This window comes from Symphalangus syndactylus, chromosome 8 (assembly GCF_028878055.3).
Source record: "Symphalangus syndactylus isolate Jambi chromosome 8, NHGRI_mSymSyn1-v2.1_pri, whole genome shotgun sequence".
NCBI lineage: Eukaryota > Metazoa > Chordata > Mammalia > Primates > Hylobatidae > Symphalangus > Symphalangus syndactylus.
This window is the reverse complement of record NC_072430.2, coordinates 86,862,295-86,992,258: the sequence shown is the minus strand read 5'-3', so window position 1 is coordinate 86,992,258 and position 129,964 is coordinate 86,862,295. Positions and strand designations below refer to the sequence as shown.

Sequence of the window (129,964 nt, the reverse complement as noted above, 5' to 3'; positions counted from 1 at the left end):
CTAAAAATGTAATATACATGCATCCTTGTCAGTAACCTTGAGATTGATAAAATTTATATTTCTTTAAAAAAATTTATTCACCTTTAGGATTTTAATTTTCTTAGCCAAATAAAAGTCAGATGAATGCTGAATAAAGTAGCAAATATTTAAATAGCAACAAACATGGATTCTCTTTTCATGGATACGTATTTTACTGTGTGACATACAATGTAATCTGATTCAGTGCCATATGTTGCACCCAGCATTCAGGGATGGGTGAGACAAACTCTGTCCACATCTGTTATACATTAAGAAGGCAAATACAAAAGTTATAATCGCTGTGAGCAAATAGCACTACCTATTGCCTTCTGCAAGAAATTATTTGCTATTACATTTCAATAAGTAAAATGACTAAAAGTATTTCAAGATTGATATTTAGCACTGAGTTTTAACATATTTTAATACACAAAAATTCAAGAAGATGGTAAAAATAAAGCAGAGACTTCTAATATGGTGTTACTGAAATCCAGCCTATAAAATTTAAAAGTATTGTTCCCAGATGTATTAATATTAACAAAGACAGTATAGTCATACCTTTCATAATTATCTGTTTGGGGTAATAACATCTAACAGTGGCTAGAACTGTATACGAAACACTTGTGCATATGTTACCTCACTTATTCCTTGAAAGTTGTTGAAGTAGATGTTTTATTCCCATATAACAGATTTTTTTTTTAAATGAGGATTTAGAACTTCAGAGTTCTGTAAGTAGCAGAGCTGGGCCTTAGATCCTCATAATCTTATTTCCCAAATTATATGTTTTCCACCATTGCAATTTCTGATAAAAAGGTAAATGCGTCCTAGCATTGTAAAAAAAGAAAAAGCATAGTGTCAGGCATATAATGGTAGCTATTGCTATTATTGGATTATAATAAATAATAATATAAATATAAATATAACAACAGCTATTATTTCTTAAACTGAGGTCTACCAACTATGTTAGAAAGCCTATATAATATAGTCCCAAATCTAATCCAAGATACTGTCACTTCACCTTTTCAGGTGTCCTCCCTTATGAAATCAGAATTTCAGTAGAATTATTTCCATACAGGATGGGTAGGTGAATAAAGTAATTTTGGGGGCATTAATTGTTTAAAAATATGTGACTCTCAGTTAAAAAAGCATTTTTCAAAGTTTCTGTTTTCCCTTGAATTTGGAGAAAAGTAAACAGTTAATTGTATTCAACAACACCTGGAAGAAGGTTGAAACTAAAAGTTGATAATTATCACAAATAAAACCAGAATGACGACTTCCACTGGGAACTCTCATTTCTCCTTTTTAGATTATGCCCCCTATTTTTCCCACCACCAGAGTCCTCCATAATCTAGAAAAACTATTCCACCTGACCTAATTCCCCCTGCTTTTCATTCATTAAGTATTTTCACTATGACAGGGATTCAACATGTTAATACAAGACAACTAAATATGTTTTTCTTTGGATGAAATGCAAACATTTGTCGTGTTTCTACTTAGGTGGTTGTTGAGAACTTGAGGAGTTGTCCCATGAAGAAGGAAAGGTTGTGCTCAAGGAAATCTGTCCAAAAAAAAGGATTTGTGGGAAATTGACACAGAAATGAAAGAAAATGCAGGAAAGAATTTTCTACTAACCACAGGGATGTGGAGGGGAATGACCCCACTCATGACACAGTGGTACCGTGGCCACTCTTGCAAACAGCCACCACCTCCCTCCCCACACACTCAGCATCATGATGTGAGATTGATGTTATGATTGCAGGGTTGGACTTAGGATAGTCTGGGGCCTCAGCAAGGGTGGGTCGGGTGATGTCTGAAACATAGGAGAGCTCTGAGATGTTAAGAAGTCAATGAAACAGGGAACAAAGGATTTCTTGTTTATACTGGGTGGTAAATCCAATAAATAAAGCAGATCCAGTTCACTCTAATGTCTTTATTTCTACATTATTTTGGTAATTCTGAGGGAATCATGGCTCCCCAGAGATGGTATCCTTGTCCTAGCACTGGAAAGCAGAATTTGAGTTGAACTGTGGGACAACTTGGCAAAAGGAGAGATCAATATGAACAAAATTCCTATTGGAAAACTTTCTCTAGGACCTAAAACTCAAGTAACATATCAAAGCTTTAAAAGATGCATGATGCTCCAGGTGAAGTCTTCTGCCAAAAAAACAACAAACATGTTTAAATTTGGCCTTTTCTTTCCTTCTCATTAATTAGTGGAATTGCCATGAGTCCCTTGCTCTGTGAAGGTTTCTCTTTCCTTGAAAATTCAAGATATGGTGTTTTGTAAGTGATCTAACCAGCCAGCTCTTTCTAACAAAACGTGGCCTAAGATAAGAAAAACAAACAAAACAAACAAACCAAAAACAGAAAAAAAAAACCGTGATGCTCAGAAAATATTATACCCACAAATACTGAATTATCCTGTCTGCTCACATTCATCTCTCTTTCCCTCCTGACCATTCTCGCCTATTCTGCTTTTCCTCATATTGCTTGGCTAATTAAATCAAACATATACCTACAGGAATATTTTCAGAATTGCTAGAAGATCAGGCATGATGCAGTTAGAACTATCTGATATTCTTTAAATCCACTGACCAATATCCATGAAGCTCATTTCGATTCCTTTCAGGTCATCAGCTCAGGCAGTCTTGTCCTGAGGTTTTCTTGCCTACACGATGCCTGGAACCACAGCTGCCCACACTCCTTCTTTCTTAGGGACAACATTTGGAGACACTCAATCATTCAAAATGGCCCCCTCACCATACCTGGAGAAGAGATTTGGAGTTAGGGCACTTGGATTCAAATTCTTACTTTGCAACTCATTGGCTGTTAAGCCTTATTTCCAAGCTTCAAGATTAGGAGAGATGAGCTGGACGGATTCTGTTGGGCAGTGCCTGGAGCACGATAGTGCTTAATAGGAATCAGATTCATTCCACCTTTTACTCCCAGATCCTCTCTATGAAGTACACACTTCTCTAACAGGGTTCTAGTGAGTGCTCACTAAGCCCAGAAGAAAAGTGGCTTTCGAGAGATCACACTTCCTGCCTGTTCTCTCTTCTCCATCTTTAAGATGCCAGACTCAAAAAATTCTCAATTTTTCCTCAAATTGAAGATTCAAGTTCTTTTCCTTTCCCTCCAGTGAGGCAAGTGTGCTTAAAATGCAGCATGATCAAGAGACTGGACAAAAGATTCTGGGAAAACCATATAAGTACTCAAATCTACAAATATATCACTAATATAAATTTATGTTTCATTCCAAATATTATTATTTATTTTGGCAACCAAAGAACCAAAAGACTTCTGCAACCATGTTTTTTTATAATTATTATTTTTTAAGGCTAGTCAAGCAATGGGGGTGAAGAAGGAAGAAAAAAAGTCTGTAACTGGTAGTGATCAATCAGTTGTAAATACCAAGGCACTAGGACCAGCCTCCAACCATTTTTAAATATAGAGAATGGTAAACCTATAGGAATTTTAATATCTTCATGCTGGTTATTTCTACGGAGATGTTAACTTCCAGATTAATTCATTTATTCCTTGAACTTTCAAGTGGAATCACGTTTTTATACTTTACTATTATCCATTGTAAGTAATAGGTTACTTTATATAAAAGAGCAAAGTAAAGAAAACAATTTTCTTTGAATGTTATTTATAAAAGTTTGGCTCCCTAAAAAGGTTATTATTCATAGTTTAGGTCAGCAAGGAGAGACCCCTTGAAAAGATACGTGTTCTCAATAAGAGCTGAATTTTTGTCAGAGGATCTTCTCGGTGTTTTTCATTTCCTAGGGAGTCCCAGAAGTACTAAAATTATATCGAGACAAAGTGTTTATGTTTCAAAAGTGCAGGCTCTGCATTCCAGGCTACACACTGAGGGTTCTCAAAACAGAGGCAGCTTTTACTGAAACTGGGAAGTAAGGACAACTCATAAAGGCCCTGGACTGGTCCCTATTAGAAAAACAGACGATAACCAAAAACCCAGCTGCAAAAGGAAGAAACTAATCCAGGAGTTGACAAACTTTTCTGTAAAGGGTCCCATAGTAAATATTTAAGATTTTGCAGGCCATGCAGTTTCTGTTGCAGCTACTCAGCTCTGCCATTGAGGCTCAAAAAACAGACATAGACCACATTATATATGTGAACGGGCATGGCTGTGTTCCAATAAAACTTTATTCATAAAAGCAGGCAGTGGGCTGAATTTGGTTGTTGGGTTGTGGTTTGCCTACTCTTGTGTGTGCCTAATAAAATGTTTCCTAACTAGCTTGAATTATTTTATCATTCTTGGAACTTAATGAAATTGGTGGTTTGGTAGCATTAGAAACTTAACTACTAACAAAGGTTACCTGCAATCTTACCATTAAAGATTCAGTCTTTTGGGTCAATCATTGTTGTCTTCATGAATCCACTTAAAGTGCAAGGGCATATGAAATATATCAGTCCCTATTCCTTAGTAACAATTAGCTTATTAAGTGACTGGGGCTGAAAGGGGCTCTAGAAACTGCCCGAGAGAACAGAGTGCCTAGAGCAGGGAAATGGGGACTGAACGGGGAGAAAGACGCACACGAGAGAGATTTTAGCCTTCCCCTGACCCTCCCAACTGAAACAATTATTCATAGGACCCAATGGGCTCCCAGTAATATTATTTTGTTTCTGCAAAGGCTCATTCTTTAGGAATAAAGTCCTGCGTGAATGGGCGCTCATGTCCAGACAGAGTACCCACTTGGTTCTTGCACACCCATTCAACAAACACCTCTTTTGCTGCAAGGCTCAGTGCTAGGAATTGAAAGTAAGAAGTAAAACAAGATAATCCAGCAGAGAAAAATCTGCATGTAATACAAGATGGTGGAGTCTACAAAAGAAAGAAGAAGGGCCATTCTTTTAGAAAAAAATTCCTCAAACTGCTGGTCTCAATTCTCTCTTGCCCACCCTCCCATTCATTCTAGTATGATGTATTGAAATATAGTCCTAGCGCTAATTATCACGTTTTTAAGGCTGGCATGCCAGAGACAGTGAAAAATTATAAATATGGTTGGTAGTTGTCATTTTTTTTGAAAACCTATTTACCCTTCACTGTTTTCTTAAAAATTTTCATTTTAGTTGCTAAAACTAAAAGATCTTAGGAAGTGTTGCTGTAGCACTAAACCCCTCTTGTATGTTTAACCTATTCACCATAAGCTTGATTTACAACTGCTTTCTTTGCTTGATGAATCCCACATGCCTCATAATTTAAACATCTTAATGTGCCTCTCACTGAAGTGGCTTTTTATTTGAATGCAAATTGATTCTGAAACTGCTTCCAATCAGAAGTTTGTGTTTAATATACTGCAGCTTAGAGTTAAATATCACCATACTGAGGTCAATATGCAAAGAACAGGATTGAGAGTCAGTTGCTACCATAATTAACCTAGCTCAGGTTCATTTAACCATAAAATATACACTCTGACTGTTTAACCCGTCCCAAATAAATGAACGGTATAGATCCTGAGCCACTCAATAAATGAAATGCAGTTTTTCATATAAATACAAAAGAAACTTGAGTTCATTTCCAAATTTGTGTAGCTTTTTTTTTTTTTTTTTTTTTTTGAGGATTTTAAGGGATTTTCAGTGGAAGGCAAACAGGATTTTTGTAGCATTCTTGACCTGATACCCGACTAAGTCTTATCTAGTCCAAGTAAAAACAAATACAAACCATGTAAGATAGTGGCTTATTCATTCCATCCCGCCTCCTTTTTTTTTTTTTTTTTTTTTTTTGAGGCAGAGTCTTGCTTGTTGCCCATGCTGGAGTGCAGGAGCCTGGTCTCAGCTCACTGCAACCTCTACCTCCCAGGTTCAAGCAATTCTCCTGCCTCAGCCTCCTGAGTAGCTGGGACTACAGGTGTGCACCACCACGCCTGGCTAATTTTTGTATTTTTAATAGAGGTGGGGTTTTGCTGTGTTGGCCAGACTGATATTGAACTCCTGGCCTCAAGTGGTCCACCCACCTTGGCCTCCCAACCATCCCATTTTTTAAAAGTGCACTGGAAGACATTTAATAATCTCCATTTGTAGATAGTTGTAGAATTTAATAATTTCTGCTATTGGCAATTTACAGTGCAGATTTTAGCACAAGATGTCAAATTACGTGAAACATTTCGCTGCAATTATAGATGTTATAATTTTCCCCAAGTATTTGTTCAGCCCTTTAACTTAAAAAGCCAAGTTTGAAAGTACTTCAAATTTAGATTGAATATCATCCTAGCAGGTCTTAGTAAAATATGCTGGTTTTCTCCTTTGGGTTCGGGAAGAAAGGAATTAGCTTCAAATAACACCTCTACTGGTGTGTGTGCAGGTGTTAGCTCTCCTTGGGAGGGGTTAGACGAACTACAGGCCCCTTGCCTGATCCCCTTTTGAGAGCCACAGCCCAGAAAGTGGGGAAACATCTTGCAGTGATGAGAACAGGCTGACTAAAAAAAATCAGATAAGAGGGAACAGGTGCATCAATGTATCCGGAGAGGGTAGGCCTGAGCCCAGGAAGCGTCTTGGGCTCCGGGGTGGATGCTGGCACCCTAGCCTCAGTCTAGCGTCACCACAGCCAGAAGCCAGTTTGAAGCAGAGCTCTTCCTCTAAACACCGAGCATGGTGATTTTGACCAGGTAACTAGGCTGAACCCTCATGAACAATTGCTTATTTGTCTCTGAAATTAGGTTGTGGCTTTAAAAATTCCTGAGGCTTGGAGTAGATAGGTATAACAATAGTTTCCCCTACACCAGAAATTGTGTCACGCTGTCAGCTTCTTAACATAGAAAGGGAAGGAAAAAAAGCTGCTTTAATGACATGACAACTTTAAAATGTTAAATAGTTATTTGCTTTTATCTAGCACAATTAATCTCAAAAGAGATGTTGTTATTCATTCAATGACAAGTCTTAACTGAGTGCTACTGTGTCAAATGCCAGCTATGGTAGTGGGTGGACTCGCAGTATCTACCCTGCTGCAATGTACACAAAGGCAGAGCCAAACAGCACACAGGTGACAAATGCAAGAGGCAGATGGCACACAGGTGACAAACTGTGAGAAGTGCTAAGAAAGATAAATATTAGGTTGGTGCAAAAGCAATTGTGGTTTTTGCCATTACTTTTAATAAGATGCAATAAAGAATATCAGAGATAGAGGTGGGAGGAGGAGAAAACCTGCTTAATAAGGGTAGTCGCAGAGTTAGAATCATTGTAAAGTTCATGAGGCAAAGATTAAGGGTCCTTCACTTGTGCTGGCCTCTTCTAAGGCCCTGAGTATTTCCATGATCATTGTTTTTGCAAAATGTGCACATTTAAGGCCTTAATACATTATTTTTCTATAAAAGTGTTTCTACCCAGTTGTATAAGCTTCAGGGTTCACAAAATCTGGATTCACACTTAGTAGCTAGGGAAGACTTCTAGGAGGAGGAGAGATTTCAGTTGATTTTCAGAGGATAAGAAGGAGCTTGCCATGCTTGATGTAGGGACAGCAGTTCAGGTGGGTTGAAGGACAATTTGAAAATTCTGAAACTGGAAATTGCCTTGCCAATCAGAGGACATGAGCATGGAGTAGTTGGGGAATGGAGAGAGAGGTAGGAGGTAAAGTTGGAGAAATTAGCGGGAATAAAAGTGAAGGGCCATGTAGCTATATTAGAGAGTTGGGTTGTAGCAAAGTGATATGTAAAACCACTGGAGTGTTCTAAGCAAGAGAATGACATGCTCAGATATATGTTATTAAAAGATTACTCAGACTCCAAAGGAAGAACTCATCGGGGGTTAAGGCATGATTAGAGAAAGGAGGCTCTTGTAGTAAAGGTGAGAGAAGATGGTGGTTTGGATCAGGCTGGTGGCGGTGCGTTATAGAGCAAAGTGGACAGATTTAAGATACCTATTAGACTTTGAAATCATTGGACTAGCTGATGAGTTGGATGTAGGGAGCTGGGAAAATATTCAAAGATGACTTGAGCAACTTTTCAGACTTGAGCCACTGGGTTGATGGTAGTGCAACTATCATCTAGGGGGAGGAAAGCCTAGCAAAAGGGAAAAATTGGGTCAGGAGTGGATAAGGAATTCTAATTTGGTTGTGATAAGTTTGAGATACTTAGTTACTCAGCAGGAAAATGTTGAGTAGACAGGAGTCTGTGACTTAGGGGAGAGCTATATGTAAAAATTTGAGAGTCACGAACATGTATTTGGTAAATATAACATATTTTAAAACTATATAAAGTCCCTATTTCTGTTCTTATTACTGGTCTCTCATTCCATAAGTTAATTGAGACAGGACAAAGCCTTTAAATTGGATTAAGTAGAAATGCTAAATTGAAAAGTTACTTTCATGTGGAACTACAGGATCTTAGTAAAAATACGTTGAAGGCTGGGTAGAAGCGTCTCCAGGGGGTTGCAATCATCATAAAAATTTCTATTAGGAATATTTAGGAGGGCATTTAATATAATGGATATGGCTTTATATAGGTGTAAATATGTCAGTGTTGACCTCTGTTTGAAGGTGATATAAAGGCAAGATTATGGATTTAGCCATGATTCTGCATCACTTAATCCCGCTCAAGTGTGCAGGAATGAGTTAGGTATGTGAAATATGTATACTATCTTACTAAATCAGACTTTAACTTTGTTAGCTGAGTTTGTTTACATTTCTCAGTGGCCTGGGAGAAATAATTAAATGACCGCCACTGAGTCATTCTAATTGATGAAGACACCAGACTTTACAAGCATATGTGAAATATGGCCAACATTGTGTTGCCTGTGGATTAAGACCTTGACTTTAGGAGGTTTCAGTTAGGAGATGTTTTCCCAGAGTTAAAAATATATTTTTGCAAATAAGCAAGTAAGAGAAGTCTTAGCTAAACTGGTGTTTTAATTTCTTTCAAGTATACCAAATTTCTAAGTGTCAGCTATAATTAAGCATGATCTGGGGATATGGGATCCTGACAAATCCATATGTGTGTATGGTGTAAGCATTAGAGACCATTTTGAAAAGCTGTGGAATAGAGATAACATACCATAAGAAAGAAATCATTTATTATGCTGATATTCCAAAAAATTCTTACCTTTTCCTAGGGAATATACAGATTAGTATACATAATGAGTAGATAAAAACACAATAAAAGTTGTATTATTCTAAAACAAAGTTTTCATTAGGCTTTTAGATAATACATAGTATTTAAATAATTTGGAATTAAGAAGGAGATCATGAGGCTACACAGCTACTTAGGAGATGCCATCTGTCACTTTGCAACATGAAGAAGGCCAGTCATCTCAACATTCAAGTCTATGTGAAGTTTTCCATGAATGGATTTTGTATGAATGAGTTTCCATCTTATTTCAGAACTCATTTCTTCCAATTCTCTATTGTGTTTATGAGAGCTGCTAATCTAAAAGTTTGGGGATCTCATCTTTGTGTGGGACTTCTATCCTCTACCCCCTCATACACAAAATTCCTGAAATGTTTATTTCGAAGGCTGGTAGCATTTGACTAGAAGTCTAATCCAGAAAAAAGAAAAAAAGGTAGGATGAGGAATTTACAGAAAATAATAAAAATACAAGCCCACAGGCAAGCCAACTTAAGAAATTTAGGAGTGAAAATAACAATTTTGGGGTTGCTTAGCACTAGAATGGCAAACTCTAAAGAAGTACAAATTAATGGTAAGATAAAAACATTTTAAAGAAAGGTTGGAAAAGGAGCAAGAATGATGATGAAACTGCCTTTGCAAAAATTATAACTGAGAAAATTATGACCATGAAAGAGATCCGACCTAACCAGCTCCATTTTGCTTCTAACCTCCAAGCTGTCCTTGTTCATTCCAGAGCCCAGGCTGAACTAACTTTAGGAGGAATTCAGTTTGTAGTTTAACTTTGAAAGAAAGATTATAACAGCCATTTCCCAAAACAACCCCCCTTTCTGCCTGGGGACTAGATTGCCTTTGCAGGACTAACAAATTAGCCACAAGATTAGAAATTATGGTTTAGGAGTCATGCAGCTAGAGGCTGCAAGATTCTAAACTTCCCCAAATTGCTCCTGAGGATAATATCACTATTGTAAATATTAAAATCAGTGCTTGAGATATTTTGGAGACCCTGTACTCGATGGATCAGCTGACACCACTTAGATGGATAAACTGGCTCATCTGGTCTTACGGTCCCCACCCAGGAATTGACTCATCACAAGAGGACAGCTTCAATTCCCTATGATTTCATCTCTGACCTGACCAATCAGCACTCCTCACTTTCCGTCTCCCATACAGCCAGCTCTGCATGAATTAAACTCTTTCTCTATTGCAATTCCCGTTTTTTTGTTTGTTTGTTTTTTGATTTTGTTTGTTTGTTTGCTTTTGAGATGGAGTCTCGCTCTGTCGCCAGGCTGGAGTGCAGTGGCGCGATCTCAGCTCACTGCAACCTCTGCCTCCCAGGTTCAAGCGATTCTCCTGCCTCAGCCTCCTGAGTAGCTGAGATTACAGGTGCCTGCCACCATGCCCAGCTAATTTTTATATTTTTAGTAGAGACGGGGTTTCACCATATTGACCAGTATGGTCTCGATCTCTTGACCTTGTGATCCGCCTGCCTCGGCCTCCCAAAGTGCTGGGATTACAGGTGTGAGCCACCGCACTTGGCTGCAATTCCCCCGTTTTAATAAATTGGCTCTGTCTAGGCAGCAGGCAAAGTGGACCTGTTAGGTGGTTACAATGAAAGGATGAAAATAAAATGATTCAGGAAACCTTGCCAATAGTGCTACAATAGAAAAATAAAGCAACTTTCAAATTCTGCCTGTTTGTAGAATCTTAGGTATGAAAATTGAATAGGTCAGGTAGATAGCCACCTCATGCTATTTCCTTGTGAGGTTACATCTTTTATCATCTCTGCCTCCAACTCAGACTTTCTGTAGCCATCAGTCAAAGATGATGTCCAAAGTCTAACCTAAGTTATTAAAAAGTAAGTGTTAGGCCTTGTATGGCGGCTCATGCCTGTAATCTCAGAATTTTTGGAGGTGGAGATGGGAGGATCACTTGAGGCCAGGGGTTCAAGACCAGCCTGGGCAACATAGTGAGATCCCATTTCTACAAAAATTAAAAACAAAACAAAACAAAACAGGCATGATGGTGCATAACTGTAGTCCCAGCTACTCAGGAGGCTGAGGTGCAAGGATGGCTTGAAACTGGGAGGTCAGGGCTACAGTGAACTATTGATTGCATCATTCCACTCCAGCCTGGGTGACAGAGACCCTGTCTCAAAAAATATATATATATATTAAACATTAGCACCTGAGAAGTCAACAGTGTTGAACAGGGAATCAGGAGTGACTTCCCTTCCCAGTTCTGGCTGGGACACATAAGGGTCCGGTTGTCATGCACGCTGCTGTGGCCAATCTCATGGCTGAACTCTTGGAGAACCAGCAGTCACCTCAGAGCTCTAATATGCACCCCCAGGAACCAGTGGCACGTGGCTCCAGAGCGCAGCTGCACCAGCAGAACATGGAGCACCTGCTTGAGAGCTGCCCCAAAATCACCTACAGAGCCAGATCCGACCCTAAGGAGCTTCTCCCATCTGGCCCTTGGGTCCCTTCAGCTTACCTACATGTCCCTGCACCATGGGTTGTCTCTCACCAATTACATTTGAACTACCAGGAGAGACTAAATCATTCAGTATGCTTGTGGTTCCCCAAAATATCTTTGTTGACTGCATTATCTATAAAATACCCTTATATGAGCCTTATTCTGTTTGGCTTTCTTTCGTTAAGAAATACACTTTTAGGCCGGGCGCAGTGGGTTCACACTTGTAATCCCAGCATTTTGGGAGGCCAAGGCGGGCAGATGGCTTGAGGCCAGGAGTTTGAGACCAGCCTGGCCAACATGATGAAACCCTGTCTCTACCAAAAAATACAAAAATTAGCTGGGCCTGGTAGCACACACCTGTAGTCCCAGCTACTGGGAAGGCTAGGGTAGGAGAATTACTTGACCCGGGAGGTGGAGGTTGCAGTGAGCCGAGACTGTGCCACTGCAACCAGCCTGGGTGACAAGAGTGAGACTCCATGTCAAAAAAAAAAAAGTCACTTTTCACTAAAATAAAACCTCTCACGAATATGAGGTATTTATCTCATTGTTGCCAAGTGTGGCTTTTATTAAAGCTTGAAGAGTGAGAAAATGAATAGCTTTTCATCAGCCACTAATGGAACAAAAATGGCTTACATGTGTGACTTTCCACAAGGTTAATTTAAATTGGGGAGAACTGGCTAGCTTTCTCCTGTCGTGCTCTTTAGTAAATGCATAAGATAAATGCAGCACAGCGAATTTTGCCCCTCTGTTAGTAAAATTAGTTTCTGTGCAGTCTGGTTGACCCTGCCTGCTACAGCGCACAGCTGCTTTGGCATGCCAATTGAATTGTCAACAATAAACACTGGGAAGGAGGCACTTGAAGCTACCATTTTGGGCCACAAAACCTTTGCTTAAAGGCTGCCTGCTGTTTCTCCCACCTATGCATGAAAAGCAATTAGGAAAAGTCTTGTATAACTGTAGTCTGCTAAATCAAGGATAAGCTGTATATTGGAACTAACAAAAGACACACAAAATGCTTGCAAATCTTCTCAGGACCAAACTGTGTGCACTTGTGCTAGTAAGAATGTGTGGCCCAATTAATGGAAAAACACTTAACTAAAAGTTAAATTGCCCTGTTACCTTTTGCCCTATTAACTGGTGTCTAGCCTTCAGCATGAGAACCCTAGCTGAATGCTTATTTTACCAAGGCAGAAACACAACCAGATATGAACCAGTCTAATAACTTTACCAGTCCTGGGCCAACTATTAATGCTAAGAATTTATACTGAATGAATAGATACCTCTTTGTTATTTCTAATTGTCATGGTGAAAAGGTTACTAAATTCCCACACGTGATGGGACAAAAGACACTTTGCCTACACAACAGCTCCATTTGACACCGTGGAAGGAAAGGACTGGAAGCATTTAGGCCAAGTTAAAAACATAAAATACAGGCTGTATTTGTTGACAATTAGATGTGCCGTGGTAACATAAACTTAAGTTACTTGCTTTTAAAATTGTGTAGGGTTATTCTCTTGTTACTAACAGCTTACAATTTTGACATGTACTTTGCCACTAAAAAAATTTACAAACTGTTCTAAGCTCCAAATGACATCTTGGTTCCAAATGTTATTGAAATAATTTGTGGGATAATATACCTAACGGGAAATCTAAAGCTGATCGCTGGTGGCATAGTGTGTGCAACAGTAATGTCCGTGTTAACCCAGGAAAGGCCATGGAAGATGGTCCATAGAAACTGGAGGCGTATTTAAAGTTGCTGGTCAATGTTTTCTTAAAAGTAAGATTCTGAAAATACTGAAAGTAAAAGTTTGAATGTTGCTAAAAATAGAATAATTTAAAAAATTGTTCCCCATGAAAAGACTTTAAGTCTACATCTTAAAATTGAAAATAATTTATAGTCATTCTTATGTTGTTGTTAAAATATATACAAACTTTAAAATGTTGATCAAAGTTTTAAAATTAACATTATACTGTAGAAGACCAGAGCTTATAGGAGGTGTACATTATATACACACAGCTATTTATTAGAAGTGAACATATTTTCTTCCAGGTGATTCCAATTGATCGTTAATTATATTTTTAAGATTGGGGTATGACATATTGTAGTTATTTAATTTTTTAAGGATTATTTTTGTTATTTCAAGTGTCGACCTTAAAGTGCTTTTACTGTAGGCAGCAGCATTCTTTGTTCTGTCAAGTAAAATGCAGCTGTAATAAGACTGGATTCTTTGCTTCTGTGTTTCTATTTTTAGTCAAGGACAATCCTAGAAAATGTTTCTTTGGCCATTTTCCCCCCTTTTTCTAACAGTCCTCAATGAAAACTAAACATCTTTCGGAAAATTAAAGTCTAAATCACACATATTGATTCAAATTTTGTGAATGGATTTTACGTCTCTTTCAAATGTCAAAACTGTTGCAACTACATAGCGACATTCCTGCAGAATGGATAAACAAGATATTGATAAAGCTTCATATCACATGATCACATACTCACAGAGCACTTCTGTGTTTAATTAATTGGTTCAGGTAAAATGTGGTGATTGTCAGAAAGAGGTTGTAAACCTAAGTAGCAGGAAAAGTTTTTCTCTTTTGCTCTTCTCATTTTTATTTCATCCTTGCTTATAAAAGTCCTGTGACAAGAATGACTGGTATTCAGAACATTTCTCTAAAGTTACTGTCACTGCTTATCGATTTGAAACAGCTTTGAAATTGAGGGGATCAAGTGAGTTTCAAAACATTGCTGGGTAGAAATGTCTATGTTAGATCCTACGTGTTTAGGAGGTTATTATTATTATTTTTTCATTCTTGGAACAAAGCTTGCTGGGCTCCTGGGTTTCCCCTGGGCCTCAATGAAAGCTATGTAACTCCTGTGAGTACTACTGAAAATATTCAGACACAAAATGAAAGGTTACCAAAGAAGAGAAAATCAGTCAGCACAAGACATCGCCCTTAAATGCTTGCAGTCAATTAAAGCCCTGTTCAAGGTTAGGCTGGAATTCCTCCAGCTGTGGTGTTCCATGTAAAATAAAATACTGCCAGCTGTGGTCAATTATTTGATTTCCTTGTGAAACTTGAGATACACGTAATCACTGTTAATATGGTAAAAAATTGATCAAGGGTGACATGCTATGTAATTTACTGATTGCAATAGCCTTTTAGGTACTAACTCTGAGAGTGGTATCTGCTGATTAGTTTCTAGACCTCGAGGGCTAAAGTAAGGTTAACTTTTATACTTAAATTTAGCTTCATATCACATGACAGGATTGGTTAAGTGATTTAGCCACTTGATAGAATAGTATCAACTAGTAAATATTTTTGTGAAGACTGTTGAAAGATGTAAAAAATGCCTACAATAGAATATAAATGAATAAAGGAGGACTCAAAGTTGTGTATATAATGATCACAATTGCATAAAAAAATCTGAGGTTAAAAATGCTAAAATATGAAAATATCTTTTTTGCAACCAACTATTTCAAAAAGTACATTTGGTAGTCTCCATAGGATTTGAGGATGCAGAGGGAGAAAATGTATTAGAAGAATAAAAAATGCCGGGTGCAGTGGCTCATACCTCTAATCCCAGCACTTTGGGAGGCCAAGGTGGGCAGATTGCTTGAGCCCAGAAGTTTGAGAACAGCCTGGGCAATATGGTGAAACCCCGTCTCTGCAAAAAAAAAAAAAAAAAAAAAAAATTAGCCAGGTGTAGTGGCACACACCTGTAGTCACAGCTAGCAGGGGAGGCTGAGGTAGGGATTGATTGAGCCCAGGAGGACAAGGCTGCAGTGAGCTGTGCACTCCCGCCTGGTTGATGCAGCGAGTCCCTGCCTCAAAAATGAAAAAGAAAAAGAATCAAAAATTGTTAAGAACCAAAAAGAAAAAAAAAAACCAAAAACCCAACCGAACAAACAACAAACAGCAAAATATAGAGGGATCTGAGAGCCCAGCATCCAATTTCACAACTTGTGCCAATAAATTAATTCCCATACTACATATGTGAATGTCCCATAAACATTCCTGGGGACCTAAATATGCTTGTTATCTTTGGAAGGGGTAATAAAGACGAGGCCATATAATCACTTTATGGTGGGAGAGCAACCTCAGGTGTTAGTCATAAATCCAGCATCAAGTATGTCAGATCTCAGCTTTCTCATCTTTAAGGGGGAGTAATGACATTACCTGCCTAACAGGACCACTACAGTCAAGTGAGAGCACTGAACACACTGCCCGGCCACTGGTAGCAGTTCCATCAGAGTTCTGTTTGTATGAGTTTTACTATGCCTATGCTTTGTGTCTTTTAAGCTATCAACTACAATCCATAGGTTTTATTTTTATAATAAAATATATAATCAACATTTCTAAGATACTTTTGTGGGCACACAATGTTTCTGATTGTCTATGATAAAAATTCCAGGGCATTCTCTTTAGCTGCCCTTCAGGGTCTAGCAATTCTGCCCTTTCTTAAACTGGCTGGTTTACATATAACTTTTAAGATGGACTCAAGCATCGTCTCCTCTGGGTTCTGCTTTTTGCAGTTAAATTCCACTAAAATTGACATCATCATTTCCTTGTGAATCTTCATGTAATGTTTCTTTTTTATGTAATTTTTAAGCATAAGAAGTCTAGTTTTAACTTTGACTTAATATATCTGACTAATCCACAGACTAATCAGAAAATGGTAAAGGGCTGAGGCTAAAGTTCGTGTTTCACATTCTGGAAGTGTTATTATCATCTGTCTTCAAGGGAGAATCTTTAAAAGCCCGTTATATTTTAAATCTCAAATTTTACTACCTCATGGCTCCTCCTAGTTGTAATATCACTAGTTATACTGGCTCAAAAAAGGAGTAAGTGGGCACTAAATCTTTGAGTTTCCTGTGTACATTTGGTCCATTTGAGAAAACCAAACAGAATATATTGCTTAATAGAGACTCCTTTTAAAAGTCAATTAAGTAGCTCAAGCTCTCAGTTTGTTTATCGAAAGAATGTGCTTCCATCCTCCGGTTGGGTGCTCCAGTCCAAAGAGTCAGTCCGGGTGGCTCTGGACTCACCACATGAGTAGGGTCCAAGGTGCACCTCCACAGACTGGAATCGCCTCAGTGGGTCCCTGCATTCCCACATCAGAGAGAGAGTGTCCCAGCAGATACCTGGGAAGCTGAAGTGCTCGCTTAGAGTTTGCAGGTCCTTTGGTTGTGCCTCAGAAGGTGGTCTAAGTGCTAAACATCCTGTGTGGTTCTTACCAAGCCTAATGAATTCTCCTGCCCTAACTGTGGTGGTTCCTGCATGTGTGAGGGCTAAAAGTATCTACCTTGGTACCATCCTAGCCAAGAAGCCTTCTCACAAAGGTTGCATCTTTGGGCCAGGTCAGGGATTGGGATCCGCCCACCACCATGGCCCAGACGCCCTCTCTCCGTTTGGTGAGCCTCTGAGGTGCACCACGTTCCTCGCCCGGCTTTTCTACCACCACCGTGTGTGTTTTAACGTCGGGAGCTTTGCTCTTTCCTGCTGCTGGTCCTTCAGTCCAGTCCTCTTGGTTCCTCCGATAGGTGTCAATCACTTGAAAGCTCAGAAGGGGTTGGGATGTCCTCATGAAAATTTATCTCCCCAGCTGCCTTCAGACTCTGCACATCAGTAGTCTGTGAGAGAAAATCTAGTTTCCACCTCCTTGAGCACTCCACCACTGCATGTCTACTAACACAACTTAATGACACCCACACATTAGGAAATACAGTAATATGTGTCTGACTTGGACAAGTCCTCAAATTGTCTCTTGTATTTCCTTCAACTTTTATTTTGTCTGAATTTTGCAGATAACTTCAGACAGGATTCAAGATATTGTGGAATTCTTGGTAGGTAGTTTTTTACAGTGAGTAGCCATTCCTAGCACAGTTTAGAATGTCATGAGCAAAAGAACAGATGCACTCTTACTTGGAGGAGAACCACAGTGTCTGTCTCACATCTTTCCTTTGTGCTCACTTACCATACTGCAAGCACAGAATAGATATTCATGTTTTATTGTTGCTGGGCATGGAGACAAGCTGGCACTCAAGTTTCTTATAAATACCACATGCTTTTGTGATTTTTGCTGAACTGGAGCTTGGTGATTGTTCCTGTGGTAACCAGATAACACTGGATTTTTGGCTAATTTTATTGTTAGGAGAAGATCAAGGTAGTTCATGCAAACAAGACGGAAATATTGAAACTTGAATATATTGGTCAACCTTAATTTTCTTAAAAAAGGAAGGTTGTACTACTCACAACTACATGCCATATGATGAATTAAATTGAAAGAAAGTCCCTAAGTCAAATCAGCTGGTGATAAATGGAGGCAGATGAAGCCAAAAAAGAGAGGTTTGTGTAATTGTGCATGTTATTTAAACATAAACTTCACTAGTGAACCCCCAAAGCAGTGTCTCATTTCCATTTGGAAAATTGTAACTGCTGCATTTTCCATTGTCTATTTTGGTTCTTATGGAAAGAACATGGAAATGTGGCCTGATGAGGTGGTGGTGATGCTTAAATTCCCACCCGGTCTCTAACTTTTCTCCCCACAGGATTCAGTCTACAGAGTCTCCAACACTTGCTGCTATTAATAAAAGCTGAATAAAATGATGCCTTTGTCTGAAGACATTAGCAGAATTGTAGTCGTGTTCCAAAGGACTGGGAGCAGAGGGGAAGGTGTGAGAAGGCCAGTTGCCCAGGGCACCAACCTAAAGGGTTGCTAAATCTGTGAAGGAGGGAAGGCACCCAGCCAGCCATCAACGAACCACAGGCACCCGGTCGCCAATCTCGGTGTCCACGATGCTTGGAATAGTTCTGCTTACTTTAAGCAGTTCTACCACGTGTGTGGCTCCAAAATTCTAAAGACCATTTATATATTTTAATGAACCAAATTTTAAAAAATTGGACATGCAGTCTTGCTTTATACTCATGGTAATGACTATTTTAGAATTAAGGTTATAAATATATCTAAATATTCCAAACCAGGAAAACCAGGAAACCTGCACCATCTTCTACCCCTCTCCCTAACCCTCCACAATAGAAAAAATGTTGGTTTTACTTAGTTCTTATTTAAGGATAGTGCAGTGTTTCAAACCCTGGTGGAACAGCAAAATCACCTCGGAAGCCTGGGCCCCACCCTAGTCCAATTGAAATGGAATCCCCGGGGTTAGGGCTCAAGAATCTGTAAGGCTAAATGCTCCTCCGGTGATTCTAATATACAGTGAGGGCTGAATGAGAACCACGTGGCAATGGTTACTATAATACTTGCATCAGGATCACCTGAAGGGCTTGTGAAACCAGAGAGCTGGGCTCCACTCCTAGAGTTGCTGATTCAGGAGGTCTGGCGCGGGGCCCTAGAATTTCCACTGCTAAGTTCTAGTGCTTATGGATGCTGCTCTGGGACCACACTTGGAGAACCACTGCTATAAAACGAATCCTGAGTCGTTTGACACCTCCTAAGGTATTTTCACTCCTAGAAAACTTACAGAAGTGTTGTTGTTGTTTATGGTTGAGATCTGGAGAAGGGGCATAGAGTCAGTGCCATAGGGGCAGGAAGTGGAGGAAAGCGACTTTAAGAAAAAAGTTAACATGAGAATGTTATAAAGACTGAAGAGAGGAGGTTTTGAATTGTAAAAGTACAGGCTGGGCAGAGAAGGTGAAGGAGAGAAAACTAGGGGGCACTTTAAGAATGTAAGAGAATGGAAAGGAAATTTTAAAGAAGTATTGTTGGGGGGGGATCTCTGTGTCTCCCTCAGTGTGTTAAAGAAATATAATTAAAAGATGGTTTGGGCCCAGTGTAGTACCTCGTGCCTGTAATCTCAGCACTTTGGAAACTGAGGTGGGAGGATTGCTTAATAGCCTGGGTAACACAGTGAGACCCAATCTCTACAAAAAAATTAAATAATTAGTCTGGTGTAGTGGTTCCTGCCTGTAGCGCCAGCTACTTGGGAGGCTAGGTGAGAGGATTGCTTGAGCCTGGGGGTTCGAGGCTGCAGTGAGATATGATCGCACCATTGCACTCCAGCCTGGGTGACAGAGTGAGACCTGGTCTCTAAATGAATGAATGAACGAATGTAGTTTTTGGTCGTGTCACTCATGATCAGAGCCACACCTTTCTGGAATGAACCACAGGTATCATGCTTTTGTAAGCATTCCTCACTTTTTTTCCCCTTCATTTTTCTCCTCCCTAGAAAAACCACAACAACCTAACTCGGAAAACTAAGAAACAAGAGTTAGAGAAAGATGGGGTTCTGGCTGGGTGCGGTGGCTCATGCCTGTAATCCTGGAACTCTGGGAGGCCGAGGCAGGCAGATCACCTGAGGTCAGGAGTTTGAGACCAGCCTGGCCAATGTGATGAAATCCTATCCCTACTAAAAACACAAAAAATTAGCTAGGCATGGTGGTGGGTGCCTGTAATCCTAGCTACGTGGGAGGCTGAGTCAGGAGAATCACTTGAACCTGGGAGGCAGAGGTTGCAGTGAGCTGAGGTCGCGCTGTTGCACTCCAGCCTGGGCAACAAAAGCAAAACTCCATCTCAAAAAAAAAAAAAATGGGGTTTCAAAGATTCAAAAGACTGATTATTGGGGTAGAGGAAAAAAGGGATTTGCCTGAGTCTAGGAGAGACTGAGTTCAGGGCTATGTTGAGGGTGGAGTGAAATGTGAAATATTTATCCAATGGCTCCCACCTCTCATTGGTTCAAAGGAATCCTGGGGTGTGGAAGCCCCCTGCACTTCAGTTGTGTTGCAAGGCAGGGAGGGAGGATAGGAGTGAAGAGATGTCCAGCAGGTGAAGAAGATTGGCAGATGCCTCAGGCGGAGGCACAGCAGGCTGCCCCTGCATGGAGTTGTCAGCAACCACACAGTGCTGGGACAGGACACGGTGGGCACCGAGGGGCTCTAAGGTGGTGCAGAGAGGAGTGTGATTTGGTCAAGGAGGAGGGGACATGGATGCTGGTGGAGTGGCCAACAGTGTTGACTACAGAACTTTCAATTGCTCGTGACAGGAATCTACCCTTAAAAAAAAACCCCAAACAGCCACAAAATCCTATCTAAGCCACTTCTTTCAAAGTTGTCTCTAGTTATACCTTTTACTAGTTCTGCAAATTAACCAACTAGACCAAAGCAAGCTTCCCCTTTGGTTATAGTGCCCATTCTCACTGTAAGAGACTTTAATGAGCAATACAAAGACCCCAAAGCAAAATGGAAACATGGGTTCTGGTTATCAATGGCCACGATAGCTGTCTTCTGAATTAGGGAAAGTGGGTACAATTGAGACAGAAGAAGCTAGATTCAAACTTATTTTAGAAGAATCAAATGGGACTCCCTAATTTTTTTGGTCATCAGCCACTTTGAAAGTTCACCTCATGGATAGTTTGTCTGGCTTTATCCATGACTTGTAGTGTGTAGTCCAGCCATCCGTATTTCCTGAGCTACAAATGTTGTTCTACAAAATGATTATCTCTAAGGTCAGATCTGACAAACATCCTAAGAAACAGAAGTGAAGAATCTTGATGTTAGGTCCTAGTTAGGAACCTAGTTTTTGAAGCATAATACTACCTATCTTCAAGAAATATTCAAATTAGGTAAAACTCAAATCTGTTTCCTTGGATTTGGGGCTGAGGCCAAAATAAGGTCTTAAAAAAGCACAAAGAAATCAGTAGAGCCTTGTCCTCAAGGTCTCAAGGTAGGAGCATACAGGACAAATGTTATGACAGTTCAATTTTAGTAAACAAGAAATTTGGCAACAGCAGTGCAGCACTGCAATAGAGTTTAATGACTATTCCGTTGTTATTTTTTTCTTTTTTGGAGGTGGAGAGAGATTTACATCCCTCAAAGGACATGGATTAAAATGTATTAAACTTAGCCTGGAATCTTTTTTATAACAAACAGCAGATCTTATTTCTGTTTCTCCTTTCACCCTCTATTGGTTTTGATATTGACAAACCAGAACAACCTTTTTTTAAAAAAAATATGAGATCCAGCCATTTATAGTATGTGAAAATTAAGCATATTTTTCTTTATTCTTTGTCTTATTTTTACCTCACCTTCAGAAGTAATGTTTTATGGCAAAAGTGGAAAGTTGTTCTGAAAACTCTGATGGAACAATTACAAATTATAACGAAGGAATGGTTATAATAACTGGGTTTTTAAGGATGCAATCAAGAATATAAAATTGGATATAAACAGCCATTTTACATAATTTCATTATTAAAACAATAAGCAAATGATAGTATTAGAAATAATTTAAATCACCCTTGTAGATCATTTGTGGCTTATCAATGGCATTCCGTCTTACTGAAACTTAATTTTCATTGAACTACCAATATGAAATTCATCCTTCTACTAGTTCCTGATTCCATCTCCTACCGTCTCACAGAAGTTTCTCATTCTATTTGTCTTTCTCTGTGTCTTAAAACCCTCCCCATTGGATTACCTCTGCCTGTACATACACATGTGCTCAAGATGTTCCCATCCTGAAAACAATTAGGTCCTCCTGTATGTTTGATACAATTAGATACTGCTGTATCATTGTTTCCTTTTCTTTTCTTTCTTCCCTTTCTTACTTTGCCTCTCTCCTTTTTTTTCTTTCTCGTCTCCCCTCTTCTTTTTCCCTCTACCTCCCCACCCTCTCCCATTCATTCATTCATTGGTCAAATATGTTGGGGAGAGGAGTGCCCACCATCTGTCCAGCACTTTACTGAGCTCAGGGAAACATGAAATACTGAAAAGATTGGGCTATGTCCTTGTGGGGATTATAATCTGGTGAAGAAGACAGGCATTTGATAAATACACCATGGACTGTCATTCCTTCTTCTCTTACCTCCACTTTGTTGCAATTGGCCTTGAAGCTCTAGCCCAGGCCATCAGTGACCTCTCAGTTACAGAAGCAATGAACCCTTTTCATTTTTTTCCACATTTAAAAATTCCTATTGGAGTTTATCACTTCATTCTTCTGGAAGCTTCTTTTTTAAATTTTATTATTATACTTTAGGTTTTAGGGTACATGTGCACAATATGCAGGTTTGTTACAAATGCATCCATGTGCCATGTTGGTTTGCTGCACCCATTAACTCGTCATTTAGCATTAGGTATATCTCCTAATGCTGTCCCTCCCCCTCCCCCCACCCCACAACAGTCCCCGGAGTGTGATGTTCCCCTTCCTGTGTCCATGAGTTCTCATTGTTCAATTCCCACCTATGAGTGAGAACATGCGGTGTTTGGTTTTTTGTCCTTGCGATAGTTTACTAAGAGTGATGTTTTCCAGTTTCATCCATGTCCCTACAAAGGATATGAACTCATCATTTTTTATGGCTGCATAGTATTTCATGGTGTATATGTGCCACATTTTCTTAATCCAGTCTATCGTTGTTGGACATTTGGGTTGGTTCCAATTCTTTAATATTGTGAATAGTGCCGCAATAAACATACGTGTGCATGTGTCTTTATAGCAGCATGATTTATAGTCCTTTGGGTATATACCCAGTAATGGGATGGCTGGGTCAAATGGTATTTCTAGTTCTAGATCCCTGAGGAATCGCCACACTGACTTCCACAATGGTTGAACTAGTTTACAGTCCCACCAACAGTGTAAAAGTGTTCCTATTTCTCCACATCCTCTCTAACACCTGTTGTTTCCTGACTTTTGAATGATGGCCATTCTAACTGGTGTGAGATGGTATCTCACTGTGGTTTTGATTTGCATTTCTCTGATGGCCAGTGATGATGAGCATTTTTGCATGTGTTTTTTGGCTGCATAAATGTCTTCTTTTGAGAAGTGTCTGTTCATGTCCTTTGCCCACTTTTTGATGGGGTTGTTTGTTTTTTTCTTGTAAATTTGTTTGAGTTCATTGTAGATTCTGGATATTAGCCCTTTGTCAGATGAGTAGGTTGCAAAAATTTTCTCCCATTCTGTAGGTTGTCTGTTCACTCTGATGGTAGTTTCCTTTGCTGTGCAGAAGCTCTTTAGTTTAATGAGATCCCATTTGTCAATTTTGGCTTTTGTTGCCATTGCTTTTGGTGTTTTAGACATGAAGTCCTTGCCCACGCCTATGTCCTGAATGGTATTGCCTAGGTTTTCTTGTAGGATTTTAATGGTTTTAGGTCTAACATTTAAGTCTTTAATCCATCTTGAATTAATTTTTGTATAAGGTGTAAGGAAGGGATCCAGTTTCAGCTTTCTACATATGGCTAGCCAGTTTTCCCAGCACCATTTATTAAATAGGGAATCCTTTCCCCATTTCTTGTTTTTGTCAGGTTTGTCAAAGATCAGATAGTTGTAGATATGTGGCATCATTTCTGAGGACTCTGTTCTGTTCCATTGATCTATGTCTCTGTTGTGGTACCAGTACCATGCTGTTTTGGTTACTGTAGCCTTATAGTATAGTTTGAAGTCAGGTAGCGTGATGTCTCCAGCTTTGTCCTTTTGGCTTAGGATTGACTTCGCGATGCTGGCTCTTTTTTGGTTCCATATGAACTGTAAAGTAGTTTTTTCCAATTCTGTGAAGAAAGTCATTGGTAGCTTGATGGGGATGGCATTGAATCTAGAAATTACCTTGGGCAGTATGGCCATTTTCAAGATATTGATTCTTCCAACTTATGAGCATGGAATGTTCTTCCATTTGTTTGTATCCTCTTTTATTTCATTGAGCAGTGGTTTGTAGTTCTCCTTGAAGAGGTCCTTCACATCCCTTGTAAGTTGGATTCCTAGGTATTTTATTCTCTTTGAAGCAATTGTGAATGGGAGTTCACTCATGATTTGGCTCTCTGTTTGTCTGTGATTGGTGTACAAGAATGCTTGTGATTTTTGTACATTGATTTTGTATCCTGAGACTTTGCTGAAGTTGCTAATCAGCTTAAGGAGATTTTGGGCTGAGACAATGGGGTTTTCTAGATATACAATCATGTCATCTGCAAACAGGGACAATTTGACTTTCTCTTTTCCTAATTGAATACCCTTTATTTCCTTCTCCTGCCTGATTGCTCTGGCCAGAACTTCCAGCACTATGTTGAATAGGAGTGGTGAGAGAGGGCATCCCTGTCTTGTGCCAGTTTTCAAAGGGAATGCTTCCAGTTTTTGCCCATTCAGTATTATATTGGCTATGGGTTTGTCATAGATAGCTCTTATTATTTTGTGATACGTCCCATCAATACCTAATTTATTGAGAGTTTTTAGCATGAAGGGTTGTTGAATTTTGTCAAAGGCCTTTTCTGCATCTATTGAGATAATCATGTGGTTTTTGTCTTTGGTTCTGTTTATATGCTGGATTACATTTATTGATTTGCGTATGTTGAACCAGCCTTGCATCCCAGGGATGAAGCCCACTTGATCATGGTGTATAAGCTTTTTGATGTGCTGCTGGATTCAGTTTGCCAGTATTTTATTGAGGATTTTTGCATCAATGTTCATCAAGGATATTGGTCTGAAATTCTCTTTTTTGGTTATGTCTCTGCCAGGCTTTGGTATCAGGACGATGCTGGCTTCATAAAATGTGTTGGGGGGATTCCCTCTTTTTCTATCGATTGGAATAGTTTCAGAAGGAATGGTACCAGTTCCTCCTTGTACCTCTGGTAGAATTCGGCTGTGAATCCATCAGGTCCTGGACTCTTTTTGGTTGGTAAGCTATTGATTATTGCCACAATTTCAGAACCTGTTATTGGTCTATTCAGAGATTCGACTTCTTCCTGTTTTAGTCTTGGGAGGGTGTATTTGTCGAGGAATTTATCCATTTCTTCTAGATTTCCTAGTTTATTTGCATAGAGGTGTTTGTAGTATTATCTGATGGTAGATTGTGTTTCTGTGGGATCAGTGGTGATATCCCCTTTTTCATTTTTTATTACATCTATTTGATTCTTCTCTCTTTTCTTCTTTATTAGTCTTGCTAGCAGTCTATCAATTTTGTTGATCTTTTCAAAAAACTAGCTCCTGGATTCATTAATTTTTTGAAGGGTTTTTTGTGTCTGTATTTCCTTCAGTTCTGCTCTGATTTTAGTTATTTCTTGCCTTCTGCTAGCTTTTGAATGTGTTTGCTCTTGCTTTTCTAGTTCCTTTAATTGTGATGTTAGAGTGTCAATTTTGGATCTTTCCTGCTTTCTCTTGTGGGCATTTAGTGCTACAAATTTCCCTCTGCACACTGCTTTGAATGTGTCCCAGAGATTCTGGTATGTTGTGTCTTTGTTCTCATTGGTTTCAAAGAACATCTTTATTTCTGCCTTCATTTCATTATTTACCCAGTAGTCATTCAGGAGCAGGTTGTTCAGTTTCCATGTAGTTGAGCGGTTTTGAGTGAGTTTCTTAATCCTGAGTTCTAGTTTGATTGCACTGTGGTCCGAGAGACAGTTTGTTATAATTTCTGTTCTTTTACATTTGCTGAGGAGAGCTTTACTTCCAACGATGTGGTCAATTTTGGAATAGGTGTGGTGTGGTGCTGAAGAAAATGTATATTCTGTTGATTTGGGGTGGAGAATTCTGTAGATGTCTATTAGGTCCACTTTGTGCAGAGCTGAGTTCAAATCCTGGATATCCTTTTTAACTTTCTGTCTCGTTGATCTGTCTAATGCTGACAGTGGGGTGTTAAAATCTCCCATTATTATTGTGTGGGAGTTTAAGTCCCTTTGTAGGTCATTTAGGACTTGCTTTATGAATCTGGGTGCTCCTGTGTTGGGTGCATATATATTTAGGATAGTTAGCTCTTCTTGTTGAATTGATCCCTTTACCATTATGTAATGGCCTTCTTTGTCTCTTTTGATCTTTGTTGGTTTAAAGTCTATTTTATCAGAGACTAGGATTGCAACCCCTGCCTTTTCTTGTTTTCCATTTGCTTGATAGATCTTCCTCCATCCCTTTATTTTGAGTCTATGTGTGTCTCTGCACGTGAGATGGGTTTCCTGAATACAGCACACTGATGGGTCCTGACTACTTATCCAGTTTGCCAGTCTGTGTCTTTTAATTGGAGCATTTAGCCCATCTACATTTAAAGTTAATATTGTTATGTGTGAATGTGATCCTGTCATTATGATGTTAGTTGGTTATTTTGCTCGTTAGTTAATGCAGTTTCTTCCTAGCTTCAATGGTCTTTACAATTTGGCATGTTTTTGCAGGGGCTGGTACTGGTTGTTCCTTTCCATGTTTAGTGCTCCCTTCAGGAGCTCTTGTAAGGCAGGCCTGGTGGTGATAAAATCACTCAGCGTTTGCTTGTCTGTAAAGTATTTTATTTCTCCTTCACTTATGAAGCTTAGTTTGGCTGGATATGAAATTCTGGGTTGAAAATTCATTTCTTTAAGAATGTTGAATATCGGCCCCCACTCTCTTCTGGCTTGTAGAGTTTCTACTGAGAGATCAGCTGTTAGTCTGATGGGCTTCCCTTTGTGGGTAACCCGACCTTTCTCTCTGGCTGCCCTTAACATTTTTTCCTTCATTTCAACTTTGGTGAATCTGACAATTATGTGTCTTGGAGTTGTTCTTCTCGAGGAGTATCTTTGTGGCATTCTCTGTATTTCCTGAATCTGAATGTTGGCCTGCCTTGCTAGATTGGGGAAGTTCTCCTGGATAATATCTTGCAGAGTGTTTTCCAACTTGGTTCCATTCTCCCCGTCATTTTCAGGTACACCAATCAGACGTAGGTTTGGTCTTTTCACATAGTCCCAAATTTCTTGGAGGTTTTGTTCATTTCTTTTTATTCTTTTTTCTCTAAACTTCCCTTCTCGCTTCATTTCATTCATTTCATCTTCCATCAGCAATACGCTTTCTTCCAGTTGATCGCATCTTCTCCCGAGGCTTCTGCAATCTTCGCGTAGTTCTCGATACTTGGCTTTCAGCTCCATCAGCTCCTTTATGCCCTTCTCTCCATTGGTTATTCTAGTTATCCATTCATCTAATTTTTTTTTCAAAGTTTTTAACTTCTTTGCTATTGTTTTGAATTTCCTCCCGTAGCTCAGAGTAGTTTGATCGTCTGAAGCCTTCTTCTCTCAACTCATCAAAGTCATCCTCCATCCAGCTTTGTTCTGTTGCTCGTGAGGAACTGCGTTCCTTTGGAGGAGGAGAAGTGCTCTGCTTTTTAGAGTTTCCAGTTTTTCTGCTCTGTTTTTTCCCCATCTTTGTGGTTTTATCTGCTTTTGGTCTTTGATGATGGTGATGTACAGATGGGTTTTTGGTGTGGATGTCCTTTCTGTTTGTTAGTTTTCCTTCTACCAGACAGGACCCTCAGCTGCAGGTCTGTTGGAGTTTACTAGAGGTCCACTCCAGACCCTGTTTGGCTGGGTGTCAGCAGCAGTGACTGCAGAACAGCGGATTTTCGTGAGACCACAAATTCAGCTGTCTGATAGTTCCTCTGGAAGTTTTGTCTCAGAGGAGTACCCGGCCAAGTGAGGTGTCAGTCTGTCCCTATTGGGGGGTGCCTCCCAGTTAGGCTGCTCGGGGGTGAGGGACCCACTTTAGGAGGCAGTCTGTCTGTTCTCAGATCTCCAGCTGCGTGCTGGGAGAACCACTACTCTCTTCAAAGCTGTCAGTCAGACAGGGACATTTAAGTCTGCAGAGATTCCTGCTGAATTTTTGTTTGTCTGTGCCCTGCCCCCAGAGGTGGAGCCTACAGAGGCAGGCAGGCCTCCTTGATCTGTGGTGGTCTCCACCCAGTTTGAGCTTCCTGGCTGCTTTGTTTACCTAAGCAAGCCTGGGCAATGGCGGGTGCCCCTCCCCCAGCCTCGCTGCGGCCTTGCAGTTTGATCTCAGACTGCTGTGCTAGCAATCAGCGAGACTCCATGGGCATAGGACCCTCCGAGCCACGTGCGGGACACAATCTCCTAGTGTGCCTTTTTCCAGGCCCGTTGGAAAAGCACAGTATTAGGGTGGGACTGACCCGATTTTCCAGGTGCTGTCTGTTACCCCTTTCTTTGACTAGGAAAGGGAACTCCCTGACCCCTTGCGTTTCCCGAGTGAGGCAATGCTCGCCCTGCTTTGGCTCGCGCACAGTGCGCTTCACTGACTGTCCTGCACCCACTGTTTGGCACTCCCTAGTGAGATGAAACTGGTACCTCAAACAGAAATGCAGAAATCACCTGTCTTCTGTGTCGCTCAGGCTGAGAGCTGTAGACCGGAGCTGTTCCTATTTGGCCATCTTGGCTCCACCCTCGGTTTGCCAGTATTTTATTGAGGATTTTTGCATCAATGTTCATCACCGATATTGGTCTGAAATTCTCTTTTTTGGTTGTGTCTCTGACAGGCTTTGGTATCAGGATGATGCTGGCCTCATAAAATGAGTTAGGGAGGATTCCCTCTTTTTCTATCAATTGGAATAGTTTCAGAAGGAATGGTACCAGTTCCTCCTTGTACCTCTGTAGAATTCGGCTGTGAATCCATCAGGCCTGGACTCTTTTTGGTTGGTAAGCTATTGATTATTGCCACAATTTCAGAGCCTGTTATTGGTCTGTTCAGAAATTCAACTTCTTCCTGGTTTAGTCTTGGGAGGGTGTATTTGTCGAGGAATTTATCCATTTCTTCTAGATTTTCTAGGTTATTTGCGTAGAGGTGTTTGTAGTATTCTCTGATGGTAGATTGTATTTCTGTGGGATCGGTGGTGATATCCCCTTTTTCATTTTTTATTGCATCTATTTGATTCTTCTCTCTTTTCTTCTTTATTAGTCTTGCTAGCGGTCCATCAATTTTGTTGATCTTTTCAAAAAACCAGCTCCTGGATTCATTAATTTTTTGAAGGGTTTTTTGTGTCTCCATTTCCTTCAGTTCTGCTCTGATTTTAGTTATTTCTTGCCTTCTGCTAGCTTTTGAATGTGTTTGCTCTTGCTTTTCTAGTTCTTTTAATTGTGATGTTAGGGTGTCAATTTTGGATCTTTCCTGCTTTCTCTTGTGGGCATTTAGTGCTATAAATTTCCCTCTACACACTGCTTTGAATGTGTCCCAGAGATTCTGGTATGTTGTGTCTTTGTTCTCATTGGTTTCAAAGAACATCTTTATTTCTGCCTTCATTTCATTATTTACCCAGTAGTCATTCAGGAGCAGGTTGTTCAGTTTCCATGTAGTTGAGCGGTTTTGAGTGAGTTTCTTAATCCTGAGTTCTAGTTTGATTGCACTGTGGTCTGAGAGACAGTTTGTTATAATTTCTGTTCTTTTACATTTGCTGAGGAGAGCTTTACTTCCAACGATGTGGTCAATTTTGGAATAGGTGTGGTGTGGTGCTGAAAAAAATGTATATTCTGTTGATTTGGGGTGGAGAGTTCTGTAGATGTCTATTAGGTCCACTTTGTGCAGAGCTGAGTTCAAATCCTGGATATCCTTGTTAACTTTGTCTCGTTGATCTGTCTAATGTTGACAGTGGGGTGTTAAAATCTCCCATTATTATTGTGTGGGAGTTTAAGTCCCTTTGTAGGTCACTCAGGACTTGCTTTATGAATCTGGGTGCTCCTGTGTTGGGTGCATATATATTTAGGATAGTTAGCTCTTCTTGTTGAATTGATCCCTTTACCATTATGTAATGGCCTTCTTTGTCTCTTTTGATCTTTGTTGGTTTAAAGTCTATTTTATCAGAGACTAGGATTGCAACCCCTGCCTTTGTTTTCCATTTGCTTGATAGATCTTCCTCCATCCCTTTATTTTGAATCTATGTGTATCTCTGCACGTGAGATGGGTTTCCTGAATACAGCACACTGATGGGTCCTGACTCCTTATCCAGTTTGCCAGTCTGTGTCTTTTAATTGAAGCATTTAGCCCATTTACATTTAAAGTTAATATTGTTATGTGTGAATGTGATCCTGTCATTATGATGTTAGTTGGTTATTTTGCTCGTTAGTTGATGCAGTTTCTTCCTAGCCTCGATGATCTTTACAATTTGGCATGTTTTTTGCAGTGGCTGATACCGGTTGTTGCTTTCCATGTTTAGTGCTTCCTTCAGGAGCTCTTGTAGGGCTGGTCTCGTGGTGACAAAATCACTCAGCATTTGCTTGTCTGTAAAGTATTTTATTTCTCCTTCACTTATGAAGCTTAGTTTGGCTGGATATGAAATTCTGGGTTGAATATTCTTTTCTTTAAGAATGTTGAATATCGGCCCCCACTCTCTTCTGGCTTGTAGAGTTTCTGCCAAGAGATCAGCTGTTAGTCTGATGGGCTTCCGTTTGTGGGTACCCCGACCTTTCTCTCTGGCTGCCCTTAACATTTTTTCCTTCATTTCAACTTTGGTGAATCTGACAATTATGTGTCTTGGAGTTGTTCTTCTCAAGGAGTATCTTTGTGGCATTCTCTGTATTTCCTGAATCTGAATGTTGGCCTGCCTTGCTAGATTGGGGAAGTTCTCCTGGATAATATCTTGCAGAGTGTTTTCCAACTTGGTTCCATTCTCCCCATCATTTTCAGGTACACCAATCAGACGTAGGTTTGGTCTTTTCACATAGTCCCAGCAGTATTAGGGTGGGACTGACCCGATTTTCCAGGTGCCGTCTGTTACCCCTTTATTCGACTATGAAAGGGAACTCCCTGACCCCTTGCGTTTCCCGAGTGAGGCAATGCCTCGCCCTGCTTTGGCTCGCACACAGTGCGCTGCACCGACTGTCCTGCACCCACTGTTTGGCACTTCCTAGTGTGATGAAACCGGTACCTCAAACAGAAATGCAGAAATCACCCGTCTTCTGTGTTGCTCACCCTGGGAGCTGTAGACTGGAGCTGTTCCTATTTGGCCATCTTGGCTCCACTGACCTGGAAGCTTCTTTCTCCTTGCTTTCTGTCTTCATTCTTCTTCACTGGTTTGCTTACTCCATTTTATCTCCAGGCTCTTGTGGTTTCTTTTCCTGTACCCATCAATTAAATGGGAAGCAGTTCCGCTGGGTGCGGTGGCTCATGCCTGTAATCCCAGCACTTTGGGAGGGTTAGGTGGGCAGATCATGAGGTCAGAGGTTCAAGACCAGCCTGACAAACATGGTGAAACCCTGTCTCTACTAAAAATACGGCAATTAGCCAGGCGTGGTGGCGTGGGCCTGTAATTACAGCTACTCAGGAGGCTGAGGCAGGAGAATTGCTTGAACCTGGGAGGCAGAAGTTGCAGTGAGCCAAGATTGGGCTATTGCACTGCAGCCTGGGTAACAGAGTGAGACTCTGTCTCAAAAAAAATAAAATGGGCAACATTTCATAGTGTTCTGTTCTCAGCTCTTTTATAATTTTTCACCTCTCATTTCCTGAGGCAAGTCTAGCTATTTTCATGTATTCAGCTACTACCTGTGCACTGATAACTGCATAGCCAACCATTTGTCTTTCCTGGGGATCAGTTCCATCTATTCAGCTGCCTGGTGGGCATTCTGTCTCCAGCTCAAACAGGTCCTGAATTGAACGCATTTTCTCCCACACTGGTTCTTCTTTGTGTGTTTCCTGTCTTATTTTTGAGAACCACCATGCACTTAATCACCTAAATTAGGCTGTTGTAAATAAGAGCAGCAAGATTTTCAAGAACTGGCTTACATAGGTAAGATTTGAATTGAGATTTAAATGACAAGAAAGAGCCAATCACATATGTGACAGTATTTTTGGCAGACAGAACAGAAAGTACAAAGGCCCAGAGGTGAAGAGTGATTTTGAGTAGTCAACAGAAGAGAAAGACCAGTGTAGCTGGCAGTAGCAGGCGGAGGGGAGCAATCCCAGATGAGCCTGAGGAATCTGCAGGGGTTACATCATCAAGGCTGCTGGCAATTATGGGGAAGTCTTCATGTTATTCTAAGTTCAATGGGATGCTACTGAGGGACTGTTCAGCTGGAGAGTGAAGTTGAATTTATACTTTATAAAGCTCACTTTTGCTCTATGAATAACTAATTGTGGAAGAGGAAGAGTGCAAATATTGTGTCCAGCTAGGAGGCTGTGCAGTAATACAGGCAAGAGAGGGTGAGGGCTACAAATAGGATAGTGCCTGGGGAGTTTGAGGGAGGAGGAAAAGTCAGGATATATTTTGGTGGTGGCATCTACAGGACTTGCTGATGAGCTAGTTATGGAGGGTGAGGCAAATAAAGGTATCTGAGATTACTTTTAGAATTTCGACAAGAGCAACTGTGAAGACATATTACTGAGAGACTGAAGACTGAGTGAACGTAGAAACAAGTGAATATAGATAGAGAAGAGCAGAGAAAAAGAGCTGACAACGGAGTCCTGGATTACTCTATTGTTTAGCGGTCAAACAGGAAAGATGCAGGCAGACTAGTCAGGCATGCACAGTGAGGGGAAAACCAGGAGAGTATGTCCTTGAAGCTGAGAGAGCAACTTCCTTTACTAGAGAGTGATCAATCTGGCGAGGGGTCAAGTAAGTGGCAGGCAGAACAAAGACCCTAGAATGGAGGTTATCGATGACCTGGAGGAGAGCAGCTTTAGAATGGATGTGGTCCAGATTTTGAGGGTGAGCACTTCAACTTGGCCCTGACATACTTTGCTGCTTGTGTTATTGCTACAGTTCTTTATTATAGCTAATAATGGTCATTACTATTGAGGGCTTATGTGAGAGAATAGTATGTACAAAGGCATAGAGACATTTAAAAATGGAATGACCATTCAGAAACTGGCATTAGTTGAATATGGCCAAAATGTGTAGTATAAGAGGGAGAATGAGGGAGGAAGAAAATAGGAAAGAGTGGTGGTGAAGTTGCATGGGGAGACGGGGCAGATCTAAAAACATCTTGTATACTAAACTATAAAGATTTTGCATTTTGTGCTGTAGACAAAGGGGAACCATTGAGAACTTAAATACATATCATATTATTCCAGAAGCATAGTTTTGGCAGCATTAAGGAGGACAAATTGGCTAAGAATAAAGCTTTAGGAGAAAGATGAAAGAGACTGAATAAAGACAGTATCAGTGTGTCTAGAAGGGATAAGGATTTGTTGGAGATTAAAGACTGAACTGAGAGATGAACTGAATGTGAAGGAAAAAAGAATTATTTGAGTATCCTTGAGTTAATCAGACTATCTCTCCTTGCTTCAGCTCTTACTTTATAAAGGTCTCCCTAAATGTATTAATCTACTATCCTACTTTATTAAGAACTACGCAGTATAGATATTTTAATTTCACATTATTTAGATTTTTTCAGTATCCCCATGTTAATCTGATAATATATAATCATTTTGGAAAATTATGCAAGATTAATCTAAATTTGTATATATCCCAGGATTAATACTATAAGTTAACTGTTTAATACACACAAACACAAATACTGCATTAGTATCAGCATAGTTTATAATTTAGTTTTCTAAAATAAAGTTGAAGAGCAAGAACTTTCCAGTTAACTGAGAGCTTTGAGTGGGTTTGGGGCTTAATCAAGGTTTTATTATATCTTAAATAAATTGGAATATTTCTTCTGAAATATATATTGCAGCTAAAGATTCAAGGAAGAATTTGTTAGTCATATTAGAAAAACCTCTTTAAACTTCTTCTACTAGCAACCTCGGTTTTAGTTGGGAATTATTCACATCTGAACACAAGTTTTCTGAATGGCTGAATTTTTAAATCTCTAGTACTTTTGAGTGTAAGACATATAAACACATGTTCAAATATGGCAGTCCCACAGTGTGGTTTTTCTATGACCAGATAGGACTAATCAAATGCAATTATTTAAAATTGTGCAGTTTTCATTACAATCATCATTGTAAATGAAAATTGAGGGGTTAGATTGAGAACTGTAATTTTACTGTTTAGAAAATAATGTTTTGCATCTGTAATAATTCACTCATCAATAAATGGATGAATGTTACGTGACATTGTTGAAGTGTTCTGGAAATGACAGTCTAAAAGGAAATTTATTTTCCAACTTCTTTTCTTGGGGGCTCTGGACTGAAATAGTTATGTTTCATTTAATGTGTTCCCCGTTGTGTATAGATCCAGCCATTCATGTGCTGATAACCTAAAAATTGAGCTAGGGTGCTTTGAGAGAAGTGCCACCAAGATTGCCAATAGGAAACTTTCTTTCTACATTTTAAAGTGCTTTGCCCGCATTTCAGAGATAATTCCTTGGATAAATCATATTGCTGGAACTCTTGTATTTTGCTACCTGTGAAAAATAAAATTGCCATTATAAGTCAGGATCTCGGCCATGTTAAAATGGACATTTGCTAAGTAGACATTAAACAACTAACAAGTTCCATTAAGGGCAGTTTTTATATAGCAAGACAAAAACAGAAATATAAAAGTGAATAGCACAGTAGCTGATTAGCTAACAACTATTTAAGGATGTGGGCAGTTAAAGAGTACTTTCTACATAATAATATTAATAATATTGAATGATGCCTCATGCTGACCGGAAATCTTGCCCTCAAATTTAGAAAAAATTTTTTAAAACCCTTGATATACTTTCAATTATAGTTAGTCCCCTATATTCATGGGTTTTACATCCCCAGATTCAACCAACAATGGATCAAAAGTATTCAGAAAAACTCAATAACAATACAACAATAAAAAATGACACATGATATAACAACTATTTACACACATTTTCGTCGTATTAGGTATTGTAAGTAATTTAGAGATGATTTTAAATACATAGGATGCGAGTAGGTTATTTCAAATACTGTGTCAATTTATATAAGGGACTTGAGCATCTGTGGATTTTAGTATCTGTAAGAGGTCCTAGAACCATTTTTCCATTAATAATGAAGGATGCCTATACTACCATATTTGAGATGGGACATTACCTAATTACTATTCTAGCTTTGTCTTTAACAAAGCTAAGTCACAACCAATATTAAAGCATGCAGTATGTGCTTAATGTTTGAATTAATGTGTGAATGACAAATGTCGCTTAAAAATATCAGTTTTTTAAAAGAACAAAACCATAACTTTTACAGCAACATGGATGCAGCTGGAGGCTATTATCCTAAGTGAACTAATGCAGGAAGAGAAAACCAAATACCACATGTTCTCACTTATGAGTGGGAGCTAAACATTTGGTACTCATGCACATAAAGATGGCAACAATAGAAACTGGGGACTACTAGAGGAGGGAGGGAGTGGAGAAAGTGTTGGAAAACTAACTGTTGGGTACTATGCTCAGTACCTGGGCGACAGAATCATTCGTACCCCAAACCTCAGCATCACATAATACACCCAGGTAACAAATCTACACGTTCCCACAAATTCAAATAAAAGCTTAAAAGTAAATAAATAAATAAAAATACCCATCTTTGAGTGCTAATCCTCAGTGAAAAAAATGGTATCGTGTTTATGTTACTAAAAATCAATCTTTACATGAAATACATGACAAAATACAGTTGGGCTTTGTTTGTGGCTTCATATTTATAAGTTTGCCTACTCACTAAAATGTATTTCTAACCCCAAAATCAATACTCATGGTGCTTTCATGGTCACTTATAGATATGTGCAGGGTGGGAAAAATTTGAGTGACCTGAAGTACACATTCCTAGCCGAGGTTGAGCAAAGCAGAACTCTGCTTTCTCAGTTCAGCCCTCAGATTGTAAATGAGTGTCCTTCTCATGGGCTATTTAGTGCTGTGTTTATCACATTTTTGTGCTTTTCAATTTCAGTAATTGTATTGTTTACAGTGGCCCCCCAAGCAAGTGCTAAAGTGCTTTCCAGGGTTTCTATACGCAAGGCTGTGATTGCTTTACACAGAAAATACGCGTGTTAAATATGCTTCATTCAGGCATGAGTTATGGTGCTGTTGGCCATTACTTCAATGTTAGTCAACAACACATGTTGAATCAGGTGTCTAAACAGAAACACACATAAAACAAGGTTATGTATTGACCAGCTAACAAAAATGTGACCACAGGCTTGTAGGAACTTACCCTCTTATTTCCCCTAGGAGGAGTGGTTTAGTATCTGCTTGAATTGTGTTTGTGATGACTCTATAGAACATAACTTCCAAGAATAATGACGATCAACTGTACTTACTGATGAAGTGATGTGATGGAGTTTGCTTAAAAATAATCCATGAAGGCCAGGTGCAGTGGCTCACACCTATAATCCCAGCACTTTGGGAGGCTGAGGTGGGTGGATCACGAGGTCAGGAGTTTGAAACCAGCCTGGCCAACATGGTGAAACCCTGTCTCTACTGAAAATACAAAAACTAGGTGGGCATGGTGGTGCGTGCCTAATATCCCAGCTACTCAGGAGGCTGAGGCAGGAGAATCACTTGAACCTGGGAGGCGGAGGCTGCAGTGAGCCGAGATCACACCATTGCACTCCAGCCTGGGTGACAGAGCAAGATTCCATCTCAAAAAAATAAAAAATAAAAATAATAAAAATAAAAAATACATGGAGGCATCGGGAATTTGGATCTGGCACAGATGAAACAAATGGGCAATGAGTTGAAAGTTGCTCAAGTTACATGATGGGTACTTGAAGTTCACTCAACTATATTCTCTATTTCTGTATATGTTTGGCATTTTCTATGGTAGAGCATTTTTTTTTAAATACCATTATGAGTATTTAAGAACTTGAGTTCCAAAAATTTTCATGAACTTTTGCTGCTCCCAATGAATCTTAGTACTTGACTAGAAATTTTCCCATTTTTTCTCTTCCATTATCTTGTTTTCTCCTGCTTTACCCTGTTCTACTGTTACAGCTAAAAGAAAATGAAAGGAATTTAGAACAAAATCTGAGGGCTATAAGAAGTTAATTGAACTTTGTAAACCTAGAAAAAGTACGTTATGTCTTGTAAGATTCTGCCACCTCTCCAGTACCATCAAAATGCTAAATAAGTGAGCTGTTGCCAGAGTTAATCTACAAAACTCTCTTTCCTCCCTCAAGGATTCAGTGACATCCTGTGTTTGTTTGCTCTTCTGAGAATACATTCTATATGGGAATCCTCCTTGTAGGGTTAACCCTTAGACTCCAAGTCTAGCTTTAATGGTAGAACATTTTCTTTATAGTTTCATATTGACCTTGACCTTTCAGTATGGAGAAGGATCTCAGGCCTGCCCTGGCTAGATGAGACACATTTAAACTGACAGATGAGGTTGGCTTACAGAGAGGGAGGAATAGGTCTCCAGCTCTGTTTGTTTGTTTGTTTTTAATAAAAGAGCAGCCAAACTGAAAAAGACAGGAGAAAAATACAGGGAAAACAACATAATTGTACCTTGCACTTGCCTAATGTTTTCTGCCTGTAGAGCTCAAAATATTCTCCGAATATGACTTCAAACATCAGCAGCTCCAAGGTACAGACAGGACAAGCATCATTCTCATCTGAAAGATGAGGTCAAGCATGGCAGGGAGTTGACAGAGCCAAGATGAGGACTCAGAACTTGACTCCTGTTCAGCAACAAGCAAAACTAACCCTAGGACCCCTACTCTTCCATTGCTGAGTGCTTTTCCTTCCTTCCTTACCTTAGTATAACCTGTTCCCTTACTACAGCCCTCTTGTGATGGCTCTTCTCTCATCAGTGAGATCTTCCCTGACCTTCCCATCTAAGCAGTATCCCTCCATCTCCATCCCACCTCTGCTGTCACTCTTTTCCCTTCCCAGCTTTATAATTTTTTTTGCCCTCATCGTCTGTCACGTTATTTCTGATATCTCTTCATTAGGATGACCCAGGACTGAACACTGCATTGTTGTTAATTCCAGTCCCTATTGAGCCCATAGTGGGTGCTGAGTAAACATTTGTTGACTAAATTTCTTTGTTTATTAAAACTTACTTTTAGTTAAGCATCCAATATCTCAAGGCTGAGAAGGCTCAATACCAGACATTCTCTTTGGGCTACTTTCATTAGAATAGGAGAAACCTTGCTGTGATTTAAATCAAAGGAGTGAAGCCCTAATTCATAGCAACTCATATTTGGAGAAAGTATTTTTGCACAGCAAGGGATTCCTTTGATGATCTTTGACATAACACCAAGGTCAGCCCTTCCAATAGCTATCACCAGAGACAGGGAGTGAGAAAAGAAGAGAGAAATAGACATTGTATAATGCACATCATCAATGCTGCTTGAATTGTAGAGAAGTAAAACACAAAGTTTTATTTTAATTAGAGTATATTTAATATCAGAGTAAAACTTTTCAATGCTTTTTAAACAGTATCCTTTTCTATTTTATATCTTTCCTTGTGTCTTGAAGCTGACTTTTATTTTATCTGAATAAATGCCTTCCAGACACACAAAAAAAGGAGGCGTTGCCTTTGCTAAGTAATCGGATGCTTCCTTAGAGGCTCAGACCTTCAGCTAATCAAAGATGAAGCAGAGAAATGCCTTTCCTCCAGGCTTATCTTGTCAATTGATAAAGAGTTTCAGGTAGTTTCACGGTGGCAATTTTTGAACAGGTATTTGGTATAATGAGCTTTTCTCACAGAACCCATCATCGAAACAAATTATAATTGGAAGCAAATCAGCACATGATCAGACTTCTAGTATCTTCTACAGATGCAAGTACCAGATTAAGGTCTAGCAAGATGATGGTCCATATTGTAGCTATTGTGTAAGTTTTTTTTAAATAAAAATGAGTATCTTCATTTGGTTACTCCTGATTTATTCTTTTTTTTTATTTTTTTTATTAATTTTTTTTGCACACAAAAACAATAAACATTTTCTAAAAATACATACAAACAAAAAGATGCATATCAAACATATTAGGAAGGTTGCACATGGGAAGTCGGGGAATAGAAATGGGGGGTGGGAGTTAAAATAAATGAGAGAGGGACTTTATATGGATCAGTGATAATAACTCAATCCTCTATTTGACAAAGAAGAGGGAGAAGGAAGAGGAAGAAAAAGAAAGTGGGATAAAGGATCAGAAAGGGAGGAAAATAGAAAAAATTAGAGTATGACTCCAGGGTAGACCTGTTTTGTTGTCACTGAGTTGGTTGGTTTGTCTGTTGTATTTTTCATGTTTCGCCAAGTTGGCCAGACTGGTCTCGAACTCCTAGCCCGAAGTGATCAACCCGCCTCGCCCCCCAGAGTGCCGGGACCACAGGCGTGAGCCACCACGTCCAGCCCCCACATTGCTTCTGGCCTCCGTGGTAGACCTCCCAGACAGAGCGGCCGGGCAGAGGCGCTCCTCACTTCCCAGACCATGGGTGGCCGGGCAGAGGCGCTCCTCACTTCCCAGACGGGGCGGCCGGGCCGAGGCGCTACTCACTTCCCAGACGATGGGTGGCCAGGCAGAGGCGCTCCTCACTTCTTCCCGGACGGGGCGGCCGGGCAGAGGCGCTCCTCACTTCTTCCCGGACGGGGTGCCCGGGCAGAGGTGCTCCTCACTTCCCAGACAGGGCGGCCGGGCAGAGGCGCTCCTCACTTCTTCCCAGACGGGGCGGCCGGACAGAGGCGCTCCTCACTTCTTCCCAGATGGCGCGGCCGGGCAGAGGCGCTCCTCACTTCTTCCCAGACGGGGCGGCCGGGCAGAGGCGCTCCTCACTTCTTCCCATATGGAGTGGCTGGGCAGAGGCGCTCCTCAATTCCCAGATGGGGCGGCCGGGCAGAGGCGCTCCTCACTTCTTCCCGGACGGGGCGGCCGGGCAGAGGCACTCCTCACTTCTTCCCGGACGGGGCGGCCGGGCAGAGGCACTCCTCCCTTCTTCCCGGATGGGGCGGCCGGGCAGAGGCGCTCCTCACTTCCTCCCGGACGGGGCGGCCGGGCAGAGGCGCTCCTCACCTCCCAGACGATGGGTGGCCGGGCAGAGGCGCTCCTCACTTCCCAGACGGGGGGGCCGACTCCTGATTTATTCTTGATTGCCATGCACATTTTGGTATTTTTGCACTCCTTGCTTTTGTTTTTTCCCAGTCTTGTTCTAGGAACCATTTAAGGTGGCTTAATGTATATATATAACAAGAAAAAAGATTACATTAAAAATTGGTGGGAGAGAACGACATCAAGGAAAAGTGAGAGTAGGAAAGGTGAGATGAGGACAATAGTGCCTAAACATAGACAGTTTGCTATATGATCGGCACTGTTCTAAGAACCTTGTGTATATGAATTCATTCAGTCCTGACAACAGCTTCATGGGAACAATACTACAGGCTGAGCATCCCTAATCTGGAAATTTCTGAGAAGCTTCAAAATAAAAAACCTTTTGAGCATGGACATGACACCGTAAGTGAAAAATTCTACATATAAGTACTTAACACAAAATTTGTTTCATGCACAAAATTATTTAAAATATTGTATAAAATTTCCTTCAGTCTCCATGTATAAGGTGTATATGAAACACAAATGACTTTCATGTTTAGACTTGGATCCCATCCCCAAGACATATCGTTATATACATATGTACAACTATTTCATAATCGTAAAAACTCTAAAATCTGAAACAATTCTGGTCCCAAGCATTTTGGATAAGGGATACTCAACCTGTATTATCATCTCCATTTTACAGATGAGGTAACTGAAGCACAGATACACAATTAAAACCATACAAATAGTAAGTGGTAGAGCTCTGAGGTTCAAACCCGGCCAAGCCCTCTGCTCTATCATATGTTACTGACTCAACAATGAGGCTGGGAATAAGGTTAATATACAAAACAGAAATTGTAAGGTCCTATGGTTCTGCTAGAGACGAACCACAAATTTACCTCTAAGATTTTTGGCCAACAAAATTGAGAAGGAAAAATGATCAGTTCAATGATTCACAGTGTTCAGAAGATAAAAACAAGCTGGTTGCTCAAGAGTAGCAAAATTATTACTGGTTGAGAGACCAGAAAGAAATTTCTCTTGTAAATCTCACAAAGAAGTCACTATGTGATGAAGTGGACACTATTCTCCAGTAAGTCCAACAGATTTTCATAGGGCTGCTTCTTACAACATCCCTCACTGTGTCATAATGTATGACAAGCACCAAAGCCAAGTTCAGTAACAGGCAATCCAGGAGGGGTGGGGATTTCAGAAGATGTGGTCAGGTTAGTGGATCTCTGCTGGTCTGGCTTAATTTAGGAAAACATTTTAGGCTATTTAGAGGGAAGAATGAACTGTAGATCCTACAGGCCACCATCTGTAATTATTATTCCTCTCAATTGGGCTTTTGTAGAACTTTGAGTGGTAGTGAAATTGAGGTTATTTCCTGGCCAGCACCTGGAGTGCAGCTCTTCTATGGTGCTGTTTAAATGTGGAACTTTAGCTTTAGTAGTCAACTGATGGGGGAAGGATGATATTTTTGTAAAAGCTGAGGAACTGCAAGGATGCTGTTTGAATAGAGGGCCACCCAGTCTCTATAGGGCCACATTCAGTGAAACCGAACCTGAGCCCTTGACTGCCCTCAAAATACATGGAGCCAAAATGACTCTGTGGCTTTTTGTGATCAAAAAGTTCCCCATAGAGCACTCCATCCTGAATTCTAAAGCAGGTGCAACCTTGATGAGTTTTAAAAAGTCTCAATAAAGGAGTCCTAGTATTTTTTTTTTTTCTCATTAAGATTTTAATGTAGCTGTAAATGAAATTCTCGTTTTAAAAAAATTAGTTTCCATTTTTTTTTAAGAATAAAGATTTAGTGCACAAATACAGCCCAAAGCCAACAGGAAAATCGCTTTGCCCTGTCATTTCCCTAAGAAAGCACTGAAGTTACTCAAAATAGGCTGAAAGAAAAAAAGCAATCCTCTGAGTTCTAGGTTTCACAAAAGGACCACGTGTTAAACTATGCACATCGATTTGATGTGCAAGTATGCAATAAATATGTACACATACATTCCTATCTGCTTTACATCATTCTAGAGTATTCATAGTATATCAAGATGGGATTTAGAAATGTGAAAAGGCCATAACAGTGAAAAGGAAAAAAAAAAGATACAATGGTTTTTAGACCAGTCGAATAATAATGCTTAGCTAGTTAATTATTTTAACTTTGGAGCAGACTAAAAAAGTTGTTTTGAAATAAATGGTACCTGTAAGTGATGCTTACTGCAATACTTGTTAAATGTTATTTGTCAGCACTGACCGGAATTACATAGTGCTAGTAACACAAGGGACTCCTAGTATTTTTAAGCTTAAAAATTAAACTAAGAAACATATCAACATTATTTTAAAAATAAAGTAGCACAAAAATGCTAAATGAAAAAGCAATAATCCTTCGCACCAACCTTCTTCTCTCTTGTTTCACTCAGATGCCACCACTTAAACATTTTTTGTTTTATTTTTTACATTTTATCCATAGTCACCAGTTTTTAATATCTTGCCATATTTATACTACCATTTTCTCACTTTATATATGTATATATGATTAATTTTTGAATGTTTTGAATTAGTATTGAATTATACTATAGAATTGAATTGCATACATCATGGCCCTTTACCGTTAAATACTTCAGTAATGTATTTCCTAAGCACAAGTTGAATATTCTTTTATATAATCTAAGTACAACTGTTAAATCCAGGAAACTAAACAGTTTAATATTGTATCTAATCTGTAGTTTGTATTCCAATTTTCTCAACTGACTCAGTCGTGTCTGTTAGAGGATTTATTATCCTTTATTGCTAAATCCAGTTCAGGATTAAGTATTGTATTAACAGTCAGCCCCCTGTATCCAGTTTCCAAATTCAAGGATTCAACCAACTGCAGATCCAGAATATTCAGAAAAGAACTGTGTCCATATGGAATATGTGCAATTTTTTTTTGTTGTCATAATTCCCTAAAAAATACAGTACAATGACTATTTACATAGCATTTACATTATATTAGGTGGTATAAGTACTCTAGAGATGATTTAAAGTATACTGGAAGATATGCAGAGATTATATACACATGCTATGCCATTTTATATCAGGGGCTTGAGCATCTGCAAATTTTGGTACCCATTGTGGGCAGGGGGGTCCTGGAGCTGCATTTGTTACTCATCTTAATCTCCTTTATTCTGGAGTAATTTTTTAGACCTTTTCTGTCTTTCACAATATTAACACACTAAAACACGCTCACTTTTAAAAAAAGCTTTATTGAGACAAAATTATGACATGATAAATTGTACAGTAGATAATTACACAGTGTGATACATTTTAAATGTGTATACATCTGTGAAACAATCAGCATCATCAAGAAACATATTCTTCACCACCAAATGTTTCCTCGTGTTCTTTTGTAACTTCTTCTAGCCACTCACTCTTTTCTCGTTTCCCACGCAACCACTAATGTGCCTTCCATCACTGTTTTTAGGATTTTATATAAATGAAATGACAAAGTATGTAGTTTTTTTCTTTCAGCATAACTATTTTGAGTCATTTATGTTGTTGCATGTATCAGTGTTTCATTTTTAAATTTTATCTATTTTATGTTATTATTTTATTTATCAGAGATGGGGTCTCTCTTGGTTGCCCAGGCTGGAGTGTAGTGGTGCAATCACAACTCACTGCAGCCTCAAATTCTTTCACCTCAGCTTCCAAAGTAGCTAGGACTACAGGTGCACACCATCACACCTGGCTAATTAAAACTTTTTTTTTTTTTTAGAGTTGGGGTCTTGCTATGTTGCCCAGGCTTGTCTCAAACTCCTGGACTCAAGTGATCCTCCCACCTTAGTCTCTCAAAGTGCTAGGATTATATGCATGAGCCACTGTGCTCAGCCTCATTCATTTTTATTGAGACTTATTATTTTGTATGGATATATCGTGGATTATTTATCCATTCACCTGTTGATGGACATTTGGGTTGTTTCCATGGCTGTTACATATGAAACCATGAATAGTCATGAGCAAGTCTTTGTATAGACTTAATGTACCTTCTAGGTAAATACCTATAAGGAAATGCCTGGATTATATGATAGGTGTATGTTTAACTTACACTGTTAAACTTCTAAAGTGGTTGTACAATTTTGTATTCCAATAGCATTATATGAGAGTTCCAGATCTTCCATTTTCTTTTCTTTTTTTTTTCTTTTTTTTTTTGAGAAGGAGTTTCACTCTTGTCACCCAGGCTGGAGTGTAGTGGCACGATCTTGGCTCACTGCAACCTCCGCCTCCCAGGTTCAAGTGATTCTCTTGCCTCAGCCTCCCGAGTAGCTGAGATTACAGGCACTTGCCACCGCGCCCAGGTAATTTTTGTATTTTTGGTAGAGACAGGGTTTTGCCATGTCGGCCAGGCTGGTCTTGAACTCCTGACCTCAGATGATCCACCTCCCCACTTGGCCTCCCAAAGTGCTGGGATTACAGGCATGAGCCACCACACTTGGCCAGGTCTTCCATTTTCTAGCCCATGTTTACAATGGCCAATCTTTAATTATAATGATTCTAGCAATTGTGTAGTAGTATCTTATTGTTGTAATTTGCATTTCCCTAATGACTAATTATCTTGAGCATACTTTATGTGTTTATTGTCTGTATTTTCTTTGGTGATGTCTTTTCAAAGATGTTTTTGATATTGATATTCTTAAATGTTTCTCAATTTAGGGTTCTCTGATGTTCCCTCTTTATTAGATTCGGGTTATACACACCCAGCTGGAATACCATAAAAGTAATATTTCCTTCTCAGGACATTATATCTGGAGATACTCTTTATCCCTTTGCTCCCCATTGGTAATACGATCACCTGGTTGAGGTGTAATCATCTTTCTACTCCATAGTTAGTCTTTTCCCCCTTGTAACTAATAAAGTCTGTGGAGAGATGCTTTGAGACCACAGAAATGCTTCCGCTCCTTATTGAATTTCCCCAATTTAGCATCCTTTTTTACTTTTTTTCTGAACCAATTTTTGCTAGTATCATCACAAAATGTTGATTTTTTTAAAAATAACTCCAGCACTCCTTCATTTATCAGTTTACATGGTGCTATAAGGAAGAGCCTTTGTTTGGCTTCTGTCTTTCCTTCCCTCCCCTTATATGCCCCCTTCCCTTTCTCATTCTATCATCAGTATGGCCTCAGGGATTCCTATTTTATTCAATGGGTTATAATTTATTACTGACCTTATATTGATGTCTGAGATTTGGACAGAGAATGTCCCTTCAAGCTGCCTTGTGTGTCCTCATGACATAGGTGTTTTAGTTTTTGAGTGTTTCCTTACCTTCTGTCATAAAAAGATGTTGTAGCCTCACCTGTACCTTTTCTATGGCAGTCCTGAAATTAGTAATTTTTCCAACCAAGGAATGAAATTTAGAAGCTAAGATCTGGACATGACATGCTGAGGTTTTCTGCTGAGGTGTAATTGCTTTTAGACCTTTTAAACAGATAGAGCTACAAAACCTATCTATCCAGTGGTGAGTTGGAAAAGTTTAACAACTAGGTCTGGGGGAAGGGGCCAGGAAGACCTAATTTCTAGTATTTGCCAATTTCCATGGTGTGAGTACCGCCACTGTGGCTGGTTTCAAGCTACTAATGTGAGGTCGCTAAATGCAGATTTGGGAAAAGATGCATAATTGTGTCTAATGAGCCAATAGGACTAAGCTCCAGCACACCACCATGTCTGCCCATCCATCCATGCACACACCTACCTTCCCTGTTGGCTTACACCTCCAATTTCAATCCAACTCCACTTTCTTGACTTCATTCATTCTGCATTTGAATTTCTTTTCCTCCATAATGAGAATCCCAGCTCTCAACAACATCAGCATATTAACTCATTTGCTCAGTTCCATGGTATACAGGGAATAATTTAGAAACTGCTACACCCATATCATAATTTTAAAAAAACTATGAAAAAGAGTTCAAGATTTGCATTTTCCCTAGACTGCACACAGTCAAATTAGTTTTTCATAGTTCCATGGATGAGTTTCCCTTTTCCATTCAGTTATGTTTCATTTGAAATAAAATTGAGTTCATTTCTATTTGTTTGCATTCAGTTTCAGAGTTTTTTCGCATTTTTGTTGACTTAATTTTATTTTTTGAGTATGTAGAACATTAACATGATTCCAATAGTACAAAAAGGTGTACTTGGATGAGTGTTGCTCTCTCCTTTATCCTTTTACCCCATCCTACCATACCCTTGTAGTCTCCAATTTTGTTAATTTCTCATTTATCCTTCATGTGTTTCTTTTTACAAAAAGAGGTACCATACTAGATATTCTTTTGAAGTTTGTATTGTTTACTTAATAACACATCCTAGAAATCACTCCATATCAGTTTATATAGCTCTTTCTCTTAAAAAATGAAAAAATTCACACCTAGTATTCTATTGAGTATATATACTATAATTTATAAAACTCATCTCCTATTTATAAACATTTAGGCTGTTTATAGTATTTTTAAATCACAAATAATGCCACAATGAAGAGTTTTGTATATATGTATTTTCAAATTGTTGAGGTATATCTTCCATGTAGGTTCTTAAAAACAGGATTGCTAGGCAAGGGATAAATGCAGAAGTAGTTTTGTTGTTTCCTGAGACAGGCATTTTTACTAATTTTTCATTTTTTAGTATTTAAATAACATGTTTGTAGTACTTTAAGAATATATTTAGATATTGGCATTTGATTTCTTATTATGATAGGTGAGGATTTAGCACACTACACTTTTTCTCTTCTTCCTTACCTCTTCCTTCCCAATATAGTTTTATCACTGTTCTCCAAGTGTTGGGGGAAAGAATTTTAGCTCCCCAATTCTCCCTACGCTCCCCCCCAATAAATGCAAATAATATCCTTGCAATGCCAACACAGCTTTAAAAAAATTCCCCCCATCTTGACTTTGACCGGATGACCCTTCCATACTCTAAAGCTGCTGCTGCCAGTTTAACATCTGCACTGGTTAATTTCATACATTCAAACACCTTCATTTTCTTATCCATCTGCTATAGCAGTGTCACAAACTGGAAACCTCAGGCTAGATATGGTATTGTTTGACCCTCATATATTTAAATGTTTTAAGTAGTTGTGAACATTTGAAATATTTTACATAAAAACCCGGATTGGGGTAAATTCTGGGTAAACTGGAATATCTGGGTCTCTTTCTTCATGACAATACTATTTTGGAGCAGAGACACTACTGCCTTTTTAAAATAGTGCATGCACTAACTACCGTCATGTACTTTGCCTACCAAACACCCTTAACTATGTGAGTTTGCAATGCCTGACTACAGCCTCACTTCACTCTGGAAGATAAGGATATTCATGCTTCTACCTGTCCTTAACCTGGGTCAGTGTATATTTATTTTTATGTTGTTAAGCTGAAAATTGGTGACAGCATTTGCATTTTTGTGACGTTTATTTCACTTCTACATGTTATAAAAAAACATAGCTCACTGCAAAGACAAACAGTAGAATCAAATCTAGAATGACATTTCTTACTCTATAAGTTTAATGTGGTCATCACGCAAAGGAGAGAATCTGAATGGATTCCTTATTTCTATCCTTCATCGATTGTTTCCTATGTACTCAAATTTTTCTGAAGTCCACAAATACGGATCTGACCTACTGCCTCCTCCTTCCTCCTCAGAGACTTCTTTCCCAAGCTCTCTGCTCTCTCGCCCCCATCTGCCCCAGGTCACGTTTAGGCCTCCTCCTTAGCTGCTGTCCTGTGGATTTGTTCATTGCTCTCCTGGGTTGGAGTCATTGTTTCTTGGATCCCCATGCATTTTTGTTTATCCCTTCATTTGGAGGTGTTTCATCACCTAACCACCTAAAAATATATTTATCATCTGCCTGCTACTTGTTAGTCTGGGTAGGTATGAATAGAATCCTAGGTTAAAAATATTTTCCTCTCAGAATTTGGAAGGCTTTCCTCCAAAGTCTTCTAGAATACTTCAAGCTCCAATTACTTTCTAATTGTTATTTTTTTGTAGGTAATGTGTGTGTGTGTGTCTGTGTATGTGTCTGTGTGTTTCCTCTCTGGAAAATTTTAGGATTGCTAAATTAAATAAGCAAGAGGACTTTGGCCTGAGGCTGTCTCCAGACTTTGAGTTCCCATTTAATAAATTGTAACCTAACTTAGTACTTAAATAAACTGAAACCTAATTTAGGATTATATAGATATATTTTTGTAACAGATAGGTCACAGCCAATCGCATGCTGCCAACTTGCCTTATTTGGAGCAGACCACGTCCAAATAAGGCAAATGCCTATCTGTAACCAATCAAGCTATTTCTGTACTTAATTTTTGTTTTCTGTCTGAATGTTCACTGCATACCTCACAAAGCAGAGCTCTCTGAATGTCTTCTGGTTCTCAGTGCTGCCTGACGGATGAATTGTTCTTTACTCAAATAAACTGTTAAATGTATATTGCTGAAAGTTTTTCTTTTACCAGGATCTTCTTTTGGGTTCTGGAATTTCACAATTTCACTGTGAGTAGAAGTTGAAGTCCTTACAAAAGTTAGAAAGTTAAAGTCCTTAAAATGACCTGCAAAGCCCTCTATGATCTGGCTTCCCACTTTCTCTCTCCCTCTAACTTCATCTTCTCTCCTGCTAGCTCACTCCATTCCAGCCACATGAGCCTCCCTGCTGTTCCTTGAACCTGCCAAACATGCCTTGGAGCCTGTCCTCTGGCCTTTCTCTCTGTTCATATGCTCTAGCCTCACCCCACTTAGTGGCTACATTTTTTCCACCTCCTTCAATGGCATCTTCTCCAGGGGACCTGCCCTGCCCACCCTATTTAATACCGCAACCCTCCTGCTGCTGCCCCCACACTCCTAATCCCTCATACCCTGGTCTACCTTTTTCTTTATTTCACAGCACATCTTCTAACATACTTCTAACATATTTAACATTTACTTTATTGTTTATTGTCTATCTCCCCACTGCGAGAATAGAACCTTAATGCACTATCTTAAATGCATAGAACAAAGCCTAGCACATTGTAAGTACTCAAATAAATGTTTGCTGAGTGACATGGGGCTCATGTTGAGCTCATGTAACTAGCTCATAAATGATTTGTATTCAGGAAGGCCAAAGGAAAGATGACAAGGAGGATTACGATGTTCCATTAGTGGAAGAATTGAGTCTAACATCACACACTTCTCTTGCAGATAAACTGGTTTGAGGTTATAGGCCTCTAATTTATCAAGAAAGAAACTGGCATGCATTTAGATGGACTGCTTAAGCCAACAGGTCTATAATCTGTGGGGAGCAAAGAGTTGTTCTTTCAAACAATGAGAGAGGTTAAACAATACATTTATCAGATGGGAATTTTGTGAACATTGAGGGACAAAACAGGAAGCTGAAAAGGAAACCAGTCAATTCTATCAGGGTTTACAACAGCTGTAATGAAAAGCCTTGGGGAAGGAAAGAAATTGGAATATATCCTCTTCATTATTTTTTGTACCTCAAAATGTTATCCTGTTCCACAACCCTCAAAACGCCTCACAAAGATAACTAACTACTGTAATCCTCATTTAATAAACATAGACTTCAGCTAGTGCATTTAATTCTAATGAAACTTGTGCAAGATTATAGCATAGAGATTAAAAAATAATTGTTCATTGATGGTATGCAAGCATTTGTGAGGATTACTTATAAATTGACTTGAGAATCTCTTTTTTCTTTAATTTACTCTTTGAACATGTATTGTCAAGATGATGGCATGAAAAGTGAACAAGATTGTGTCCTGGCTTTGAAAGGTCATGCACTCTAGGACAGGGAAACAGACTAATCAACAGGACTGAACTTATAAGGTGTTTTAGGATCCAATTCTCTGATTCTCTAGATTATTGCATTGTTTAGAGTTAAATTTAAAAGTGTATCTTCAATATGTTGTAAAATGCAAAACATAACTTATAAACACTTTAAACATCCATTGTTGAAATGTAAGATGCAATTTAGATTTTTTAGTATCTATTTCCATATTGCAATTAATTAAACAATAACTACAACTGAAAATCTTATCACATATTAGAAATATGTGACTGAAATGACTAAACTCCTGTTTTTGAGGCGTCTTATCCACATTAGAGTGTTATAAAATGTTGTATACAGTTTGTATGCCCAAATACTGGATTTATTAAACAGAAAATAAATGAGAGGTAGAATAAAGTAGTCATTGTTGGAGCCAGGTTTCACTTGTCAAGAAAGAGTTCACAGAGGCCAGTCTGAAGAATATCTTGAAACTCATTAAACTGAAAAAGTTTTGACCAATATTTTGCTAACAACTATATAATCATTATGGACAGAGCTACTTTCCCCAGCATAGTTTCAGAAACACACGTTGACTTCTAGCTGGGCTGAACTTTTAAAGTTTAAGATGTTTATATACTTTTAAAATTTCATTTTACAGTAACTCATTTGATACTAATTTGGCCAGAATAGTATTCAAAAATATTGTGTATAAATGGCCACCTGAATACATCTCTCTCTTAATTTTTAAATTTTGAGGCTGGGCGAGTTTTTATGTTAAGGTTTATTCACACCAAGGCGTACTAGTTTTTGTTGCCAACTAGTTATGATTCAGGAGGACTGAAAACTAAGCTCTAGAGTTACTTTAATTGGAGAATTACTGCTTGGATTTAAATTTTATGGCTTGATCTTATAATGAATGAATTGCCTTACTTCTGAGGGAACACAGTTCATGCAGGGTCGATCTGTGTGGGGGTACTTATCCACTAAATTTATGTAGTGAATATTTTATCCCAAATGAAGAACTTAAAAAAATATTTATTTGAAAATAAGTCATAACATTTAAATATCAAAATAGTGAACAAAGAGAGAAAGAGCATAGACAGTTGAACAGGAGGATAAAACAGAATATGGTTACTTGGAAGAAATAAGAGAATAAAGCAAAGGAAAAGTCAGAAAATAAGTCAGCTTAGTATGCAATGTAACTGATAAGTAAGGTTATTTGATTTTAGTGTTAGACGGCATAATTATTACTATTGTAATTTTTTTTTTTTTTTTTTTTGAGATAGAGTTTCACTCTTGTTGCCCAGGCTGGAGTGCAGTGATGTGATCTCGGCTCACTGTAACCTCTGCCTCCCGGGTTCAAGTGATTTTCCTGTCTCAGACTCCCAAGTAGCTGGGATTACAGGCATGCCACGTGGTGCATGCCTGGCCTTTTTTTTTTTTTTTTTTTTTTTTTTTGTATTTTTAGTAGAGATGGCGTTTCACCATGTTGGCCAGGCTGGTCTCGAACTCTTCACCTCAAGGGATCCACCCGCCTTGGCCTCCCAAAGCGCTAGGATTTCAGGCATGAGCCACTATGCCTGGCCATTACGACTGAATTTTAGAAAAGGGAAAAGCTGCTTCATTAGATATTGGCTTTTACGTCTGACATTTTATATAGCAGGTTTAAACACATTAAAGTATTGTTCAGTTCTGTAAGACCAAGGTATTCGATTTGCAGTTTTCTCAAGTTTCACATGCAGAAAGTCATGTAAACTAAATGAATAAGCTAGAAGCATTTAGCACCCAAAGTACTTCAGCAAATCTTGAAGTTTATAAGTATAAAATAAATTTCTTCTGCTCTTGAAGACCTAACAATCTAGTTTGGAAGATAACATATGGAATAATTAGAGAATAATATAGGACTAAATAAAGCTTTTTCTTATAAACAAATACTTAGTTTTGTGGTAGACAATGAGGAACTTTTAGAAATTCAGAAATCAATGTGAAGTAAAGAAGTCAGCAAAAGGTTTACAGTGGAAGTTGGATTTGGGATTTAAGTTAGATTTTGGGTTTACAGGATGAGGTGAGGGATGAAAACGGCATCCAAATGGGAAAGTAATACAAAGCATGGTATGAGAATGTAAAATAACCAACTTCCCACAAAGTACTTTGATATGGAAAAAGTAATAATTTAAAGACTCTAAAAGTACAAATCAAAACTCCAATGGGATATGAACGCACGCTCACTGGGATACCTACTATTTAAAAAAAAAAAGAGTGTTGGTGAGGATGTGGAAAAATCAGAACTCTTGTGCACTATTGGTGGGAATGTAAAATGGTGCAGCTGCTATGAAAAACAGTATGGAGTTCCCCCCATATCAAAAATAGAATTACTATGATATAGACTTCCACTTCTAGGTATATAGCTGAAAGAACTGAAAGCAGGGTCTGTGATATTTGTACATTCATGTTTATAGCAGCGTTATTTACAATGGCCAAAGGGTGAAGGCAGCCTATCAACGGACGAATAACAAAATGTAGAATGTATATATAATTGAATATTATTCAGCCTTAAAAAGGAAGAAAATTGGCTGGGTGTGGTGGCTCACGCCTGTAATCCCAGCACTTTGGGAGACCAAGGCAGGTGGATCACCTGAGGTCAAGAGTTCGAGACCAGCCTGGCCAACACAGTAAAACCTTGTCTCTGTTAAACGTACAAAAATTAGCCGGCGTGGTGGCACATGCCTGCAGTCCCAGCTACTTGGGAGGCTGAGGCAGGAGAACCGCTTGAACCTGGGAGGTGGACGTTGCAGTGAGCTGAGATCACACCACTGCACTCCAGCCAGGGGGACAGAGTGAGACTCCGTCTCAAAACAAGAAAATTATGACACATGCTACAACATGGATGAGTCTCGAGGATTTATGCTAAGTAAAATAAGCAATCACAAAAAGACAAATGGTGTACGATTTCACTTACATTAAATATCTATGGTAGTCATATCGATAGAAACTAGGGTGGTGGTTGTCAGGGTCTGGCAGCATTGGTAAATAAAAAGGTTTTGCTTTATGGATATAAAATTTCAGTTTTGCAAGATAAAGTCACGGAGATTGGTGGAACAATGGGAAATTACTTAACATTACTGAACTGTATGCTACTTAACAATGATTAAGATAATAAATTTTGTTACATGCACTTTATCACAATTTAAAAACTCTAAAAGGAATCAAGAGTTTTAAAGAAGACACAAAATGACCTTTAACTTGAAATCTCTCTTCCCCACAAAAATCCGTAGACATACTAAGTGATCATAAAGTCATAGAGCTTGAAGTCTATTTTAGAAAACTTCTGAATAGTCTACCCTTCTGCTTTCCCAGGAAGGAACTTCCCTGGATTTCCCTTGAGATAAATAGACGTTGCTTGTGCTGTGGGATAAGCTCACGTCCTTTTGTTCTCTGGGACAAAACACAAATATGACCATCACTTACAGACGGACTTATTGCTACAACCCATTGCTAACATTTTTCCTTTTGAGATAAGTACTTAAACTCTCCATCCTTATTTCCAAGATATTTTTCAAATTTTAATACTTTTTATTTATATACTTTGTTTTTACTCCCATTTTCTCCTATTTTTTGGTGGTTTTATAACTTATTTGATGATTTACAGTTCTCAGCCACCTTGTCTGTTGATTTTTGCAAGTGGTAACAGGTACATAGATAACCAAAGTATAAGAGTTCGTTTGGTGAATCTTCATCCTCGCTACGTTTTCTGGACTATTGCTTATGGATAAGATATGGGACATCCTTTATTTGCCTGGCCCGACAGCTTTGTAGAGGCTGGTATCAATGCGCATTTCCTTTGTGGCACACTTCCGGATCTCTTTGAGTGCTCTGAGGGGTATGCTTCTTGAATCCCACTCCATGGATGGGCTTGTGGACGCTGATGGCATATCCTAGGGTCACCACCTCATTGATGGCAGAACAGCCCTTCTTGCCACCCTTCTCTGTAGGAACCACTCTGCGAGGCTCAAACTGGAAAGGACTCTCAGTTATCTTAAATAGTGGCTCTTCGAGTATTTGTTAAACATATTTCTGAGAGTACAGTAAAATAATATGCCTTAATTTTTCTATGTGAGCATTACTTCAATTTAGAGACACCTAACTCCTAAAGTCATTCTTTGCCTTTTGTTTGTTTTTTGAGACAGGGTCTTCCTCCATCTCCCAGGCTGGAGTGCAGTGGTGTGATCACGGCTCACTGCAGCCTGGACCTCCTGGGCTCAAGCAATCCTCCCACCTCAGCCTCCCAAGTAGCTGGGACTACAGGCATACCCTACCACGCCTGGCTAATTTTTGAATTTTGTTGTAGAGAGGTTTCACCAGGTTGTCCAGGCTGGTCTTGAAGTCCTGGTCTGCAGGAATCCTTCTGCCTGGGCCTTCCAAAGTGCTGGAATTACAGGTGTGAGCCACCGCACCTGGCCTCATTCTTTGCCTCTAATTCTCACTTTCATTCCCATACCTACTTTGACTAAATTAAATGTCTTCGATTTGTTCGATTGGTTAGAGGTTAAGGCTGCTAACCAAGCATGTGAACTTTCAGTGGTAGTCCTGCAAAGACCTAATCTAAAGTCTGTGGCTTTGGTAGGCAGTTTCATCATAACGAATTAACGGTTTCGTAGTAGATTATGGGTTTGTGTAAACTTCTTGAATAGCAGAGCTTATTAACTATTCAGAATCAAAACACCAGGTAAACAGCAGGAAGAGACAGTAGGCCCACCCTATTTTCTTCCGTAATTCCAGAGCCTTAAAGCAGCAGAAGCCACAATGACTAGCGGATGATGTGCACCTTGCTGGGGTCTGAATCAGTATGGGGAGATTGTCAAGCCAGTATAGTTTCCAAAAGAAGTTTAATGCCTATGACTGTGGATCAGCTCCTCAAAACTCATTTTTTTCCAATATATTGTCTTTCCAGGCTGCTGTAACAAAATGAACTGGGTGGCTTAAAACAACACATTTATTTCTCATAGTTCCAGAGGCTGGGAAGTCCACTATCAAAGTGCTGGCAGATTGAGTGCCTGGTGAGGGCCTTGTTTGTTGGTTTATAGATGGCTCGCTCTCACCGTGTTCTCCCACGGCAGAAGGGACGAGCAAGATACTGGGCTCTCTTTTGTAAGGGTACCAATCTCAAAAAGGAGGTCTCTGCCCTCATGACTTAATCCCTTCCCAAAGGCCTCACATCCCTAATACCATCACCTTGGGGGTTGGGATTTCAACATAATTTTAGGGAGAGCAGGAGGGGATATACACATTCGGACCACAGTAATAATCTCTAAAAAAAGTTTTTCAGATTGGTGTGAAATCTGATGTGTGCTGAGAAATCTGTTGAGAGAGAGGGAGAGAACTTGACTTTGGCAAGAATGGGGTTTGAAGGACACAAGGGTGGAAGGCTATTCAAAGCTGCGTAGCTGGCAAAAGCTAGGTGCTGCTGGTTGGTCACCTAGGTCTATTCCTTTGGGAACAGGAGGTCACACCTTAGGAAGATGGTGTACCCTGTGCCTTCAGGCAGGTTCAGTTGATCTTCCTTGAAGAAAATGGTGAGACCTCATCAGTCTAGTTTGACTAGACAATCTCTAGTCAATTATTTCCATTTCAGAATTTAGTATTATGACCTCAGTGAAGGGACAGGATTACAATTTTCCAGTATATTGAGAGCTTGAGGCTCAAAATGGTGACATGATGCTCAGGCTCCAAGCTGAAAGGAAGTAGTGAAAAGAAAATGAATTCTACCCATTCTCTTCGAAAGTGGTCCTACTTAGTGCCAATCAATTCCATTTTTATCCTGTAACTTTTCTACCTCTAACTGGTAAACCGATTTCCTGGCAAACAGTTGATTATACACTTGTCATTTGGGGTTCTGTATAAATTTCAATGTTATCTTAGTTGTAAAAACAGTATTTTGCATTTTTGAAATTAAAACTTAGTTATTAAAACTGTATTATGGGACACTTTCCAGCAAAACAAATATATAATCAACCCATATCTATCCTTTATCAGCTTCAATACTTATGATACAGCCATCCACTTAACAACTACCCAAAGTCCCTGGATTATTATCTCCCCCCCCCATTTTTTTTGGTTTCTCTCAGATCCTGGTTACTGGATTATTTTAAGGCAAATGCCAAACATTTTTATTATTTAAAAAATGTCATTAGAATACATAACATCCCCTGCAAACAATTCTTAGTTAATATCAAATTCAAATATTCTGATTTCCTCAACTGTTTCATATATATATGAAATAAATATATCCTACTCTCTCTATAGATCTCTCTGTATATATATAAATGTATATAATAGTCTGTTCAAATCAAGATCCAAATATAGCCCACATACTGCATTTGGCTCGTATGACTGAAAAGCCTCTTTTTCTTTTTCAGCTATATGATACCTTTCCCTGTCTTTTTCATTAAAGAAATCATACCATTTGTCCTACGAAATTTCCCACATTCCTGATTCTTGCCTGCACATTGATTTGTTTTTATAAACACATTACCTCATCTTATTTATATGACTACCTACTGAAATATTTTTTCCACTTAACAAATGAGTTAATTAGGGTACAGAGATATGAAGTAAGCAATTTTTCCAAACTCACAGTAAGTACTTGACTACAGGGCGAGAATTCAGTAAACCCATTTCTGTGACCAAGAGCTCTTTTTACCTGAAGACTATGTCTCTTATTTCACAAAGGAGTACTAAAAGCCCCAGAAAACCCTGAGATTTTTGAATTGAAAAAAAAAATTTAGCTATTAGTCCAATTTTATGTTTTATTTATTAAAAGTGATCCATTTATACTGTTACACAGGCACCATTCTTCATGAATGGGAATCTGCTGAGCTCCAATACATGTATGTATCTTTACATGTCTATAGCAGTGTGTGTGCCTGTATGATTTTCTAAATTTATTGTCATACCATTCATACACTTTGAGTATTTGTCCTATTTATTACACTAGATCACAAACTTTTGGATGCAAAATAGTTTTGACTTTTTTGCAATTTCTCATAGTCAAACATAAGTGACTGATAATTCAGGGTATTTTTAGTGAAAACACAAAGGCCAACTAGGCTGTGTGATTCTTGTCCAGTACTGAGGTAGAAATGGCATTTTTTCAGAATAATGATATGTGTCTGCTTATTTTTCACTGCCATCTACTGGTACCTGATGTTATTTCTGCTTAAAATCCTTCAGGGAAGCCTATCAGAGGGACTTACACAGAGCAACAAGAAATTATGAAGCCCTAAAAACCCTTTGAGAAAGTTCCTTTCAAAAGAATAGGTGCTACTTTAATAGGTAGAGCTACCTTAAATTTTACAATAAAAGTTACTAACATCTAAAAAGGTTACTATAGTATCAACTACAATGCCTCTAAGCTATAAGGGCTGCAAATTAAACTTACCATTATTTATAATTTTTAAGGCATAAAACAATGAATTTATAATTTCTAGTCAGAAATTCTTATCACAGTAGAACTCTGGCAAATTAATTTTAAACACAGTCAACAGTATAATACTTCTGGCTGTTTGTTTGTCAATTGAAATACACACTGTGCTTCTACAGGTCAACAGTGTTCTAGGTTCTGCCAACACTGCAGGGAATAAGACACACGTGGCTGCTATCTTCAGAGATGACAATATGGCTGTGTGTGTTTGTGTGGGGAGGTTTCTTAATTTTAAGTTTATATAAAATATCAACAAAATGATTTTTTTTTTTTTTTTTTTTTTTTTTTTTAAGACAGGGTCTTGCTCCATCACCCAGGCTGGAGGGCAGTGGTGTGATCTCTGCTCACTGCAACCTTCGCCTCTGGGTTCGTGCAATTCTCCTGTCTCAGCCTCCTGGGTAGATGATTACAGGCACACACCTCCATGCCCAGCTAGTTTTTGTATTTTTAGTAGAGATGGGGTTTCACTATGTTGGCTAGGCTGGTCTTGAACTCCTGGCCTTAAGTGATCCTTACACTTGGCCTCCCAAAGTGCTGGGATTACAGGCGTGAGCCACTGCACCCAGCCAACAAAATTAATTTTAAAGTTTACTTAATCTCTGTAGTGAAATAGGTTATCTTTTTGCATCTTGAATTTATTACAAATTAACTTGATAGGATTAATTTACAATTAGTTAATTAATACAAATTAACTTTCCAAAGTCTTAACATGATGATTGAGATTATAGGCCTTTTGATAGATCATGTTATTCATTCTTGAGTTCTTTGGTGATTATTGACAGATGAATTGCTAACATACTAAAAACAATATAGTTGATCTTCAAGTAACATACCCAAGTTTTTATAGTAAAACATGAGATACTGCTGTTCCAAGTCTGAAAAATATATATAAACATGTTTAAAATCATTAAACATTTTTTCACTCCTGTCACAAAAGAGAAAGTATATTTAAAATATAAAACAAGAAAGCTGGGTTACAGACCAGTAAAGATAAATCTAAGGTTTCTCAAAAATAGAGGAAAAATGGTACAGACTTTACCTTACCTTCGTAATTTTCATGATAACTTAAGAAAGGGAAGATGTTTTGTAAATAAATGATTTTTCCTAAATACATTAAAGCCAACAAATTGTTTCATTTTATTACTTTCAGTTGGCAGTGGCTGCTGAAATATTTTGTGTCTGTGTGTGTATATGTATTTTTTGCCTTAGCGCCATACACTTTATCTAATGACCTGAGAAAGATATTTCAATGCATAGGTGGGACTTTTTGCTAGTTAACTGGCTTCAGAACCATGTTTTAGTTAGCCAATGTTTTATCACTTGGTAATATAAAAAGCCACTTAGAATTCAAGTTTTGTAAGTTTCCAATTTCATATTTTCCAAAAATCAACACTTACTCATTCTTTTAAAGACATTTTACTTCCTCCAAACGTTTGAAATAGCAGTTATGACAAAAACATGATTATCTGAATAGATGCAGAAAAGGCCTTCAATAAAATTCAACATTCTTTCATGCTAAAAACACTCAAAAAACTAGATATTGATGGAATGTATCTCAAAATAAGAAGAGCTATTTATGACAAAACCACAGCCAATATAATACTGAATGGGCAAAAGCTGGAAGCATTCCCTTTGAAAACCGGCACAAGACAAGGATGCCCTCTCTCACCACTCCTATGTATTGGAAGTTCTGGCCAGGGCAATCAGGCAAGAGAAAGAAAGGGTATTCAAACAGGAAGAGAGGAAGTCAAATTATCTCTGTTTGCAGATGACATAACTGTATATTTAGAAAACCCCATCATCTCAGCCCAAAAACTCCTTAAGCTGATAAGCAACTTCAGCAAAGTATCAGGATACAAACTTAATGTGCAAAAGTCACAAGCATTCCTATACACCAATAACAGGCAGAGAGCCAAATCATGAGTGAACTCCCATTCACAATTGCTACAAAGAGAATAAAATACCTAGGAATACAACTTACAAGGGATGTGAAGGACCTCTTCAAGAACTACAAACCACTGCTCAAGGAAATGAGAGAGGACAGAAACAAATGGAAAAAACATTCCATGCTCATGGACAGGAAGAATTAATATCGTGAAATGGCCATACTGCCCAAAGTAATTTATAGATTCAATGCTATTCCCATCAAGCTACCATTGACTTTCTTCACAGAATTGGAAAAAACTACTTTAAATTTCATATGGAACCAAAAAAAAAGAGCCCACATAGCCAAGGCAATCCTAAGCAAAAAGAACAAACTATACTACAAGGCTCAGTAACCAAAACAGCATGGTAGTGGTACCAAAACAGAGATACAGACCAATGGAACAGGCCTCAGAAATAACGCCACACATCTACAACCATCTGATCTTTGACAAACCTGACAAAAACAAGCAATGGGGAAAGGATTCCCTATTTAATAAATGATGTTGGGAAAACAGGCTAGCCCTATGTAGAAAACTGAAACTGGACCCCTTCCTTACACCTTATATAAAAATTAACTCAAGATAGATTAAAGACTTAAATGTAAGATCTGAAACCATAAAAAACCTAGAAGAAAATCTAGGCAATACCATTCAGGACATAGGCATGGGCAAAGACTTCATGACTAAAACACCAAAAGCAATGGCAACAAAAGCCAAAACAGACAAATGGGATCTAACTAAAGAGCTTCTGCACGGCAAAAGAAACTATGATCAGAGTGAACAGGCAACCTACAGAATGGGAGAAAATTTTTGCAATCTATCCATCTGACAAACGGCTAATATCCAGAATCTACGAGGAACTTAAATTTACAAGAAAAAAATCCCATTAAAAGTGGGCAAAGGATATGAACAGACACTTCTCAAAAGAAGACATTTAAGTGGCCAACAAAGACATGAAAAAAAGCTCATCATCAGTGGTCATTAGAGAAATGCAAATCAAAAACAATGAGATACCATGTCACATCAGTTAGAATGGTGATCATTAAAAAGTCAGGAAACAACATGCTGGAGAGGATGTGGAGAAATAGGAATGCTTTTACACTGTTAGCGGGAGTGTAAATTTGTTCAACCATTGTGGAAGACAGCATGGTGATTCCTCAAGGATCTAGAACTAGAAATACCATTTGGCCCAGCAATCCCATTACTGGGTATATACCTAAAGGATTATAAATAATTTTACTATAGACACATGCACATGTATGTTTATTGGAGCACTATTCACAATAGGAAAGACTTGGAAGCAACCCAAATGCCCATCAATGTTAGACTGGATAAAGAAACTGGCACAAACACACCATGGAATACTATGCAGCCATAAAAAAGGATGCGTTCATGTCCTTTGCAGGGACAGGGATGAAGCCGGAAACCATCATTCTCAGCAAACTAACACAGGAACAGAAAACCAACCACCACATGTTGTCACTCATAAGTGGGAGTTGAACAATGAGAACATATGGACACAGGGAGGGGAACATCCACACTGGGGCCTGTCAGCAGGGTAGGGGGCAAGGGGAAGGACAACATTAGGAGAAAATACCTAATGTAGATGACAGGTTGATGGGTGCAGCAAACTACCATGGCACATGTATACCTATGTAACAAACCTGCACGTTCTGCACATGTATTGCAGAACTTGAAGTATTAAAGAAAAAGAAATAGCAGTTGCTTAATGAAGATTGTCTATCAGTAATTAACACAGACCTTTTTGGGGATGATTACTAACTTTCAGGACCACAGGCCACTAGGTGATGCACTCAAATGACTACTTAATGCAATCAAGTGGTTGAAAGATGCATTTCTGGAGTCCATACTGATGTAGACCAGTTTGGCATGAGACTTTGGCTATATTTTTGGCTAGTTTCCATTCACAAAATATACCTAGCTGTTTACAAAGGGACTCCGTGACAGTACAAGAATCTAAGTGTAAATTCAGTGTTAAACAGAAAAATGACTCAAGCCAGTGAAACACATTTTTGTGTATGATTAGTAATTTATACTCAGCTTGGTCATTGGCCTAAATTTTGTAATTCTTACTGAAAAAAAAAAAAACTGTATTAGTCTGTTTTGCATTGCAATGAAGGAATACCTGGGACTGGTATACCTTATAAAGAAAAGGTTTATTTGACTTGCAGTTCCGCAGGTTGTAAAAACGTGGCACCAGCATCTGCTCAGCTTCTGGTGAGGTCTCAGGGAGCTTTTACTCATGGCAGAAGGCACGGGGAGAGAAGGCATGTCACACAGAGAGGGAGCGAGAAAGGAGGTGGTGATGCCAGGTTCCTTTTAACAACCAGCTCTTGCAGGAACAAACACGGCAGGAACTCATTACCACTGGGGAAGGCACAAAGCCATTTATGAGGGATCAGCCCCCATCACCCAAACACCTCCCACCAGGCCCCATATCCAACATTGGGGATCATATTTCAACATGAGATTTGGAGGGGACAAATACCCAAACCATATTACAAACTTCTTCACTAGAAGAATTTGGGTATATGTAAGTAAGTTTTCAGTATATGTGTAAAGTAGAATATTATCAGAAAGGTTATTTACTTTTCATCTTCATTATCAATTTTTATTCTACAGGTATCATAAAAATTTAAAATGCATTTTGTTAATTTAATCTTTTATTATTTCTTAACAGTCACAATGGAATAAATGTGCCTAATTTAAGACATCTATCTGGTTTTGTTGGCAGATTTAAGGACTAACACTAGACTAAATATTACACAAAGAGTCTATTCAAATGACTTAAAAGTGCTACCCTTTTACTAAAAATTTTATCATACTAAACATCTTTGAAATGTGTGTCCCATAAGAAATGTGTTGTTTTGATAACCGTACTTCTAAAAAAAATCCCACTTTGAGCACTGTCAGAAAACAAAGAGCAAATTTAAAGAAAATTTTGAGAATGTAAAAAGTTATTACATAACCATTTCATTTTACTTTTCCTTTATCTTAATAATATACCTTTAAATAAAAAAGCGATGAAAGACCTAAATAAAATTTGAGAAATCAGAATAGACAAACATCATTAATGCCTAAAACATAATTGTTGCTGAGAGAAATGGCACATTACACCTGGTACTCCTTAGAGGTGCTCTATCTACTGCATCAAGATAGATAGCCATTAAAAGCTCAATCTGCCAGCTGTTTTTGAAAGACCCAATAATACTGTTATGACTATATAGGATAACCTTGATGTATGTCGCTTTATGATACATGTTTCTTAACATGACTCCCAGGGGGCCCTGGCTTAGAGCTGATTCCAAAGGCACATAGCTTAGGTCAAATTATAGGACACATAATATTTACTATATTTACTGCCTAAAATGTTTCTCAACTAACAAGTGTAGGAAACATTTACAGGTAGTAATGTAAGTACCTTATGAGCTCAGTGACAAAACAGTGAATTACAGACAGGTGGGAGATGGGGACCATGTCTTAGATTCCTTTTGTACACTCCTCAGTGTCCAGTGTGGTGATATGCACATAACCAGTATATTTTAGTAAGTATTCACCCAAGTAAGACTTCTTTAGGCATTCCATTTTGGGATTCTTGTAGAAACAAGCCAATTTTGTAGAACTCCTAGGCTTTAAACATTTGAGAATGAAAGGCTCTTGCCATTACTGATCATAATTCAAAAAGCTGGTGTTAAGTGTGACAAGTGGTGACTGTTCCATATATGCCCACAGGCATACAGCAGAATCCAGACAGAGTTGAGTATACAGTAGAGAAAAAGATGGGAGAATATGAAGAACAAAGTCTATTTTAACATTAATTATGGCTATAATAACCTTTATGAGGAAATATTGGTGAGCAGGATAAACTGATATTGAAAAGAAAAGGAAAACTCTTCAAAACACAATAAAGCATATTCTAACAGGTTTTTGAAAAAAATTGCAAGCCTTTTAATTCACTGACCTCTTACGACTGATTGGAATTTTTATCATTCTGTACATTCCGAATTATAACTGAACAACTACATGTTACTGACAAATTTGTGATTTTTTGAGTCTAAACAACACAGAAACTAAAAGATCCCTTTCCTAGATTTATATACTTGATTTTCTTATAAAAATAACTTCAGTTATTATGTCAATATTTATCTGAAAAAGGCAGCCCTCTGACAGTAAACTATAACTGGAATAACTACAGTATCATTATGAGCTACAGTAAAACAACCTGTAAAGTAATTTTTCCTATTTGAATAATAAATAGACTGGACAGGAGGGAAAAACCAAAACTATGAAAGAAAAACCCAATGTAAATAAAGGATACAGGTCAAAACAAAGTTCAGAAGGCAAATATGTAAATATTAGATGCCTCAAAAGTCAACTATCAGTGGGAAAATTTCTATGAAAGCAATTTCAGAAAATACATGAACACATATATCTTTAAAATATAGAACTCTAAATACTTGATAACATATTTAGGATACTCTACAATGCCCAGATAATAACTGCTATAATTTTTTTCCCTCAGGTTTTCCTGGATGATACAGCAATCTACAGAATTTGTGCACTTACTGTTGCTCAAATTTGTGTACTTACTGTGTGCACATATACTGCTGACTGTTTCTCAGCTGTGAAAAATTAAAAGCACTTTTGCAACCTTTGAGAAGGAAAGAAAACAATGAAGAATCTCTTCATAATAATATAGAATCTCTTCATAATAACATAGAATAACAGGGTTTGTTTACTGTGCCACATCATGGGTGTTTTTAAAACAAAATATAAATATATGGTCAGGGATAGTATTTTTAGGAGAACAAGTGACCAAAAACTAAGTTACCTCTTTTCAGGCTAGCCAAAAAACGTGAAGGGAAAGTGGACTTTATACAACTTAGACATTTATGTAGATAATAGCACAGCAGACTCGTGTTCAAGCCAGCCACCTGAAACATCATAAGTCCGTAGAGGGGGACAGCAATCTATGGTCCATGGACTGAATCTGGCCTACTTTTCTATGGCTCTGAGCTAAGAATTGTTTTAATATTTTTTAAAGAGTTGTTAAAAGTAAATAACAGAGAAGAATACATGATGACTCTATTCTTGTTCTCATGTGTGAACCATATAGCCTGCAAAGTCTAAAATATTTATAAACCAGCCCTTTACAGAAAAAGTTTGCAGACCCTTCTTTTACATCAGTGCTGTAGATAATTCTGGCAGTACAACTGCAAGTCTAAGATAATGTTCATTCATTCCCATCATAAATGTAACATTCTAAATAGGTGGCTTCTGATGTCATCTGTCAGAATTTCTTTTATTTCTTCATCTTCAACATTATCAAAGTTCATCCTATAATAATGATGTAAAGGCGATAGAGAAAGGAGGAAGTATGAGTTGGTAATGTTAAAAATAAGGTGAAATACCACAAGCCAACATTTCACTGTTTCAGAAATACTCAATATTCTTATTTAATGGATCATGACATGAAATATGCTTTGCCAAAATATAACAATAAAAAAGAAAAGAATATCTCCTAGTTCTTACCTGCCCACAGCAGAAATTACTAACTATATAGGTTTACATAATTTCAAGCATATTGGGTATGCTCTTTAACTTAATTTCAGGTATGATATTCTAGATTATGACAATTTTTAAATTTCAAATATTTAATGAGATAAAAGTTATATCTTTCAAAATAAAATATCTTGAGAAAACTAATATAGCAAAACACTAGAAAAACATGTTTGTTCAGTGGAACCAAGAAAATACAGACTCATAACACTTTCCTACCTTTCAGATTTGTAAAAAATACTCTTGAGGTAGGTTGTAAGGCTTTGTCTATTGGGGTCTGCAGTTTGAACTGGATTACAGTAGAACCTATTGTCTAATATGGTGCTATTAAGCCAGACTTCTCTAGCCCTTTCCAGAGGCTGAGCTATTTTGTCCTCCTTTTGCCTCATAGGGAAAGAATCCGAGATACCTCATGTGATTGTATTAAATTCCATTTTAAAAGCACTACAACATTCATAGACTCTTTGTTCTGTTTTTAAGTATGATCTACAGTAACACGGATTTGAAAAAGGTAAAACTGAACTGCCTTCTGAAGAGTAACAGGAAAAAGGTTGTGCTGCTTCTTGACAGATTAAAGATTCAAAGAGCGGCCAACACGAATATGGGTTTCAATACGTTCTGATTACACCAAGAACAAAAGAAAATTTGCTATCCAAAACGTGTTATGAGGCTCCAGTATATTTATTCCTAACAATTCAATGCTTTATTTACATTTGAACAAAATTTAAATAATTTATGGCCAAAGTCACTATTTTTTTTTTATGGCTTTGTTGAGATATATTTCACATACCATAAAATTCCCACATTTAAAGGAGTTTAGTGGTTTTTGGTATATTCAGAGTTGTCCAACTGTCATTACAATCTAATTTTAAAACATTTTCCATATTCCCAAAATAAACTCCTTACTACCCATTAGCAGTTACCCCATTTGTGCTCTTTTCTATCCCACTCCACTTCAGCCCCAGGCAACCATTAACCTACGTTCTGTCTCTATGGATTATTCTAGATATTTTACATCAATAGTATTATATAATATTTGGCCTTTGTGACTGGCTTCATTCACTAAACATTTTCCAGAGTTCATCCATGTTGTAGCATAGGTCAGTACTTCGTTCCTTTTATGGCTGAAAATATTCTATTGAATGGATATACCACATTTCATTTATCTGTCAGTTGACAGACATTTGGTTTCATTTTTTTTTGCTATTATGAATAATACTGCTATAAATATTTGTATACATGTTTTTGCATGGACCACAGTCACTATTTTTTGTTAAGTGGTTTTACTTGTCCAAATTTTTAAAAGCATTTCAGTGTCTAGGCTACATTTTGATTGTCCTATTCCCCCAAGTAGAATTTTCAGCTATCTTACTATTTTTTGATGCCTCATTTTGCTTGTCTCTGGATGCATGTAATGTATAGGAAAAATAAATTTTGCTAACTTTTGCCAAAGTCAACTCTAGGCTTAGTCCATACCTTATTCCTCTTGCCTTGATTTTGGAGAGTTTCCAATTTTTCATTTATTAAGGCAGCGATTGCTTTTGCATCTCTGGTATTTATCTGCTCTTCTTGAAAATTTCTCTAAAATTAAAAACACTTGTTATCTTTTAAGTATTTAATCAAAACATAACATTTCCACCCAAGAAACTTGATTAAATATGCTTTCAAGTTCTTTTGTTCCAAAACTTAAAGTGTTTGAAATTCAAATTTATTCTCTTCAAGGAAATAATGCTGCAAAAGCAGTTAACCCATTATGTACCTAAAATAAATACTAATAATAGTGTCACAGAAACATGAAACAATTCTTTGTTTAAAAACAAAAAAAAAGCATGACTGACTACAAAAGCCTCAAAACGTCAAAACTGTGCAAGAACAGATGTTCCCAGATAAAGTTTGAGAGGGCATTCCAAGATGGCTGAGTAGGAACAGCTCCGGTCTGCAGCTCCTAGTGTGATTGACGCAGAAGACAGGTGATTTCTGCACTTGCAACTGAGGTACCTGGTTCTTCTCATTGGGACTGGCTAGACAGTGGGTGCAGCCCACAGAGGGTGAGAAGAAGCCGGGGCGGGGATGGGGGGGTGTTGCCTCAACCGGGAAGTGCAAAGGGTTGGGGGATTTCCCTTTCCTAGCCAAGGGAAACCGTGACAGACTACCTGAAAAAATGGGACACTCTTGCCCAAATACTGCACTTTTCCCAAGGTCTTAGTAATTGGCAGACAAGGAGATTCTCTCCCGTGTCTGGCTCAGCGGGTCCCACACCCACGGAGCCTTGCTCACTGCTAGTGCAGCAGTCTAAGATTGAACTGCAAGGTGGTAGCCTGGCTGGGGGAGGGGTGTCTGCCATTGTGGAGGCTTGAGAAGGTAAACAAAGTGGACAGGGAAGCCTGAACTGGGCAGAGCCCACCGCAGCTCAACAAGGCCTTTGGCCTCTAGACTCCACCTCTGTGGGCAGGGCATAGCTGAACAAAAGGCAACACACAACTTCTACAGACTTAAATGTCCCTGTCTGACAGCTCTGAAGAGAGCGGTGGTTCTCCCAGCACAGCGTTTGAGCTCTGAGAATGGACAGACTGCCTCTTCAAGTGGGTCCCTGACCCCCACGTAGCCCAACTGGGGGACACCTTCCAGTAGGGGCCGACAGACACCTCATATAGGCAGCTGCCCTTCTGGGACAAAGCTTCCAGAGGAAGCATCAGGCAGCAATATTTGCTGTTTTGCAATATTTGCTGTCCTGCAGCCTCTGCTGGTGATACCCAGGCAAACAGGGTCTGGAGTGGACCTCCAGCAAACTCCAACAGACCTGCAGCTGAGGGACCTGTCACAAGGAAAACTAACAAACAGAAAAGAATAGCATCAACATCAACAAAAAGGTCATGTACACCAAAACCCCAATGTTTTGATGTAGGTCACCAACATCAAAGACCAAAGGTAGATAAAACCACAAAGATGGGGAGAAACCAGAGCAGAAAAGCTAAAAATTCTAAAAATCAGAGCACCTCTTCTCCTCCAAAGGATCACAGCTCCTCGCCAGCAACGGAACAAAGCTAGATGGAGAATGACTTTGATGAGTTGACAGAAGTAGGCTTCAGAAGGTCGGTAATAACAAACTTCTCTGAGTTAAAGGAAGATGTTTGAACCCATCGCAAGGAAGCTAAAAACCTTGAAAAAAAGATTAGACAAATGGCTAACTAGAACAAACAGTGTAGAGAAGACCTTAAAGGACCTGACGGAGCTGAAAACCATGGCAAAAGAACTTGGTGACACATGCAAAAGCTTCAATAGCCAATTTGATCAAGTGGAAGAAAGGGTATCAGTGATTGAAGATCAAATTAACAAAATAAAGCGAGAAGACAAGGTTAGAGAAAAAAAGAGTAAAAAGAAATGAATAAAACCTCCAAGAAATATGGGACTATGTGAAAAGACCAAATCTACGTTTGACTGGTGTACCTGAAAGTGACGGGGAGAATGGAACCAAGTTGGAAAACACTCTTCAGGATATTATCCAGGAGAACTTCCTCAACCTAGCAAGGCAGGCCAACATTCAAATTCAGGAAATACAGAGAACACCACAAAGATACTCCTCAAGACAAGCAACCCCAAGACACATAACTGTCAGATCCACCAAGGTTGAAATGAAGAAAAAAATGTTAAGGGCAGGCAGAGAGAAAGGTCGAGTTACCCTCAAAGGGAAGCCCATCAGACTAACAGCGGATCTCTCGGCAGAAACCCTACAAGCCAGAAGAGAGTGGGGGCCAATATTCAACATTCTTAAAAGAATTTTCAACCCAGAATTTCCTATCCCGCCAAACTAAGCTTCATAAGTGAAGGAGAAATAAAATCCTTTACAGACAAGCAAATGCTGATTTTGTCACCACCAGGCCTGCCTTACAAGAGCTCCTGAAGGAAGCACTAAACTTGGGAAGAAACAACCGGTACCAGCCATTGCAAAAACGTGCCAAATGGTAAAGACCATTGATGCTATGAAGAAACTACATCAATTAACAGGCAAAATAACCAGCTAACATCATAATGACAGGATCAAATTCACACATAACAATATTAACCTTAAATGTAAATAGGCTAAATGCCCCAATTAAAAGACACAAGCTGGCAAATTTGATAAAGAGTCAAGACCCATCAGTGTACGGTATTCAGGAGACCTATTTCATGTGCAAAGATGCACACAGGCTCAAAATAAAGGGATGGAGGAAGATCTACCAAGCAAATGGAAACCAAAAAAAAAAAAAAAAAAAAAAAAACAGGGTTTGCAATCCTAGTCTCTGATAAAACAGATTTTAAACCAACAAAGATCAAAAGAGACAAAGAAGGCTATTACATAATGGTAAAGAGATAAATTCCACAAGAAGAGCTAACGACCCTAAATATATATGCACCCAATACAGGAGCACCCAGATTCATAAAGCAAGTCCTTAGAAACCTACAAAGACACGGCCGGGCGCAGTGGCTCACGCCTGTAATCCCAGCACTTTGGGAGGCCGAGGCGGGCGGATCACGAGGTCAGGAGATCGAGACCACGGTGAAACCCCGTCTCTACTGAAAAATACAAAAACTTAGCCGGGCGTGGTGGCGGGCGCCTGTAGTCCCAGCTACTCGGAGAGGCTGAGGCAGGAGAATGGCGTGAACCCGGGAGGCGGAGCTTGCAGTGAGCCGAGACTGCGCCACTGCACTCCAGCCTGGGCGACAGAGCGAGACTCTGTCTCAAAAAAAAAAAAAAAAAAGAAACCTACAGACACTTAAACTCCCACACAATAATAATGGGAGACTTTAACACCCCACTGTTAATATTAGATCAATGAGACCCAAGGTTAACAATGATATCCAGGACTTGAACTCAGCTCTGCAACAAGCAGACCTAATAGACATCTACAGAACTCTCCACCCCAAATCAACAGAATATACATTCTTCTCAGAATCACACTGCACTTATTCTAAAATTGACAACATAATTGGAAGCAAAACACTCCTCAGCAAATGCAAAAGAAGAGAAATCATAATAAACAGTCTCTCAGAGCACAGTGCAACCAAATTAGAACTCAGGATTAAGAAACTCACTCAAAACCACACAACTACCTGGAAACTGAACAACTTGATCCTGAATGACTACTGGGTAAATAACGAAATGAAGGCAGAAATAAAGATGTTCTTTGAAACCAATGGGAACAAAGACACAACATACCAGAATCTCTGGGACACAGCTAAAGCAGTGTTTAGAGGGAAACTTATAGCACTAAATGCCCACAGGAGAAATGAGGAAAGATCTAAAATCGACACCCTAACATCACAATTAAAAGAACTAGAGCAGCAAGAGCAAATACATTCAAAAGCTAGCAGAAGGCAAGAAATAACTAAGATTAGAGCAGAACTGAGAGACACAAAAAACCCTTCAAAAAATTAATGAATCTAGGAGCTGGTTTTTTGAAAAGATCAACAAAATTGATAGGCTGCTAACAAGACTAATGAAAAGAGAGAAGAATCAAATAGATGCAATAAAAAATGATAAAGGAGATATCACTACTGATCCCACAGAAACACAAACTACCATCAGAGAATACTATAAACACCTCTATGCAAATAAACTAGAAAAGCTAGAAGAAATGGACAAATTCCTGGATACATACACCCTCCCAAGAGGGAAGAAGGTGAATTTCTGAATAGACCATTAACAGGCTGTGAAATTGAGGCAATAATTAATAGCCTATCAACCAAAAAAAGTCCAGGACCAGAAGGATTCACAGCTGAATTCTACCAGAGCTACAAAGAGGAGCTGGTACCATTCCTTCTGAAACTATTTCAATCAATAGAAACAGAGGGAATCCTCCCTAACTCATTTTATGAGGCCAACATCATCCTGATACCAAAGCCTGGCAGAGACACAACAAAAAAAGGGAATTTTAGATCAATATCCCTGATGAACATCGATGCGAAAATCCTCAATATTGATGTGAAAATCCTCAACAAAATACTGGCAAACCGAATCCAGCAGCACATCAAAAAGCTTATCCACCATGATCAAGTCAGCTTCATCCCTGGGATGCAAGGATGGTTCAACATAAGCAAATCAATAAATGTAATCCTTCACATAAACAGAACCAAAGACAAAAACCACATGATTATCTCAATAGATGCACAAAAGGCCTTCAACAAAATTCAACAGCCCTTCATGCTAAAAACTCTCAATAAACTAGGTACTGTTGGAATGTATCTCAAAATAATAAGAGCTATTCATGACAAACCCACAGCCAATATCATACTGAATGGGCAAAGACTGGAAGCATTCCCTTTGAAAACCAGCACGAGACAAGGATAGCCTCTCTCACCACTCCTATTCAACATAGTATTGGAAGTTCTGGCCAGGGCAATTAGGCAAGAGAAAGAAATAAAGGGTATTCAATTAGGAAATGAGGAAGTCAAATTGTCCCTGTTTGCAGATGACATGATTGTATATTTAGAAAACCCCATCATCTCAGCCCAAAATCTCCTTAGGCTGATAAGCAACTTCAGCAAAGTCTCAGGATACAAAATCAATGTGCAAAAATCACAATCATTCCTATACACCATTAACAGACAGAGAGCCAAATCATGAGTGAACTCCCATTCACAATTGCTACAAAGAGAATAAAATATCTAGGACTCCAACTTACAAGGGATGTGAAGGACCTCTTCAAGAAGAACTACAAACCACTGCTCAACGAAATAAAAGAGGACACAAACAAATGGAAGAATATTCCATGCTCATGGATAGGAGGAATCAATAGCGTGAAAATGGCCACACTGCCCAAAGTAATTTATAGATTCACTTCCATCCCCACCAAGCTACCAATGACTTTCCTCACAGAATTGAAAAAAACTACTTTAAATTTCATATGGAACCAAAAAAGAGCCCGTATTGCCAGGACAATCCTAAGCCAAAAGAACAAAGCTGGAGGCATCACAGTACCTTTCTTCAAACTATACTACAAGGCTACAGTAACCAAAACAGCATAGTACTGGTACCAAAACAGATATATAGACTAGTGGAACAGAACAGAGCCCTCAGAAATAACACCAAACATCTACAACCATCTGATCTTTGACAAACCTGACAAAAACAAGCAATGGGGATACCCTATTTAATAAATGGTGCTGAGAAAACTGGCTAGCCATATGTAGAAAGGTGAAACTGGATCCCTTCCTTACACCTTACACAAAAATTAATTCAAGATGGATTAAAGACCTAAACGTAAGATCTAAAACCATAAAAACCCTAGAAAAAAACCTAGGCAATACCATTCAGGACATAGGCATGGGCAAGGACTTCATGACTAAAACACCAAAAGCAATGGCAACAAAAGCCAAAATAGACAAATGGGATCTAATTAAAGAGCTTCTGCACAGCAAAATACACTATCATCAGAGTGAAAGGCAACCTACAGAATGGGAGAAAATTTTGGCAATCTACCCATCTGACAAAGGGCTAATATCCAGAATCTACGAAGAACCCAAACAAATTTACAATAAAAAAAAACCCCATCAAAAAGTGGGCAAAGGATATGAACAGCCACTTCTCAAAAGAAGACATTTATGCAGCCAACAGACACATGAAAAAATGCTCATCATCACTGGTCATCAGAGAAATGCAAATCAAAACCACAATGAGATACCGTCTCACACCAGTTAGAATGGCAATCATTAAAAAGTCAGGAAACAACAGGTGCTGAAGAGGATGTGGAGAAACAGGAACACTTTTACACTGTTGGTGGGAGTGTTAATTAGTTCAACCATTGTGTAAGACAGTGTGGCGATTCCTTGAGGATCTAGAACTAGAATTACCATTTTACCCAGCAATCCCATTACTGGGTATACACCCAAAGGATTATAAATCATGCTACTATAAAGACACATGCACACGTATGTTTACTGCAGCACTATTCACAATAGCAAAGACCTGGAACCACCCCAAAAGTACATCAATGATAGACTGGATTAAGAAAATGTGGCACATATACACCATGGAATACTATGCAGCCATAAAAAAGGATGTGTTCATGTCCTTCGCAGGGACATGAATGTAGCTGGAAACCATCATTCTCAGCAAACTATCACAAGGACAGAAAACCAAACACCGCATGTTCTCACTCACAGGTGGGAATTGAACAATGAGATCACCTGGACACAATGGGGGGAACATCACATACTGGGGCCTGTTGGGGAGTTGGGGCTGGGGAGGGATAGCATTAGGAGAAATATCTAATGTAAATGATGAGTTGATGGGTGCAGCAAACCAACATGGCACATGTATACCTATGTATCAAGCCTGCATATTGTGCACATGTACACTAGAACTTAAAGTATAATTAAAACAAAAAAAAAGATGTTCCCAGAGGATTGAACTCACTCCACTCTAATACAATCATTAGCACTGCCCAACCATGACCAACAACAGTAATGGAAAGCAACGTGTATCTCCTACTTTTCATCTGCCCACAGCAGGAAGGTGGCTGAAAAGCAGGGGAAGGAACAGGTCAACATATCCTGACCTGCTTATTTGGATCTGGGGCCACCTGTTGTCTTAATCTTGGTGTGAACTCTAATCCCCAACTATGTGCTAGGATTTTGTTTTGTGTGTAACTGCCCACCTGGTTTGTATTTCTCTTTACTCCAACCATTATTCTGCTTTGGCCTTCCTGTCTGGCCTCAATGGCTGAATGCTACCCTTGTCTTTCAATTTGGACAGGGATGTTTGGTTCCTAACTTTGTCCCCTGGACTCCTCTGGACACATGGCAACATCTTTTCAAACAGCTCTGTCTATGGTATGGTTAACTCTTGTAACTGCTCATTAAATTGATGCTTCTCTGATATTATTGGAAGAAGATCCCTATTTATGTCACCCATCTCTCAGCTATTCTGAAAACTGAGAAACAGAGCTGTTGATTCAAAGAAATGAAGACTCAGGCTCTGGTATAAGCTGCCTCTCACCTCCATCAAGTGTTGCTTGCTCTAGATTGTTCTTAAGACACAGATTCTTGACAAATCAAAAACCTTCACTGAAAAATCCAGATGTATGGCAATTCTAGATTTCTGAAATTCATCATCCAATTTCTTAATTTAGCCCTACTCATCTCAAAATGTAACTACCAATAAATAACATCAGATCTTAACCTAATTCTCCCTCAAAATGTGGGGGGCACACGGCAACATATTCATACTTATGTACATGGCATTTGAGGTTGGGGCATGGAAAAATACTGAGGCACTGTGTGTATGTTATTTGTGCATGAGAATCTAACTCCTTGACCCTAAAAACAGGACAGGGAGTGGAGTGTGGAGTGTGATAACGAATGCTGAAAACAGCCTCCTGAGAACGCAGTTTGAGCATTTTTACAAGGCCACAGGTGTCTCACGACCAGACCTCAAAAAAGCCATCTAGTGGATATCTGTGGTTTAACAAGCCCTTTCAATAAATACTTGGTGGACGGATGAAGCTGGGGTGGACTCTCTTAGAAGAGCTGCCCCCCCACCCCCCCCACCAGCCCTGCTCAGCTGGAATTGTCTGAGAACTCATTCTTGGCATTCACTGCAAGCTATGAGCTCCGAAAGTGGTGCCCTCGACGTGATCACTTTGAAGTTACGCGTGAAGGAGGAGAGCTCATCAATTTTCAGGGAATCCCAGAGTAAGGGACAGTCCTGACTCCCATCAGGAGGACGGGACCCACGCGTAAAATACCAGGGGTTGGGTTATCATGGGTCAGGAAATGACCAAAGAACAGAAAGTATTTTTTAAAACAATGCAACAGCTACTTAAGGCTATCCAGTGCACTGTAGAGCCTGGAGCTCTACACAAGCTTACGCTTTTAATTTGGCAGAAATGCCCTTGGTTTCCTGATCAAGGAACCTTAGATTTAGAGTTATGGAAGCAGATAGGTCGCTGCCTGAAAAGAGGAAATGAGCAAGGTCATATTACTAATGTTACTATTTTGGCCACCTGGGCACTGGTACGCTCTGCGTGGTATCCTCTTTATCCGCCAGATCGCCCATTATCTCCACCTGAAAGGAATTCGGAAGATTTAAAGGGAGAGATTCCTCTCTCCACTTCATTCCCTTCTATGGGGAATAAGGAAGAGATTTTTTCTAGTGAGGAAAAACAGGAACCAGAACAGAATGGGGGTGCTCCTCTCTCTACTTCATTCCCTTCTGTAGGGCATAAGGAGGATATTTTTTCTAGTGAGGATAAGGACGGACTGGAGCCTTTTCCTCCCCCTATAGAAAAGCCATTGCCTTTCTTTCCCCCAACCTTAAAGGGACCTGCATCTGTTGGCCCCGTTCAGCCAACAGCATCTCCCATCCCCCTTAAGGAGATTAGAGGCTGCCCAAGGGACAGTTCTTAGATTATACCCCTGGTCAGCGAACATCTGTATGATTAGGTGGCTGCGTCTCCTCAACAAACTTCCCTGCTGGGGGGGTGCCTACAGGAGGGAAGGAAAGTGGCTGATTATGATTGTCTTCCTAATATGCAAGTTCTCATTTCTATTTCCAGCATCAGCCTTTCTAGCTGTGTCTTTTTTCTGCTTCCCTGGAGTATAAGGAAAAGTTAGTTGCATCTTACCAACTCTCCTGTCCCAGGCCTCTGTGGGTAGCAAGAAAGCCAGAGCTATCTGGGATAAAACCTAGGAGGCAGCATGCAACCAACTTTTCCTCACCAAGACATAAATATAGTGATTTTGCTTACGTGGTATATAGTATTACTCATTTAAATCTTGCACATGTGAAGGGCATTACTAATGAACCCCTACTAGCTTTGCTTCTTCCAGCACAAGAGCTCCTCGGTCCCGTCATCACCCTCTTTACATCACACATATTCGCTCTCATTCTAAGCTACCTGGTCCCTTATCAGAAAAGAATGCTTGAGCTGATGCTCTAGTATGACCATAGATGTGGTCTGCAGATTCTCCTGCTTTTTTGTGAGCTCCAGCTAATCATGATTTTTTTCATCAGAACGCCTGGATTCTTAAACAGTTTCATTTGACACTTGCTCAAGCTCGCATGATTATTAAAACTTGTCCTGATTGCCAACAGCATTCTCTTTCCCCTTTTTCCTTAAGGCTTGGTGCCAACCTACAAGGTCAGGTGCCTAATGCCATCTGCCAAACTGATGTTACTCAGTATCCACCCTTTAGACGTTTTAAATTTCTCCACGTTACCGCGGACACTTATACAGGCCTAAAACATGCTACCCCCAGACCAGAAAAAAAACTAAAGATGCAATTGGTCATTTATTTGAATCCATTATAACTTTAAACCTTCCACAAACTATAAAAACTGATAATAGACCTTGCTATCTTAGTGCTCGACTTGCATATGCATTGCAACTTTAGCATATACAACACAAAACTAGTATTCCTTATACCACAACTAGTCAAGACATTGTTAAACAAGCTTATCAAACTCGTAATGTGTATCTTAAACAAAAAAGGGGGAATATGGGGCTCTCTTTTCGAGAACAGGACCTGTTGTTAGAGAATCGACCACAACAATGACGGTTGATGACTTGGAAGGCACCTAACACTACCTGGGGACAGCTAAAGAAATTGGATCAACAGGTATCTATTTGGCTTGCAGCTGTGGAAGCCCCCGCAACTGCAGAGAATCGGTTTCTTATGTATCTGGCAGTAATTGGGGAAACTTCTGAGAAAGTAAGACAGACATGGATGTTGGGTGGCTGGTAATTCTTGTCCTTTGCCAAGTGGGATCAGCTCAAGAACATGTTTATTGGAGTCATGTTTTAAATCCCCGTTTTTAATGTTATTACATGGTGGGATGCTGACCTGCCTTTGTCATCTAATGATACTTTTTGGACAGGAGGTTGATGGATGCCCCTGTCTTACCCCTTAACTGAAAATTTGGGATGGATTAAGCTTAATTACTACTTGATTTTATTGCCTAGTAATTCCCCTTTGTTTTTCCATAATAGCACATGATAAATGTGTTACTCCCATTCTTCAGGAGCATCTTTACTACCAGCCCCAAAGGGATACTAAGTTTGCAAACTTGATCTTTATGTCTGCTGTTAGCACTAATCTTACTGAGTCTCTAACGAAGCTACACAAGTGCCTGATCTTCCTACATGCTGTCCCAGTAGGGACTGGCGATAGAAGTGTGAGGCCATCCAGTGTTCGCCATGCAAACAGCCTGTGCTGCGTCAAGAGCCTCTATTTGATAATGACACCTTACTTGATTAGGCTCCCCATGGTAATCTTATGTCTGCAGATAAGACTATTGGATTTAGGAGTCCCTCCAATAGTTCTATCATCTGGTCAGAGTATGGGCTTTCAGGACCAATACTACAAGTAAAAGGGAAACAAGCTTTAAGCCCTGCTCATACCCAGGTTTGGAGATTAGGACTTCCTTTTTTTGAATGGGTTCTTTACCATGGTGAGTATATTACTAGCAGTGGCAACTATACCCTCTCTTTGCATAATAATGTTACCGACACAGTCTTGATTTGTGCTATGCACCCTTATATACTTTTGTTTAGGCAAGGTGTTCCTAACATAGAGCAGAATCAATCCTTTTATAGTATTAAAGTCTCTTCCAGTAGTTGGTATGCTACATGCTTCTCTCATCAAAACGTTACATAATTAAATATAACCTGTGTCATGATCTTAAAATGGCGTGCAGAATGGTGGCTGCCTGTAAATTTAACTTGGAGCTAGGGAGAGGATTCCACCCTGCAGCTATTTAGAAAAGCATTGTCTCATACTTGAAAAATAAGATTTCTAGCCACTTCAATTGCCTTTTTAGTCTCAGCTTTTATTATATTAGCAACTGCTGCTACTGCAACTGCTTCTCTGACAGAATCTATTCACACAGCCTCAGTGATAAGCCACATGGTATATAATGTAACCCATGAATTTCAGGAATAGGTAAATATTGATGAAACTATTTTGTCTCACCTAGAGACCCTTGAAGCCGCTGCTGAATGGCTAGGGGATCAGCAGCAGGCATTCATTACCCGTCAAAATTTACATTGTGATTGGCAATATAATTCTGTCACACCTCTGCCATATAATAGCTCCCAATATGCTTGGGAGAGAGTGAAAGCACATCTGCAAGGGGCTTATCACAATGATTTGTCTTCTCAAATTTCCACTCTTGAGTGTAAATTAAAGAAACAACTTGAAGATTAGTCACAGCAACTACAAACAAGTACCCTTCAGCAAGTAAAGAAGGTTTTCAGTGGTTAAACCCGAACACTTTGTTGTCTGGGTTAAACATGCATTTAGGTGATGGCCGTTGTACTTTATTCTTTTTTTTATCTGTTTGCTAGGCATTTGCAGACGGCTCTGTGCTGCCACCCGACACATCTATGACCAAGGAAGAACAACAGAAGTTTACCTTGCATTGGATGACCAGCATGAGCTAAGAATTAAAGAAGGGGCAGACGTCAGGGGAGCATGGCAATATATTCAAACTTATGTACATGACATTTGAGGTCGGGGCATGGAAAAATACCGAGGCACTGTGTGTATGTTATTTGTGCATGAGAATGAAACTCCTTGACCCTGAAAACAGGACAAGGAGTGGAGTGTGTGGGGTGATAAGCAACGCTGAAAACAGCCTCCTGAGAATGCAGTTTGAGTGCTTTTACAAGGCCACAGTGGTCTCACGACCGGACCTCAAGCCATCTAGTGGATGTTTGTGGTTTAACAAGCCCTTCCAATAAATACTTGGCGGATGAATGCTGGGGTGGACTCTCTTAGAAGAGCTATCTCGGCCGGGCGCGGTGGCTCACGCTTGTAATCCCAGCACTTTGGGAGGCCGAGGCGGGCGGATCCCGAGGTCAGGAGATCGAGACCACGGTGAAACCCCATCTCTACTAAAAATACAAAAAATTAGCTGGGCGTGGTGGCGGGCGCCTGTAGTCCCAGCTACTCGGAGAGGCTGAGGCAGGAGAATGGCGTGAACCCGGTAGGCGGAGCTTGCAGTGAGCCGAGATCGCGCCACTGCACTCCAGCCTGGGTGACAGAGTGAGACTCCGTCTCAAAAAAAAAAAAGAAGAGCTATCTTGCCCCCGTTCAGCTGGAATTGTCTGAGAATCATTCCTGGCATTCACTGCAAGCTATAAGCTCTGCACAAAAAGTATAAGAATATTTGAAATTATCTATTTTTAATGTTTTACCAGAAAACATGAGTACATGGCAAATACTTTAGTGCATCATTGTTCTTTCCTCCCCACAAAGGAAGGTCATTACTTTGAAACTTACTCAGTAAAAAGTATACTGAATAGAAATATAGTAAGGATATATTATTCCAAGCAGCAGTGTGTATTAGAGTATTCTTAGTGAACTCAACAGTCACCATAATCTTTCACAGAAAGCAGAAAATTACCTTGAATTCCAGGACCCAAAGATAGTCACGAATAATACTTTTTTTGTCTCTTTCTAGTAGTTTTCCTATTCATTAGTATAAAAATGTTAAGGCAATTGAGTCTGTATGAACCATGAGACAAAAAACCTTTTAAGATCGCTTGGTATACACGTAAATTTTAAAAACTCATATCAGTAATATGTAATAATATAAAAAAATGACAAGGATCAGAAAATAGAAAAAAAACATTACTCAGACTAAAACACATCTTTTGAGCTTGGCCTACTAAGGGAAGGAACAGATGAAAGTCTGGACATACCTTTGCTCTTTCGTAGAAATAAAATTTAACAGTTGGATAGGCCCTGATCCCAGCTTTCTGGCATGTCTGAGCATAAGCCTGACAGTCTACTTTTCCAGCTTTCACTTTTCCTTTAATCATCTGAAAAAGAAAAATACAGTTTGCCATTTTCTGTTTGGCATAAACTATTTTGGCAACAACAAAGCAATAGGATATAAAACATTTTGAATCTAAGAATTTATTTAAAAAACTTTAATTCTTCCTACTCAAACAAGATTATTTCCACATTATCCCTTTAAGCTCCTATTCACCTAGCACCACCTCTCCAACAGCAAATAAATCCTCTTTTGCCTCAAGAAAACTGAGCGGCTTTATCCTACAATGTCTCAACTTCTTCCTGCCACCCACAACTGGCACATCATACCATAAACATGTTTCTGTTTCTATCTTTTTCTCCTTTCACCGGGGGTGTGCTGTGGTAGGACTCTTGGGGCACTTTTTGTCTTGTGAAGGCTGATTTACTCCACCTGTATTCTCCAGTCCCTCCCTGTCAGAACACATATTCTCCAGTGAAGATGTATATAATCACAAAAGGATTCCTTCCTGGATTACAGTTCCTCTGCCATCGTGCTTCTCACGCTCTCTCTCTCTCTCTCCTTTTTTTTTTTTTTCCTGAGCAGCAGTCTACTGTTTCACTGCTTCCCATTGTCTGCTTATTTGGCAACATTTTAGTCTGTCTTCTGTGCTTACTGCTCCCTCCACTGAAACTGCTGTAAGTTCACCAGTGACCGCTTGACCAAACTGGGCACTTTTTGATCTTCTTATCACACAACTGATGTTTACTGCTGACCACTCCTTTTTTTTTTTTTAAAAAAAAAAAAAAACAATTGGTAATCAATTTATTAAAATAGTTGACTTAAGCATCTGCAATGGTGACTTCCACCTCAACTCCTGGCTCAATACTGATGGAAGTAATCTGCTTAACAATCTCAGAAGGACTGTGCGAGGCTGACCACCCCTTTCTTATTTCTTTTTTAGCATTTATCACTACTCTCTCTTGGCTTTCTTACCCCTCTGAGTGTTCTTCCTTTTTCTAGCATGAGGATCTCCTTTACCTGCCCCTCAAGTTATAATATCCAATGAGAGTTCCATCTTTGATCAACAATCTTTTCACTGTGAACAGTTGCCCAAGGTGGTTTTACGTATCTATATGCTGATGTACCCCAATCACTCTCTTCGATTTCATATCTAACCACGCATTGGCCTGCTTTGGGTGAATGCCGCATAAGCACCCAAACACAGCATGTCCCCTGAACCCACTCTTCCTCCTGTCCTATTCATTCAGTTCGAGCCAGAAATTAGGCTCATCTAGACTCCTCTCTCTATCCTTCATCTATCACATTCAATCCTATTTATTCTTATCTCTCTTTTGTATTTGTCCCCTTCTATCACCACTCCCTTAATCCTGATTAAAGTTTTCACCTCTCACTTCAGGACAATTAAAATATCTTTGTTGCCTCTAGTTTCGTCCCCAAGGCAGAGGTTTACTAATATGCAGACTAACTTGTGTTAGGGCACAAACATGTAGGCAGACACACACACACACACACATACACACACACACACACACACTTGCATACTGAAAGTAAGAAAAATGTAGAAATGTATTTTCGTAAGTTTCTATGTCATTTACAAAATGTTTGTATATTTGCTTACTTGTATTTCCAATTACTTATGAGATGGCACCATACTGTTTTTGGTGCTCTAAACATCCTTCTCTGGCATCACTGACACCCTTCTGCCCATGTTCCAGCTTCATTCTAATTTTACTGTAGCAATTATCTTGTATTACTTATATTTATTTCCATTTTCTCTTTCCACTAGATTAAAATCTCCTTAAAGACATGGAATTTCTTTCTTTTCATCTTCCTTTTCTTTCATGTAGAGTTATATGGCCCTACTACTTAGCATAATTGCTTTTCACTTAGTACTTAAAATTTGTTGAATGAGTGGTCTTTTTCATGTTTAATAATTTTCTACTAGATACAATACAGAGTTGCATTACAAAGTTTATAACTAAGTATTTAGTACATGAGAAATGGAGTAAAGCAGAATTATTACAGAAGGAAGCATAAGAAGATTAGAATAAATGGAAAGAATAAACTTATCTGATGCACCAGCTAATAACAAAAATAATCTTTTATAGCTAGTAAGACCTTTAAAATCCCTCTGCTAAAAAATTCCCATGGCCTGGGATGCTAAGCTTTAGTGTGAACTGGTAGAACTGGAGCTGACTTTCTCATTCTAGTTTAGTGTTTTATACCAACACTAGTGGCAAGAGTTCCTTGAGTTATGGAGGCAAGAAAGCTATCAATCTGGATTAGGTCACTAATAAGACTGTTATGACAGAAAGAAACACCAAAAACCCAGACTGCATTGAGGGTATGTATTCAGTTTAATTTTATATAAGCATTTACTGAGTTAGGCCCTGGGGATATAATAATAAATAAAACATGGACTTTGCCCTCAGGAAGAGACAGCCATTTACAAAGGAAGATGGACAATGCTATACCGAAAAAAAAAAACAAAACAAAACCAACCAACCAAACAAAACCCAAAATTGCTACAACTAAGTATTTCCATTGGTATCCAGCTCCTTTTATTTCTGGTCAAATTAAATGTCTTTCAAGTAATAATAAATAAAGAATCAATATGCACTGTATCAGTACACTTGATAACATATCCAGGTGACACTAACTGAGAAGGGCAGAGCATAGAGCAGTGCCATCAGAGCTGAGTTTTGTAGGAAGAGGAGAAAAAATAGAGATGACCAAGGACAAAGCATTTTAGAGACAGGGAGCGGCATGTAAATAAGGACACATGTTCAGAGAACCTGGAGTACTCTGTTACACTGGAATCTAAGGTGTGAGGTGGACGATAGAGATAGAGCTCATATCAGACACCTGAAGTCAATGTATGCCTATTAAGAAACTTAGTAAGTCAGAGAGGGAAATATTTTAGAAGATCACCAGGGCAGCACTGACAAAGGTAGACAGTATGATACCATAGCTGACTCTTGAACAACAAAGGCTTGAACTATGTTGAACTGCTTGAACTGGGGATTTTTTTTTTCAAGCAATTGCAGATGGAAAACAGAATATTTATAGGATGTGAAACCCTGCATACAGAGGGCCCACTGTGAGGCCTGAGCTGCACAGATTTTGGTATGGAATGGAGGTTCCTGGAACCAATCCCCTGAGTATACCAAGGGAAGACTGTACTTAAAAGGCAAATATGGTTAAGTCTAGACAAGAGATGATAAAGGGTTGAAGAAACAGGTTAGCAGTAGAGATGAATAAGAAATGACATTTGAAAGACATTTAGGAGATAAAACTGACAGAATCTAGTAACTGCCTGGAGGGCAGAGTACTGGGGTGGGGAGGAGAAAGTAGACAAGAGGGAAAAGAAAGAGAAGTTTCTGACTTTTACGGCTAGTAGATGATGATGTCTACCAAGATAGAGAAGATGTTAGCTAAAAGCATTAACAAAGAGGAAATCTACTACATGATTACAGTCATAGAAATATAGCTATTTTTAAATTCAGAGGAAACATTTAAGAAAAAAACCTAAAAATTAAATATTTACAATGTTTCATCTACTTACTAAAACACGAATGTGGCTACAACTTATTTAAGACAGGTATGACTTACCCTAGCCAAGAGCTCAAATTCTGGAGCAAAATTCTGGCAAGGTCCACACCAAGGAGCATAGAAATCAATCACCCAATGATTTTTCCCTTGTAGAACTTTTTCACTGAAAGTCTGAGGTGTTAGATCTGTGGATACTTGAGGTAAAAGTCTGTGGCAAAGGATCAAAATCATTTTTCATTATATAAAACCAAACATATAAAATGTAATAATATTGTAATACTTTCTAAGTTAAAAATGATGTCAAGGAATGGCAATGTAATAAAGTACAGTACTATCTTGGTTAATATAATCCTTTACTAAGTAATTTAAAATGCTAGAACCTTAACCCACAGTAAATTTAACTATTGAAATAAAAGGGGGGTAAATGGCTTTGAATCTATTTTATACAATGATATATATTTTAATTACTCACCCTAGACCCCAGATTCTCAGGGAATAAGCATCCCTATTCCAACCATTGTAACTGCTGAGAGAAGAAAAGATGTTAGTTGTAAATAGGATTCTCTATTATTGGATGTATTCAGAAAACAATCTTATTGTAGCAATTTAAAAAATAAGTTATATCGATTGATTTCATCTGGCATCTCTCTTCTCAGATATACCTAGCTACAAATTCTGGTTATAAGGCCTCACAAATATATTTTTCTCTAGTCTTGGTATCTTTGTGCCCCAGACAGCCCAGAATGTCTAGCTGTCTACTGGACATCTCCTGTAGACCTACGGGAATTCCAAAACTCAGAATGTCCAAGGGTTTTAGTTTCTGAATCTTTATTCACGTTATTACTGTGAAATTCCTACCCATTTTTAAAGACACATGTCAAAAACTACCTACAAAATGCAGTCTTTCATAATTTCCTCATAGTTATGACCCTTTCCTCCCTTGAAATCCATGGTTCATTTTTACTTGTTTAGTAACATTCATCATATGTACCTTACATTTGAGTTTTCTACCTGAAATACCACGTGGTGTTGTGGAAACAGCATGGGTGCTGAGACAGACGGGTTCAAATCTCAACTTCAGCTTAGCAGCTGTGTGACTTGGGGAAGTTATCTAAGCCGTAGATAACTCCTAGACCTTGGATTCTAAGGTCTGAAAATCAGTTTACTTCTCGGTAATAGTAGGATGGGTAGTAATTCCTAGTTCACAGAGCGTATGTTGAGTATTGGAAATAAGGTGAGTAAAGTATCTAATATAGTACCTGAAACCAAATAAGGACTTAATAAATGTTAGCTCTTCCTTTCCTTATCTTTTTGTCTAGACTATAAGCTTTATGCACAGTGAGACTGTTCAATACTCTCTTTTCATCTTCTGAAATGTTCATTAACACACTATCTTTATGTAGTGGGCTCCCAACAAATATTTGTTGGGTTAACTTTTATTTTGTTCAGGTAACTTAACTGTTAAGTGTATAATTAAATAATTATAATAAATGTCTTCAAATGTGAGAAAATACTTACTGATACTGATAAGCTTTATTTGATTTTGGGGGAAAAAATCTTATCTCAGGGTATCTTTGAACGTTTTCCTGGGCACAAAAAGAATGATATTGTTGGCAATCTATACTGCCCACATTGATCAGTCCAGTTAATGTCTGTAAAAGAAAAAACGGATTACCTCCATAACTTTTTACATATGTTTGCAATAAAGAAATAAGCATTATATTATTACAGTGAAATAGTTATTATATTATTTATCAGTGACTTTCACCCAATAAAAATGGATAAGGGTTTAACATATAATAGACCATTTATACTAATGAATTTGTAATCTAATTTTGTAATTAAGTACTTACTAAAATTATTGCAGATTAAACAATTTACTTCATTTATCTGTTACATGAGAAAAAACTATGTACTTCTAAAATTCAAAGTGCTAGAAACTAATGAAAGTCTTTGCAATATTTCAAAGAATTATTCTTTCCAATGAAAACAAGCATTGTAGGTGTCTAATGTGTTATACTGACTCACACCTGAACTTAAAAATTTAATTGAAAAGAGCACAAAAATATGTAATCCTAAATGTTAAGATACTAGAAATCACTTTAACTCAGATTTAGTATTTTTATCTTGTAAATAAATGTGAAGTAGAAATTGCATTTTCCATTCTGGTATTTAAGTGATTTGTTTCCAATCTTCTACAACTTAAAACATGGTGCCTATTTTCAGGAAATTTTCTAAATACACATGCTGAAAGCTTTCTTACTTTTAAGTCCTACAGTATGTCAGGAAATGATATTTTTAAGCTCTAAAAATAAAGCAGAAAAAAAATTAGAAAAAATTGAAACAAATATGAGGTAAATTTTTGGGTTGTTGTTGGCAACAGTTTAGTCAAAAGTACTGGATATACTGGGCACGGAGGCTCATGTTTGTAATCCCAGCACTTTGAAAGGCAGAGGTGGGCAGATTACTTGAGGCCGGGAGTTCAAGACCAGCCTGGCCAACATGGCAAAACCCTGTTTCTACTAAAAATACAAACATTAGCTAGGCGTGGTGGCACATGCCTGTAATCCCAGCTACTAGGGTGGCTGAGGTTGCAGTGAGCTGAGATTGCGCCACTGCACTCCAGAGCGAGACTCTGTCCCCCCTACCCAACCAAAAAATAAAAGTGTACCAGATGCTATACACACAAAAAGGGTAGGCTATACCATTCACACACCAGACAGAAACAGAGCTGGAATCAAAGTGGTATGATCAGTACTGTTATTAAGTAATAATTTAGTTGTGGGTTCATTCACATCAGTTTCAAAATAATTCTGTTAAATAAACATTCTTAGTAAATGTTAAGATTTAAAATAAACGATTTTTACTATACCCGGGCCATTCTTTTCCATTCTGGCATTAAGACTTGACAAGGATGACACCACGGAGAATAGAAATCAACCATCCAGACTTCGTTGTGTTTTCTTTGTGTAACTAGTTCGTTGAAGGTGGCGGGTGTAAGGGAGACCACTGAAGGATTCATAAGATCCTGAAGAGAATATAGCTTCCATTATAACATATATATAAAGCATAGCTGTTCATATATTCCTGGCAAATTGTTGGTACAGGTTGAGTATCTCTTACCCAAAGTACTTGGAAGTATTGTGAAGTTTGAATTTTGGAATATTTGCATATATCTTGGGAATGAAACCCAAGTCTAAACATGAAATTCAGACTTTGGAGCATTTCAGATTTAAGATTTTTGGATTAGGGGTGCTCAATCTGTGTATGTCCTTTAGAAAGTTCCCATTTTTGAGAAACCAAAAGATGCTTAAGGATAGCTAAAAGAAATCCAATGTGAATTATCTTAAAAAATGAAAATAAACCTAACTTAGATTTTTTAAGTTTGGATTTTGCTCATCAGTTTTGTAAAAAATCAAGGTCTATTTATCCTTTATCTCTATGTATCACTAAAATCATAACAGGCAGGGAAAAGAGGCAACTTTAAGTTTCTGCGTGGATAATACAAGAGTTTCAAGGGCTGCCTGGATGTCTACAGAGGCCATAAAGTTCTGTTCTAGAACCAAGAATGACTGGTTTGGAAATGATTCTTTAATTACTAATGGAAAGCCTACTATCTCATTTTTCTGACATTCTGACTGGAGATACTACACCTTTCTACAGATTCTTTGTTCCAAATGATATTTTAACAAAGCTTCAGCCTACAACAATCAGGTAATACTGATGAAGAGGCTAGCTTCACTGGGAAAACAACACAAAACATTATGTTAGAGGAGGAGGAACAGATGAGTAGCACAGGGTTGGAGGGTCATCAGATGGATAATAATAAACGAGAAATTTTCATTTTTTTTCTAGGAGGCCCCTGTAAGTATTTCAATCAAGAGTGTTACTGAGGAAAAAAAAAAAAAAAAAAAGATGCTGTAGATGCCAGACACTTGTTTTCAGAGAAAACAGTGCAAAGGGGTGACAAGGTGAAAATATATTGCATATGTTCAATAAATAATTGTGTCCATTGTTTATAAGGCACTGTACATACCAGGTAACAAATAAAACACAGATTTACTTTGAGTTTACAGACAAGTATATAATAAAAGTAAAACATTAGAAAAATTCTTTAAAAATCATTTTGTCAGAAAATAGTTTGGGGCCGGGCGTGGTGGCTCATGCCTGTAATCCCAGCACTTTGGGAGGCCGAGGCGGGTGGATCATGAGGTGAGGAGATCAAGACCATCCTGGCTAACACAGTGAAACTCCGTCTCTACTAAAAATACAAAAAATTAGCCGGGCGCAGTGGCGTGCACCTGGAGTCCCAGCTACTCGGGAGGTTGAGGGAGGAGAATGGCGTGAACCCGGGAGGCGGAGCTTGCAGTGAGCCGAGATTGCGCCACTGCACTCCAGCCTGGGCGACAGAGCCAGACTCCGTCTCAAAAAAAAAAAAAAAAAAAAAAGAAAGAGAAAAGAAAATAGTTTGGCCATGAAAAGAATAAATCCTATTAAACAATATGAAATATTCATACAGGATTTACATATAAACAGACAAATTTCTAGCCACATAGTCTATAATTTGAAATACCTCTATGAACTCCAAGATTTGTTCAGCAGAGTGATGTCCTTCATACTCATGAATGTTGGACTGGTTGAATACTACTGTTGTTGGATAAGCCTGAATGTTATACTGATAGGAAGGAGAATACAAATTAAAGATTTTATAGATTTCACCTGTTACAAATTTATAACAAGTTTGCCTTTAAGTAACAAGAACAATATTTTAAAAACCCATTTCTAAATTTCTGGTGACAAAAATTTTAGTCTCACCAAATTTAGCAAAGGACTCATAGCGATGAATACTGCTAAATACTGATGAATACCTGATCCTTATTTATAGCTGCTCCATTAGCCATGAAAACCATAGGGATTGAAACATTGAGAAATCGGCAGGGGTAATTACACGAATGGTCCCTTTTTACTCTCCTGAACCAAGGTAAGAAGAGGCTATAAAGAATAGGCTATATTTCTAGCTTAAGTCTTTTTTTTAAACCATAATAAATACTTTTTCTAGAAATAGATGATGATCAGGAAATAAAACAGCAAGAATAAAGACACAAATAATTAGGGGGTACATAATTATATTTTAGGTTAAAGAAATATGAATCATGCCCTATGAATGTAATCCCTTTTTATTCTTTCTTCAAGATAGCCTTTATAGTAGGAAATGCTTAATTTCCTTCTCAGAATAAAAATGGGCACCAGCCCAGGAAGCATCTCTCTAAAGCTTTTATTTTTATTTTTTAAAAAGTTATAAAGAGATCCTTGTCTGTGGATTTGCTGTAGCTGAACTTTGCACTCTTAAAAGTTTTAAGTACTCATTAGCAAATTGGAATCTTTGACCAGGATTCAAAAATAATTTTCGAAAAAACAATGAAAACATTTATATTAGTCTTGAAAAATGTGTGCAAATTCAAATAATTCACTGACTGACAAAGCAATTACAGCTAAAATTTAACTATGTGTTGAGCATTATTTTAGCATTTAACATGTAGTTTCTCATTTATTCTTCACAACAATTATACTTAGTTGCTAAAATTATAAAACCCACTGTATAAATTAGGAAACTAAGTTACTGAGAGGCTAAGTAACTTGGTCAAGGTCAACCAGTTGGTGAGTGGCAACTAATTGGTGAGTAGTGAATCTTGGCCTCTATTCCAGGTAAATCGGATATCATAGTTTTAAACCCTTACACTGAACTCACATATGTTTAATGAGCTAAGATGAAAAGTAGAAAAACTAAACAAATTGGCTGCGCGCAGTGGCTCATGCCTGTAATCCAGCACTTTGGGAGGCCGAGGCGGGAGGATCACAAGGTCAGGAGATCAAGACCATCCTGGCTAACACTGTAAAACCCCATCTCTACTAAAAATACAAAAAATTAGCCAGGCGTGGTGGCGGGTGCCTGTAATACCAGCTACTCGGGATGCTGAGGGAGGAGAATGGCATGAACCTGGGGGGTGGAGCTTGCAGTGAGCCGAGATGGCGCCACTGCACTCCAGCCTGGGCAACAGAGTGAGACTCCATCTCAAAAAAAAAAAAAAAAAAACTAAAGAAATTAAAATTAAGATAATTATTGTTTATCACATCAATTTTGTATCTTTGGTTGGCATTTCTTTCAAAGTTACAGAGAAAAATTCAAAACCAAAGGGCTTATTTATTTCCTTTTATAAAAATGTATTTTAATGAAATTTCTACAGGCATGTGCCACTGCTGCTAGCTTAAACTTCTATGATGTTCCAAAAATGTACGGCTTTCTTTTGTTTTCCTTCCTCTTCCCATTTCTTTTTTCCCTTTATCTTTTCTCCATCTATGTTTTTTTAAAACATTTTGTTTTTTATGAGTTATTTAAAACATTCACAAAAGTAGACAGCAACAAACTCTCATGTATTCATATAGCTACAATAATCACTGACTCATGGCTACTTTTATTTCACTTATACTCCCTTTCTAGTCTACCCCCAAGATTATTTTAAAGCAAATTTCAGATGATCTATAATTTCATCCACAAATATTTCAGTATATTTAAAATGTAAGGACTCCCCTCCATACAACCACAGTATCATTTTGTTGTCAAAAACTAACAATAATTACCTGAAATCATCAGGTATCTTGTCAGTGTTCACATTTCCCCAATTATCTCTTTCTTTGCACTTGGTTTGTTTAAATTGCATCCAAACAAAGTCTAAATGTTATATTTGACTGACAGTCTTTTAAGTCTTTTTAATCTCTCCTCCACTATATACAATGTATTTGGCCAATAAACTGGGTGTTTGTCCTGTAAAGTTCTCCCATACTGGGAAGTGCAGATTTCATATCCATGGTGTCACTTAATACACTCCCTCGTCATTCAATTTCCTAAAGACTAATAGATCTGGAGATAGATCTATACTATAGGATTGATTTTTTTTTTTTTTTTTTTTTGCCAAGAGTATTTTATAGGTGATATTATGTACTTTCATTCTACGGTATATAATTTTTAGTTCTTCTTGCAACTGAGGAGTGAATATTTACCTGAGAAAATATTTTCATTTAAACAAAGATTTCAAAAGGCTTGTTCATTGTTTTAACTTCTTTCCAGCAAATATATTTAGAAGTATGAGGAAAGCCAAAGGAAAAAAATTATAAAATGTCAAGAATATTAAAGAAATATAACGATCTTAAATAATTGGAAAATCATATAAGCATTTTATCGAGTTAATGAAAACAGTTGCCCGAGTTTGATAAATAAGACCTTATTTACATTCAATCCACTGATTAGCTATTCATGGTTTAATCCAATCATATTCGATACCATTTTCTAAAAAAATTATTTGTTTAAATAATTTGTTACTAGTCTAAATAGAAGATGTATTATTTCTAAGTTATTTTAGTGTTTTAATAAACAGCCAAAAGGTCTCCATTTTATAAAATTAATTAGAATAATTTTTGATACTTCGCCTTACCATGTTACAGAGTCCCTCATGAACTGTACAATCTAGTGTACCAAACTTAAGCTGACCATAAAGAAGATTTGATGCTCTTCGTAACTCTGGTAGTAAAGCTCGACATGGTGGACACCACTAGGAAAGAAAATATTCATAAGCACCGAGCCAAATGACACAAAAAACCCCCCCATCATTTCTGCAACAAGTAATATGCTAAGTAAAACAAACCGTATTTAGTGGCAAACCTTCCCTGGAGGAGTAATTACATTAGCACTCATTTAAAAGCAATATGCATTAGTGGCCATAATGGAATGACACAGTTCTTGTACTAATGATTCAAAGTTATCTAGAAAATGTCTTTTTGCCGTAACAGGAGAAAATCTGACAATGTTAGAATTTGACAGATAAAAATAACTTACAGGGGCAAAGAAATCAACAAGCCATGGTTCTTTGTCATTGGCAGGAAAATTTTGAGGTCCAAGCGTGGTAACATGAGAATTCACACTTTCTTTGGCAAAGGCAAGTATATCATATAGAATCTTCTTTCCTTTCAAAGTGAATGAGAGAAATTAAAATCCAAATTCTGCTTTTTGTATGTAGAGACATTTCAAAGTTTTAATACTCAAAATACTAAAGAAGATAAATTATGAACAAATTGATTTTGGTGAGGTTTTAGTGTTCTGTATACTATACAGGGCTTAGCTCTGATAGGAGCACCCTTTTCTTGCACACTCTTCTGTTTCCTGGACTAGTTAAAAATGTCAAAATTGGCCAGGTGCGGTGGCTCACGCCTGTAATCCCAGCGCTTTGGGAGGCCAAGGTGGACGGATCATGAGGTCAAGAGATCAAGACCATCCTGGCCAACATGGTGAAACCCCGCCTCTACTAAAAATACAAAAAATTAGCTGGGCATGGTGGCACGCACCTGTAATCCCAGCTACTCGGGAGGCTGAGGCAGGAGAATTGCCTGAACCTGGGAGGTGGAGGTTGCAGTGAGCAGTGATCTCACCACTGCACTCCAGCCTGGTGACAGAGTGAGACTCCGTCTCAAAAAGTCAAAATCTCTTTGAAATGTTCCCGCATCTTCAGAGGTAGAATAATGACTTTTTATAGGGTTCTTTAAATTATTTATGCTTACTTCAGTGATTACTATGGCCTAACTCCTAAATCGTTTTCTACAACCTAGACTTCTCTTAAGAATTCAAAACCCGTATTACCAATTGCCCAGTGAAAAACTGTACTTGGATATCACGTACACATGTCAAACACAATACGGTCCTGCAAAATGATATTTCAGGCAATGGTAGACCACATATACGATGGGGTCCCATAACATTATAATGAAGATGAAAAATTCCTATGTCTCAGTGATGGTGCTGCTGTTTTAACTCTGTAGTGCAACACATTACCCCTTTTCTATGTTTAGATACATTTAGATACACAAACTCTTACCGCTGTGTTACAGTTGCTTATGGTATTCAGTACATTGTAACACATTGTACAGATGTAGCCTAGGAGCAACAGGCTATACTGTATAGCCTAGATGTGTAGTGGACTACACCATCTAGTTTTTTTTTTTAAGTACACTCTCTGATGTTTGCACAACAATGAAATCAGCTAATGACACATTTCTCAGAAGATGTCTCTGTCATTGACACATGGCAATATATTCAAATTGAGGCTGTGTTATTTTCCTCCAAACCTGCTCCTTTTCTCACCATCCTTATCTTGGCAATAACATAATTATCCACTAGGTGCCTAAATATAATTCCCCAGAGTGAGCCTTGACTTCTTTCTCTGCCCTGTATCATAGTAATTCTATCCATTCCATCTCTTACCATTTCCAACCCATTGCTACTGCCTGAACTCAGTCTGGCCTTCTGCAATAACCTAAGTAGTGTTTCTTCACCCAGCCTTCCTTAACTAATCCATTTTCTACACTGCTACCACAGTCCACTTAACATTGAACGATACAATCACTCAACTGCAATTTCGTCAAGTCAGAAACATAGGTATTATTCTTAACTCTGTCTCTCTCTTGACCTCCCACACATCTCAACAGTCACCAAGTAGTACTGATTTTGCATTCTTGGTCTTTTACACATCTACTTCTCTTCATCTCTGTTACTATCAGAGAAGCTAGCTACCATATTGAGAGCAGCCCTACAAAGGCCCACATGAGGAAGAACTGAAGCCTCTGCCAACAGCCAGTGAGGAACTTAGGCCTCCTGACATAAGAGGCCTCCTGACAATCACAGGAGTAAGCTTGGAACCAGACCCTGTAGCCAGTCTAGCCTTCAGATGACCATAGCCCTTGCATATTTTGAATGCAACCTCATGAGAAAATCCATGTCTGGAACTACCCAGCTAAACTTTTCTCAGATTCCTGACCACCAAAAACTGTGAATTAATACATGTTTGTTTTAAACCACCGAGTTTTGGGGTAATTTACTACTAAGCAATAGACAATAAATACTCTCCACTGCAAACATTTTTAAAAATTTGTCCATAAAAAAATAAAAAATAAAAATTTGTCCATTTACTTGTCTGTTTTCCCTAATAGTCCACAATGCTCTTTGTATTAGAGATTACTAAGTATAGTTCACATTTTTTCCTATTCCTCAGTACTGTACCTGGTACATGCAGATGCTCAATAACTATTTTAATCCAAAGAAACAATGTAAGTTCTATTACAAAGTTAGTAAGAGCACATAAAAGGAAGTGCTTGGAGATTCATAATATATTTCCCAGGGAAGAAGCTGCTTTAAGTTTTGAAAGGCAATTTGGAGTTTGCTAAATATTCTGTGGAACAGGAAGGAATGATTACAATGCAGGAGGAAAAATCATGTGTGAAGGCACGGAGGAGTAAAAGAACATGGCATTCACAAAGATCCAAAGGTAGCTGGAGCTAAGACTATCTAGAGGGGCAGCAGTGGGAATTAAGACTGGAAAAACTGGCAGAGTCAGACTTTGAACATACCCTATCCACTTAACAAACATTTCCTGAGTTCTTACTATGTGCCAGGCACCATTCTAGGTGCTGGAGATAGAGCAGTGAGCAAAACAGACAAGATTATTGCTTCTATGCTAAGGAATCTGAAGCTTATGCTGTAAGAAATAAGGAAAGTCAAGGCAGAAAAGTGACACAAGAATGGGTAATAACTGCTAACAAAACAAGGAATCGATTTTAAGGAAGAAGGCCTAGGAGATAAGCAATCCTCCCAGAGGATAATATTATAATAGACGAAGGAGATGATGGGCCTGAAACAAAGCAGTAAGCACAGAGAAGAGGGGGGGGTCTGAGAACTACTTCAGAGATAAAAAAGAGTATCATTCCATTATTAAAACTTAGTCATTTCTAGCACTTTTAGTGCATCGTATAGTTTAATGGCTATAAGCCTAGGTTTTCGAGTCAGACAAATTTGGATTCAAAATCTACCATGGCTAGTTTCTAGCTGTCTGTCATAGGGCAGGTTACTTAACCTTTCTGAGTCTCCATTTTCTCCTTCACTGGGCTGTTGTAAAGATAAAAGCGAATCAGGTATGCAAGGCTTTTGGCAGAATGTCTGACTTGTAGACAGCAGTGAATAAACAGTAGTTACTGTGAGGGTTATCTTACCCCAAGCCTTTGCTTACAAAGTTCCTCCAGCCTAGAGGTCTCACTTCTTTCTCCCCTATAGTTGCTTGGGGAAATTGAGCACTTCATGCTCAATTCAAACACCACTTCTTGACCTCTACTATGCAGAAGTCTATTTGATCTTGTTGTAGTTAATATACAATGACCATTAAAGTATTTTTTATGTTTTCTTCTGGATCTCCCTCCTCCATTCCCTACTACACTATTTTAAACTTCTTGAAGGAGTTCACGTCTTACAAATTTATATCCTCAACATTGAAAGCAGTGCTAGGTGCTAATGGGCATTTCATCGGTATCTGTTATTCACTTAACTGTATGGTAGTTGGTAGTCTGTGTGTTTCTTTTGCTATATTTGACCTCTTTCAGGACAAGGACTCTGCTGTAGTCCAAACTCTTGGAATTGAGACTGCACTCACATGAATGCAGAGCTAAAGTCCCAAATAAGCTGAAATAAAATTATAAATGCAAGAAAGATAACAAGGCAGTTAATGGAGAAGTCTGGAAGTCTAGTGGGAGAAAAATCCAAAAGAGTGTCTGGAAATTGCCTATAATGGCTGAGATGATACACATGGCAAGCTGGAATATAAACTGCAGGTGTTGCTTACTTTTGCGAACAAGCAGGACTTAAATTTCTCACTAGCTTGACTTATCACCAGAAACCCTGATCAAAATACTGAATAGAGAAAAGGCATTTATGTTAAAAAGAAGGGTAAAGAGAATAAAATGACTACATATAATTCAAAATATCTGTCCTCATATTTACTGAGAAAAGTTATTTACAATAAGCATGTGCATACAAAATAAGTTTAAAAAGCACAATTAGAAAACTTCTATTTGAAAATGAAGCTAAGTTTTTTATCATTTTTTCCATTCTTACCATGATGAATTTCGTATTCTGTGGTTCCTTGTCCTTTAAATACTGCTAGAGACGGCTGAAAAACATACAGATTACTACAGATGTCTGGTGCAGTGGAACAGTCAAACCTGCCAACCTAAAGGAGAAAAAGAAGGTCAAATTTGATAAAAATACTGTCTTACCCATTTGATTTGTAAATATTCATGATAATCCAAAAATGGCATTGCCCTAACAACACAGTTTTTAAACAGAAGCTAATAGGCTATGAAAATATGACACAGAAATAATTCATTTACATTTAATACTAAGACTCAATTTAGTCAAAAAATGCTTCCTAGAGTGTTAAAAAAAACCTGAGGAATTCCCAAGAAAATATGAAGTTATTTCAGAAACCTACTTTTTGAAGATGTAGAGAATGTTTATATAATCTTGAGATAGAGAAGAGATCACTTTCAGAAGCAGAAATAATGAAGAAAAAAGTGATGTTTTCAAACAGCGTGAAAAAGAAAAGCGAAAGCACAACAGCCAAATGATAAACCAGGAACAAATCTGTGGCATTTAAGACAGAAGATCCATTAAGAAACAAGATGGGCCAGGTGCATTGGCTCATGACTATAATCCCAGCACTTGGGGTGGCTGAGGTAGCTGAATCGCCTGAGGTCAGGAGTTTGAGATCAGCCTGACCAATATGGTGAAACCACGTCTCTACTAAAAATACAAAAATTAGCCAGGCGTGGTGGCACACACCTGTAGTCCCAGCTACTTGGGAGGCTGAGGCAGGAGAACTGCTTGAATCCGGGGGGCAGAGGTTGCAGTGAGCAGAGATCACACCACTGCACTCCAGCCTGGCTGACAGAGTGACACTACATTGCATTGAAAAAAAAAAGAAGTACAGAAAGAAAAAGCTGGACAAACATCCCATCAGAAAAAAGAAAATGGGCCACAGATATAAAGAGAAAATTAACTAGAGAACAATTATGATTTGTTAATAATCATGAAAAAGTATTTTCCCCCGACCAGTTGAAAGCAATTAAATGAAAGTAAATATTGTTAACATATCACTTGTGGCCTATCGGAATTGTGAAGATTATAAAGAACGACAGAACCATGGTAGGCACAGCATGGAGAAATGGCCACTCACATGCTGTCAGTGAGATTATAAACTGATAAAACTTTCTGGAGGACTCTAGTAATGAGAATAAAAACCATTTAAGAAAACATAACCTTGAGTTGAAAATTTCCCATATGGCTAGGTGTAGTGGCTCATGCCTGTAATCCCAGCACTTTGGGAGGCTGAGGTGGGCGGATCACCTGAGGTCAGGAGTTCGAGGCCAGCTTGGCCAACATGGAGAAACCCAGTCTCTATTAAAAGTACAAAAATTAGCCGGACTTGGTGGCATGTGCCTGTAGTCCCAGCTACTCAGGAGGGAATCACTGGAACCCGGAATCACTTGAACCCATGAGGCTGAGGTTGCAGTGAGTCAAGAGCACGCCACTGCACTCCAGCCTAGGTGACAGAATGACTCTGTCTCAAAAGAAAAAGAAAAGAAAAGAAAATTTCCCATACTAAAGACAAGTTCTGCATCATTTGATATAAAAAATAAAGGAAACAACATAAAATCAGTAAGAGAGGATTTCCAATTATGGCATAACCATATAGTAAGCCACTATGTAGCCTTTAGGGAATAAGGAGGATATACACGTGCACATGGATATAGAGATTTTACATCCATATAAATATATATGCATTTTTACAGGTCTGTGAAAAAGTTTATGATATTGTTGTATGACCAAAGTTTAAAAAAAGCATATAGGGAATCCATTTTGATTAAAACACAGACATATAAATTTACATGTGTATGTCTATTACAATGGCCGTTACAATATGTATGCATGTGCACACATACACATATGCCTACATATGCATATGGGCACTCACAAAATGTTTAAATGGTTATGTAGAGTAAATACACAGCAGGGTTATGAACAATGTTAAGAGTATGGGTGATTTTTTTTAGATAATTGCTTTATTTTTATACTTATTGTTCTGATTTTTAAACAATGACCAAGAATTACTTATATAAAGAAATAAGAATTTAAAAAATGGAAAGATAACCTCTTACAGTATGCATTCCAGAAAAATTGTATGATACAGGTTTATCAAATGCCAAAATAAATGAAAATTAACCACTTTCAGATAACATTTAAACTTTTAATGAAAAAGAGGAAAAGAAAGCACAAACCAAGACTAAAAGCACTTATAGGCTTCTTATAATTTCAAATAAGAGTTTTTATGTTATTTAAAATTTAATTATATGTATTAAATTAACAACAAAGTACACCAGCAGAAGGCTAGGCAGAATACATTTTTCTTACTTGAATATGATCATTTTTAAGTAGAGTTTTTAGTTTTTTCAACTCAGGATCATTTGAATTTTCATTTTTTCCAAAATGAAAAAATAAGAGCCACCGATGATGAGCCAAACGATCCTTAAAAGTGATAAAGAAAAGGAAATGTCAGAGATGGGAAATTCTAAGGGTTCTAATCTTCATTTCTATGACTTAAAGTTAGTTTTAGCTCCCCTACCCATTATTTCAAAATACTGTCTAAAATTCGGACCCACTCATTCTCTTATTTTGTAGTTTACTTAGAATAATACTACGTAAAATAAACAAATATTACAGGAGGGTTAGTCACTAAATTATAAAATCTTAAAGTAGATGACTGCCAAAAACAAATACATGATTTTAAGAGCATATAGCTAAAAAGTTGGTTGGCAAAGTTGTCAGCTTTTTCAGGCTTAGCAGATAAGATCTGGTAGTGATATAGACTTCAAAAGATCTGTGGTTAGGAAGTATTTCGTTTTGTGCAAAAGTAACTGGTTTTTGCCACTACTTTCAAATGGCAAAAACTGCAATTACTTTTGCACCAACCTAATAGAAAAAAAACTGATTCTACCATAAGCAATATTTCTCAGCATTCTATCCATAAACTGAATACTTCTTCTTAGTAATCAATATAATCCGTTCTGTAAGCAAGAACAAAAAGTTACGAATGAGATCGAAAGTTGCTCTGATTAAAATTCTGCCTTTTCTGATGTTCCTTTTGAAGCCCACCTTCAGGACTGAGTAGGTTTTCCAGAACTACAGATCCATCCTGAATTAGCAACACCAGATCTCCAATTAGAATTTAACCTACAACTGACTAATACATAATCCTTTGAAACTGCTACTTTCAATTCTCTCTAGAGATGAATAAAACAAATGCCGATTTTAAAATGTTAAGACTTGAAATGTTACAAACATTCATTGCTACTTATCATTATTAATAAAAACATTACCTCTAGTGTGTTTGCCGAAAGTAGCTCAAAATCTGGAAGATTATGTATTACTTCCAAATATATTTCTTTAGCATCCAATGAGTTAAGAAACTAGAAAAAGAAAATCACACTGTAATCTTTTTGAATAAATATTCATTATATTTGATATCTTTCGTTTTTTCAATTTCCAATGTAGTATTTTTAGGAAAACGATTATAGAAGGTAAATAGTTTTTCAAACAATTCCAAATGTCTTTTTTCAAAAAAAAAGTGTATTTTGGCAATTATCAAAAATATTATATAACTAAGCTGTTTCTTAAATAGTGATATACAATAAATTCCATTATAAGGTGTTGCATTAACTGGAATTTTTAATTAACTATGATGTGTATTCTATAAAAATCCTCAGAATAATCCTGAGTGACCTCCCAATCATCAAGAAAAACCACATTATGTTTAGCTTAATTTTAAGGCTAACCATGTTTTACAGAATGCCAATGTTTTACACATTCACTTAAGAATTTTTATAACACTAGAGGGAAGAATAATAGACTATCGAAGACACTTCATTCCCCAACCAATAATTAAGATTAATTAAGAGGAACTTAGAAGTGCAAAATTGGAATGGACTTATTGCTCATTATAGAGGTTTTCATCTAAAAACCAAACCATTTAGGAGTTTTTAGAGTAAAATACAATGATACAGATCTTATCTTAAACTTGTTTTCGGCCTGAGTCTCTTATTTAAAACACAAATGAGTATAAAAGGCCTAACAAATCTTTTTTATTTCTGTCAATATTTTATCCTCAGCATACTTTGTCATATAACTCTCTCTGCTGGTCTGATTCTCTCAATGAAGCAGCTGTTATTACAAAGAATGCAGCAATGGTTACATCAAGAAAATGTATATGGAAGTTGACAAAACAGTTTAATATATGTCTTTAATTATGAACCATCTATGTTTAACAGTTTAAGTATTACTTGAAAGATCTAAAATTCACTAAAAACTTGTACGAACAATCATGGAATCCACAGCTTAATCATGCTAGACATGAGAACAAACATATGGCTAAAAATAATAGGTACAACATAAGAATAAAAATTCAGGTTTTTTTCCTAAGATTCTTTTTTAAAACTAAAAAAAATATACATACATATATATATATGTATAATATACATATATACACATATATGTGTGTGTGTGTATATGTATGTATATATATATATATATATATATATATATATATATAGCATAAACATTCTTAGAGGTCTATATGAAATAGTTCCTGCTATCAAAGAGCTTAAAATGCCAAAACAAATCTTTCACGCCTCAGTTCTACATCTTATTCACTTTAGTCCTATTCACTATGAAGACTTTTACTAAAATGCCTATTACACAGCCCATATAAACTTGCAGTGATTAATCTACTAGAATCTCATTATAAACCTGTTTCTGTTAGAGAATTTGTTAGTTACACCTATAAACGACTGCTGTCTTATATAGCCTCTGAATTCCACCTTCCAGACATATTTAGCTGGCATACTGTTTTATACTTTTTAAAACCTGAATGCGGCCGGGCGCAGTGGCTCACGCCTGTAATCCCAGCACTTTGGGAGGCCGAGGTCGGTGGATCACAAGGTCAGGAGATCGAGACCATCCTGGCTAACAGGATGAAACCCCATCTCTACTAAAAATACAAAAAATTAGCTGGGCATGGCGGCGTGCGCCTGTAGCCCCAGCTACTTGGGAGGCTGAGGCAGGAGAATGGTGTGAACCCAGGAGGTGGAGCCTGCAGTGAGCAGAGACCGCGCCACTGCACTCCAGCCTGGCCAACAGGGCAAAACTCCATCTCAAAAACAAAAAAACAAACAAACAAAAAAACCTGAATGCTTTTGGGGAGGGACAAGTAGTGTTTAATTCACCACTCCCTGTTATTACATTTCCAGAGTCACTCATTTCTGTTTCCTGTCTCAGACAGCCTTTGACCTTGTAATTTTCTATCATGAAGCCCAGAGATTATAATACTCAAGGCAAGAGGCTCTATTGTTGGACAGCGTGTAGGCAATCCTTGTGGACTGATGGCACAGAATAAACAAGTACGACTTTTCCGGAGGGCAATCTGGCAATACCAATTGAGTTTAAAATGGCCACAGTGCTCCCATTCTAAACAGATAACTGAAAAAGTGCACAAGGATAAAGATACAAGATTGCTCATTACAACATTGCTTATCATCTTGAGAAAGTAGAAACACACACCAAGAAAGAACTCATTAAACTAAGTATGTCACTTCCAGTCAGTGACTTACCATCCAGGGATCATTAATTACTTCAAGGATAATGTATACATATTCATTTATAAAATAATAAAGTATGCATATAAAATGTACATTTTTTAAATAAGGAAGTATTTTCCTGATACACTGAGTGAAAAAACTAGATTACAAAATAGAATCTACTATATGATCACATTTATGAAAAATTACATATCTGTATCCATCCATCCATTTGATGTGTATAAACACATTTTAAAGATAAAGCCATAGATTTTCTTGAATTGGTTATAAGGTATGAGAAAAAGAGAAATCAAGAATAACTCCAGGGCATTTGGCTTGAATAATAAAGGACAGAGTTTTCATCAAATAATATGGGAAAAAACTGGATGAAGCAGATTTATGGGGGGATATTGGGAATATGGTTATAGGCATTTAAATCTGAGACACTAATATCCCAGGGGAGACATTGAATGAGCAGTGATATATACATATGTACACACATACATATACATACACAAGCACACGCACACACATCCACACATATATGTATAGGTGGATGTGTATAATACATCTGGAGTGGAGAACAGAGGTTTGAGTTACAGATATAAACTAGAGAATTGCTGGCACAAAGTAGTAATTACATATATATTTCAGTAGAGAGCTGGATGGGTATTTACCAAGATTTGATGGTGGCTGTCTATTAGTGATTTGGTTTTAGGGAATTTTGCATCTTCTTTTACAGCTCTGTGCCATATATGAATTTCTGAAATGAGTATATGTTATCTTTATCAACATCTAAAAAAGCAGAATTAAAGTACAGAGGGAAAACTAAGGGAGATTTGTCTTATCAGAGTCTTTATTTTCTTTTGGGATTCCGTAGCGACCCATCCAATATCCCACTATTTATCTCAGCTCCTTGACAACTAGATTGACCTTCAGTTTCCTCACTCAAACTTAAGGAGGTATACCACATTACAAGATGTCAAAACTGAGTTTACACCAGAATCCCACGGGGTGCTTTAGAAAAATACTTAGGCCCCAGCCAAAACTACCACTGATGTATATTTTTAACATTAGAAAATAAACAATTAGGTTGGGCGTGGTGACTCACGCCTGTAATCCCAACTCTCTGGGAGGCCGAGGTGGGCGGATCATCTGAGGTCAGGAGTTCAAGACCAGCCTGGCCAACATGGCAAAACCCCATCTCTACTAAAAGTACAAAAATTAGCCAGGCGTGATGGCAGGTGCCTGTAATACCAGCTCTTCAGGAGGCTGAGGCAGAAGAATCACTTGAACCCAGGAGGCAGAGGTTGCACTGAGCCGAGATCGCACCACTGCACTACAGCCTGGGCGACAAGAGCGAGATTCCATCTCAAAAAAAAGAAAATAAACAATTAAATAGAAAACAACGAAAACTCATGGTATAAATGCTCTTTCGTATAACCTAGGAATGTACTCCATACTTCTGGGGTTTAAAAATATAATGGTTTTAAATGTAAGGTAATTTTAAATGTAAAGACGTAATGACTTTAAATGAAATGTAATCGTCAGTTTAAAAAAATCCTTAAATTTTATAATTTGAAGCATGTATTAAAAAGAATCTCACAAATTAAGTATCTGTTCTAAATAAGGGTTACACAATCAGACAATATAAATTGTTCATTTCTTTGCTCACTGCTTACAAAAATAATGTATTATTTTTGAGGGTGTTTGTACATTATATGTAAAGAAATTAGTTTAAAGTGATTCATACCAAAATATTGTTTTTCTCTTTGTTATTTAAAGTGGCTCCAGGAGGAAAATAAGCAGTAGTACTTGTTGTAATATCTAAGCTTTTACAAAGGTTATCCTGGGTGGCACAGTCCATCCATCCTACATTAACAAGACCATCCTAAAATGGAAAGAAACAAAAAACAAACCATGTTGTAAATGGGAGGCAAAAAGTTAAAGGGATTTAGAGCTTTACTTAGCTAAAAACACAATTTTTCTACCATAAAACTTCATGCCTTAGTTCTACAGCAAAGTTAAAAAGTAGATTTCTAATATTATAAATTACTTTTTAATACATTTAGAAATATTAAGTGCAAAAAGTTGTACTAACTTGAGAAATGGTTTTTCCCTAACAGTAGAAATCTACTTTTTATAATTCTTTCTACAAATCCACAAAAAACTACATTTACAATTTTTATAGAAAGTGAGCTGTCCAATAGTCTTTCAGGTTAAAGAAAATAAACCAAACTACTGTTTAAGACTTTTCATTATGGCTATCCTTTTAATAATTATACAGTTTATGAGACATTCTCTGTATGTGTCTACAATGTGCATTTAAATTAGTATCTTCCTAGTTTTCATCTACAGTGGCTAAGCTAATCCTTTAGTGAGCTCCAAAAATCCTGTACAAAAAGTACATTTCTCATAACCTTAAGTTACTGAAAAAAATTTCTGGACTGGGCAAGTTAGTACACAAACAGAGTTCTAACATACATTCAACTGGGATCTCAGAAAGATAAGGGAGAATGAGACAGAAACAAAAAGTGAAATACCAGCTGACAGGTTTCCACAACTGATGAAAGATATTAACGTATAGTGATCAAGAAGTCCAGTTAATGTCAATCAGAATAAATAAGAAACTCAGACCTATGTGTATCATAATGAAACTTCAGAAAATCACAAACAATTAATAGCTAAGAAAGAATAGATCTTGATCTAGGTGGTGTTACATGGGAGCATATATATGTAAAAATTAAGTTGTACACTTAAGATGTATTCACTTTACTGCATTTAAGACAGAACTTAGAAAAAAACATATTTGATTAAAATTTACAACAGCAAAGTTTCAGAGGTAGTAAAATAATTTCTGTTTAGTACTCTTGCGTTACGTAGCAAATGAGTAAGTCAGGATACATGTACAAAATTTCTAGGATACCCATTAAATGAACAATAAAAGGATGGGTAACCAAAGAGCTAGTAGAGATGGGAAATGAAATTTTAAAAATCACTTGATTAATCCAAAAGAAGCAAAAAAGAAAGAAAAAAGGACTATAAAACAGGTAGGACAAATATAAAACTGACAAGATGGTAAGCATAGAGCCAAATATATCAAGAATAACATTAAATGTAAATGGACTAAGATAAAAAATGGCAACTACATAAATACAAAACCTAATTACACGCTGATTGCAGGCAATAAATATAAGGATACAGTAAGGGTGACAGTAAAAAATGGAAAAATGCCAACATTAAGCAAAAGAAGGCTGGTGTAGCTATAGTAGTATCAGTCAAGGTAGACTTGGAGGCAAAAGGCATGAAAGGAGATCAAGAGGGTTATTTCATCAGGTTAGAGATTCAAATCACCAAGAAAACATACAATTCTAAATTAATATCCATCTAATAAAGCATCAAAATAGATAATAAAAATTGACAGAAACAAAGGAAATAGAAATATCCACAAAGTAGTGGAGGATACTAAGACACTCTCTCAGTTATTGATAGAATAGGCAGACAATAAAATTGTTAAGATCTAGAGGATTTGATTAACATAGCTAACAAACTGGACCCAACTGATTTTATAGAAATGTGTACCTGTGAATTACAGGATTTATTTTCAAATGCATATGAAACATTTATAAAAATTTACCATATGTTGGGCCATGAAACAAGGCTTAACTTAAAAAAACTGATTCCATGTTCATTATCCACAGTAGAATCAAGCTAGCCAAAAATAACAAAATTACTTTTAAAAATACCCTTTATGATTAGGAAGAAAAAATATAGAAGCTGTGATTCAAAGAGAAATAAAAATAGAAGATTAAAAAATATTTTGAACTGATAATCAAAATACTATATATATATCAAAATAGAAGATGTACCTAAAGCTGTAGTCACTAATTTATAATCTAAATTCATATATTAGAAAGGAAAGCCTGAAGATCAATGAACTAATCATTCAAGAACAGCAAATTAAATCATAAAAAAGTAGAGGGAAGGAAATATCGTATTTAAGTCAATGAAATCAAGAAACTGGCAGTAAAAAAAAAAAAAAAATCAATAAAGCTAAAACTTGAGACTTTGAAGAGACTTATAAAGCTTAAAAAACCTCTCCTCGGACAGAATAAGAATAAAAGAGATGAGACATACACACAAAATATGATCAGAAAGTAAGAAAGAACATCACTATAGATACTACAGATATAAAAAATAGGATATTATGTACAATTTTTATAGTAATACATTTACACATTTGCTTCAAAGAACAAAGTCTTAGAAAAACAGAATTTACCAAATAAAGGAAGTAGAAAATCTGTCTGTCTGTCTGTCTATCTATCTATCTATCTATCTATCTGAGAGAGATTGGAGAAAAGTCTATAAATATGGATTCAAAGACAACTTCAGGCCCAGATGGTTTCTTGATAAATTCTACCAAAAAAAGAAAAAAAAAAAGTTGAGAAAGAAATAACACCAGTTGTACAGAAACTGTTTCCAAAGAAGAGAAAAAGAGAGAATACTTTCCAACACATTTAAAGGCCAGCCTAACTTTGATGCTAAAAGTGCACAGACTTTACTGGGAAGGAAAAATATAGGCCAATCACTCTGATCACCAAATATTAAAAAAAAATAATAAAGATACTAATGCTCAGTCCTCACCCTCAAATATTTTGATTTAATTGATCTGGGGGACCTGGCTTTTTTTTTTTAGTATTTTTAAAAGCTCCTCAGGTGATTCTAATGTGTAGTGTTGAAAAACTAAAGGCCTAGGCATAGGGTGAAATAAGGAAAGGGAAATGAAACAAAAGCATACTAAGTTGGTGATTTTAAATATCAAATAAAACAGAATTTGTGTAAACAAATCCATAATGCACAAAGAGAAATAAATAGCCAACAAAGGATATAATGATCATACTGCTGCCAACAATATAATGTCAAAATATGTAAAGGAAGAACTGACAGAAATATAAGAAATGGATAAATCAATGATTGATGGTAGAGATTTTAATATACCCCTCTTAGAAATTATAGATCATGTAGTCCAAAAACAACATGATGAATAAATCTGATCTAATAAATGTAATATTACACCTAACATAGAGGATACTATTATATTCAAGCTCACAAAGAATTTCCACAATTTTCACAACTGACGATTTGTATGGCTTTGTCAAGCCACAAAGCCACAAAGCGTATTTCAATGGTGTTAAAAAATCAACATCACTCAGCTACTTCCCAGCCATAACATGAGAGCTATATACATTAAAAAAATGACTACAAAAGAAAACAACAAAAGATAAAGTTGGGAAATGACAAAAACACTAACATGTAACTTCAGTTGAAGAGGAACTTATAAATTACAGAATACTTAAAAAGTAAATGACACTTAGAATTGATACGTCAAAATTTGTTGAACGTCGCTAATTATTCAGGAAAAAATACATAGCTATGAATACAGTCATCAGAAAATAAGATTACAAATAGGTGAGTTACATGTTCAAGAAATAAGGGAAGAAAATGTTTCAAATCAATTTCTAAATGTGTTTTTTTACATGGTGATATAGTTTTACAAAATGATTGATGCTTACCAACATGCCACTAAGCCTGAGTCGTGTCTGTGAAGTCAAACAATCTGGGGACAAAAAAACCTCATGAGGCAGTTTTACCTTTATTAAGCCTAATGAAAATACTTGCATTTGCCTTTCCCCCAAATTACCACGTTCATTTGAAGGCAATTAATTGAGCTGGACTCTATTGATAAATATGGAAATCCTTGTACACACACACACACACACACACACACACACACACACACTCCCTCACTCCCTCTTTCTTTAATTCTCTCCCTTTAATTTCTAGGATGTCTAGCTACACAGAAAATGATTTTCTCTCTTTAGGTTAATACTCTCAATCTCTCCTATCAACAATCGCTTTTATCCAAGAGATCTCAAAATTGGGGGGAAATAAAATGTAATCGATATTTGATAAAAGTATATAAAGGATCCTCAAAATACAATAAAATCTTTAAACAGTGCCTTCACTATTTTTATGAAAGTTCTGTAAATATGAACACTAGAATACAATGAGAGAAGATGTAGAAGAAAGAGAGCTATAGCATCACAGAGCCTACAAAGACAGGGTGAAGCAATTTACCTGAGGTGAGAAGTAAAAGAATCTCAGAGAATATAAGAACTTTTGTTCATGTGTGGATGAACAGAAATTTGGGCAATAGGCCAAAATGAGACAAAATCCCTTGGTGATTAGTTAAGTTTAAGGCTGACGTTTTGCTGCAAGGCAGTGTCTTCCTAGCATAGGCCTTACAGGATGGGGTAATGGGTTGATTTGTTACAAGGCAGTACCTTTTCAATGTAGCAGCATGAAGGCTGAGAGATGAAATGAGGGGAAAAGACTCATGTTGGGATTAAATACATGCAAATACATTGAGTTATAATATTTTGTTATCTTAGACCAATTTTTAACCAACCACATCGTTTGAACACAGTTTACAGTTTGTGGCTTGCTATGCAGAGTACTGAATTTTCAACTTAATTTATTCAAGGAAAGGTTCCTAGAAGAAGCTGTCATCTTCAAATATATAATTGTATGAGGCAAATCTATGTATGTTTGAGAGATATATACAAGCATGAAGCAAAATCCATATTTCCAGAAAATTATTTTGGGAGGGGTTAGAGCTGTAAACAACTAGTTATTTTTGCAAATTGTCAAATAACATCTGTGGCTACCTGAAGGTACAATTTATCATGAGTCTATTTAAGCTGAAAAACTGGTCCACTGAACATAAAAACATAAAGGATACATTAAAAAATGAATAATAACCTCATGTGTAAAATAATGAAAAAGGCAAATATTCATTAAGTAAAAAAAATTGTAATCTTGGGCATAAATTGCAGTTTCTAGTACTTAATAATCAATTACAGTAGCATACTTAAAACTGTCACGAAAAATTTAAATGTCATGTTCTCTTCATTCCAACAAAATTAAAATAGTATTACCTCCTCCTTTTGAACAAAAAGTGATCAGCCAGCCAATACCAGCAGCAAAAGCAGTTTGTATGGAGTTAACAAAATTTCCTTAAAAAAAAAAAGAAAAAAAGCAAATCCTGATCACCTATTACTCCTTTACTAATGGAAACAGTCTTCTAAGTAATTTTTCCTTTCTAATCTCACCCTCTTCTAATCCACTCTGAGTTTTACCAGTTATCTTTCCAAAGATACTCTTGAGTATGACAAATTCCTTCAATGGCTCTCCAATTTTTTCATCATATAAAAACTAAATTCATTATTTCATTAAGAAAAAAACTCAAATTGGCAAGTTAGGCCCCTGTGACTTGAGCTTTGTCTACCTATTTAGCCAGCTATATTATATTTCCCCACATCACTTGACCCAATTATTCATCTTTTTGTCAGATTCATGAAGTATTGCCAGTTCCCCAAATACACAGTGATCTCCTAAGGCTTCCTATTCATTTTCATAACAGATTGGATATCACTTGTTTCAAGAAGTATTTTCTAACTCTCTTTTCCCCAACTGGGTTGTTTTACATATCTTATGCTTCCTTAAGCTCTCTAATAATAGTTACTATATGGCATTTTAATTGTTTACTAATGTTTTCCTCACTAATGAAGTCACCGATGGCAGAGATTATATATTTTATTACTGCAGCCCTACTATTTAATAGTTTCTGACACGTAACTTTACTCAATGAATAAAATGAACACCTTGAGCACAAATACTATTATTAGCTTAATCTGCCTAAAGGCAGTTAATGAGTTAAAAGCCTAAGATTAGAAGCATTTTTAAACTTTAAAATTAAACAGAATAGGTTTGAATTTACTGACTGATAAGCATACTTTAAAAAGCAATAAAACACTTGTATTACAAAACATTTTTTGCACTTTGAGAGATGCCTTTTTACCCTAGCCCTATCTCATATCCATTTACTATATCTTGATAGTTCAAGTTTCTGTACAAATTTAACTAGTTTGTTAAATTCTGCAGAGTTCAGAGTAAATGACACAATTTCCTTCTAAGAAACATGGAAAAGACACTTTACAATTTCAATACCATGACCAAAATGTTGATATTGCCATTAAAAACAAAATACTGATTTCAAAATACCCTGAAAATCAAGCAAATTAAGAAAATAAAATTACCTGTCCAAAGTTCTGTCACTGTACTTCTAACATGCTGCATTGCAAAACTCACTAAACTCTCCTTTGATCTGTCTCCATGATATTTCACTGGGGCCTATTGGTTTTCGTAAGAAGAGAAACATCTTTTACTTTTTCTTTTTAAAACTCAATAAAAATAATACCAGAGTTGGATTTTTACATTATCTTGAATAATGCAGCAAAGTTCTATTTTTCAATAGCAGAATGTATTTCCAAATGATATCCTGATAATCTTGACAGTACAGATTCTATGGAACACATTTTAATAATACCATTTATAATAGTTTCAGGTTCATCACTGGAAACTAAGAAAAAAGATATCAGAGCTTTACATTCAATGAGACAACACTTGTAAAATACTTTGTAAACTACCAAATACAATATACATATTGTATAAATTATGTTCCTTAAGACAGAAACTGAAATTGGCAAACATTTAATTTTAAAATACAGCAAAGTCAATGGTGTTTGGCCAGGCACCGTGGCTCACCCCTGTAATCCTAGCACTGTGGGAGGCTGAGGTGGGCAGATCACCTGAGGCCAGGAGTTCAAGACCAGCCTGGCCAACATGGCGAAACCCCGTCTCTACTAAAAATACAAAAATTAGCCAGGCATGGGAGCGGGTGCCTGTAGTCCCAGCTACTCAGGAGGCTGAGGCAGGAGAATTGCTTGAACCCAGGAGGCAGAGGCTGCAGTGAGCCGAGATCATGCCCTTGCATTCCAGCCTGGGCAACAGAGTGAGACTCCGTCTCAAAAAAAAAAAAAAAATTCATAATCCAAAATGTTTATTATTACAGAAGACTAGTGAGATGGCACCTAAAACAAGACTTAAAATGTTCTGCAAATTCCACATACTGTTATTTTCTCTAGTCTTTAACTTGTCATAATGTTTAACAAATTTAAAAAATGCTAACTTTATCCCTTACCATTCCAGACCGAAAAATGAAGAGACTGGGATAGCTGTTGACTCCTTTCATTCGGCAAAGCATTCTATCATCACCACAGTTAACAGCTCCAATTCGAAGTAACCCATCCACTTCTTTAGCAAAGTCTCTCCACTATGACAGAAAAAGAAAACATATTTCTCTGATAAGACTACTTTTCTTCCCTTGAACACATTCCAAGCTATACATTTTTAAACCAGACATTTAAAGTATTTGATAATCATTTTTGATTACTATTCATAGAAAAAAAATTCTAACATACAAATTGCAGATCAATTAAAAATAAAACCAGTAATGAGGATGTGAAAAATACGTACTGTGGGAGCTAAATCATGGCAGTGTGAACAGCCTGGGGAGTAAAAATTTACAAACCACAGTTCTCCAGAATTAACAGCAGCATCTAAAAATACACAAAATGCAAACAACTTAGAATTATTTACTAAAGGTTCATGCATATTTTAGTTAAAAACTTTTTGTGGAGATCAGAATTTTGAAAAGTCATAAAATTTTCATACTGTCTCATTTTCTGTGCAATTTTTTTTCTATATCTTCTACATCAATGACATTCTTAAAAAATTAAAATTTTTTTTCACAAGAAATATTTCAAATGTCAAACCAACAATAGCTTTTTAAAAAAAACTCTCCTACGCCCATACTTGAAAAAGAAGCAGCCTCAAACTGCAAGATAAATATGGCCTTAAAGTTGTAAAAAGTGATGGCACAAGAAATAGCAGCCAAACCTCACATAAGAGTTTGTGTGCATGAGAGAAATAAAGAAGACAAATAGAGTGACTGAGATTTAAGCTCTTCTATTATATGCAGCATAGGTTAAGTAGGTTTAGTCAATTCTGACAGTTACTTTAAACTCTGAAAGAATAAAATGAGACCTACATAATACAGTAAGGATTGCGGGGATTAAATTTAATCTAAGCCCTAAATAAGACATTACCTTGGAAAATCATTTTGTTTGAAAAGGTTGAGGTTTTTAACAATTCAAAACATTAATACATATTTGCTAAAATTACAGATTTGAACAACATATAATATCTAGCCAATAGTACATTTTATATTTTATCTGTAAAATGACCTGATGCAAGTTACAAATTTTACTCACTTAAAAAATTTAACTTTGTAAAAATGTGCTTTCACATTCAAGATAAAAAGGCGAGGGTAATCTGCTTTTGGTTAAAGGATTTCCATATAATTCCATGTTAAAATTTGTTATTATTTTAAAATAAAAATTTCGGAAATTATAGTAAGACATTAAATCATACATGGTATTCTAAATATGTGCAACTAATTCAGGCTAATTAGAAACAGGTGCTGGACTCAGTGTTCACTTACATTTCAAGCATAAGACAGACCTGTGGGAAAACAGTTAATCTATACATTACAGGCAAAGTGTGTAATTCAGGACTATCAGCTGTTCTTTGGCAATGTTTTCAAAGTCTGGCAAATGATCATTCTATAGTGGTGGTCGAAAAAATTGCCATATTGGTTTAGACCACAAACCAGTACAAATTTAGGTAAAAATGTTAACAGAATTAATGCAAACTTTAATGAAAGAAGGGATTATCTTATCAGCTATAAACAAGTAATGAGGTAGTTATTTTTATATAAAAATAGAAAACAATAATTACACAAGGTATTACTGTTCATAAGTCTTAAATAAAAATATGCTGTAAAACAAATTTGAATGGTATTTGACACAAAACCTTGCTTGTAGTAAAAATGTCTCCTACCCTGGTAACAGGCATACCTCAGATACTGCGGGTTTGTTTCCAAATCACAACATAGCAAGTATCACTATAAAGGAGTCACACAAATTTTCTGGTTTTCCAGTGCATATAAAAGTTATATTTACACTATACTATAGTGTATTATGAAATAGCATTATGTCTAAAAAAAAACAAAACAATGTACACACCTTAATTAGAAAATAGGCTGGGCGCAGTGGCTCATGCTTGTCATCCTAGCATTTTGGGAGGCTGAGGCAGGAGGATCACTTGAGCCCAGGAGTTTGAGACCAGCGTGGGCAACACAGCAAGACCCTGTCTCTATAAAAATAGCTGGACATGGTGGCACATGCCTGTAGTCTCAGCTAGTTGGGAGACTGAGGTAGCAGGATTGCTTGAGCCCAGGAGTTTAAGGCTGTGGTGAGCTATGATCCTGCTGCTACACTCTCCAGCTGGGGTGACAAACAAACCAAGGAACAAAAAATAACTTTATTGGTAAAAAATGCTAACACTAACAGTCATTTGAGCCTTTCAGCAAGTCATGCATGTTGTGATGCTGATGGGTGCTGACTGATCAGGGTGGTGGTTGTGTAAGGTTGGGGTGGCTGTGGCAATTTCTTAAAATGAGACGACAATGAACTTCACCACACTGACTGATGTCTCCTTTCCTGAAAGATTTTCTCTGAAGCAAGCAATGCTGTTTGATGGCATTTAACCCACAGTAGAACTTCTTTCAAAATTGGAGTCAAAACTGGCCTCAAACCCTGCTGCTGTTTTGTCAACCAAGTTTATGTAATATTCTAAATCCTTTGTTGTCATATCAACATTGTTTACAGGATCTTCACCAGGAGTAGGTTCCATCTCAGGAAACCACTTTCTCTGCTCATCCTTAAGAAACAACTCCTCACAGCCCCACAATGAGATTATTATAATGAGATAATTATATTATAATGAGATCATTATAATGAGATTGCAGCAATTCAGTCACATAATCAGGCTCCGCTTCTAATTCCAGTTCTCTTGCTATTTCTATCACATCTACAGTTACGTCCTCCACTGAAGCCTTGAACCCCTCAAAGTCATCCATGAAGGTTGGAATGAACTTCTTCCCAACTCCTGTGACACTGATATTTTGACCACCTTCCATGAATTACAGATGTTCTTAATGATACTAGAATGGTGACTCCTTTCCAGAAGGTTTCCAATTTACTTTGCCTGGATCCATCAGAGGAATCACTACCTATGGCAGGTAGAGAGAGCCTTATGAAATGTATTTCTTAGATAATATGACTTGAAGTCGAAATTACTCCTCGATTTATGGGCTGCAGAATGGATATGGCGTTAGCAGGCATGAAAAAAACTTTATTCTCCTTATACATCTCCATCAGATCTCTTGGGTAACTAGGCGCATTGTCAATGAGCACTAATATTTTCAAAGAAATCTTTTTTTCTGTGTAGTAGGTCTCAATGGAAAGCTTAAAATATTCATAAAATAATGTGCTGTCATCCAGGCTTTGCTGTTACACTTACAGAGCAGAGCCCATTTAGCCTAATTCTTCATGGTTTTTCATAAAATGAGCACTGGTTTCAACTTAAGGTCACCAGCTGCACTGGCCCCTAACGAGAGTCAGCCCATCCTTTGAAGCTTGGCATTGACTTCTCTCTAGCTATGAAAGTCCCAGATAGCATCTTCTTCCAATGGAAGGCTGTCTCATTTACACTGAGAATTTGTTGTTTAGTATAGCCACCTTCATCAATGATCTTAGCTAGATCTTCTGGAAAACTTGCTGCAGCTTCTATGTCAGGACTTGCTGCTTCATCTTGTATTTTGATGTTATGGAGATGGCTGCTTTCTTTAAACCTCATGAACCAACCTCTTCTAGCTTCAAACTTTTTTCTGCAGCTTCTTCATCTCTCTCAGCCTCCATAAAATTGAAAAGAATTAGGGCCTTTCTCTGGTTAGGCTTTCGCTAAGGGGATGCTGTGGATGATTTGATCTTCCCAGACCACTAAGACATTCTCTATGTTAGCAATATGGCTGTTTTGTGTTCTTATCATTAGTGTGTTCACTGGAGTAGCACGTTTACTTTCCATGAAGAACTTTTCCTTTGCATTTATAATTTAACTAGCAAAAGAGGCCTACCTTTTAGCCTGTCCTGGGTTTTGATATGCCTCCCTCACTAAGCTTAATCATTTCTAGCTTCTGATTTAAAATGAGAGACGTGCATCTCTTCCACTTCAACACTTAGAGGTCACTGTAGTTATTAATTGTCTTAGTTTCAGTAATGTTGTATCTCAGGGAGTAGGGAGGCCCAAGAAGAGGGAGAGAAAAGGGAGAAGGAAGAGGGAGCAGTAAGAATAGACACAAAAATTAAGTATGCCATCCTATGGGCACACTCCAAAACGATTACAATAGTAACATCAAAGATCACTGACTGCAGATCACCGTAACAGACAGAATAATAATGAAAAAGTTTGGACACCAAAATGTGACAAAGAGACATGAAGTGAACACATGCTACTGGAAACATGTTCAGCTGATAGACTCGCTTGACGTAGGGTTGCTAAAAACCTTCAATTTGTTAAGAAAAAAAAGGCATTATCTATGGAGTGCAATAAAGCAAAGTGTAATAAAATGAGGTACGCCTGTACTTTGTCTTCATAGAGCACTTCTCATATTTGCCAAGTTCCCACTGATTGCTGAGTAATAAGAATAAAGTTAAAATATTTTTAATACTGTATCATCACAGCTCAATGGGATGCTGTGCGTAACAGTGACCCAGAATAGATTACATTTCAAAATGCAACTTTCCACTTCTAAACTATACAACTACAGCTACTGTCTGTTAATATACATACAACTCTAGTTAACAGCTTCTGTTAGCAAAGTCAAATGTAATTACTTTGCCTGTAATGTACAGATTAACTGTTTTCCCAAAGGTCTATCTTATACTTGAAATGTAGGTGAACACTGAGTCCTGTACCTGTTTCTAATTAGCCTGAATTAGCTGCACGTATTCAGAATACCATGTATGTTTTAATGTCTTACTGTAATTTCTGAAATTTTTATTTTAAAATAACAAATTTTAACACGGAATTATATGGAAATCCTTTAACCAAAAGCAAATTATTCTCGCCTTTTTATCTTGAATGAGAAAGCACATTTTTACCATGTTAAATTTTTTAACTGAGTAAAATTTGTAATTTGCATCAGGTCATTTTACAGATAAAATATAAAATGTACTATTTATTGGCTAGATATCACATGTTGTTCAAATCTATAATTTTAGCAAGTATGTATTAATGTTTTGAATTGTTAAAAAAAAAACCCTCAGTCTTTTCAAATAAAGTGATTTTCCAAGGTAATGTCTTATTTAGGGCTTATAGTAAATTTAATTCCCACAATCCTTACTATATTATGTAGGTCTCTTATTTTATTCTTTCAGAGTTTAAAGTAGCTGTCAGAATTGACTAAACCTACTTAACCTATGCTGCATATAATAGAAGAGCTTAGAAGGCATTTGCTTGTTGACTTTCTAGAGAGCCAGAAATGATAACATCTGCTAAGCAGAAAAGTGCCTGGGAAAGCTTCACTAGAGGGTCCTTCTCTATCACAACAATGCTCCTGCTCATTCCTCTCATCAAGCAAGGTTAATTATTTATGAATTATCTCTGAAGTTTTGTGGCTGCAATTTATCTTGAACTACAATTTGGGGTTCTATATGAACTATTAACAGTTCTTAAGCTTTTCTGCATAGTGACACATCTGAAAAAGTGTGAACCCATATACAATATAACTATCAGTGAAGTCTCATTCTAGGTAGACTCATGGATTAGTAAGCTTGCAAGTTTTGTTCAGTTCCTCTATCTATAATTCCGATGTTTTCTGAACCATTGGCACACAAAACACTTACTGATGTATTAGGAGATGAGACACAATAAAAACCACACAGGAACAGCTGTGCATATAGGTTTATATAACTCACACAAGAGAGTTATGATTCCACCAGCTTGTGACACGAGCATTAATTCTATTAACAATCCAAATGGATCAAATTGTCCTATTTTATTTGCAGAATATAGGGAAGATATATTTTCTATTCACTTAGAACATGTTCAAGTGTTCACCTAGAAGGCTTTTAACAAAGTAACACATTGAACAGTTATTTTGTTTGTGGAGCTCACCAGCATGATGTAGAAAATAAGATTAAAATGCCACCCTTGGCCAGATGTGGTGGCTCATGCCTGTAATCCTGGCACTTTGGGAGGCTAAGGTGGGTGGATTGCCTGAGGTCAGGAGTTCGAGATCAGCCTGGCCAACACGGTGAAACCGTCTCTACTAAAAATACAAATACAAAAATTAGCTGGGTGCGGTAGCGAGCACCTGTAATCCCAGCTACTCGGGAGGTTGAGGCAGGAGAATCACTTGAACCCAGGGGGCAGAGGTTGTAGTGAGCCAAGATTGTGCCACTGCACTCTGGTGTGGGCGACAAAGCAAGACTCCGTCTCAAAAAAAAAAAAAAAAAAAAAAAAGCCACCCTTGCTTAGAAGGAACAAACTGTCTAAAATCAAGTACCTGTAATAAATTTTTAACGATAATAATATATGAAAAACATTATATAGATTTATATGTATTTTTTGCGATTGGTATGCTATTTTAGTTTTCTTTTTTTTTGTGGTGCCATCATGGCTCACTGCAACATCAGCCTCCCAGATTCACGTGATTCTTGTGCCTCAGCCTCCCAAGTAGCTGGGATTACAGGTGCATGCCACCACGCCCAGCTAATTTTTGTATTTCTAGTAGAGATGGGTTTTCCCCATGTTGGCCAGGCTGGTTTTTAACTCCTGATCTCAAGTGATCCACCCACCTTGGCCTCCCAAAGTGCTGGGATTATACAGGTGTGAGCCACCGCGCCCAGCCGTATTTTAGTTTTCTAAATTAAATACAATTGTGGTAGAGCAATATAAAATTTAAATTTGAAGTTTTATTGCTTTGAAGTAGAAAAAATAAACCTATTATTACTGTACAAAGGATGAAGGTATAAGAATCTATTCTGGTATACAATTTTCTAAAATGCAATGGAAAATGCAGAACTGTATTTTTATGGCCATTTTCACACAAAGTTGCCAATCAAATTAAATCTACTTCCAAAATAACTATACCTTTAGCCAAAACTCTAAAATCAAAAAGCTCTGAGAAGTTTTGCTGTAAGTTTGTAGCAAGCTCACTTGGCATCCAAACATGATCTGAACTGATTTTTAAATTTCTTTTATTTAGTACACTTACACATTTTGCTACAGAAATATTAATGTTTTTATTATTGTACACTTCACCACATTCTGCTAGAAATATTTAAGATACAGTATATTACATTATTACTGTTTGAAAATCCAAAAGATTTCTAAATTTCAAACATATATATCCCCAAGAGTTTTAGATGAGATCGAACTTGTATTAGTTTTATAAAACCTTAAGCCCACAAACTTACCAAATTCTCTTCTTTCCAATGTTATGATTTCAGGATCATCATCATAAATACCTAATTTTAAAAGTATATAAAAATTATAAAATCAAAACTTCACCATATAAATTGCCACATCAAAATAGATTACTCGTTTTAATCATCAAAAAAATCAAACTACTATATTAAATCTCAAACTTAGACAATATGCAACAGCCTAAGCGAAAAAAAAAGTAAACAATACTATCAATATATTTAGGGTGGTCTAAAGATACTAGAATTCTGATATGGACTCTCATAGATGTGTATGTGGTAGTTCCTAATATTCACATAATTTTACCTCCATATAAAATTTATATTATGGTTGTAAAAATAATTACAGATTCAGGAAGGTGCAAAAATATAGACTCTTGTGTACCTTTTACTCACCTTCCTCTAATGGTGACATGTTATGTAGCTATAGTACAATATCAAAAACCAGGAAATTGAGAGTGGCACACTGTTAACTAGACTACAGACCTCATTCAATTTTCAGATTATATGGTTTTTAATACATGGTATCACGTTAGAATATCTTCTGCTAAAAAGCTTAGAGTATTTGCAGAGGCAGACACAAATATTTAGTAAATATAAATTTTTTAGGCTTTGTGGGATGTATGGCTTCTGTCACAACTTCTCAACTCTGCTCTCGAAGTGTGAAAGAAGTCATATATATTATGTAAACAAATGAACGTAATTCCATTCCAATAAAACTTATTTATAAAAGCAAATGGCAAGCCAGATTTGGCCTATGAAATGCAGTATGCTAACCCTTGATATAGACTATCAAGGTGTAGAGAATATACTTGAAAATACTATTTTGAAAAAAAAAATTCTATTTACTAAAAGCAAATCCTCCAGATATAAATTTAAAATACTTTAGTCTAATACAGAAGCATATTCAGTTCTTAGCCTGCATTTGAGGTTAATTAATGACTAGGAGAAACACTGGGTCTCTGAACACACCTTCCTGCCTTGATACCCGTGTGTTTACAATCTCTCTTCCTTGGTTCCTTTGTTTCCTCCTTCCACCTTATTTTTTCCTTCATGTTTAAGAAAAAAAAACACCTTTCGTCCTTCTCATATGGAACCTTTATTGATAATGTTTCAAGGTATTGACCTTAATGTCAACCGAAGGCCAAAACACCTTAAAACATCAATAAGGGTTCCATATGAGAAGGATGGCATTTCTATTAAAGAGATCATTACTAAACTTAAAGGTTAGCCTTTCTTGGAAAATATGATGCTCTAAAATATACTGAAAGAAATATTATTCCATATTAAAAAATACTGAAAGAAATATTTAACTACCCCTAATGCAAATATATAGTCATAAATCACTTACTAACGGGGACACATTCTGAGAAATGTGTTGTTAGGGAATTTTGTTGTTGCAAAAACATCACGGAGTGTACTTACACAAACCTAGATAGTATAGCTTACTACACATCTAGGCTACAAACCTGTACAGCATGTTACTGCTGAATAGCATAGGCAACTGTAACACAATGCTAAGTATCTTTGTATTTAACACATAGAAAAGGTACAGTAAAAATATGGTATTATAATTTAATGGGACCAATGTCCTACATACAATCCATTGTTAAGTGAAATGTCATTATGCAGTCCATGAATGCATATTTTTCATTAAATAGCAATCCTTATTTTAAAAGTATTTAACAAGATTTGACCAATACTTCATATCTGTACAGATCATCTCTGTATACCAACTGACTTTCCTTTTAAATTTCACTCCCACAGCAAATTAAAAGGAGCTAATCAAAGTGACGCATCTTAAATATATAAGCTAAGTGGTGAAACAGAATTCACTTTTCTTTTACTCAGATAAAAAATATTCCATAAGTAATACCGTATCACCTTACCAAAATCATAACGATAATAGTTCCAGCTTTCATACTGGCCACCTTGATTATCCTCAAGTCCCTTTTCTCCATATTTGTCATACTTTTTCCGTAGATCTTCATCTTTGAGTACTTCATATGCTCTATTTATTTTTAAAAAATCTCCATGTGCATTTGGGTTATTCTGTTAAAAAATATTAGATATAATACAATTATTTCAGATACACAATCCAAGTTTCTTCAAAACATATACGTAGGTTTAATTAATCTAGTAACTTCTGGGAGACCATATACCAACATGAGGAGGGGTAATACAACATGACATGAGTTACCATGGCTTGAAATGAAGTGTTTTTTAAGAAACTATAATCTTCAACAACAACAAAAAAAAGAGTAAGAAAAGTAATGAAATAATTGACTCTTCAAAAGGTTGACAGACGTTATCAGACCATGTGAGTTAGGCGTCCTAAAAATGCAGCTGAAACCAATAAGCCTCTTGAAACTCTTAATTCATAAATATTTATTACTCCTATAACAATTATAAATCAACGCATTTGTAGGTTATTTTTCTATTTGAGGTAAAATCAACTTAATTAGAAAAAGATGTGCCCCAATCTATCAGATAATTACATAAAAGCCAGTATCAGAAACACCCCAAAATCGATCCCAGTACTTTGGGAGACTGAGGAGGGTGGATCATTTGAGGTCAGGAGATCGAGACCAGCCTGGCCAACATGGTGAAGCCCCATTTCTACTAAAAACACAAAAACTAGCCGGGTAGTAGTGACACACACCTGCAATCCCAGCTACTCAGGAGGGTGAAGCAGGGGAATTGCTTAAGCCTGGGAGGCAGAAGTTGCAGGAAGCCGAGATGGCGTCACTGCACTCCAGTCTGGGCAAGAGAGTGAGACCCTATCTCAAAAAAAAAAAAAAGAAAAAAAAGAAAACAATCCAAAATTAGATCAGAAATGTTTCCTCCTTGTTACTGTGTTTCATAAAATTTGTTTCTGAAGGATGCTTTCATTTAAATAATACTCGGATGTAGAAGTCTACTATCTTTTATATGGAAACTTAAAAATCATCATTTGAAATTTTAAAGAAAAATTAAAAAAATAAAAATCTTAAATAGAATGTGGATCTCAGGAAAAGATAATCAACTAAACAATATTTAAAGAAATATTGTTTCTCTTGCTCAGCTTCATGCAATGAAATAAAATAATCCTATTTTAAAACTTCTACCTAGAAAAGAGAAAATTATAACTATGTCTTCTCCTTGTTAATGACGAACGCCAAATCTCATTAAGAAATAATCAAATAAATTACAAAAACACCATAAAAATTAAAATGAATTTAGTTTTGAAAGATTTACGTTAATGGGTATATAAATATTTATGACTGGCATTATATTCAGCTGCTGTCAAGTATTAATTTATAAAACTTTCTAACTCTGGTTTGTGGACTTGTGCACAGAAGAAAATAGTCAAAGTTAAAACATGCTATTATTAGCTATTACTTCTATTTTTAGCAAGTCATACCCTCTGAGTTTTAAAAAAAATTTTTTGTTCCTGTTCTAAAATACTTGATCTTACCCTACTTTAATAAGAAAACTACTTCGACTACTTCACGGATATTATCGTTTGTTTTGGGGTTAACGTCTTTAATAGAATTGTTGGAAAATCATCTACAAATTAAGAGGGAACTGAATTTTTGGTACTGAGATTCCTTCACGGGATCCTAAATAATGTAGAACATTTTGGTGCTTTTGTTTCTAGTATACAAGTTGAATTATAATTTTGACATGTGATTATTCTTAAGCATTTAATCATTTAAAGCAATTTAAATAAATATCAAAATGTACCAAAAATATAATCAAATATTTTTAAAAACAAACGTTTACCTACCGGGTTTTTATCAGGATGTAACTTCAATGCCAATTTCTTGAAAGCTTGTCTTATTTCTCTACTGCTTGCAGTTTTCGATACTCTAAGTAAACTGTAAAAATCCTGATCTGTGCCCACTAAAATGGCCATATATACTATCAGAAAACAGAGAATGATCCTTTTCAAGTCTCTGATATAGTCATCTTTATTTAACCAGACTCCCATTCTCTTTCTTATGCAAGTTCTGATTTAAGTGAACATTAAGATTCACTGCTGGTTCCAGTTGATGTAATATGCAAATTTGAGAACTTCTGTCCACATTACTTCAAGGGTGAATCAAGCATCACAAATCTGTCCCCAAAAATATTAATCTAAGAAAGAAAAGCAGGCAGTTAAAATACATTTTGAACTAAAAACAATAGCACAATTTATTTATCAAAGAACATGGTCAGCAATACAATCTCCATTAAATGGCAAATCAGTGTGAATGCCCCACTTTCTATTTTTCACTCTTTCCACACCCATGTAGCTAGATTTGTGAAATCACTGAAGATAGCAGATAAAAGGTCATGAGTGGTAGTAAGTAGCTCGCACACACACACTGAGAAAATACCTCTGACGTGCATCAGAACACAAAGGTGGCAATAAGCTACATGTCCTTCCTCTTTCTACCCAGTTATAGCGTTGCCTTTAATACCTCTTACTTTCAGCTACTTCTTTACCTCCTAAAGCTGTCTAATTTTCATTTTCAGCAGAATTCACTTGTAGGAAATGTCCTTGGGAGGGACTAGAAGGAAACATAGGGTTCTTTACTTCTCATACAACCCTACCAGAAATGACAGTGAAGTATATTGTTATAATAGACAATCTACACAGCAGTCGATCTTTTTCCCGGAGTTTTCTCAGAAGGTGCTTATACTGAATTTAAGTAGAGGCCATTTTCTAAAAATAGCAGAAAAATAATTGTAAGTTACCAGTGTAATTTTATTGCAAAGTTCATGTCTGGTGTAAGTAGAAACAAAACACGAAAAGAGAAGGGAATCGGTTATTTAGACATACTCTGCAGGGCAAAAACAATCATTACTTCATCATATCACATTTCAACCACTATATTTTAGTTCCACAGATCTCGTAATGCTTTGAAAAATCTAACGCTCCTTGCACCTCATTTCTGTTTTTCATTTAATCCTAAATGTCTATTTCAAAATTTTTCTCTTTACCTGTGAATGGTCTTCAGCTCATTTCTAATACTTCCTTTTCATTCCACAAAAATATACCTTTGAAAAATATAATGATGTAGAGATTAACAAGTATCCAAACAAGAAAATAACCATCAGAAAAAGAGAGGGCATAGTCTCAATCAACACTTTGGGATAAGATGTTTCTCGCCCAGGGGTTGTTCTCAGCGTGGGTGTGGCCGAACTGCCCGTGGCCCGAGCTACGGGGCAGGTGGAAGCGCCAGGTAAATGGAAGGCGCAAGCTTTCGCGTTGCCATCACTGCAGAGTGGGACAGGGGAGACGGGGAAAGATGAAGACACGGGGGAACAGGGCTGTCAAGTGTTGCTGGTGTCTGAAGTCTCAGGTCGGACTCAGGGAGAAAGTGTTAGTAACTGAGAGGGAATCGCTGGGCCGAAGAAGGGTGGTGTGGATAACAGGGAGGAGGAAGGTGGGGAGCGAGAACACAATACCCAGGTCGTAAGAGCGCACAGGAAGGGAGGTTCAGGCGCTCAGCCATTCCGCCCCTCCCTGACCGGAGAGCCCAGGCCACCACCGGCTCCAGCAAAGCCCTGGCCCCGGGCCCATGCCCACCTTGCCATCGCGGGGTCGCTTCCTGTAGCTACTCCCCCATCCTCAAACCCTGGCGGCGGACCCCGCCTGGCCGAGCCCAAGTACCGCGTGCGGGAGAGAAGCACACGCACTCTCCGACGGCCCAGCCGCGGCGCACGGGATGGATAAGGTCCAGCCACACCGGCGACTACTAGCCCACGGCCGGCACCGGTAGGCTCCTCACGCGCCGGTCTCCACGGCGAGCCGGGGCGGGGCCTGGCGCGGAGCATTGTGGGAAAGGCGTGGAGGACGCTGCCTGGGAGACCCGCTGCGGGCCTAGCGGGCGCGGCGGCGGTGGCGGCGGTGGGGTGGAGAGGGCGGTGTAGGTTTAGGTTGACGTGGCGGTGTGCGCGGGATCCGGCTCCGGCTCCGGCTCCAACCCGGAGCTGAGGGAAGTGCCCTGGCCAAGCAGCCCGCCCCCCTTCACCAATGCGGCCGGCGCCTGCCGCGGGTGCGGACGGTGGATGGCGAAGCCCGCCTCTTCCTGCTTCCGTTGCCAGGGTGACGGGGAAACCCAGAGGGCGGGCTTTGGGGTTGAGTTCCCTGAGAGTCTTTTAAAGGGAAGACGGAGATTTGGAAGATTTGTCTGGGTGATGGGTGGGTGAGGCCGAAAGGCGAAATTTGGCGGAGAAAGAAGAACTTGCCTGAAACGACGCTGATTGCAGTATCAGGCTAGCGGACTGAAGAGGCAGTAGGAAACTTGAAGGAAATTAAAACATTTACAATTTTGTGTAAGTGTGTGTATCAACAAGCATTTGAGACTTCTACAATATTTTCTGGATTCTGAGTCATACAAGCTAGAAACTGGGGAGTTATCGTTGTTCTCTTACCTTGATATCCTACTGCTATGGTACAGAAACTGCATTTTGTCCCACAGCAATATAACAATTGAAGTGGTTATATTTACTACATTTTCTATATTTAAAAGAGAAAACCGAGCCTAGAGGATACCTGCTTATAACATCAACCCTAACATGAAATAAGTTATTGGTAACAGTTTCGGGCAGTAAATCAAGTGTCAGCTTCTAAAAACTTGGAAGACTATACGGGATCTATGGCTAAGCTAATACGTGGTAGGAAAGAAGAGGAAGTAGAATGAACAAAGGCAAACATATTAGAAGCAGCCTGATGTAATAGTAGTTAATATATCTCAGGAACTGGTCTAAGCACACATGTAGTAACTCATTTAGTCCTCCAAATAATCTTACAAGATAGTGGCTACTATATCTATTTCCCATTTGAGGAAACTGAGGCAAATATTTGAGAGCTGGGATTCACATCTAAGCAACCTGGCTTCAGAGACTATGATGTTAAGCATTATGACACAGTGTGTAACCATTTTGTTACACACTGTAACAAAATCTTAAATTGAAAAACAAACAGAAAACTGGAAGATAAAGCAGGGACCAGATCACAGACAGGTTTTTATGCCAAGATGAAGACATAGATTCCTATCTCTTAGATGATGAGGAAGCTTTTAAAAAAGAGACTGAGAGTGTATTTTAGATCATCCTGGCAGCTATTGGAGAGAGGATGCAAAGCATACAAAACTGGAGAAAGGAGAATGTTAGACAAATAGGGTAAATGCTTTAAGAGGTGGTGGGCCGGGTGTGGTGGCTTACGCTTGTAATCGCAGAACTCTGGGAGGCCGAGGTGGGTGGATCACTTGAGGTCAAGAGGTCGAGACCAGCCTGGCCAACATGGTGAAATCCCATCTCTACTAAAAATACAAAAATAAGCCGGGCATGGTGGCGCACCCCTGTAATCCCAGCTACTCGGGAGTCAAGAGAATTGCTTGAACCCGGGAGACAGAGGTTGCAGTGAGCCAAGATCACACCACTGCACTCCAGCCTGGGTGACAGAGCAAGACTCTGTCTTGGGGGAAAAAAAAAAAAGTAAGAGATGGTGATTGGTTGGATAAGATAAAGGAAAGATTTAAGGTTAACTTCTGACTTCACATGGCTGAATACTACCCACTGTATGAAGATCTGTTTAGGGAAAAGATAAAGGATTCTGACTTGGACATATCTAGTTCAAGGTTCCTAGATCATATCTTAGTGAATATACCCTGCATAAAACTCATGGGTAATGTCTAGATTGGAGAAAAAATAGGAGAAAAATCATCAGATCACCCAAAGAAAGTGTGCAGAATAAGCAAAGTTGTGGACCAAGGATTAAAACCTTGGAGAATTCTAACATCAAGAATGAAAGCACACACGGAAAAAGAATCTAAGCTTCATGAAGGTGGATTTTTGTTCATTTTATTTACTGTTATGGCTCCAGCTGTTCTTACTATATGGTAGTTACTACATAAATATTTTTTGAATGAACAGACATTAATTTGAGAAATAGGCTGAAGAAGAAGAACCCATACAGGATGTAAAAAAGCGATGATCAGAGATGGGCAAAAGGAACTAAACATCAAGGAAGTTAGAGTGAGTCAGATAAGACACTGACTGCAACTTGTTAATTAGGTCTGGCAATTAGGAGGTTATAGGGTCCTTAGTAAGCACAATTTTGGTGGATGGTAAGGCTGGAAGTTAGATTGTAGTAGACTAAAGATTGGCTAGGAGCTGAGGAAATGGAAACAGCAAGTACATATACTCTGTTCAAAGTTTGGGTGAAGAGAGGAAGGAAACTCATGTAACTAGAAGAGGATGTGGATTCCAAAGAGGAAATACTTTAGGCTTGGAAAGACTTGAGCAAGTTTATAAGCTGAGTAGAAGCCAAAAAAGAAAGAGGCCACAGATATGAGAGGGATGGAGTCAGGAGCACAGATGGATTGATTAATCTTACATAGTTCATTTATTTACTTATTTAGTATTTTTTGAGATGGAGTTTTGCTCTTATTGTCCAGGCTGGAGTGCAATGGCGCAATCTTGGCTTACTGCAACCTCTGCCTCCCAGGTTCAAGCGATTCTCCTGTCTTCAGCCTCCCCAGTAGTGGGGATTACAGGCACCTGCCACCACGCCTAAATAATTTTTGTATTTTTAGTAGAGATGGGGTTTCATCATATTGATCAGGCTGGTCTTGAACTCCTGACCTCAGGTGATCTGCCCACCTCTTCCTCCCAAAGTGCACATTTAATTTATTAATTAAAACAGTCTACTGTTCTCTGGGCTAGGTCATTAGGGTTACTGTGGTAAGCAAGGACATAGCTCTGCCCTCAGTAAGTAGGATAATAGAGGACACATCAATTATTCAAACAAATCTGTAATTATGAAGGAAGAATACATAGTATTGTGATGTTGTGACCTACTCTAGGGGCAAAGATTTGTCAAAGGTTTTACCAGAAATAAAAATAAAAACGAAATTTAACATATATGGGCAAAAAATTAGGGAATATTATAGTCAGATTGAACAGCAAGTGCATAGTTCTTGTACTTCAAAAGAGCATGGGTGTTAAAGGAACAAAAAGATCACCAGAATGTAGCAAGCCAAAAGGAGAGAGTCAACAAAATGGGAATGTAAAAGTAGACAGGGACAAGATGTAGTTTACTTTAAGGAATTTGGGCCTTTTCCTACGAGCAATGGGAAGCCACAGAAGTGTTTAAACAACGGAATGTCATTACAGTATTGAATTATTTAATTTTAAAAAAGTGCGCCAGGCGTGGTGGCTCATACCTGTAATCCCAGCACTTTGGGAGGCTGAGGGGGGTGGATCACAAGGTCAGGAGATTGAGACCATCCTGGCTAACACAGTGAAACCCTGTCTCTACTAAAAATACAAAAAATTAGCCGGGCATGGTGGTGGGCGCCTGTAGTCCCAGTTACTCAGGAGGCTGAGGCAGGAGAATGGCATGAACCTGGGAGGCGGAGCTTGCAGTGAGCCGAGATCAGGCCACTGCACTCCAGCTTGGGCAACAGAGCAAGATTCCGTCTCAAAAAAAAAAAAAAAAAAAAAGAAAAGAAAAAAATGGAAAAGAATTTCAAAGTTACAAGAATGTTAAATGTATAGAACAAGTAATTTTGTTTCCTCAACCACTTGTAAGTTGTTGACTTCTTGTCCCGTTATCTCCCAAAACTGGTTTATATTTTTTACAAACAAGGACATTCTCCTTCATAACCAAAACACAATCGTCAAAATCCAGAAATTAACATTAATGTCTTATTACCATCTAATCCTCAGACCCCATTTAGGTCTTGCCAATTGTCCCAATAACATCTTTGCAGTACAAAGATCTACCTGGCAACTACTTGTTTCAATTTAGTGTCCTGATATTTCAGGGTCCCTCAGTTGGAAACAGTTCTTCAGTTTTTCCTTGACTTTTAAGACTTTGACACTTGTGAAGAATATAGGCCAATTATTTTGTAGATGTCTCTCTGTGTCAGTTTGTCTGATGTTTCCTTACGATTAGATTTAGGTTACGTATTTGGGAAGAATCTAACAGAACTGACCCTATGTTCTATCTATTGCAGGCCTCAAATTTTGATTCGTCTCATTGTTGGTAGTTTTAACTTAGATGGCTTCATTGTAGAGATGTCTGAGGGGCTTTTCTACTGCAATGTTACATTTTTCCTTTTGTAATTAATAAGTGCTTTATTGGAGGTGCTTTGAGACTCTATGAACATATTCTATTCCTCATCAAACTTCCAATTTATTCATTAATGTATATTATTATGGATTCATGGATTTTTATTCAATGGGTTAAAATCCATTATTACCATTTATTTAGATGTTTAGGTAGTTCTAGATTGGACCAGTGGGAATTCTTTCAAGCTGGCTTATGTGTCGTCTTGACAATCTCATCATTCTTTGGGTATGCTTATTTTAGTGCACAATAAGATGTTCGAGGCTCATCCAGGACTTTTCCTGGCTCAGCCATTATACTAGCCATTTCTCTAAGAAGCCTTGGTTCTTCGGGAGAATGGTATTTACATGGCAAGATCTAGGTCCTAGGCATGCATCATAATCTGGGGCTGCTGTTGCTTCCAGGTCTTCTCGGTGGACAAAGGTAGAGAATATATGTATATGTATATACATATACACACATACTCACACATATACACTTCCATATTTACATATGTATAAAACTGTGAGTTTACACCAATATTTCTGATTGCAATGTAATATCACAGGTGTCAGATTTATTTTAGTTTTTCCTTTCCATAAATGTAGCTCTTCTGTCTGACAATAAAAAAAACTGGTTCTCATTGTCACTGAATGAGTATGTATACATAACCAATCTTCTATTGCTGATGCTCCCCATCCTCCCCTGTGTGATTGCCCCACTACCTTATGCTGGATTGCTCACCTGAGCAGATGCTCTGTTTACTCCACTCAGGTTCCAACCTATTCCAGGCTGTTCTCTGGCAGGGACACACATCTCATTCTCAAAGGGTTCCAATACACAGTGACTCACCCTCTCCGCCTTATATGAACACTCTCCTCACACTGGTTGGGTTCTGACACTGCTCAGCCTCTCTTCTCATGGCTTTGGTCTTAATTATTCAAGATGGGGAAGGGCATGATTATTTTGTAAAAATTGTTTTAGCTAAAGTTTGAAGAATATGTTGGAGGAGAGCAACAAAAGATAGAGGAAAACTGGCTAGGATACTACTGAAATAGCCCAGGTGAGAGATGACAATGGCTTGGACTAGGATAGAGTTAGCATAGATGTGGAGAAATAAACAGATTCGAGAAAAATGTGGAACTCATGTTCATTGCAGCAATATTCACAAGAGCCAAGGTATGAAGACAACTTAAGTATCCATTAACAGATGAATAGGTAAAGAAAATGTGGTATATATACCATGGAATATTTACAGCCATAAAAAAGAAGGAAACCCTGCCATTTGTGACAACATAGATAAATGTGGAAGACATTACATACACTAAGTGAAATAATCCAAATACACAAAGGCAAACATTGTATAATCTTACTTATCTGTAGAATCTAAAGAGTAAAACTCATAGAAGCAGAGAGGAGAACAGTGCTTGCCAGGGGATGTGGTCGAGGGGAAAAGGAGAGATGGTGGTCAAAAAGAACAAACTTTAAGTTGTAAGATGAATATGTTCTGGGGATCTAATGTACAGCCTAGTGACTATAGTTAATAATATATTGTCTCCTATAATTTGGTAAGAGAGCAGATTTTAAGTGTCCTCACCACACACACACACACACGCACACGTAACTGAGTGGTGACAGATGTGTTAATTCAACTGTGGTAATCAGTATAGAATATATATCCAATCATGTTGTATATGTTGAATATACACAGTTTTTGTCAATTAAATATTTTAAAATTAAAAAAATTCAGAAGGTACTATGGGCCAGGCGCGGTGGCTTATGCCTGTAATCCCAGCACTTTGGGAGGCCAAGGTGGGCGGATCATAAGGTGAAGAGATCGAGACCATCCTGGCCAACATGGTGAAACCCTATTTCTACTAAAAATACAAAACTTAACTGGGCGTGGTGGCGTGTGCCTGTAATCCCAGCTACTCGGGAGTCTGAGGCAGGAGAATCGCTTGAACCAGGGAGTCAGAGGTTGTGGTGAGCCAAGATCACGCCACTGTACTCCAGCCTGGCAACAGAGCAAGACTCTGTCTCAAAAACAAAAACAAACAAACAAAAAAAAGAGAAGGCAATATGTAGGATTTGGTGATAAATTGGTCATGATGGGGAAGAGAAAGATGTTTGAAGACACATCTCTACTTCAGATAATTGACGTCAAGGATGTCCACTTGCTTGGGAAACCAAGGCCTTGCCAGTCTCAGTGTAATAAATCAAAGCCCAATACAACAGCACCATGATATATGTATGAGATATGTTATTACAAAGAAAGCATTTCATTTCATTTTTTTAGTTTCATTTGGAGAAATGCTACTCATCTTTCAAGATCTAGTTCATGCTTCTTCTGAAAAATCATTTTGTCAGCTCCAGCTAAGCATATTTGATCACTCCATCCTTTACTATTGCATTTATCACAATATATTATTACGTTTCATTGGTTGGTCTACTATACTGAATTCGTTTAGATCAGGAATCTGGTTTTGTTTATCTTTCCTTCAATGCCTAGCTAGAACAGTGCTTGGCATGTATTCAATGCATGCATTAGGATGAAATGAAGAATAAATGTTTATTATGTACAAAGAAGTAAGAGTGGACCTTTGTTCCTAAAGTTATTATGTCTCGCCTGGTGGGAGTAGGTGAAGAACAAACAATTGATATGTAAAAATATTTGTCAAATGAGTTATATGAACAATATGGTCCCAAAAGACTTAATCTGGGGCTGAAGTGCTTAGAGGAGAATTAGAG

The 129,964-nt window shown here is 37.8% G+C and overlaps 1 protein-coding gene across 4 annotated transcripts; it reads right to left on the bottom strand.

The window, feature by feature from the left end:
* Positions 1-63,164: 63,164 nt before the first annotated feature.
* Positions 63,165-122,157, bottom strand: DNAJC10 (DnaJ heat shock protein family (Hsp40) member C10). 4 transcript variants are annotated; one of them, XM_055289934.2, is made up of 23 exons: positions 122,098-122,157; positions 120,899-121,248; positions 119,019-119,181; positions 117,124-117,174; positions 110,216-110,298; positions 109,881-110,012; positions 108,937-109,030; positions 107,776-107,853; positions 106,351-106,394; positions 102,531-102,668; positions 98,525-98,614; positions 97,560-97,673; positions 95,205-95,319; positions 91,110-91,237; positions 90,709-90,825; positions 87,792-87,893; positions 86,091-86,246; positions 84,737-84,870; positions 83,691-83,744; positions 83,279-83,426; positions 79,590-79,709; positions 66,382-66,486; positions 63,165-64,683 (listed from the first exon to the last, which is right to left on the bottom strand). In XM_055289934.2, exons 2-23 carry the CDS (start codon positions 121,100-121,102, stop codon positions 64,672-64,674), a joined length of 2,382 nt encoding a protein of 793 aa, XP_055145909.1. In that variant the 5' UTR covers positions 121,103-121,248; positions 122,098-122,157; the 3' UTR covers positions 63,165-64,671. The 4 variants fall into 4 exon arrangements, with proteins under 4 accessions (XP_055145909.1, XP_055145910.1, XP_063501686.1 ...); XM_055289935.2 differs by lacking the exon at positions 107,776-107,853 and having other exon boundaries at positions 122,098-122,154; XM_063645616.1 differs by lacking the exons at positions 102,531-102,668; positions 122,098-122,157 and having other exon boundaries at positions 120,899-121,247.
* Between the last annotated feature and the right edge of the window lie 7,807 nt (positions 122,158-129,964).

Excerpts from the sequence above, each read along its gene's own strand:
- DNAJC10 (XM_055289934.2), bottom strand. The coding sequence starts at position 121,102 with ATGGGAGTCTGGTTAAATAAAGATGACTATATCAGAGACTTGAAAAGG. Across the intron at positions 117,175-119,018 it reads CTATTATCGTTATGATTTTG|GTATTTATGATGATGATCCT; the intron begins GTAAGGTGATAC and ends TTTTAAAATTAG. Across the intron at positions 97,674-98,524 it reads TTTCGGCAAACACACTAGAG|GATCGTTTGGCTCATCATCG; the intron begins GTAATGTTTTTA and ends ATCACTTTTAAG.